This window comes from Oncorhynchus masou, chromosome 30 (genome assembly GCF_036934945.1).
Source record: "Oncorhynchus masou masou isolate Uvic2021 chromosome 30, UVic_Omas_1.1, whole genome shotgun sequence".
Taxonomy (NCBI): domain Eukaryota; kingdom Metazoa; phylum Chordata; class Actinopteri; order Salmoniformes; family Salmonidae; genus Oncorhynchus; species Oncorhynchus masou.
The window spans coordinates 1,591,683-1,720,094 of NC_088241.1; the positions used below are offsets into that span (position 1 = coordinate 1,591,683).

The 128,412-nt window shown below is 46.1% G+C and overlaps 7 protein-coding genes and 1 pseudogene across 10 annotated transcripts; 3 read left to right on the top strand and 5 right to left on the bottom strand.

Annotated features, from left to right (window-relative positions):
• Window positions 1-2,440: 2,440 nt before the first annotated feature.
• Window positions 2,441-21,374, bottom strand: LOC135521768 (cingulin-like). Of its 3 annotated transcripts, none has more exons than XM_064947485.1 (20): window positions 21,353-21,374; window positions 12,907-13,876; window positions 12,705-12,793; window positions 12,538-12,607; window positions 10,164-10,259; window positions 9,453-9,574; window positions 9,096-9,207; window positions 8,783-8,995; window positions 7,972-8,120; window positions 6,936-7,056; window positions 6,632-6,844; window positions 6,295-6,516; window positions 5,958-6,206; window positions 5,626-5,796; window positions 5,013-5,264; window positions 4,727-4,810; window positions 4,528-4,646; window positions 4,146-4,254; window positions 3,871-4,034; window positions 2,441-2,584 (listed from the first exon to the last, which is right to left on the bottom strand). In XM_064947485.1, exons 2-20 carry the CDS (start codon window positions 13,873-13,875, stop codon window positions 2,446-2,448), a joined length of 3,663 nt encoding a protein of 1,220 aa, XP_064803557.1. In that variant the 5' UTR covers window position 13,876; window positions 21,353-21,374; the 3' UTR covers window positions 2,441-2,445. The 3 variants fall into 3 exon arrangements, with proteins under 3 accessions (XP_064803557.1, XP_064803558.1, XP_064803556.1); XM_064947486.1 differs by having other exon boundaries at window positions 12,705-12,769; window positions 21,174-21,369; XM_064947484.1 differs by having other exon boundaries at window positions 21,174-21,369.
• An 840-nt stretch (window positions 21,375-22,214) lies between these two features.
• Window positions 22,215-31,701, top strand: LOC135521769 (SH2 domain-containing adapter protein E-like). Its single transcript, XM_064947487.1, has 6 exons — window positions 22,215-23,327; window positions 26,215-26,341; window positions 27,344-27,592; window positions 28,321-28,645; window positions 30,242-30,361; window positions 30,610-31,701. Exons 1-6 carry the CDS (start codon window positions 22,854-22,856, stop codon window positions 30,800-30,802), a joined length of 1,488 nt encoding a protein of 495 aa, XP_064803559.1. The 5' UTR covers window positions 22,215-22,853; the 3' UTR covers window positions 30,803-31,701.
• Window positions 31,702-49,541: 17,840 nt separating this feature from the next.
• Window positions 49,542-81,718, top strand: LOC135521770 (neuronal acetylcholine receptor subunit beta-2-like). The gene is made up of 6 exons (XM_064947489.1): window positions 49,542-49,781; window positions 65,355-65,500; window positions 65,622-65,666; window positions 69,819-69,928; window positions 71,750-72,857; window positions 80,941-81,718. Exons 1-6 carry the CDS (start codon window positions 49,736-49,738, stop codon window positions 81,091-81,093), a joined length of 1,608 nt encoding a protein of 535 aa, XP_064803561.1. The 5' UTR covers window positions 49,542-49,735; the 3' UTR covers window positions 81,094-81,718.
• Window positions 81,719-83,399: 1,681 nt separating this feature from the next.
• LOC135522993 (basic proline-rich protein-like) lies at window positions 83,400-87,824 on the top strand. Its single transcript, XM_064949729.1, has 3 exons — window positions 83,400-83,451; window positions 85,678-86,806; window positions 87,110-87,824. Exons 1-3 carry the CDS (start codon window positions 83,400-83,402, stop codon window positions 87,822-87,824), a joined length of 1,896 nt encoding a protein of 631 aa, XP_064805801.1.
• Window positions 87,825-90,179: 2,355 nt separating this feature from the next.
• Window positions 90,180-93,710, bottom strand: LOC135521771 (protein S100-A1-like). Its single transcript, XM_064947490.1, has 3 exons — window positions 93,639-93,710; window positions 90,859-91,024; window positions 90,180-90,783 (listed from the first exon to the last, which is right to left on the bottom strand). Exons 2-3 carry the CDS (start codon window positions 91,021-91,023, stop codon window positions 90,622-90,624), a joined length of 327 nt encoding a protein of 108 aa, XP_064803562.1. The 5' UTR covers window position 91,024; window positions 93,639-93,710; the 3' UTR covers window positions 90,180-90,621.
• A 6,031-nt stretch (window positions 93,711-99,741) lies between these two features.
• LOC135521772 (protein S100-A16-like) lies at window positions 99,742-107,787 on the bottom strand. 2 transcript variants are annotated; one of them, XM_064947492.1, is made up of 3 exons: window positions 107,592-107,787; window positions 101,622-101,746; window positions 99,742-100,403 (listed from the first exon to the last, which is right to left on the bottom strand). In XM_064947492.1, the coding sequence occupies exons 2-3, from the start codon at window positions 101,739-101,741 to the stop codon at window positions 100,245-100,247; spliced, it is 279 nt and encodes a 92-aa protein (XP_064803564.1). In that variant the 5' UTR covers window positions 101,742-101,746; window positions 107,592-107,787; the 3' UTR covers window positions 99,742-100,244. The 2 variants fall into 2 exon arrangements, with proteins under 2 accessions (XP_064803564.1, XP_064803563.1); XM_064947491.1 differs by having other exon boundaries at window positions 101,622-101,743; window positions 107,592-107,785.
• A 4,590-nt stretch (window positions 107,788-112,377) lies between these two features.
• On the bottom strand, window positions 112,378-113,174 carry LOC135523040 (protein S100-A11-like). The gene is made up of 2 exons (XM_064949765.1): window positions 113,046-113,174; window positions 112,378-112,512 (listed from the first exon to the last, which is right to left on the bottom strand). The coding sequence occupies exons 1-2, from the start codon at window positions 113,172-113,174 to the stop codon at window positions 112,378-112,380; spliced, it is 264 nt and encodes an 87-aa protein (XP_064805837.1).
• A 1,313-nt stretch (window positions 113,175-114,487) lies between these two features.
• On the bottom strand, window positions 114,488-126,675 carry LOC135522994 (toll-like receptor 11; annotated as a pseudogene).
• Window positions 126,676-128,412: the final 1,737 nt, after the last annotated feature.

Below are 128,412 nucleotides of genomic sequence, written 5' to 3' on the forward strand. Positions count from 1 at the left end.
ACAGTATGGTAGTCTAGTGCTTCATATATACTAAACAGTAAGTACTGTATGTGTAGGGTATAAGAAACACTAGAGCACCATATTCTATACAAACTATTTAAAGCCAACTGAACAGTTGGAAGACATATGAACATTGCAGCAATTTCACTTACGGTGGTAACTACTGTATCACTGAATGAAAATACAAGCTCTCAGATCTCCCCCAAAACCAATTAAATAGAAACAAATCAATTAGAAAAATCTATCCAGAGTACACTTTTAAGGCATAGTGATTAAGATGTTCACAAGCTTCTCTGAGTATTAATTGTAAGGACTGCATAGAAGTTGTGCACAGATGCTACAAATACAATGTGTAAAGTGTGTGTGTGTGAAGAAATGGCGAGAGAGGATTGGTATCAGAGCAAACTCCATACATGCATCTGTAGTGGCAGGCAGTCAAGTAGTAGAACATACAGCAGAATAGGAATCAAACTGTCAGATATGGTTTCTAAAACAATGATATCACATTCAGCAGAATATTGTTGATTTCATGAATTAGAAAAACTATCTACATTTGTTCATCATTCTCATATCTGGCAGCATTTGGTCCAACCGTGTTTTAAAAAGTACACTTGCATATCAGATCTCCATTAAGGACTGGATGGAATAGTGTTTGCTGTGCATCAGGTCCGTGTGACAAGGGCACCAGTAGGATCAGATGAAACAGTGTTCACCCTGTGAAAGCAGACATTAACCAGCTACAGTGTTAAATAGTCACAGTACATGTTGGTGTGGTTGCTCCTATCACTATTCAGTCAGTGTAATCATGTGACCACACTCATTTTCACTAAGAGTAATAGAGTATTGAAAAGAACCATAATAAGGGCCGTATTAAACAGTACCACAGAGTACTGAAGAGTATCACAGCGAAATGATGTGTATTAAAGAGCACCATACTAATTACAGTATCATATCATAGAGTACCACAGAGTAATGATGAAATTGAAGAGTGCAACAGTGTATTGCCGTTTAGTCCTGTAAGTCAGTCCGTCCTGTAAGTGATTGTAAGTGCTTTAGACAGTGAGTCATCCTGCCTGTTCTTCTCAGAATGTGTTAGTGTTCTGTTACTGTATTCATGTTTATTGTCTTATATTCCTCCTAGAATCCTCCTCTTCAGTACCACTAGGAGTCTACTGTCCAGCGTAGTGAGTCATCCTCTTCATCCTCTCCTTCTCCCTGAACCCGTGATCCCTCTCTCTCTCCCTGAACATGTGATCCCTCTCTACCTCCTTTATACAGTGTTTTTATAGCAGGTCTATAGACCTGTCCCAGTGTACTGTACCTGTGTGTACAGTAGATGTCTATCTGTAGTGCTTAGAATAATTCTCTCCCTCTACTACCCTCCCTCCAACCCTGTAGTTCTTAAAATACTCCCTTAAATCTACCTCCCTCCTTCCCTCCTCCTTTTCTCTATAGTGCTCAGAATAGCCCTTGCTCTCCACCTCTTCCTACCACTACACCACCCCTCCCTCTAGCAGGAGCTGGTGTGAAGGTTGCCACTACCCCCCCCCCCCCTTCCTCTAGCAGGAGCTGGTGTGAAGGTTGCCACTACCCCCCCCTTCCTCTAGCAGGAGCTGGTGTGAAGGTTGCCACTACCCCCCCCTTCCTCTAGCAGGAGCTGGTGTGAAGGTTGCCACCCCCCCCCCCCTTCCTCTAGCAGGAGCTGGTGTGAAGGTTGCCACCCCCCCCCCCACTCCCTTCCTCTAGCAGGAGCTGGTGTGAAGGTTGCCACTACCCCCCTTCCTCTAGCAGGAGCTGGTGTGAAGGTTGCCACTACCCCCCCCCCCCCTTCCTCTAGCAGGAGCTGGTGTGAAGGTTGCCACTACCCCCCTTCCTCTAGCAGGAGCTGGTGTGAAGGTTGCCACTACCCCCCCCCCCACTCCCTTCCTCTAGCAGGAGCTGGTGTGAAGGTTGCCACTACCCCCCCTTCCTCTAGCAGGAGCTGGTGTGAAGGTTGCCACTACCCCCCCTTCCTCTAGCAGGAGCTGGTGTGAAGGTTGCCACTCCCCCCCCCCACTCCCTTCCTCTAGCAGGAGCTGGTGTGAAGGTTGCCACTACCCCCCCTTCCTCTAGCAGGAGCTGGTGTGAAGGTTGCCACTACCCCCCCACTCCCTTCCTCTAGCAGGAGCTGGTGTGAAGGTTGCCACTACCCCTCCCTCCCTCTAGCCGGAGCTGGTGTGAAGGTTGCCACTACCCCCCTCCCTTCCTCTAGCAGGAGCTGGTGTGAAGGTTGCCACTACCCCCCCCCCCCTCCCTTCCTCTAGCAGGAGCTGGTGTGAAGGTTGCCACTACCCCACCCTCTAGCAGGAGCTGGTGTGAAGGTTGCCACTACCCCTCCCCCTCCCTCCCTCTAGCAGGAGCTGGTGTGAAGGTTGCCATTACCCCTCCCCCCCTCCCTCCCTCCCTCTAGCAGGAGCTGGTGTGAAGGTTGCTCCCAGTGAGGATGGACGTGATGCTGGAGGGGTTGTACAGGCCTTCATCATCTTCGTCAGAGCTCAGAGCTGACGAGTCCAGGGCCTGACGCTGCGCCTGCTGCACCTTCCTCCTGAAACACACCACCATCAGCTTCAGAAATGTTATCTTCATCATCTATTGTTCACTATAACAGAGGCCGTAGGTGGGTCTCAGCAAACGTGTGGGAGTAGACAGTTGACTTCTACAGTAGACAGTGTAGTTCCCTGTAGTATCTGTCAGGGAGAGAGCCCTCTGCTGGTCAGATATGGGAACTGACTGGTGTGACATACAATACATACAGGGATGACTGCTCTGTCTGCTAGATCTGTCTCTGCCTCCCCCTTCACAGCTGACCTGCACATACGTACGTACGTGTGTGTGTGTTCCCACAGCACTGTTGAGTGGGGTTTAATGAGACACCTTTACACAGCTGGGTGAGTGTGACTGTTGAAGAAGTGTGTGTGTGTGTGTGTGTGTTTGAATCCGACTGCTTTATTCTGTAATGACGTGTGTCTAATAGCAGCATCTCTGTTGAGAGATCAGAGAGGAGCTCAGTGATCCATAGAATGATACACAACACACACACACACACCGCACGCTAGTTTGGCTGTGAACAGGCTGCCAGTAAATGTCAGCTCACTGAACTCATTACCAATGACAAGAGGAACAGAAAGAGGAGTGGAGGAGAACAGAGGAACAGAAAGAGGTCTGGAGGTCGTGGAGGAGAACAGAAAGAGGTCGTGGAGGGAGTAGAGGAGAACAGAGGAACAGAAAGAGGTCTGGAGGGAGTGGAAGAGAACAGAAAGAGGTCGTGGAGGGAGTAGAGGAGAACAGAGGAACAGAAAGAGGTCTGGAGGGAGTGGAAGAGAACAGAAAGAGGTCGTGGAGGGAGTAGAGGAGAACAGAAAGAGGTCGTGGAGGGAGTAGAGGAGAACAGAAAGAGGTCGTGGAGGGAGTAGAGGAGAACAGAGGAACAGAAAGAGGTCTGGAGGGAGTGGAAGAGAACAGAAAGAGGTCGTGGAGGGAGTAGAGGAGAACAGAGGAACAGAAAGAGGTCTGGAGGGAGTGGAAGAGAACAGAAAGAGGTCGTGGAGGGAGTAGAGGAGAACAGAAAGAGGTCGTGGAGGGAGTAGAGGAGAACAGAGGAACAGAAAGAGGTCTGGAGGGAGTGGAAGAGAACAGAGGAACAGAAAGAGGTCTGGAGGGAGTGGAAGAGAACAGAGGAACAGAAAGAGGTCTGGAGGGAGTGGAAGAGAACAGAGAGAATTGGGCTGGTTGAGAAGAAGAGCCACATCTAGGAGAAAGGAGATACTTAGTAATCTAACATGTCAAACAGGTAGAGTGTCAGACTTGGAAACACAACACACATAGACTTACTTAAGCTCAGTCTCCAGCGCGGTGACTCTGCCCTGTAAGGCCTCCTTTAGTTCCATCTGTTCCTCCATCTCTCTCTGGGCCTTCCTCCTCAATCCCTCCATCCTCTCTACCTCGGTCTCCCCCTCATCCACCTGTCTCTTCAGAGCCTTCACACGCAGAGACAGCTACAACACAGAGGAATCAGTCAGGGTGAGAAAGTGTGTGTGTGTGTGTGTGTGTGTGTGTGTGTGTGTGTGTGTGTGTGTGTGTGTGTGTGTGTGCGCGCACGTGTGTACCTGGTCTCTCTGTTCTGTGTGTTGGTGTCTCTCTTCCTCCAGGGTAAAGTTGAGCTCCTTCAGTTTCTTCTCCAGGCGACGCTGAGACGACAACATGGAGTTCTTCTCCCTAAGACACACACACAAATGTTTAGCACAAACATGAACAAGGTGATTCTGGATACAGATGTGTGACCAGTTCATAATATCATAAGCTTTACTTGTCATCAATAATGTGAATGTCAATTTAAAGGTACACTTCTCTAACTAACAGTGAACTACCATACCAACCACAAAAATCAGCTTTGGTTACAAAATATCATATTCTAGACTATGTGGTACATTGTGGCATCTGTAGTTCCTGGGGTGTGGTGCATTGTGGGACGTATAGTGTGCGGTGTACCTATCCTCGCTGTGGAGGCGTTCCTCCAACTCGTGAACTTTACTCTCCAGCTGAGCCACTCCTACAGAGGAGCGAGACTGACCCTCCATATCAGATACTCTGGTCTTCAACTCCTTCAACTGGAGAGAGAGAGATTTAAGCATAATCAATCATCACTCAGACCTTAAGATATTTCAGTGGAGACACAGACTTAACGTACATGTCTTTCTAGGGCATTCTTGTCCAGCTCCAGGTCCTGTCTGGAGGATCTCTCCTGCATCAGCTCTGAACGCAGCTGCTCCATCTGCACACAGACAGAGAGACAGAAGAGCGCCAGACAGGAGCGCCAGACAGAGGAGCGCCAGACAGGGTGAGAGGAGAAAGAGGGTGAGGTGAGAGTTAATAAATACATTATTTTCCTAGCTTGGTCCTGGTTCTTTCAACTCTTAACCAACAGACTGGTGAAAGCTGCTAGACACACATTTATAGTGTGTGTGTGTGTGTACCTGGTCTCTGGTCCTGGTGACTCTGTCAGTGAGTAGCTCCACAGATCCCTTCTCCTCCTCCAGCTCCAGCTCCAACCGTTTAATCTTGTCCTCAGTGCTGCGGAGCTCCCTGCTCTTGTCTGTGAGGCTGCTCCTGCTGTTCTCCAGTTCAGCCTCTAGGTGGTGCAGGCGGTTGGTGAGCAGCTCCTTGTCCAGCTGGATATTGTCTCGCTCCTCAACCACAGAGAGCAGCTCCTTCTTCTGACGGGACACCTGGCGCACGACACACACACATTCTGGATCAGCGTTAAAGACAAAACACCTTCACCCCTCAAACTCATCTCTGGACCTCAAAGCCAGTTCCACTGTGTTTTGTCATTGTTCCCCTCTAATGAGGGACTGATTTAGACCTCGGACACCAGGTGGGTACAATTCATTAGCAGGTAGAAGAGAAAAGCAGCAGGCTCCGGAAGGGTGAGAGTTGACTCCCCCTGACCAATACAATCACCTCTTGAAGACCCTTTCCTCCTCTGTCTCCTCCCTCTTTCCCTCCTCCTCTCTCACCCAGTCCTTTCCTCCCTCCATCCATCTCTCTCTCTCACCTCCTGAAGACCCTTTCCTCCTCCTCTCTCACCTCCTCCTCCAGCATCTTGTGGGAAGTCTGGCTCCTCTCCAGTTCTACCAGTGTGTCATTGCCCTGCCTCTGGGCCTCCTGTGTCTCCCTGCGAGATCTCTCTCTCTGTTCCTCCAGCTGGGCCCTGAGAACCTGCACCTCCTCACCAGACGACTGGGACAGAGACTCAAACTACATGGACAGAGAAAGAGGCAGAGTGAGAGTAGGGAGATCGCGAGGAGTAAGAGGACAGAGAGAGAGAGATTTTTATTTGCAGTGTACATTTGTAAATACAGCACTTCAATGCTGTACACAGAGCATCAGAAAAGCCCATGTAGACACAAACTCCTCACCTCCTTATTGAGTTTGTCTAGGGACCGCTCCTGCTGTCTCCTCTGTTCCTCCAGCTGTGTGTTGGTATGTGTGAGCTGGTCCCTCTCCTTCTCCATGTCCTCCAGACGCAGGCTGAGCTGCCGGTGGTCCTGGCCCAGCCGAGAGGCTTCTCTCCTGGCCTCGTCAAGATCCTGCCTCAGCCCCCTCAACTCCGCCTGGAGGGACAGCTCTGCCTCCGAACTCTCTGATGCACTGGAAGCCAGCTGAGACTGGGGACACACACACAAATACATACTGTGAAACAACACACCCACTAACAAAGAGCTGTGAGAAAGAGGTAGTGTGTGTATGTCTCACCTCCAGGCGTGAGAGTTTCTCTCGGAGGCGTGTGTTAGCTGCCTCCTGCTCCTGCTGTGAGTCTCTGAGAGCGTTTAGTTCTGTCTGGGTTCTGGCCAGCCGCTCTGTGTTTGACTGCAGCTCCTGCTCAGTGCTGGAGAGTTTCTCTCCCAGTCGGTCTCTCTCCCCACGAGCATCAGTCAACTCTGACTGCAGGCCAGACACGACCGACGGGTCAGGGAGCTATGGAGAGAAACAAAAGAGGTGAGTGGTTGAGAGAAGGATGGAGATTATGAATATAAGGGAGGAAAAGTGGCCATCTTTCCCAGTCACATAGCTGGTACTACACAACACACACCTGTTTGGTTCTCTCCTGGGCCTTGGCCAGATCCTCTTTGGCTCGATTTGATTGGCCCCTCAGCCTGTCCATCTCATACTTGAGCTCCGCCTCCTGCTCCTGGTTGGCCTTCTTCAGGGAGATTACCTCCATAACCTTTTTATCGAGCTCAGCCCTTTTCTTCTCTGCCTCTGATTGGGCCTGCTGCAGATCGGCACGCAAACTCTGCAGCTCCTGAAATGACAGTGGAGAACAGTGTCAGTGTGTACCTTGTTGAGAGTGTGTGTTTGTCAGAATCAGTGTGTGTGTGTGTGTGTGTGTGTACCTGATTGAGTGTTTGTGTATGACTGGGGTCTGGTATCTGCTGTTTCATGGTGTTGACCCTCTCCTGTACTTCATTCAGTTCTTCCTCAAGCTCCTCTTTCTCCAGACGAGCCTGCAGCATCCTGCAACACAAACACACACCATTTTAACCAATACAAGATCCATTTCAAAATCTAGAAATCAAGTCACAGATGAGCACTGATCCGACATCATTTAGTTTGATCACAGAAGCTACAGTTCAATCTCCAATGCTGATATCAGTCCCTCAAAGTTGATCAAACGTTTTGTTGTTAAAATGAAAAAAATAAAATTCTATGGTAACACAATTTCTTCAGTCAGTCAATCCGTCAAATAGAGAAACACAGAAGCTGGTTTAACTGGAATGTCAGCTACACGGCCATAAATCCCGGCTATTAACCGCAGCTGTTAAAACCCTCTAGAGTCTAAGCCGGGGGATTCTAAAATATGGAATTGTTTTAAGATGGTAATACCACAGCTACTAACATGCATGCAGCCCATGCAAAAAAAAACATCTCTAGCTTAAACCGAGACATTTTGATGGGATTTTTTAATATGTTAATTACATTTCCACAGGGGCGCGGAAATTGGGTTAGCAACGGCTACTAGCAACAGCTACTAGCAACGGCTATAACCTATATACAGCATAGACAGCACATATATAGGCTCCCTCACAGTGGCTCAGGGGTGATGGATGGGTCTCTAGCCAATAAGACACAATGAGGAGGAGACATTAACGGTACAGAATGAGAGAACTGAGAGAACAGAGGATAGAAATGGGACATGTGGATGGTTACATAGATCTATACATGGATGGTTGAAAAACAGGAAGAGATGTGCAAGACTTTGTAAGTGAAGTGTGTGTGTACGTGTACCAGTCAAACTTCCTTTGTTATTGTTATTTATTACTTATCTATTTTACTTAACTCCTATTTTTCTCAAAACTGCATTGTTGGTTAAGGGCTTGTAAGTAAGCATTTCACAGTAAGGTTGAATTCTCTGTAGGTGTGTGTACTCACTCCTGTTTGGTGGTCCGTAGTTCATCTCTAGTATTGTGGAACTGCGTCATCCAGTGGCCACTCTCGTCCCTGCAGTCTTCCAGCTGCTGCTGTAGAGTACGTACCGACGCATTCACACGCAACCGCTCTGACTCGATACCCGCCTGAGACTGGGGAGAGAGAAGGAGGGGGAGAGAGAGGGAGGGTGGATGAGAGAGAGAAGAGAGTGGATATGAGAGAGAAGAGAAAGGGGGAGAGAAAGGGAGGGTGGATATGAGAGTGTGGAGAGAGAGAGAGGTAGGGGGGAGAGAAGAGAGGGAGGGTGGATATGAGAGTGTGGAGAGAGAGAGAGGTAGGGGGGAGAGAAGAGAGGGAGGGTGGATATGAGAGTGTGGAGAGAGAGAGAGGTAGGGGGGAGAGAAGAGAGGGAGGGTGGATATGAGAGTGTGGGGAGAGAGAGAGGTAGGGGGAGAGAAGAGAGGGAGGGTGGATATGAGAGTGTGGGGAGAGGGGTAGGGGGAGAGAAGAGAGGGAGGGTGGATATGAGAGAGAGAGAGGGAGTAAGACGTGTCATTAAGAATGTGAGATCAGCTGATGTACTGCTTGTGGCTTTGTCTGTGCAGTCAAACGTAACGGTGTAATCACTTGTTGTTCCTGCTATAATGCACCGGTGTGAAGCAAGTCCAGTGGGTCTCAATCACTTCACGCTCTGCTGCTCCCTCAGTGCCCGCGTGTGGGTGGGAAAGAGCTCTCAAGTAAGAATTTGACTACCGTTTTCCACCGGTTGTATCCTCTGGCCGTGGTGAATAAAAGTTGAAACGTGGGTGTGTACCTGTGAGACCTGCTCCACGGTACTCCTCAGTCTCTCCATGTCAGTGCTGTACTGTTCTCGAAGTGTCTCCATGTCTTTGTCGTGCGTGGCCACCTCGTCCTTCAGAGCTCCCTTCAGGGCCGTCAGCTCCCTCTCTCTCTGTCTCAGAGAATCCTCCAACTTCTGCTTCAACATGGACACCTCCAACAGAGACGCTTGACACGTCACCAGGTCCTGTAGACACACAATACACACATAACACATTCTACAGGACAGTTACAAAGAGTGCACAACAAAGATCTTGTGTCTCAAGACCACCCAAATGTTGTGTTACCGTCTTGTTGCCATTCTCTGTCCTCAGCTCCTCCTGTAGCTCGCCCAGTCGGTCCTCCATCTCTCTGACTCTGGACTCAGCACTCTCTCTCTCCATACGCAACTGACTCAGCCTGACAGAGACCGTGATTTATTCATTTAACCTTTATTTCTACAGGTCATTCTCATTGAGATTATTTTTAAATCTATTTTACAAGAGAGATCTGATGCTCTTTATCTCAACACTAACAAAGAACCTTTCAATAAGCCATCATTATAACCAGTTCTGATCCAGCAGCCTGGAGTCACTTTCAACCTGCCTGGTTCCTCTCAAGGTTTCCCTCTACCCAGGTCATTTGTCCTGCTCACTGTTACTCACTCAGAGTGTGTCTGGTGTAGTTCAGTCTTCTTCCTGTCCACAGTCTCCTGGAGCTGCATGTTCTCATCCAGACATGAATCCAGCTCTGCCTTTAACACAGGGTCAGAGCTGCCCACAGAGCCCTATGCACACACACAGTCCTGTACTGTAGGCTAGATGACCACCACAACATCAGACAACGACAGACAGTGGGGAGGTGACAGAGTGGTAGTATTTAATTACACCATTAGAAATATTTTGGAGAACAGGCATGATTCTCTATTTAAACATGCTGTGCTTTTATGTCTGTGTGTTCTTCAAAATAGTGTCAGACAGCCTTGCGTGTTTCCTCAGTAGAATTCACATACATGATTAAGTGATTATAGGGTGTTAGAGTTAAATACTAGTCCAACTCCCTTAAGCCAACACATAATGACTCATTATCAGATAGAATACTGTGTGTGTCCACCTATAACCCAACAGGTTTAAACTGGTTTAAAATCATCTGTGGTCCATTTACAGGGCTTTTAGGGCATTCAGATTAGACTGCCACTAAAAACATCAGCTCCTCTCAGAAAACGCACACACGGTGGGCTCAGCTGGTGTGTGTACTGTTGAAACAGCTCACCGTGAGCGTCTCCTAGGTGCCAAACAAACACCATCGCTCTACTCTTTCCATCACGTCCCAAATGATCACTCCTTTCTCTTTTTCTCCTACTCTCCTCCACTCACCCTCCTCTCCTCCTGTAGAGAGGTCTGTAGCTCCAACATCTTCCTCTCCAGATCCCTCTTTTCTCTCCTCCACTCCTCACCAGAACTCTCACTGGGCTGAGAGGGGGAGAGTGACTTTAGTGGATACCCCATAGAACGACAGCTAGCACGACCAATGACAAACTGATATAGCGACGTATATTAGAGTGCTGCAGCGACGTATATTAGAGTGCTGCAGAGATGTTTATTCTGACATGAATTAAATTGTTGTTGTCCATCAATCTACACACAATACCCCATAATGACAAAGCAAAAACAGGTTTAGACATTTTTGCAAATGTATTAAAAATAAAAACTGAAATATCACGTTGACATAAGTATTCAGACCCTCTACGCAGTACTTTGTTGAAGCACCTTTGGCAGCGATTACAGCCTCTTCTTCTTGGGTATGTCCCCGAAAGAGGCTTTGTGCCTTTTGGTTGCCTGTCATGGTAATCTGTTCTTAACTGACTTGCCTAGTTAAATAAAAGTTTAAATAACTAATAAAATAAAAGCTTGGCACACCTGTATTTGGAGTTTCTCACATTCTTCTCAGTTAAGAACTCATTCTTATTTTCAATGACGGCCTAGGAACGGTGGGGTGGATTAACTGCCTCGTTCAGGGGCAGAACAGATTTTCACCTAGTCAGCTCAGGGGTCCCAATCTTGCAACCTTACAGTTAACTAGTCCAACGCAATAACGACCTGCCTCTCTCTCGTTGCACTCCAACAAGGAGACTGCCTGTTACACGAATGCAGTAGAAGCCAAGGTAAGTCGCTAGCTAGCATTAAACTTATCTTATAAAAAACAATAAATCATAATCACTAGTTAACTACACATGGTTGATGATATTACTAGATATTATCTAGCGTGTCCTGCGTTGCATATAATCTGACTGAGCATACAAGCATACAAGTATCTGACTGAGCGGTGGTAGGCAGAAGCAGGCGCGTAAACATTCATTCAAACAGCACTTTCGTGCGTTTTGCCAGCAGCTCTTCGTTGTGCGTCAAGCATTGCGCTGTTTATGACTTCAAGCCTATCCACTCCCGAGATGAGGCTGGTGTAACCGAAGTGAAATGGCTAGCTAGTTAGCGCGCTAATAGCGTTTCAAACATCACTCGCTCTGAGACTTGCAGTAGTTGTGTCCTTGCTCTGCATGGGTAACGCTGCTTCGAGGGTGGCTGTTGTCGTTGTGTTCCTGGTTCGAGCCCAGGGAGGAGCGAGGAGAGGGACGGAAGCTATACTGTTACACTGGCAATACTAAAGTGCCTATAAGAACATCCAATAGTCAAAGGTTAATGAAATGCAAATGGTATAGAGGGTAATAGTCCTATAATTCCTATAATAACTACAACCTAAAACTTCTTACCTGGGAATATTGAAGACTCATGTTAAAAGGAACCACCAGCTTTCATATGTTATCATGTTCTGAGTAAGGAACTTAAAGGTTAGCTTTCTTACATAGCACATATTGCACTTTTACTTTCTTCTCCAACACTGTTTTTGCATTATTTAAACCAAATTGAACATGTTTCATTTCTTACTTGAGGCTAAATTGATTTTATTGATGTATTATATTAAGTTAAAATAAGTGTTCATTTAGTATTTTTGTAATTGTCAAATGTTTGGTCCACCAATAATCAGTATAGGCGTTGAAAAATCATAATCGGTCTACCTCTAGTCTGAGGTCATGAGCACGTTTTCATCAAATATCTCTCTACTTTGCTCCGTTCATCTTTCCCTCAATCTGGACTAGTCTCCCAGTCACTGCCGCTGAAAAACATCCCCACAGAATGATGCTGCCACCACCACGCTTCACCGTAGGGATGGTGCCAGGTTTCCTCAAGACGTGAAGCTTGGCATTCAAGCCAAACGGGTTAATCTTGCTTTCATCAGACCAGAGAATCTTGTTTCTCATGTTCTAAGAGTCTTTAGGTGCCTTTTGGCAAACTCCAAGCAGGCCGTCGAGGAGTAGCTTCCGTCTGGCCACTCGACGCGATCCTGTCTTGGAGCTCTACGAACAATTCCTTTGACCTAACAGCTTGGTTTTTGCTCTGACATGCACTGTCAGCTGTGGGACCTTATATAGACAGGTGTGTGCCTTTCCAAATCATGTCCAATCAATTGAATTTACCACAGGTGGCCTCCAATCAAAGGGAAAGGATCTGTATACTTACGTAAAAACAAAAATTTGAACAACCTGTTTTTCTTTGTAATTATGGGGTATTGTGTGTAGATTGCTGAGGAAAATGTTTTATATAATCCATTTTAGAATAAGGCTGTAACATAACAAAAACGTGGAAAAAGTCAAGGGGTCTGAATACTTTCCGAAGGCACTGTATATTAAAGTACCTTGAGTCCCTGGATCTTCTGGAAGATCACCCTGACTTTGTGTCTGATGACTGAGTCCCTCTCACTGGTCCTGAAGGGTGAACAACAGGTCAAACACACATGGTCAGAAAGATGTTGATAACTGGCCTGAATTAATGTTGAATGACACCGTAAGATAAATGCTGTACCCTTCTCTGAGGATGCTGTAGATGGTCTGCATGACCTGCTCCTCCTCACTGGTGACCTCTGAACCCTGAAGCAGAAGGTCAGGGGTCACCTTTAGACAGAGCTCAGTGTTAGTATGTTTTTAAACTTTACTGGAGGTATTGATAATGTACTAGCTAAGTATACTAGTTAGTAACCGCTCTCCTCTCCCGTCCAGTCTCTTACCAGCGGGTCTGTCCGATTGGCTGACGGCGTCTCCACAGCGACAAACCTCCCCGGCGGAGCCCGCTGATTGACTGGGTGGTGCGTTGCCTTGCTAACGGAGCCTTGGCCCCGCCCCAGGCTGCTGTGAGTGGAGGAGGGAGGGGAGGAGTAGGGGTTGGGGGTGAGAGATGGTGAAGAAGAGGAGTAGGGGTTGGGGGCGAGGGAAGAGGAAATGGTGTCTCTAGGGTCCTCTGCTACAGGAGAGCGCCCCCTCTGTTGTTCTCTGGTACTGCTGCTGCCGTCAAACCTGCTGATCAGTCTGTTGACGGGGGTCTGGGGGTGGGGCTGTGCTGGGTAAGGAAGGCTCTGGGGGTGGGGGTGTGCCATGGTCAGGGGGGGCTGATCTGTTTGGGAAGGATGGAGGTCAGGGGCATACGGACTCCCTCCTCCCCTCCCCAGTGACCCATTGAGCCCGGACTGATACGACCCACACATTATATTCCTCCCCATACCCCCCTCCCTCACCCCTCCTCTATACGTTCTCTCTTCCGTGACCCCAATCCCTCCATCCAGGTTCCCATAGCTACCAGACCTCCCATCCCCTGGTGGTCTCCCAAATCCTTCTCCCCCCTCACTCTCCAGTAATGAACCATGTGACTGTGCCCTGCGTAACTCCCCTCCCTGCCCTCCTCCCCCCTCTCCCTCTCCCCCTCCCTCCTCTCTGTCTCTCCTGCGGGGCAGACTGCCGTAACCTGGGGGGTAGTGGGTACGGAGCTGCACCCCATACGAATCTCCCTTTGGGCCCCCATCCTTCATAACCACATAGGGTTGTCCAGCGATGCCCTGGACCCTGACAGCCACCCCGTACTTAGAGGTGGAGGGGGGCTTGGATCTCAGCTGGGTCGAGGGGAGCCCCCCTCCTGAGTCGTTGATGAAGCGGATCTGAACCCCGTAGTCCACGGGGCTCTTCCGACCTGACGGAGTACTCATACTGGGGAGGGAGAGAGCGAGAGGGGACGGGGCGGAGGAGGAGACACAGGGAAAGGGGAGAGAAAGTGGAGAGGGGGAAAGACAATAATAATACAGCTATTTTTAATACAGTTTATTGTTTACTCCATGTGTGACTGTGTTGTTGTCTGTTCACACTGCTATGCTTTATCTTGGCCAGGTCGCAGTTGTAAATGAGAACTTGTTCTCAACTAGCCTACCTGGTTAAATAAAGGTTAAATGAATAAATAAAATTCCAAGTGTTATACTTTAAAAGAAGTGAATGTGACAGCAGTAATTTATTGTTTTCTCTCCGGAAAGTACAACTGAATATCTGACTGGTATGAATGTCATGCAGACACAGAAAGAGGGTGGACTGTGTGTGTTTCTATTGGGTTTGCAAGTTAAAGGTGTGTGAGAGAATGAGTCTCAGTGGAGTTGCTTTAGAATGGACTTTGTTCATAGTGACCTTCATTATTCATTAACCTGGAAACACACACACACCCTACCTCCCACTCTCTGGCTCCCCTTACGTGTACTCTCTTGCTCTCTCTCTTGACTTCCAGTTGGTTTAGTTTTTCCTCTTCTTTAGAAATCCCTGCCTAGGCAGGCCAGCCCTGCCCAGCCAGCACAGCAAAGGTGAGACTCCTTCCTCAATCTAGGATCTTTATTAGATCAATCAACTGTAATCACACATGATCCATAGCCAGCCCTTGTGAAGGATCCTCCCTCTGTTTCCCTCAGTAAGTCAACTCAGTCTCCCTCCCTCTACATGTCCCTTTGTCACCCGTCTTCATCTGATGTTTTTAACTGTGGACGTCTGACTGTATCATGTCCATGTGTTGAAATGTCTCAGGAGTTCCCGCCTCCCTCTCTATGGTGACCTGTGCCACGTCAGCTCTCATCATTAGGTCATTACACTGCATGCCTCATTAACATGGTCAGCTCTCATCACTAGGTCATTACACTGCATGCCTCATTAACATGGTCAGCTCTCATCACTAGGTCATTACACTGCATGCCTCATTAACATGGTCAGCTCTCATCACTAGGTCATTACACTGCATGCCTCATTAACATGGTCAGCTCTCATCACTAGGTCATTACACTGCATGCCTCATTAACATGGTCAGCTCTCATCACTAGGTCATTACACCGCATGTCTCATTAGCATGCCTCATTAACATGGTCAGCTGTCATGACTAGGTCATTACACCACATGTTTCATTAGCATGCCTCATTAACATGGTCAGCTGTCATCACTAGGTCATTACACCGCATGCCTCATTAGCATGGTCAGCTGTCATCACTAGGTCATTACACCGCATGCCTCATTAGCATGGTCAGCTGTCATCACTAGGTCATTACACCGCATGTCTCATTAGCATGTCTCCTTTGCACTTATAACCAACCAACTACAACACCAGGCACTAACCCAGTTACCACCCTTCTCTCATTCACACACAGACAAACGTTCATTCTCCAGCTGCCTTCCTCACTGACACACAAAAACAGAGAGTACAGAGTTTTTCCTCTCTTATCAGTGTGTGCCATGGTGGTGATAACATCAATGTCAAGCTCTTGTTCCTGTGGATAGGAAGCCCTGCCCCCACACATGCCTGCACTCCTCATACACACTCTGGAATGAACTGTGTACAAGCAGGCCCACACACTCACAGGTGATCAGTGGTGTTGTAAAGAGCGTCAGTGAAGACCTTTGTGCAGTTTATAGATGGTGTCCAGTATAAATCAAAGCCCTGGCTATCAGGATGAGAGAGGAGACACACACACCCATCCCCTAGTCAGATTGACAGATTAACCTCAACCTCTTAGTAATTTTGTCATACTCATATAACATCTGTCTGTACTGTAATGATGATATGAGCATCCCCACCCCCAAACTATTTCCTATGGCTATGCTCATATCATTACAGTACAGACAGATACATGAGTATGACAAAATGACTAAGAGGTTGAGGTTAATATGTCAATCTGACTAGGGGATGGGTGTGTGTTAGGCTTGGCAGAATTATCGTATACTGTTGTAACTGACAATTGAAGGACAATCTTGAACTAAAATAATTGCTATAATAAATACAATTTTAGTAGAAAGGGGATTCAACTTTATATTCAAGAAGATAGAAAAACTTATATTGCGTGAACTATTTTTAAATGTAGTGGGAAAGATTCTAATTATTTTACAAACAGAAAGGCACAGTCAGAAGGAGCAGGCTAATTTGTCTCATTCATTTTGGAGACAGGGGTGTCACCAAGCTGTGTGGTATTCATTAAGTATGTCCTAACTAGAGGGGTTCCAATTAATCGGAATGGCCAATTAATTAGGGCCGATTTCAAGTTTTCATAACAATTGGTAATCAGCATTTTTGTACACCGATCGTGGCTGATTACATTGCACTCCACGAGGAGACTGGGTGGCAGGCTGACTACCTGCTATGCGAGTGCAGCAAGGAGCCAAGGTAAGGTGCGAGCTAGTAAGGTGCGAGCTAGCATTAAACCTATCTTAATCACTAGTTAACTACACATGGTTGATGATATTACTAGTTTATCTAGCTTGTCCTGCATTGCATATAATCGATGCGGTGCCTGTTAATTTATCATCGAATCACAGCCTACTTCGCCAAACGGGTGATTTAACAAGCGCATTCGCGAAAAAAGCACTGTCGTTGCACCAATGTGTACCTAACCATAAACAGCAAAGCTTTTCTAAAATCAATACACAAGTCTATATTTTTTAAACCTGCATATTTAGTTAATATTGCCTGATAACATAAAAAAATTTAACTAGAGAAATTGTGTCACTTCTCTTGCGTTCTGTGCAATGGAGTCAGTGTATATGCAGCAGTTTGGGCCGCCTGGCTCGTTGCAAACTGTAAAGACTATTTCTTCCTAACAAAGAAGTCCCAACTCATTTTTACAGATGCATTATAAGCTCAAAACATTTTGCAACAAAAATTACAATAACCGTGTCCATTTGCATGACAATTAATCATAACCCAAAATGCCTTTGTCATTACAACTCCAGTGTGTGTACAGTTCAGCTCGTCACTTAGCACATCCCTCGCCCTAAGACAGACATCCAAAGCATGCCATTGAAAAAGCCCCCCCCCCCCCCCCCGTCACTGTACATTAGTGCAGACGACCGTAACACGCGCACAGTCACACACACACACACACCTCCTAATGGCCAAGTAGTGGTGAAGAGGTCCCAAAGCCAGCTACAAGTCAGGTCTTTCAGACAGAGAACAACAGAAAGCCTAGGATATTTATTTCAGATATACAGTGGGGCAAAAAAAGTATTTAGTCAGCCACCAATTACAGGTCTGTGAGAGGCAGAAATCTTGCTTGTTTGTAGGTGACCAAATACTTATTTTCCACCATAATTTGCAAATAAATTCATTAAAAATCCTACAATGTGATTTTCTGGATTTTCTTTCTCTCATTTTGTCTGTCATAGTTAAAGTGTACCTATGATGAAAATTACAGGCCTCTCATCTTTTTAAGTGGGAGAACTTGCACAATTGGTGGCTGACTAAATACTTTTTTTACCCCACTGTTGGTCAACAGATACAAAGGATCTTCAACATGAACCCTTCTTTCTGCATGCAGAGGCTAATCATCCATAATCAGTTGTAGAAGGCTGAGTTTAAAGCAGTGTTTCTCAATCCCTGGTCCCTGGGAGTATGTTGCTGACCTCCTGACATTGATTTATTCCATTCTACAGTTTAATCTAGGCACTTGGCTATTCTAAGGAGGGAGGAGCATTGCTTGCCTGTCCCTGGTACTGAAACATATTGGGAAACACTGCTAGCTTGTGCGTGTGTGAAACAGGCTCAGTCTCAGCAGGGAGAACTGCCAGTGAATAGGGCCAAACATAATAGGAACACAGGAGTGGACCCCAGTAATTTCCCTCTCCACCTCCCTTTCTCTCTCCCCATCTTTCTGTGTCAGTGTGTCAAGCCACTTCCAACAGGCCAGTTCAGCTGCTAAGCAGTGAAAGGGGACCGTGGAGAGAAGATGGTAAGGGGAGACAGTCAGGGGACAGAGGGTGAGCCCATCCTATTGTCTAAACGATGTGGAGCAGAAAATGAGGGCAGAAACGCTGGGAACGCAACACTCTTCTCCCCCTGGCCCTCTCCAGCTCTCCTTCAGTCTGTCTGCCTGCATCACTTATATCACTGTTCTGCACCTGACCCTCCATCTCTTTAACTTGTCTATCGCTCTAACCTGTCTCTAACCTCCCTTCTTCCCTCCCATCCTAACCTCTCTCTATCCTTCAATCTATCTTCCTAACCTCTATCCCTCTAACCTCCCTTCTAACCTCCCTTCTTCCCTCCCTCCCTCCCCCTAACCTCCATCCCTCTCTCCCATCCTAACTTCTATCCTTCAATCCATCTTCCCAACCTCTATCCCTCCCTCCCTCACCTCTATCCCTCACCTCTATCCATCTTCCTAACCTCTATCTCTCCAGACTTCCCTCCATCCCACTAACCTCTCTCTATCCCACCATCTCTCTCTCTCTAACCCTCCCCTGGGTTCTAAATCTCTGTCTCTCTCTCTGGAGAGAAGCACATGAGGTAGCTGACCGGACCTACAACAGAGATCGACTGTGGATACTTGTCTGAGGTTAAGACCAACAGGCTTCTGTTTAGCCAGTGCTTCACACTATGTACTTTAGAGAGAATAGGTAAAGGACGGTGCCCTGCAGCCTAACAGACTAACTACAGTGTGACCAGGTGAAGGTGTCCTCACTCAGACTCTAGAGTCCTCAGATTACGGACTCCCTTACGGCGTCAGCATGCTTCAGTTCAGCTGGCGCCTAGCTGAGACCTTTGCTTGAAAAACAAGGGGGGTAAAAAAACAGTAATAGTACTGTTTGTCCATTTTGAGATGTCGTAGCCAGTATACACTTCTTCAAAATAGTCTGAATGAATAACTCAAGTAATGTCATTAATTTTGACGTAATTTTGCAGAGGAGATCTTAGAGGAAATAAAAATAAAATCTACATCTATAAGATGTTTGGTGCAGTTGTCATTCATCTCTCGTTGAATGACAACAAAAACTGTTGAAGAATCCCTACTGTTGACCAATCCCCGACGAAGGGGCGTAGACTTCGGCTAGCCTCAAGAGAAAATGTGTGCCCGAATAGCTAAAATGAACAAAAGTTTTTTTTAAATAAAGTCAAAATGCTGTCGTAATATACGCATAAACTCTTCCAAACCGTTTCAGCTAGGATGCATGCAGGCGCCTTTAGTGTCTCCTAACCCACCGGCTCTGCTCTCAAATTTAAATTATCCCGCACTGAATTGAATTAAGGCCACCTCCTTCTCTGGGGAGGGATGGGAGAATTAGGAGAGAGAGAGTGGGGAAAGAGACCACTGCAGTATGGAGTCATGGCTGTGGCTGTCTTTGATTCATTAAATAGTGAGAATAGAGAGCATAAAGTCAGTATGCTATAAATCTTTGTTCCTACTTAGTCTCCTCTAAGCTTCATCATGATACTGGACTGTATTCTACAACCAAGGCCTTGTCCCTGCATATAGGGCAGTGCTTCAGTGAAAGCACCTGAAAGAGGATGGCCTTACATGTGTGTGACTGTCTCCTTCTGTGGTGACACAAATATATTACATATCATGACTGTTGTTGGGCCCTATAAAATCTGGTTTATTTTTTGCCTGATTTCTCCATTTTGTTTTTCTAGGTTTCCATTTTTTCAAAGTTTATTCAGGTTCACTCAAAATCACACTTTAATAGAAAAACAAAAAACATTGTTCAAATATTGTTGAATTCCATTTTAGTGTCTAGATTCTGTGTTCCATCCGCAACACAGAATTTATAGTGCCCTACTGATGACTGTCAGTCTTTTTTTTTTTACCTTTATTTAACTAGGCAAGTCAGTTAAGAACAAATTCTTATTTTCAATGACGGCCGAGGAACAGTGGTCAGGGGCAGAACGACAGATTTGTACCTTGTCAGCTCGGGGATTTGAACTTGCAACCTTTTGGTTACTAGTCCAACTCTCTAACCACTAGGCTACCCTCATGAGTGGCTGAAGGCTGAAATACCAAAGACTTTCCACATTAATGCTGCTGTCATTAGAAAATGTAAACAACACACCAACTTGGGTCCAAGACAGTCCTTCAGTTAAGACCGTTTCCTTGGTGATTGGCAATTCATCCCATTCTTGACTTAAACCAGACCCTTTTCCACTCCTCTCACTCAAACAACCAGCCATTTCTTCCTCTCTGAGTCTAATGGCACTCATTGGCATAACAAAGAAGACTTCAGTGTTGCCAAATAGAACACAAACACCAAATAGAAGCACCTAATACACCCCTCCAGTCACTGATATTCCACACTGATGCTCAGTAAACATCCCCCTTAAACACACCTACCTGCACACTTCAGGGTCTCGCTCTAAGAGCATTCAATCTGTAAACAGTCTTATCACGCTCTGTCACTCTCCCTGTCAGTCTCTCTCTCACTCTGTGCCTGTGGCAACAGTAAAACATGTCCCTCAGGCTGAGCTTTCTCCCATTGGTCATCAATACACTGCTGTGTTAAATTCTATGTTAAATTCTACATACTAACAGCCAAAAGAATGCATAGACATCTTGCATCAGATATGAGACAACACCCTGGCCACTTGGTACTTTATGTAGGCCACATGTCCATGAGTAATCACTGAATGTTGGCCAATAAAATGACAGAGAATGGTAAATCGCTTAGATAACTTAAGTTGGGTCTCTTTTGAACAGAGTTCACTGGCTACATTGAATTCCTCAGTGTATGCGTCATAGTATCATCTAGCGTTAGCGAAACTTGGGAGAAGAGAGGCAGTGAGCAAAGTTGTTGAAGATGAGCTCCGAGAAAGCGTCAAATAACTGACATGTAAAAAGAGAATGTGTGACATTGACAGATGGGTACATTGACTGTACACATGGTTTAAAATGAGAATACCACTACGGGAGAGATCTAGACGAGGCAATGCAAAGATACACCTGCTCCTTGGCCTTCGAAATCTGAGTGACGTTACCCAGCACCGTTTCGCCATCATTAAAAGTAAACTTAGGGTAAGACACCAACAAGAGAGCAAGTTACCAAAGACAGAGCGGACAAATGTATTAGTTAGCTATGTGTCTGTATTGCGCAAGCCAACCAGCTAGAGCTAGCAAGCTAACCCCAAGCTACAGTCATAAATAGCTAGTTAATTTAGCTGTCTGGGTTAGTTCGCTAGCTAGCTCGCTAACTAGAGCGAACGAAACAACATCCAGAAACATACCTGCTATTTGGTCAAAGTAGTACAATTTATTTTCGACTTTCGAGTCCTCTTCTGTTGTTTTACTTGGTGTTAATACAGATAATGTTTAAATCTGACAGAAAATACTTCTGAAAGAGCAGAGCATATCCATAATTCGAGACAGACAGATAAATTCGTTAAATGCAGCTCCAACCTGTTACCTTTGTGACCGAAGCCAGACGAGCCGCCTAGACCCGCTAGAGGGAATACAGGTATTGGTTGAGCACATAGCAGTAGGCGGTGCTCTAGACAGCGCCCGCTTCGAATATTGGTGAGTCTGTCTGTCAATCTGTGATAAATTGATTCAGGGGAGAGGTCTTTCAGTGGTCTACATAAATAGAAATAAAAAACTTTGTGAATGAAAATGCCTAGTGCTGTGTTTGTTATAATAAAATGTTTTAACTGCTAAGAAAGAGGTACGCTATTGCAGAAACAAACGAAACGCATCACAACTTGTGGCATTAATCCGTTTGCGCACCTCAAATTCCAACAGTCCCATACCAAACCGAACAGTGTCTCGGCAGGGGAATGGGTAACCGTTCCACTTGATCTACCAGATCCCCTGCAGAGGGCGCCCTTAGCACACATTATTACAGATTATTGGCAATTAGGACAAAGGCCTAGGGGACAGTTTATTCTACTAATTTGAATCAACCACTGAAATAGCCATTCGACTCTTTTCCCTATAGAAAATTCTCAACACAAATGACATATTTTCTTATTTTGAAAACATATTTGTTCTCACTCATTGTGGTGCCAAAACCTGTGAATTCAAGCAGTGTTCATATTTTTGGATGACATTTTTAATTGCAGCCTATTGTGTTGCACACACCAATTTCAAACAATGTAGGTTAATATTGACTATGTTGACTAATAAATATTGACTATGTTGTAATACGGCTGTGATGACAACTTTTTTTAATCATCAATTGAGAAATGCGTTGCCAAAGCTGCCCTGTCTCCTCCCTGTTAGTGAATAATAGCCTACTATAGGCGTTCTTTGACCATTCTGTTGTAGGCTAGTCCACCACCACACCCATTTCCCAACTCCACCAAACTCTTTCTCTCACACACGCACTTCTCTCTCCAGCACTCAGCTTTGACAGCCCGCTCCATACACCAGTAGCTCCGGGAATGGGATCATCATTAGTGAGTGCGAAGAAAAACTTCCAGTTCTTCCGATTCTACGCTCTCCAAAGACTACTCTTCAAACTGCGGGGATAGCTTCGAGATAAAGCGCTAGCGACGGTCAGAAATAGATATTACAGGCGTTACAAGTTGATGAAAGGAGAGGTAACTTTACGCACTGTGGAACGACAAAGCGAAGTGGGTCAAGCGACAAATGGGGTGAAGTTTGGACTTTAAATTATATGAGAACATTTACTACTGAATTTATGGGGTAGAAATCATTTGTAATCATTTTTTGAAATACATTAACATCACAAAGGGGGTAATTCAGATAAGATATCAGGCGCGCGGCGCGTAAACGTAGGCCTATGTGTTTGTGGATGAATGTGCTTGGAAAGTTTTATGTAGGCTAACCAACTATTCTCTGTGACTCGATTGCGGATGATTAATAAACATTAAGACTAAGTAGGCCTAAGTGAGTGTGTTTTGAGCCAAAGCTAGAAACCAAAAAACTGCCACTGATCGTAACCAGCAATGGCAAAATGGTTTAGTTCCGCCATCAATCTGAAGAACGGGACCGAACGGGTCCGCTCTGCCTCGGAGTCCGGCACTCAACCCCGAACCAGACACGGGTTAACACCGGGGACCAGTCTGAAGGGGAACCGGGTCAAGGAAAGTGCTGGAGGGATGGGCTCTATACTGACCGGAAGAAACCGGAAAAACTCGGCCATCGAACTGGGTCGGAACGGCTCGGGTACTGCCGGGAACTCGTTTAAGGACGGTAAGATCTGGGACAGTCTCATCCCTGGGAAGAGTAGGAAGAATTCCAAGCTCGAGGTGGGGGCATCTGAGGAGCATCGTCCCACCAGGACATCCAGTTTGGCGCATGCGTGCATCAGCAGGATGATCAAAGTGGACAAACAGGACAAGGGTCCCAAACATAGCGGTACAGGTGAACAGGTGGGATCCGAAAACGAGAGGGGGAAGTTGGACATCAAAACAACGATGGTGAGTGGCGCAGATTTGGTACTGACATCTTTGTCAACAGTCTTAGATTGAACAAACAAAAATGAAAAAGGCATTTAGTAGTAACAATATATGCTATAATGCTATAATTAGCTCTACAGTGTTATTAGACTTACTGTAATTTACATTTGATCTTGTTGTTTATTGTCATATGTGTATGGAAGCATATGGAAGCTCGTTCCCGCCACCGAAGTTATGAGATAGTAAGTCATAATTACGTAATAGCATGTGGTGTATGGCCAATATACCATGGTGAACTGTAGTATGGTCTGATATACTACGGTTTTCAGCCAATCAGCATTCGGGACTCGAACCAACAGGTTTATAAAAGGAAATAATGCACGCCCTAGAATGCCCTTCAAGCCAATCAGAAACATGTATTCGACAAAGCCATGGTATAACTCATGTTGACGATGTTTGAGCTGCTTCTGAAAGCAAAAGTCGAATTGAAAACATTATTGGCATTGTTGATTTACATTTTCATAATGGCTATGATGGGAATGGTATCAATTGAACACATTTCTAGCAGTAAATGTATTAAATTATAGCCATGGTATGAAAGGGATAATCAACTCGGGGCTCTATACGTTCTCTGGAAAATAATGTAACTCCGTTGTGGAACGCAAGTGCGTCGTGGAACACACTTGCCACGTTGTTCATTATTTTCCATACAACGCATAGCCCCACGTCGATTATCCCTTACATACGTAACATAAGTCATAATTATGAGATAGTAAATCCGAATAATGAGATACTACGTCATAATTATGAGGTAGTCATTCATTATTATGAGATATGTACGTTCTAATTATGAGATAATAAGTCTGGATCATGGACATTGAATAGTCCTGCAGGTCACGACCCCTTTTAAAAGGGAAATCTGTGATTCAAACAATAACAAAACCGCTCCCCCGCCACTTAATTGGTAAACAGCTGAGGAATGGGGCAGGAGAAATGTAACCACTCTTAAATACATAGATGCAAGGACTCTCACAAACAGATGTAGGATCTTCATTTGATCCTGTATGCTACAGCAGGAATAGAATCCTGCAGCAACAGGAAATGTGAATTATTATGTGGATTATAATTCATGGCCATTTTTTGTAGGGGTTGATACATTTTTCATTATGGCAAATCAAGTCTGATATTTTAAAGCGGAAATTACAAACTTTAGAAGCCTTTTTAATCCTCAAATAGACTACAAGTTTGCCATTCCTGCTGTGCAGGAAAATTCAAAGCAACAAAATTGACCAAATTAAGATCCTACATCTGTATGGATGCAAGAACTGACCATCTGTGTTGTGAACCTGTACAGTGTTTGTTTACAATTACATTGTTTACAAACAATGGAGTAACACAAGTTTATATTTTTGGTTCTAATGGGGTTGCTCAGGAGGAATTTCTAAGTTACATTCTTCAAGAATCAATGGCTATATATTAGTAATTCATTAATTGAATTAAACAGGCACCAACTCACAAAAACAAAACTCTTCAGTCCATTAATTTGGAACAATATCACCACAAACTCACTCTCTCTCTCTCTCTCTCTCTCTCCCTCTCTCTCTCCCCCTCTCTCTCTCTCTCTCTCTCTCTCTCTCTCTCTCTCTCTCACACACACACACAGACACACACACACACAAAATCTGTGATTCATGTAATACAGATCACCTAAACGTATCTCCTAATAATGACTTACTATCTCAGAATTCTGACTTAGTATCTCTTAATAATGACTTACTATCTCAGAATTCTGACTTAGTATCTCCTAATAATGACTTACTATCTCAGAATTCTGACTTAGTATCTCCTAATAATGACTTACTATCTCAGAATTCTGACTTAGTATCTCCTAATAATGACTTACTATCTCAGAATTCTGACTTAGTATCTCCTAATAATGACTTACTATCTCAAAATTCTGACTTAGTATCGCAATATTATTACTTACTATCTCATGATTATGACATACTGTCTCATAATAACGACTTACTATCTCATAATTATGACTTAGTATCACATTCTAATGACTTACTAACTCATAGTCAGATTTTTTTTTTTATTGGGTGGCGGGAATGAGCTTCCATACATATATGTGTGCACTGATATAAAGAAAGAACTGTAGCTCAGAGAGTTGTGATCAGTCTCTCTCTCCCACCTCAGCCTTTGTCTCTACCTCTCCCTCCCCCTCCTGTCTCTCTTTCCTCACCACACAATGCACTGTGCTTTTATAACCCGCTGCATTCATGCCACAGCGCTCGGGACCAGCCGTACAAAAAACACACAATGAGACCGAACCTCTTTCCCCAGTCTGTCTTCCTGTGTCCCTTCCCCTCCTGTTCCCTAACTGCTGTCACCCTCACACACAGACACACACACACACACACACACACACACACACACACACACACACACACACACACACACACACACACACACACACACACACACACACACACACACACACACACACACACACACACACACACACACACACGATACCTCTTTCTCCTCCTATATTTCTTCCTCTAGTGAAGGCTATGTTTGAGGCATCACCTAACACTGTGGTGACTGTAGCTCTCCCACAAGCAGCTCAGATCACTGTGGCGCCTCTTTGATGAAGATCATACAGGCAGTCAGACAGACACGTAAACACTCAACACACAGAGCCATGGGAAGGAAGACACACAGAGCACAGAGCAGGGGAGATTCCCCAAGAAACATTCCCAGTTCGTCAAGGGGACGTCTCCATACCAACTAGACTGTTACAGGTTAATTTCATAGGTTATTGCAGTTACTCTGGCAGAAGACCTACAGTATAGTACTGTGAAGGTTAGGTAGAGCATTTAACAACTTCTCTCCCGCTGTGTAGCTGATTATTCTGGAGGACTATGCTGACCCGTTTGATGCAGAGAAGACGAGGGAGCAGAGGGAGGCGGAGAGGGAGGGAGAGAACGATGGATACATGGAGCCCTATGACGCCCAGGTTATCATCACAGGTCAGTAAGGTCAGGGGTCAGATCTTGTCCTGGAGAGCTACAGGGAGTCCAAGCTTTTGTTCCACACTGATACACACTGGCTTAGTTAATCAACGAATCAGGGCTGGAGTTAGTGCTGGGCTGGAACAAAAGCCTGCACTCCCTGCAGCTCTCCAGAATCAAGGTTGTAGACTGCTGCTGATAAAAGGTTTTTAAAGGATCGGACTAGAACGAGACCCTCCGCTCTCTCTCCCCTGACTTCCTCCCTACTGGCGGTTGCTATGGGAATGGTGTTGTGCTGCGACAGTGGGTGCAGCTTCCTCTTGGATTTCCTGTCTCCTGCCTCTGTTTCCTTTACCCCATTCTCTGGAAAGGAAGTTACCTCCAGTTTCTTCCCCCCCACCCCTTCCATTTTACTTTACTTTTGTGTGAAAAGAACCAAAAGACCCCCACCTCCCATCCCCCTCCTCCTGGTCTCACCCAATCACTTCCCAGAATTCAGGAAGAGGTCCGTTCTGTCAACCATTCAGGCTCTGTGTTGACCTTTCTTCACGTAGCTCCATTGTTTAGTCACACAATAGCCCAGACACACAGACTACCTGACGGCCTCCACAGACATGTCTGACCACATCACAAGCTACTAAGCTATGTGTTATACTCTTAGAAATAGGGGTTCCAAAAGGTGTCTTCTGCTGTCCCCATAGGCTGTCCCCATTGGTTCCAGGTAGAACACTTCTTGATCCAGGCAGTACTATTTTGGGTTCCATGTAGAACCCTCTGTGTAAAATGTTCTACCTGGAACCAAAAAGGGTTCTTCTAAAGGTTTTCATATGGGGACACCCGAATAACCCTTTTAGGTTCTAGATGGCATAGGTTTTTCTAACAGTCTACAACTGAACAATGGATCACAATCATGTCACTTTAGCAGTAATGTTGGAATGGCAGAGTTGAGGGTTTGATATCCACATGGGTCAAACAGGCCTACCAAATAATGACCATGTTATTGTTCTAATGACTTTGTAGGTATTCGTAGGCGGGGCTCCAAGGACCTGCTGAAGGTGTGTGTGCTGCTTCCCAAGGGAGATGGAGAAGGGGGTAAGCCCGCACCCCCCCACATCTACGACACTCCCTACGAGGGGCTGCTGGAGACAGATGGGGAGGCAGGAGGGGTGTGGATCCCTGTGACACGGCCGGAGTCAGACCCTCGCCCCCCTGGAGAGTATGAACTACCCTGGGAGTGGAGGAAGGAGGACATCGTCAGAGCACTGACAGGTAGATATATGTTTTCCAGAGGGAGGGAGGTAAAGGGAGGGAAGGAGGGAGGTAAAGGGAGGGAAGGAGGGAGGTAGAGGGACGGAAGGAGGGCGGTAAAGGGAGGGAAGGAGGGAGGTAAAGGGAGGGAAGGAGGGAGGTAAAGGGAGGGAAGGAGGGAGGTAAAGGGAGGGAAGGAGGGAGGTAAAGGGTGGGAAGGAGGGAGGTAAAGGGTGGGAAGGAGGGAGGTAAAGGGAGGGAAGGAGGGAGGTAAAGGGAGGGAAGGAGGGAGGTAAAGGGTGGGAAGGAGGGAGGTAAAGGGAGGGAAGGAGGGAGATAAAGGGTGGGAAGTAGGGAGGTAAAGGGTGGGAAGTAGGGAGGTAGAGGGTGGGAAGTAGGGAGGTAGAGGGTGGGAAGGAAGGAGGTCAAGGTTGGGAAGTAGGGAGGTAGAGGGTGGGAAGTAGGGAGGTAAAGGGTGGGAAGGAGGGAGGTAAAAGGAGGGAAGGAGGGAGGTAAAGGCAGGGAAGGATGGAGATAGAGGGAGGGAAGGAGGGAGGGAGGTAAAGGGAGGGAAGGAGGGAGGTAAAGGCGGGGAAGGAGGGAGATAGAGGGAGGGAAGGAGAGGGAACATTGGATACAACAACTATACACAAACATACACAGTTCTCTCTCTCTCTCTGTCTCTCTTTCTCTCTCTCTCTCTCTCTCTCTCTCTCTCTCTCTCTCTCTCTCTCTCTCTCTCTCTCCAGCCCAGTTTAAGAAGGGAATGAGCAGTTTGCCTCCTAAAGAGGAACCTCCTCCACCCATCAGACAGCAGACTCTCAGTCATCAGCAGACCCTCAGACAGAAGACCTGGAACAAGAAAGTCCTCGTCCCCTCTCCCTCCTCCCCTACTCCCCCCATTCTCAATCTCTCTCCTCCCTCACCTCACTCTCATTCCTCTCCCCCCTCTCCCACCTCTCACTCTTTTCCCACTCCCAAACTTTCCCCATCCTCTTCTCCTCCCTCCACCACCTCCACACCCAACGCAGAGACAGCCAAAGTGGACCCCACCCTGCCCCTGGAGAAACAGAGGTACGGGAAGAGGAGAGGGATAAGGGAGAGGCTGGATGGGGGGGGATTGAGATACACTATATATACAGCAGTATGTGGACACCCATTTAAATTAGTGGATTCGGCTATTTCAGCCACACCTGTTGCTGTCAGCTGTATACATTTGAGCACAAAGCCATGCAATCTCCATATAGACAAACACTGGCAGTAGAATGGCTGACTCAGTTACTTTCAATGTGGCATTGTCATCAAATCAAATGCTATTGGTCACATACACATATTTAGCAGATGTTATTGCAGGTGTAGTGAAATGCTTGTGTTCCTAGCTCCAGTAGTGCAGTAGTATCTAACAATTCACAACAATACACACAAATCTAAAAGTAAAGAATGGAATTAATAAATATATAAATATTAGGACGAGCAATGTCAGAGTGGCATTGACTAAAATACAATAGAATACAGTATATACATATGTGATGAGTAAAGCAGTATGTCAACATTATTAAAGTGACCAGTGATTCCATGTCTACAGTATGTACATAGGGCAGCAGCCTCTAAGGTGCAGGGTTGAGTAACCAGGTGGTAACCGGCTAGTCATAGGATGCCACCTTTCCAACAAGTCAGTTCGTCAATTTTCTACCCTGCTACAGCTGCCCCGGTCAACTGTAAGTGCTGTTATTATGAAGTGGAACCGTCTAGGAGCAAAAACGGCTCAGCCGTGAAGTGGTAGTCCATACAAGCTGAAGTGATGTAGTGCGTAACGCCTAAAAATCGCCTGTCCTCGGTTGCAACACTCACTACTGAGTTCCAAACTGCCTGTGGAAGCAACATCAGCACAAGAACAGTTTGTGGACTCTGGAGCAGTGGAAACGTGTTCTCTGTAGTAATGAATCACGCTTCACCATCTGTCAGTCCAACGGACAAATCTTGGTTTGGCGGATGCCAGGAGAACGCTACCTGCCCAAATGCATAGTGCCAACTATAAGGTTTGGTGTTGGAGGAATAATGTTCTGGGACTGTTTTTCATGGTTCCGGCTAGGCCCCTTTAGTTCCAGTGAAGGGAAATCTTAACACTACAGTATACAATGACATTCTAGGCGATTCTGTGCTTCCAACTTTGTGGCAACAGTTTGGGGAAGGCCCTTTCCTGTTTCAGCATGACAATGCCCCTGTGCACAATGCGAAGTCCATGCAGAAATGGTTTGTCGAGATCCGTGTGGAAGAACTTGACTGGCCTGCACAGAGCCCTGAATCCAACCCCCTGTAACACCTTTGGGATGAATTAGAACAGCAACTGCAAGCCAGGCCTAATTGCCCAACATCAGTGCCCGACCTCACTAATGGCCTTGTGTCTGAATGGAAGCAAGTCCTCACAGCAATGTCCCAACATCTAGTGGGAAGCTTCCCAGAAGAGTAGAGGCTGTTAAAGCAGCAAAGGGGGGACCAACTCCATATTAATGCCCATGATTTTGGAATGAGATGTTTGATGAGCAGGTTTACAATATGACATTCATCCCCATCCATTCTACTGCTCTGAAGCTCTAAACATTGTATGTATGTTTGTTTCTCCCTCTCTTTCACCTCATCCCTCTCTTCTCCCCTCTCCCCCTCCTCTAGCTGGTACCATGGCAGTGTGAGTCGCCAGCAGGCAGAGGCTCAGCTCCAGCGCTGCAGGGATGCCAGCTTCCTGGTTAGAGACAGCGAATCAGGGACCAGCAAATACTCTATCGCGCTCAAGTTAGTGTGTTTCTGTGTGTTACACTTCTCACTCTTCAGTGAGCACTCATGATTAACCACTTTACACACCACAGACAAGGAGGGTGAGCAGCATGTGTTGGAATAACTAAGCCCCTAACCCTTTGCTACAGTACAAACATCCAGACTGTATCCTCTAGTTATGTAGCTATAGCTCCGCATCTTCCCCTGTTACTGAAGTAATATGGTCTCTCTCTCTCTCTCTCTCTCTCTCTCTCTCTCTCTCTCAGGACCAGTCAGTGTTGTGTCCATATCATCGTGGCCCAGACTAAGGGCAGTAAGGGTCTGGGTTATACTCTGGACCAGAGTAGCTGTGTGTTCAACAGTATACCAGAGGTGGTGCATCACTACTGTACACACAGACTGCCCTTCACTGGAGCTGAACACATGACCCTGCAACACCCTGTCCCCAGGCCACACTGAACACACACTGAACACACACTGAACACACACACACACCACTGCAAAGGAGTAGCAGGTCTCACCCAAACAGCCTGAGAGGTACAGTATCATCTTGAGTTTCTCCAATGCACAGCCTAGTGGTCAAACCCTCACACTGCGTTGCACAGAGAATGTTTCAGGAGGGAATACTGTTCTGTACTATGTATTATGTCATGTTTCATATGGGCCCCAGAAAGAGTGGCTGATGCTTTTGCAGCGGCTAATGGGGAGCCTGATCAATACCAAATGCCAAATGTTCAGCTAGTTAGCCTAAGTACCTGTATGTGTTGTGTGCTCTGGGTAATATTAGGCCTCATTGATTTGATAGCTGTCTGTATTATCATCAGACACATACAGTATGGTGCCTATTAGACAGCAGTATGATCTGTTTTTGATGTGAATGTATTTGCACATGTGATGGTTTCTGCAATGACCCAGCCTTGTTACTGTAATAGCCCAGGCTTGTTACTGTAATATCCAAGGCTTGTTACTGTAATAGCCCAGGCTTGTTACTGTAATATCCAAGGCTTGTTACTGTAATAGCCCAGGCTTGTTACTGTAATATCCCAGGCGTGTTACTGAAATAACCCAGGCTTGTTACTGTAATAGCCATGGAGCCAAAGCTTGGAATTGTAATATCCCAGGCTTGTTAATGTAATAACCCAGTCTTGTTACTGTAATAACCAGGGCATGTTACTGTAATAACCCAGTCTTGTTACTGTAATAACCCAGGCTTGTTACTGTAATAACCCAGGATCTTTACTGCAATAACCCAGTCTTGTTACTGTAATAACCAAGGGTGTTACTGTAATAACCCAGACTTGTTGTACAATTCATGAAATACTGTAATGTTGCCTGGAATAAAGTGAATGTGCATTTAGTTTCTTCTGTTTTTTAGATAATTTAATAATTATGACCCAGACACACAAACTTGAAAATAAAAGAGAGCCACACACTCTAGGAGCTCAGATGCAAACAGACACACACACAAACACACACATGCACACACACACGCACACACACACACAAACACACACACACACATGTACACACACACACGAGCACACAGACGTGCGCGCACACACAGATCAGAACAGAAACACATATGACTTGGGTGATGATTGCCCCGTGATGAGAGTGAGAAGCTAACTACAGGATGTGTGAGCTGCGCTCCTCTTTAACCGCAGAGCCATTGACCTGGGTAGTAAATAAATTAGAGTTAGACACTACACAGGAACATACACAGAGAGAGAGGGAGAGGAACACACACTTACAAATGTACAGGCACACCTCACATTTACACCATGCACACATAAGTTGAGTACACACAAAACCACTCTCATTCACATGGTAGGCTTTTTAAAAAGCCACAAACAACAATCTTTTTTTGAAAATAATGTTTCATCACACGTGTGGCCACCAGACGAGCTAAAGGACTTCTATTGTGCTTCGAGGCAAGCAACACTGAAGCATGCATGAGAGCACCAGCTGTTCCGTACAACAGTGTGATCATGATCTCCTTAGCCGATGTGAGTAAGACCTTTAACAGGTCCACATTCGCAGGGCCAGATGGATTACCAGGATGTGCTCACAGCTCAGAGTTCAACACCATAGTGCCCTCAAAGCTCATCACTAAGCTAAGGACCCTGGGACTCAACACCTCCCTCTGCAACTGGATCCTGGACTTCCTGACGGGCTGCTCCCAGGTGGTAAGGGTAGGCAACAACACATCTGCCACGCTGATCCTCAACACAGGGGCCTCTCAGGGGTGCGTGCTTAGTGCCCTCCTGGACTACTATTGTTTTCACTATATATAATACCTCTTGGTGATGTCATTCGGTAACATAATGTTAACTTTCACTGCTATGCAGGCGATACACAGCAGTACATTTTGATGAAACATGGTGAAGCCCCAAAATTGCCCCCCAAGGAAGCCTGTGTTGCAGACATAAGGAACTGAGACAAAACAGAGATGCTAATTTTAGGTCTCAAGAAACAAAGAGATCTTCTGTTGGATCTGACAATTAATCTTGATGGTTGTATAGTCGTCTCAAATAAAACTGTGTGTCACACACTGATCAGTTTCATCTGTCCTTATTATTCCCTCCAACCCCTCCAGGTGTCACTTGGTACAGTATCCCTGGTGTATTTATCCCTGTGTTTCCTGTCTCTCTGTCCCAGTTTGTCTTGTATGTTCCAAGTCAACCAGAGAGTTTTTACTGTGCTCCTGCCTTTTCTATTCTCTTTTACTAGTCCTCCCGGTTTTGACCCTTGCCTGTTTTCTGGACTCTGTACCCGTCTGCCTGACCATTCTGCCTGCTCTGACCTTGAGTCTGTCAGCCACACTGTACCTCCTGGACTCGACGTCACGACCAAGGGTTCAAGGCTATCATGGAGTGAATCAGTGAGTTAGGTCATAGGCAGCCTGCCACCTCCAAGACCACCCAACCATCCAGTAATCTGTCTACTATCAGTGATGGGTTTGTACAGCCTACCGCGGCTCCTCCGGAGCTATATCCTGGGGATCCTGGAACCTGCCAGGGTTTCTTAATGCTCCCTTCATTTTGAGCTGCAGCCATCTTCGTTCTCTTCGGACCGGTCAAAGATAGTGTATATTATTACGCTAATGTCAGGAAGGGCGCTCTCCTGGGCTACGGCAGTTCGGGAGCAACAAACCACCATTTGTTGTCATCTGGAGGATTTCATGGCAGAGGTGAGGAAGGTATTCGATTCTCCGGTATCCGGGAGAGAGGCGGCCAGTAAACTTCTTGAATTACTCAAAACTCCCGTAGTGTGGCAGACTACAAGGTTGATTTTTGCACATTGGCTGCCGAGAGTGCCTGGAATCTGGAGTCTCTTTTCGATACCGTTCTTCACGGATTATCTGAGGTGGTAAAAGATGAGCTAGCTGCTCGGGAACTACCGGTGGACCTCAACGCCCTCATCGCCCTCACCATTAGAATTGATGGACGCCTAAGGGAAAGCAGGAGTGAGAGGAGGTCTGGTCTCGGGCACACTCGTTCATCCGCTATGGCTCGCTCACCTTTGAAAATCATCAACGATCATCAACGATCAATTCACCTTCGTGAATCATCAACGACGGGTGAATTGGATACTCCTGAGCCTATGCAATTGGGACGAGCTAGGTTATCGGTTGGGGAACGCTCACATAGGCTGAGTTCAAACGGTTGTCTGTACTGTGGAGGGGCAGGACATTATATAGCTACCTGCCCTGTTAGGAAACCCTTGTCTTTGGTGGGTACTGTCACGTTCTGACCATCGTCCGTGTGTGTTTTGCTTGTTTTAGTGTTGGTCAGGACGTGAGCTGGGTGGGCATTCTAAATTGTGTGTCTGCTTTGTCTATTTCTATGTTTGGCCTGATATGGTTCTCAATCAGAGGCAGGTGTTAGTCATTGTCTCTGATTGGGAACCATATTTAGGTAGCCTGTTTTGTGTTGGGTTTTATGGGTGATTGTTCCTGTCTCTGTGTTTGTTGCACCAGATAGGGCTGTTTCAGTTTTTTCACATTTCTTGTTTTGTAGATTGTTCATTGTTCATCTTTATTAAAGATGTTTACAAGTAACCACGCTGCGTTTTGGTCAGCCTTTCTTTCCCCAGAAGAAAACCGTTACAGGTACAAGTACTCTGGTGAGCCAGACTGGGAGTTCACTAATTCCCATTACCCCCACACCTATTTTTGTGCTTTGATGGGGAGTCCCATCTAAGTCTGAGTGCTCATTGACTCTGGGGCTGATGAAAGTTTTATGGATGCTACTAATGTTTCTGAGCTTGGTATTCCCATTCAACCTCTCTCGGTTCCCATGGATGCTAGGGCACTTCAATAGGTAGAGTCACCCATAGTACTGTGCCCGTTCATATACAGGTTTGAGGTAACCACAGTGAGACCATACAGTTCCTCCTCATTGCATCTCCATGTTCCAGGTGTCTTGGGATTTTCATGTATCCAAAAACACAACCCTTTTATTGACTGGACCTGTCTTCACTGTCTTCAAGCTGCACAGCCTTCCCCGAGACGTCTTCCTCAGGACGTTAGCAAGGCTTTGGATGTTTCTGCCATTCCCACTGAATAACATGACCTCCTTGAAGTTTTCAAGAAGGCACGTGCTACTTCCCTTCCCCCGCACCGTCCTTATGATTGTGCCATTGATCTTCTCCCAGGCACCACACCACCTCGGGGTCAGCTATATTCTCTATCTGGGCCGGAGACCAAGTCTCTGGCTACTGGGGCCGTCCGTCCTTCTGCATCTCCTGCCGTTTCAGTGTTTTTCTTTGTGGAGAAGAAGGTCCATGCATTGACTACCGGGGACTTAATGACATTACGGTTAAAAATCAGGGATTAAGCCCGTGTCTCACTGTCCTTTGTCTTCTGTTCCCAGGCCCCCCACCCCTCCCCCGTGACATTGATGGCCATCCGGCATACACGGTGAGACGTCTCCTGAGTGTTTGACCAAGGGGCAGGGTTTTCCAGTACCTGGTTGACTGGGAGGATTACGGCCCGGAGGAGAGGTGCTGGGTTTCCACTAGAGACATCCTGGATCCAGACATCCTGGATCCACCGACTTATACCGCCAACACCCAGGTTAACCAGGTATGCGCCCTAGAGAGGGGGGTGGGGGTACTGTCACACCCTGATCAGTTTCACTTGTCCTTGTTATTGTCTCCACGCCCGCCAGGTGTCTGTAACGATCTTTGTCTTCATCGGATGAGGAGTAGGAAGGATCGGACCAAAACGCAGCGTGGTAAGTGTCCATGATATTTATTATCACAGAACACGAAAATACAAAATAACAAAGTGAATACAAGAAATGAAAATCAAAACAGTCCTGAAAGGTGAAAACACAAAACAGGAAACAACAACCCACAAACACCAGGTGGGAAAAACCTACCAAAGTAGGGTTCTCAATCAGAGACAACGATAGACAGCTGCCTCTGATTGGGAACCATACCAGGCCAAACACATAGAAAAGAAAACATAGAAAAAAAACAGAATGCCCACCCCAACTCACGCCCCGACCAAACCAAAATAGAGATAAAAAAGGAACTAAGGTCTGTAGAATTTCTAAGCGAACAGCTGGAGGCAAGACTTTCTCCTACAGAGCTCAATTTTTATGGAATGGTCTGCCTACCCATGTGAGAGACACAGACTCGGTCTCGACCTTTAAGTCTTTATTGAAGACTCATCTCTTCAGTAGGTCCTATGATTGAGTGTAGTCTAGCCCAGGGGTGTGAAGGTGAACGGAAATGCACTGGAGCAACAAACCGCCCTTGCTGTCTCTGCCTGGCCGGTTCCACTCTTTCCATGGGGATTCTCTGCCTCTAACCCTATTACAGGGACTGAGTCACTGGCTTACTGGTGCTCTTCCATGCCGTCCCTAGGAGGGTTGCGTCGACTCACTGACGTGATCTTCCTGTCCGGGTTGGCGCCCCCCTTGGGTTCGTGCCGTGGGGAGATCTTCGTGGGCCTTGTCTCAGGGTAGTAAGTTGGTGTTTTGAAGATATCCCTCTAGTGGTGTGGGGACTGTGCTTTTGCAAAGTGGGTGGGGTTATATCCTGCCTGGTTGGCCCTGTCTGGGGGTATTGTCGGACGGGGCCACAGTGTCTCCTACCCCTCCTGTCCCAGCCTCCAGTATTTATGCTGCAATAGTTTGTGTCGGGGGGCTAGGGTCAGTCTGTTAAATCTGGAGTGTTTCTCCTGTCTTATTCTGTGTCTTGTGTGAATTTAAGTATGCTCTCTCTAATTTCTCTCTATCCCGCCCTGGGACCATGCCTCAGGACTACCTGGCCTGATGACTCCTTTCTGTCCCCAGTCCACCTGTTTGTGCTGCTGCTCCAGTTTCAACTGTTCTGCCTGCAGCTATGGAACCCTGACATGTTCACCGGACCTGTTCATTTACTCCTGAGGTGCTGACCTGTTGCACCCTCTACAACCACTGTGATTATTATTTGACCCTGCTGGTCATCTATGAACGTTTGACCATCTTGGCCATGTACTGTTATAATCTCCACCCGGCACAGCCAGAAGAGGACTGGCCACTCCTCAGAGCCTGGTTCCTCTCTAGGTTTATTCCTAGGTTCCTGCCTTTCTAGGGAGTTTTTCCTAGCCACTGTGCTTCTACATCTGCATAGTTTGCTGTTTTGGGGTTTTAGGCTGGGATCCTGGATAGCACTTTGTGACATCGGCTGATGTAAAAAGGGCTTTATAAATACATTTGAGTGATTGTTCACCCACGACTGTGTGGCCAAGCATGACTCCAATACCATCATTATGTTTGCCGACAACACAATGGTAGATCTGATTAATGACAATGAAGAGACCTGGCACTGTGGTGCCAGGACAACAACCTCTCCCTCAACGTGATCAAGACAAAGGAGCTGATCGTGGACTACAGGCAAAGGAGGGCCGAGCACACCCCCATTCGCACCCCCATTCACGTCGAGAGCTTCAAGTTTCTTGGTGTCCACATCAACAACAAACTATCATGGTCCAAACACACCAAGCCAGTAGTGAAGAGAGCACAACAAAGTCTATTCCCCCTCAGGAGACTGAAAACATTTGGCATGGGTCCTCAGCCTCGTTATTGTTATTTATTGTTACGCATTTATTTTTTTACTTTAGTTTATTTAGTAAATATTTTCTTAACTCTTATTTTTCTTAAAACTGCCTTTATTGGTTAAGGGCTTGTAAGTAAGCATTTCACAAATACCTTTTGTATTCGGGGCATGTGGCAAATAACATTTGATTAGATTTTATGTTAATATGATTATTGTGTGTGTTCTGTATGTGCATGGGAGGATATGGCTGGCTTCCTCACTTCAGTGTGTGACACTGCGTATGTGATTGTGTGTCATTGTGTGTGTATATATCACTGAGTGTGTCAGAATTCTGCTATATAAGGGATTACCAGGATGCCATGGTGATTAGTGAGTGAGATAAGGCAATCTCTATTGGGAGGAGAAAGAAGAGGGGGAGAGAGGGAAGGAAGAGAGATGGAGACAGGGAGGGAAGAGAGACAGAGAGGGAGAGACAGAGGCAGAGTGAGGGAGGGAAGAGAGACAGAGAGAGATAGTGAGGAAGGGAGGGAGTGGAGGGAGAGAGAGAGACTGCAACATAAAAGAGCTATGAATAACGGTGAATAAGCATGGCCGCACGCATAGCTCCCTGTTTGTGAATGAAGAGCAGTGAGATGGAAGTCAGAGGAGAAACAGAAATAAAGTCATTTACTGAACCTCTGATCCTCCTGCCATAACTACACTCCCCAAAACACTTCCTGTGACAGATCCGTGCTAAACAACCAACACCGTCCAGCCATCTATCTCTTTTCTTCCCTCCCTTTCTCCCTCTCCCTCCATCTGTCTCCCTCCTTTGTTCCTCAATGGTCTCTCATTTGGAGAGCTATATATAGGTCACAGTGAGCTAGAGGCAGAGGAGATGGACGTACAATCGCCGCTGGGTCTGTCTATCAGTCCATTGGTCAGTCTGTCGTACACTCACCCACACATCCATCCACCCTTCCATAACTCAATCCATCCGTCCATCTTTCGCACTGAGTCCATTGGCTTGTCTAGAGTTTGCTGGCTGTGTGAACACATCCACATGTTCTATACATCCAGCACTGCATACATTAACCCTAGCGCAGTCAGTCAGTCCCTACACCGCCACAATATCTGAACCTGTTGAGTTGATAGGGCAGCAGTCAGATCTGAATATGTGACAGTCAAGCAGTGTCACTCACACAACAGAATGCAGCAGGCAATGTCTGCAGTCGAAGGAGAGAGGATGACAGAGAGGGAGGGAGGGACTAAGGGACAGAGACAAGGAGGGAGCGTAAGGGAGTGTGAGGGGAAGACAAGTACTCATGGGGGTCCCAGCTTCTAAATAATTCAGAGAGAGACTAAGCACTCAGTACAGAGGAGGAGTACTGTCTGTCAGGTCAGCTCATTCAGAGCAGAGAGAGAGAGAGCGAGAGAGGAGGGGGGAGAGAGACAGGTGGGGGAGAGAGAGAGAGGGACGAGAGAGAGAGAGAGAGAGAGAGAGAGAGAGAGGAGGGGGAGAGAGACAGGTGGGGGAGAGAGGGAGAGGGGAGAGAGAGGGGGATGAGGGTGAGAAAGAGATGGAGGAGAGGGTGGAGGGGGGAGAGAGATTGGGGAGAGATGAGAGGGGGAGAAGTCGGGAGAGAGTGGGAGTGGGGAGAGAGAGGTGGGGAAGAGATGAGAGGGGGAGAGGTGGGGGAAAGAGAGAAGCGGTAGAGAGGAGAGAAAGAGTGGGGGGAGAGGAAGAGAGAGATAGACAGGTGCAAGAGAGAGCACAGAGGGAGTACATAGCGAGTACAGAGAGAGTACAGAGAGAGTACAGAGAGAGAATACAGAGTACAGAAAATACAGAGAGAGTACAGAGAGAATACATAGAGAGTACATAGAGAGTACATAGAGAATACATAGAGAGTACATAGAGAGTACATAGAGAGTACAGAGAGAATACAGAGAGAGTACATGGAGAGTACTGAGAGAGAATACAGAGTACAGAGAGAGTACATAGAGAGCACAGAGAGAATACAGAGAGAGTACAGAGAGAGAGTACAGAGTACAGAGAGAGTACAGAGAGAATACATAGAGAGCACAGAGAGAATACAGAGAGAGTACATAGAGAGTACAGAAAGAATACAGAGAGAGTACATAGAGAGTACAGAGAGAAATCAATTTGTAAGTCGCTCTGGATAAGAGCGTCTGCTAAATGACTTAAATGTAAATGTAAATGTAATACAGAGAGAGTACATAGAGAGTACAGAGAGAGTACAGAGAGAGTACATAGAGAGTACAGAGAGAGTACAGAGAGAGTCCATAGAGAGTACAGAGAGAATACAGAGAGAGTACAGAGAGAGTACAGAGAGAATACAGAGAGAGTACCGAGTACATAGAGAATTGTTGTGGAAATTTCCTGTATTACCAAATCATGAGAGAGCAAACCACACACAAGCCAGAGTTATCATAAAGTTCATCTTTAATTATGAGCTTCACCATAGCCCTGTGACTCTCAGATCAATTCAGTGTCCATAAATGAATTCTCTGAGAGTGTCAACACTGAGATCCTTTATAGCAAAGATCCACCCCCTGGTCGACATGACAAACCACAGGTCTTTAGGAACATTACACAAAGAAAGACTTTACTCCAGAGAGGAGTATCCCATCGTCAGACAGCATTGGCTATAAATTATCGTTCAGTTTGGTCTCCTAAACGAAGCTCCTATCTCATTCTTGGTACCACTTAGGAGCCAGACATTACCTCATCCAATGGTATATATCAACTGTCAATTTCTAGATACTCCCATACAAAATACAACCCCTCCTGGACAAGCTTACAGAGAGGAGTGACTGGCACACAGACATTGTGGAGCCAACCTAACTGGTTCCCCATTAATCACACCATCCCTTCACATGGTTTAGGAATAGTTACAGACACATTCACAGATAAGACTAACCCGACCTCTCCCCTCTCTGGGCCCAGGTAACATTTCCCATTAATAAAACATCTTATTTATAAATGTTACCTAAAGGATTCTGATTCTGCCACGACAGAATACAGAGATAGTACAGAGAGAATACAGAGAGAGTACAGAGTACAGAGAGAATACAGAGAGTACATAGAGAGAGTACAGAGAGAGAGCGAGTACAGAGAGAGAGAGAGAGTACAGAAAGAGAGAATACAGAGAGTACATAGAGAGAGGACAGAGAGAGTACATAGAGAGTACAGAGAGAGAGTACAGAGAGAGAGAGAGAGTACAGAGAGAGAGTACAGAGAGAGTACAGAGAGAGAGAATACAGAGAGTACATAGAGAGAGTACAGAGAGAGTATATAGAGAGTACATAGAGAGAGTACAGAGAGAGTAGAGAGAGTACAGAGAGAGTACATAGAGAGAGAGAGTACATAGAGAGAGAGTACAGAGAGAGTACATAGAGAGAGAGTACAGAGAGAGTACATAGAGAGAGAATACAGAGAGTACATAGAGAGAGTACAGAGAGAGTAGATAGAGAGTACATAGAGAGAGTACAGAGAGAGAGAGTACAGAGAGAGAGAGAGTACAGAGAGAGAGAGTACAGAGAGAGTACAGAGAGAGTACAGAGAGAGAATACAGAGAGAGTACATAGAGAGAGAGTACAGAGAGAGAGTGTACAGAGAGAGAGTACAGAGAGAGTACAGAGAGAGTACAGAGAGAGAGAATACAGAGAGTACATAGAGAGAGTACAGAGAGAGTATATAGAGAGTACATAGAGAGAGTACAGAGAGAGTAGAGAGAGTACAGAGAGAGTACATAGAGAGAGTACAGAGAGAGAGTACAGAGAGAGTACATAGAGAGAGAGTACAGAGAGAGTACATAGAGAGAGAATACAGAGAGTACATAGAGAGAGTACAGAGAGAGTAGATAGAGAGTACATAGAGAGAGTACAGAGAGAGAGAGTACAGAGAGAGAGAGTACAGAGAGAGTACAGAGAGAGTACAGAGAGAGAATACAGAGAGAGTACATAGAGAGAGAGAGAGTACAGAGAGAGAGTACAGAGAGAGAGTACAGAGAAAGAGAATACAGAGAGTACATAGAGAGAGTACAGAGAGAGTACATAGAGAGTACAGAGAGAGTACATAGAGAGTACAGAGAGAGTACAGAGAGAGTACAGAGAGAGTACAGAGAGAGAATACAGAGAGAGTACATAGAGAGAGAGTACAGAGAGAGAGTACAGAGAGAGTACAGAGAAAGAGAATACAGAGAGTACAGAGAAAGAGAATACAGAGAGTACATAGAGAGTACATAGAGAGTACAGAGAGAGAGAGTACAGAGAGAGAGAGTACAGAGAGAGTACAGAGAGAGAGAATACAGAGAGTACATAGAGAGAGTACAGAGAGAGTACATAGAGACTACAGAGATAGTACAGAGAGAGAGTACAGAGAGAATACAGCGAGAGTACAGGAGAGAGTACAGTGAGAGTATAGAGAGAGAGAATACAGAGAGAGTACAGAGAGAGTACAGAGAGAGACAATACAGAGAGAGTACAGAGAGAGAGTGGAAGGAAAAGGATCTCACTGTGAAAGTGATTGTGTGTGAATGTGTTTTGTGTGTTTTTGTTTGTGTGTGTGTGTTAGAGATGAAAATAGAAGTAGAATGAAAGAGAAACATGTTGTTTTCCTCTCCTCCCTCGCTGTTCTCTTTTTGTCACCACGGCGACCGTCTCCTCCTTCCATCCTGCACTAATGTTGAACTTGTTTACGCTTTCCTCCCTCCTACGCTCCTCTGTTTTTCTCCTCCTCTCCTCTCCTCTCCTCTGTTTGTATCCTATTCCTCCCTCCTTTACCACAGTACTTCCTTCCTTCATCACTTGAACACCAGTGAGCTTCTCCTCGTTTCATCTCAGGAACTAAATCTTCCTCCCTATTTCTCCCTAAGACACAGGCGTTCCTCTCTCATATCAGCAGTCTAAATGAGAACAATCACTAGATGATAAGAACTTCATGCAGTTACAATAACCCACCATGTTTTACACTTATTTTTCCTTTCCTCCACCTTTCTCCCTCCTCCTCCCTTCCTCTTCCACATCCTCAGTCCCTCCTCCACCTTTCTCCCTCCTCCTCCCTTCTTCTTCCACATCCTCAGTCCCTCCTCCACCTTTCTCCCTCCTTCTCCCTTCTTCTTCCACATCCTCAGTCCCTCCTCCACCTTTCTCCCTCCTCCTCCCTTCTTCTTCCACATCCTCAGTCCCTCCTCCACCTTTCCTACCCATTTCCTCCATCTTTCTCCTTCCCCCTCCCTCCTTCTTCCACAGCCTCAACCACTCCTCCACCTTTCTCCCTCCTCATCCCTTCTTCTTCCACATCCTCAGTCCCTCCTCCACCTTTCTCCCTCCTCCTCCCTTCTTCTTCCACATCCTCAGTCCCTCCTCCACCTTTCCTACCCATTTCCTCCATCTTTCTCCTTCCCCTCCCTCCTTCTTCCACAGCCTCAACCACTCCTCCACCTTTCTCCCTCCTCATCCCTTCTTCTTCCACATCCTCAGTCCCTCCTCCATCTTTCTCCCTCCCCCTCACTCCTTCTTCCACAGCCTCAACCCCTCCTCCATCTTTCTCCCTCCTCCTCCCTTCTTCTTCCACATCCTCAGTCCCTCCACCTTTCTCCCTCCTCCCTTCTTCTTCCACATCCTCAGTCCCTCCACCTTTCTCCCTCCTCCCTTCTTCTTCCACATCCTCAGTCCCTCCTCCACCTTTCCTACCCATTTCCTCCATCTTTCTCCTTCCCCCTCCCACCTTCTTACACAGCCTCAACCCCTCCTCCACCTTTCTCCCTCCTCATCCCTTCTTCTTCCACATCCTCAGTCCCTCCTCCATCTTTCTCCCTCCCCTTCACTCCTTCTTCCACAGCCCCAAACCCCTCCTCCACCTTTCTCCCTCCTCCCTTCTTCTTCCACATCCCCAGTCCCTCCTCCACCTTTCTCCCTCCTCCTCCCTTCTTCTTCCACATCCTCAGTCCCTCCTCCACCTTTCTCCCTCCTCCCTTCTTCTTCCACATCCTCAGTCCCTCCTCCACCTTTCTCAATCCTCCTCCCTTATTCTTCCACATCCTCAGTCCCTCCACCTTTCTCCCTCCCCCCTTCTTCTTCCACATCCTCAGTCCCTCCTCCACCTTTCCTACCCATTTCCTCCATCTTTCTCCTTCCCCCTCCCTCCTTCTTACACAGCCTCAGTCCCTCCTCCATCTTTCTCCCTCCCCTTCACTCCTTCTTCCACAGCCCCAACGCCTCCTCCACCTTTCTCCCTCCTCCTCCCTTCTTCTTCCACATCCTCAGTCCCTCCTACACCTTTCTCCCTCCTCCTCCCTTCTTCTTCCACATCCTCAGTCCCTCCTCCACCTTTCTCCCTCCTCCCTTCTTCTTCTACATCCTCAGTCCCTCCTCCACCTTTCTCCCTCCCCTCCCTTCTTCTTCCACATCCTTAGTCTCTCCTCCATTTCCCCCCCTCCTTCTTCCACATCCTCAACCCCTCCTCCACCTTTCTCCCTCCTCCTCCCTTCTTCTTCCACATCCCCAGTCCTTCCTCCACCTTTCTCCCTCCTCCTCCCTTCTGCTTCCACATCCCCAGTCCTTCCTCCACCTTTCTCCCTCCTCCTCCCTCTGCTTCCACATCCCCAGTCCTTCCTCCACCCTTCCTTCACCTTTCTCCCTCCTCCTCACCTCTCTTCCCCTGCAGCACATTCAGCACCCCTAGTTCCCGTGGCTATGATCACCCCCTTTCCTACTCCACCACTGGTTGTCATTGGGAAGGTGGAGTGGAGGTCACTTCTATCAGGGAACCCTGAGGGGGAGAGGACCAAAATGGGCTTTGACCCTCAGAGAGGAGAATGGACTGACATAAAGGAGGAGAAGAGAGAAGAGGAGGAGGAGGAGGAGGAGGGAGAGAAGAAATGAAACGAGAGGGAAGAAAGTAGAGGAGAGGAGAGGACAGGAGAGGGGAAAGGAGAGGAGAGGAGAGGAGAGGAGAGGAGAGGAGAGGAGAGGGGAAAGGGGAAAGGGGAGAGGGGAGAGGAGGAGAAAAAGGAATGACAGAGGGATGAAAGGAGGAGAGGACCCTCATAGCTTTCCTGTGGCTATAATTATTCATGACCTAATGACTACACAACTTGTGACTCTCAACTCTAGAAAAACACTGGTTGAAGGATGGAGAGAACAGAGTGAGGGAGCCAGGGGGAGAATAGGAGAGAGGGAGAGAGTACAGATATATAAAGAGTAGTGGGAGAGAGAGAGAGGGGGGGAGAGGGAAAGAGAGAGAGAGCGAGAGAGAAAAAGAGAGAGATAGAGACAGAGAGGGGGGGGTGGAGGGAGAGAGAGAGAGCGAGAGAGAGGGAAAAAGAGATAGAGAGAGAGAGAGAGGGAAAAAGAGAGAGAGAGAGAGAGAGAAGGGAGAGAGAGAGAGAGAGAGAGAAGGGAGAGAGAGAGAGAGAGAGGGAAAAGAGAGAGAAACAGCAGGAGAGAAGCAGCAGGAGAGAAGCAGCAGGAGAGAAGTGAACAAACAGAGAGGGAGGGAGTGTGGAGAAGAGAGGACATAACAGTGAAAGTGTTTGTGCATGTGTGACTGTGTGTGTGACTGTGTGTGTGTGTGTGTGTGTGTGTGTGTGTGTGTGTGTGTGTGTGTGTGTGTGTGTGTGTGTGTGTGTGTGTGTGTGTGTGTGTGTGTGTGTGTGTGTGTGTGTGTGTGTGTGTGTGTGTGTGTGTGTGTGTGTGACTGTCTTAAATAGATTTATTGAGGTATCCTAGCCAGTGCATACAGTACGTGTTGAGATGTGAATGTTAAGTCGCTGTCAGCTCTGTCACAGTCAGACTCATCCTCATCCTCACACACACACACACACACACACACACACACACACACACACACACACACACACACACACACACACACACACACACACACACACACACACACACACACACACACACACACACACACACACACACACACACACACACACGTCACAGACACAGCCATATGCACGCACACACACAGCCATACACATGCACATGTACACACACACCTCTCTGCGACCCCGTACTATCAGTGAATGACATGCTTTTCCATCACTAAGTCACATGCCAGGCAGAGAGCAGGAGAAAGCATGCAGGTAGACTACTGGTCACACACAGACTGCTGGACCACAGACTCCTGGAGCACAGAGAGACTACTAGTCCACAGACTACTGTACCACAGACAGACTACTGGACAACAGTCAGACTACTGTCCCACAGACAGACTACTGGACCACAGACTCCTGGAGCACAGACAGACTACTGGACAACAGTCAGACTACTGTCCCACAGACAGACAACTGGACCACAGACTCCTGGAGCACAGAGAGACTACTGTACCACAGACGGACTACTAGTCCACAGACTACTTCACCACAGACAGACTACTGGACCACAGAGAGACTACTAGTCCACAGACAGACTACTGGACCACAAACAGACTACTTCACCACAGACAGACTACTGGACCACAGAGAGACTACTAGTCCACAGACAGACTACTGGACCACAAACATACTACTAGTCCACAGACAGACTACTGGACCACAGAGATTACTGGACCACAGACTCCTGGTGCACAGAGAGACTACTAGTCCACAGACAGACTACTGTACCACAGCCAGACTACTGGACCACAGCCAGACTACTGGACCACAGACAGACTACTGGACCACAGACAGACTATGGGACAACAGACTCCTGGAGCACAGAGAGACTACTAGTCCACAGACAGACTACTGTACCACAGCCAGACTACTGGACCACCGACAGACTACTGGACCACAGACAGACTACTAGTCCACAGACTACTTCACCACAGACAGACTACTGGACCACAGAGAGACTACTAGTCCACAGACAGACTACTGGACCACAAACAGACTACTTCACCACAGACAGACTACTGGACCACAGAGAGACTACTAGTCCACAGACAGACTACTGGACCACAAACATACTACTAGTCCACAGACAGACTACTGGACCACAGAGATTACTGGACCACAGACTCCTGGTGCACAGAGAGACTACTAGTCCACAGACAGACTACTGTACCACAGCCAGACTACTGGACCACAGCCAGACTACTGGACCACAGACAGACTACTGGACCACAGACAGACTATGGGACAACAGACTCCGGGAGCACAGAGAGACTACTAGTCCACAGACAGACTACTGTACCACAGCCAGACTACTGGACCACAGACAGACTACTGGACCACAGACAGACTATGGGACAACAGACTCCTGGAGCACAGAGAGACTGCTAGTCCACAGACAGACTACTGGACCACAGACAGACTACTGGACCACCGACAGACTACTGGACCACAGACAGACTACTGGACCACAGACTCCTGGAGCACAGAGAGACTACTAGTCCACAGACAGACTACCAGACCACAGACAGACTACTGGACCACCGACAGACTACTGGACCACGTATGGACTACTGGACCACAGACAGACTACTAGACCACAGGCAGACTACTGGACCACAAACAGACTACTGGACCAGACATACTACTGGACAAGACAGACTACTGGACTACAAACAGACTCAGTCAAAACGTCAGTTGGTCATGTTGAGTGGATGGAAATATGACCCTTTTACTGAGGCCTGATTTTCAAAAGGTTTGATAAATCCTGCTATTCAAACCTGGTGGCTTTGTCCCGATGCCTATTTGCTAAATGTAGGGAGACATAGGCAGAGTCAGGCACATGGCCTAATTGTTGGCATCATAGTTGATTCATTTAGACATGTTTTGCTATATTAGATCAACAGACATTTTAATTTCCCCCTTAATATCAACTGAGGATATTGTGATAAATGAAATCACAGCACATGCTGCCAAGTGATGGGAAACTGCTCTACCCCACATCCTCCTCAACTCCCCTCCCTTTATTTTCTAGCTCATCCATTGCTCAGCACCAACCTGGACTCAGGGGTAGACGTAACATATTACATGTAATCCAAAAGACTTACTGGTATGATATGCTACGTTTCATATGGTACAGTGGCTTGTGAAAGTATTCAGCCCCCTTGGCATTTTTCCCATTTTGTTGCCTTACAACCTGGAATTAAAATGTATTTTTGGGGGGGGGTTGTATCATTTGATGTACACAACATGCCTACCACTCTGAAGATGCAAAATATTTTTTATTGTAAAATAAACAAGAAGTACGACAAAAAAACAGAAAACTCGAGCATACATAACTATTCACCCCCAAGGTCAATACTTTGTAGAGCCACCTTCTGCAGCAATTACAGATGCAAGTCTCTTGGGGTATGTCTCTATAAGCTTGTCACATCGAGCCACTGGGATTTTTGCCCATTCTTCAAGGCAGTACTGCTCCAGCTCCTTCAAGTTGGGTGGGTTCTGCTGGTGTACAGCAGTCTTTAAGTCATACCACAGATTCTCATTTGGATTGAGGTCTGGGCTTTGACTCGGGCACTCCAAGACATTTAAATGTTTCCCCTTAAACCAGTCGAATGTTGCTTTAGCAGTATGCTTAGGGTTATTGTCCTGCTGGAAGGTGAACATCCGTCCCAGTCTCAAATCTCTGGAAGACTGAAACAGGTTTCCCTCAGAAATGTCCCTGTATTTGGCGCCATCCGTCATTCCTTAAATTCTGACCAGTTTCCCAGTCCCTGCCGATGAAAAACATCCCCACAGCTTTATGCTGCCACCACCATGCTTCACTGTGGAGATAGTGTTCTCTGGGTGATGAGAGGTGTTGGGTTTGTGTCAGACATAGTGTGTTCCTTGATGGCCAAAAAACCCCCAAAATTCTGGCCACTCTTCCTTAATGCCCAGCTCTGTGGAGAGTACGGCTTAAAGTGGACATATGGACACGTACTCCCATCTCCGCTGTGGAGCTTTGCAGCTCCTTCAGGGTTATCTTTGGTCTCTTTGTGGCCTCTCTGATTAATGCCCACCTTGCCTGGTCCGTGAGTTTTGGTGGACGGCCCTCTCTTGGCAGTTTTGTTGTGGTGCCATATTCTTTCCTTTTTTAATAATGGATTTAATGGTGCTCTGTGGGATGTTTAAAGTTTCAGATGTTTTTTTAGAACCCAAACCTGGTCTGTACTTCTCCACAACTTTGTCCCTGAACGGTTTGGAGAGCTCCTTGATCTTCATGGTGCCACTTGCTTGGTGGTGCCCCTTGCTTAGTGATGTTGCAGAATCAGGGGCCTTTCAGAACAGGTGTATATATACTGAAATCATGTGACAGATCATGTGACACATAGAATGCACACAGGTGGACTTTATTTATATAATTATGTGACTGAAGGTAATTGATTGCACCAGATCTTATTTAGGGGCTTCATAGCAAAGGGGGTGAAAACATATGCACTCACCACTTTTCCATTTTTTTAAATGTTTTAAATTTTTTTAAACAAGTTATTTTTTACATTTCACTTCACCAATTTGGACTATTTTGTGTATGTCCATTACATGAAATCCAAATAAAAATCCATTTAAATTACAGGTTGTAATGCAACAAAATAGGAAAAAACGCCAAGGGGGATGAATACTTTTGCAAGGCTCTGTATGTAATTAATTAGTGGATGTCCATCATCATATGATATCTTACAAATTGCAATTTGTACAACATGTTATTATTGCAATTCGTACAATATTTTACAAAATTGCAAACCTATCATATGTTACAAATTCCCAATTTGTTTTCACTAACATTAGTTAGGTGGCTAACAGTAACATTACCTAGGCTACGGTTTAGGGTTAAGGTTAGGAGTTAGATTAAGGGTTAAGGTTAGGGTCAAGGAAAGGGTTAGCTGACATGCTAAATAGTTGCAAAATAGATCAAAAGTCATAAGAAGTTGCAAAATTGGTAATTCGTTAAAATGCTAAAGTTGTCAGTGATGAGATTCGAAATGCAATTTTTGGGTTGCTATACTTTTGCGTTCTATTTCCACCCATCAACCTTCACATTAAACATCCACCCATCCACCCGGACCAACCACCCTACTTTAGTTTTTGCCTTAAGTAACCTTCTGTCTTATGTAACCACACCAAACATAACATGACTAATTTGAGTATCCCGGATTTACATTTACTATGATACGTCTAGTCTATGAGTCCAGGTTGTTAGCACAACACGGACAGCCAATCCCGCTCGGCTCGACTCGTAAGTATACCTGGAGATTTTAGACCTGAAGACCTGACGGAACCATGACAGGTACCGAGTGAAGAATTAATAACGGAATATCAAGAAGAGTACACTGCGTCTGTTCCGGAGGCGTTCGAGGTTCGAGTGAGCACCTTTTGGTTCGGAGCGCACACATACGCACGCATCTGAGCAGCGATGGGCGCTTGGACGCTGCTGCTGTGCCTACTCGCCATTGTGAGAGGTGAGTAAGTTGTCTGTCGAGGCTTTGTTAATGGCTCGCCGGAGCCGGGAATGATGCGCTTTTGTGTGGCTCTTCTCGGTACGACCACGAGGTGCTGAAAGCACCATACATTAATCTTCTATAGATTTAATGGAAGGATGCTTTGAGGGATGGGTAGTTGGATGAAGGGAGAGGAGAAGACAAGATAGAGATAATGACTGTTTCATTGCTGTGTCACCGTCGTTCTCCTAACGTCTGTGTGTGAGTACGTACTAGGCTACAACGGAATGATGATGTTAGGAGAAATTATACATCATAACTGCATTACGTTATGCGCTCAACTGGGGTGATCTTTTATGACAACATTACTGAAGTCAACCAGGAAGACAACATTTCTCTTTATGCTACGCGTTCATATATTGTAGAATGCAATACAATGGAGAAGGTGAGTTCCCCTCCTACAATAAAAGACGCGTTGAATCCTATACCCAAGCAATCCCTGATTATTGAGTCCCCATTACTGTGTGGATATGTCTTCCTTTCTATTGAGACAATGTTTTTCCCATCGACAGAGCCTTTTAGTCTATATTTCTTATCCATTATAATGACGTTACATGACTGATAATGGAAGAGTATGTGTCACTGTATAGCTGGCCTTGCTTATAGTACACAGATCAAGTAACATTATCACCCTAGTGTGGGATCCAAGGTTAGATGTATGATTTACACACACACGCACGCACGCACGCACGCACACACACACACACACACACACACACACACACACACACACACACACACACACACACACACACACACACACACACACACACACACTACATGCACACGTGGCAGCAGGTAGCCTAGCGGTTAGAGCGTTGGGCCAGTAACTGAAAGGTTGCTAGTTAGAACTGAACCGACAAGGTAAAAAAATCTGTTGATGTGCCCTTGAGCAAGGCACTTAACCCTAATTGCACCAGGGACACCGTTGGTAATGGCAGACCCTGGCCGTGACTCCACTCTCCGAGGGTGTCTCAATATGGATGTGTACTTGTGTGAAATAGGACAAATATAAGCACTCACATGGCCCACACATACACACAAACACACATACACCCATACACACAAACACACATACACCCATACACACAAACACACATACACCCATACACACAAACACACATACACCCATACACACAAACACACATACACCCTCACTTCCTACACAATTGAGCCCCACAGTGGACGCATTATAAAACCTAGCAGTCAAACATGGAAATGGTTCGCTCTCGTGTAAATCTCTCTCAGACAAGGAGGCTTTTATCTATAAATTCAACTCTTTTTACTCTCAGATTCCAAAATGCTAATTAGCATCAAGTAGACATCATGACTACAAATCCCTGCAAGCTCTTGCACGTAGACTACAAATCCCTGAAAGCTCTTGCACTTCATCTCGAGCTGACACGTTTGCTGTCAGCCAGCTATATGAATAAGTTGGCATGGTATTAGAATGCACTGCTGTATTAAAGCAATTGAGAACTAACTTGTTGACATGTTCTGTTGCAGCTTGAAAGCCAGATGAACTCATTGCAGAATGTATCCATAATCATGAATGAATAAGCATATTGTTTTTACCAGAATGCAACAGTCGCCCATCAATCACTTCAAACACCTGTGAGAGTGGAATTACAAGATGATGTTATAATACTGTTATTGCATCAAATGGTTGTTTTGTGGAATATAATAGGGGTCTTAAAACACTGTCATCTGGGCATGATAATGATGAGAGTAACCTTGTTTTTGGGGGCCAGACCCTGGTTTCCGCACAATGAGAACAGTCTTTACAGCAGATACTGTTTGCTGTGAATTGTCAATTTATTTTATGCAAATCATTATGACCCATTCCACACATCTGTTGTTTGTCATGTAGACTAAGGGGGTGTATCTTTGCTATAAAAGATCTTTGTTTCTTTTGTGTCGGGGCTCTCAACAAATTATATAAGGGTGGTTCTTTGACCAGCCATTACTATTGCAGGGTACTCACATCATTAACTTGTGTGTGGTGTGACCTGCTTTCCTTATTAATAAGTGAATTAAGATTAGTTTATGTATAAATCTGACTTGTGTGATGAGTTTGTCTCTCCTCATTTGATAATAAAGAAATAACCACCACACACCTTAACTCCAACAATTAAATTGTTTTAATGAAATCAATAGTAAACAATGCATGCATGTGCCTTTTATACCATAACATATAAACATCTGAATGTAAGTAAAGATTAAATGATTTCTTCATCAATTGCAAACAAACCAGGGACATCGAAGATCACCATATGAACTATTACAAAGATTCTTCTGATTTTCCATTTTAGGAATTAGACCAGCACAAATAACACCATGTAAAACAGCATATTGTAATTTTTGGTTGGTGAGTTACAAATGTAGAAACAACTGAAGGTGAAAGGTAGCTTTTATAGAAAATACTAGGTAAACTCCAGCAGAATGAGAAACACACCTAACAGACTCAAAACAACGAAGCCATGCCTAAACACAGCTATATCAACACCCTTCTAGTGTAACAGGTCCATGTAGCTATGCCTAAACACAGCTATATCAACACCCTTCTAGTGTAACAGGTCCATGTAGCCATGCCTAAACACAGCTATATCAACACCCTTCGAGTGTAACAGGTCCATGTAGCTATGCCTAAACACAGCTATATCAACACCCTTCTAGTGTAACAGGTCCATGTAGCCATGCCTAAACACAGCTATATCAACACCCTTCTGGTCAATGTAACAGGTCCATGTAGCCATGCCTAAACACAGCTATATCAACACCCTTCTAGTGTAACAGGTCCATGTAGCCATGCCTAAACACAGCTATATCAACACCCTTCTGGTCAATGTAACAGGTCCATGTAGCCATGTCTAAACACAGCTATATCAACACCCTTCTAGTGTAACAGGTCCATGTAGCCATGCCTAAACACAGCTATATCAACACCCTTCTGGTCAATGTAACAGGTCCATGTAGCCATGCCTAAACACAGCTATATCAACACCCTTCTAGTGTAACAGGTCCATGTAGCCATGCCTAAACACAGCTATATCAACACCCTTCTGGTCAATGTAACAGGTCCATGTAGCCATGCCTAAACACAGCTATATCAACACCCTTCTAGTGTAACAGGTCCATGTAGCCATGCCTAAACACAGCTATATCAACACCCTTCTGGTCAATGTAACAGGTCCATGTAGCCATGCCTAAACACAGCTATATCAACACCCTTCTAGTGTAACAGGTCCATGTAGCCATGCCTAAACACAGCTATATCAACACCCTTCTGGTCAATGTAACAGGTCCATGTAGCAATGCCTAAACACAGCTATATCAACACCCTTCTAGTGTAACAGGTCCATGTAGCCATGCCTAAACACAGCTATATCAACACCCTTCTAGTGTAACAGGTCCATGTAGCCATGCCTAAACACAGCTATATCAACACCCTTCTAGTGTAACAGGTCCATGTAGCCATGCCTAAACACAGCTATATCAACACCCTTCTGGTCAATGTAACAGGTCCATGTAGCCATGCCTAAACACAGCTATATCAACACCCTTCTGGTCAATGTAACAGGTCCATGTAGCCATGCCTAAACACAGGTTTTACAGCGATAAGGTGGAGAGTTAAAAGGGTCTGAAGTTGAGGGACCATGGGGCATGAAAGGCATAGTGTGGAATAAGAGGTAGCTTGAGGGATGGTTGGCCATAGAATAAACATAAAATGTGGTGCTGGTGTGCTTCAACACCCCTTTAGATTGTTGTTACCCCATGTCCAGTCATACTCGGGGCCTCAGAGTGTGTCCCTCGACGTCCTTCCGTCTTAGTTGCAGCATTCAAATCGAAAGTCCATTTGAGTGTGTGTGGCCACTTAGGCCTGCACATCAACCAGTACTGGGTCCATTTGAGACTTGTAATGCTTCCAATGTGCTGCTTAAATTTCTTCAGGTCTGCATATATACTGTACAAAAGTATAAACACAACATGTAAAAGTGTTGGTCCCATGTTTCATGAGCTGAAATAAAATATCCCATAAATGTTCCATACTCATTAAAAGCGTATTTCTCTAAAAAGTTTGTTTACATCCCTGTTAGTGAGAATTTATCCTTTGCCAAGACAATCCAGTCACCTGACAGGTGTGGCATATCAAGAAGCTGATCAAACAGCATGATCATTACACAGGCGCGTCTTGTGCTGGGGACGACAAAAGGCCACTCTAAAATGTACAGTTTTGTCACACAAGACAATGCCACAGATGTCAGAAGTTTTGAGGGAGTATGCAAATCAAATCAAACTTCATTTGCAACATGCGCCGAATACAACAAGTGTAGACTTTACCGTGAAATGCTTACAAGCCCTTAACCAACAGTGCAGTTCAAGAAGAAGAAATTATTTACCAAGTAGGATAAAATAAAAAGTAAAGATACAAAGTAACACAAGAAGAATAACAATAAAGGGGGCACCGGTACCGAGTCAGAGTGCAGGGGTACCGGTACCAAGTCAGAGTGCAGGGGCACCGGTACCGAGTCAGAGTGCAGGGGCACCGGTACCGAGTCAGAGTGCAGGGGTACCGGTACCGAGTCAGAGTGCAGGGGTACCGGTACCGAGTCAGGGTGCAGGGGCACCGGTACCGAGTCAGGGTGCAGGGGAACCGGTACCGAGTCAGGGTGCAGGGGTACCGGTACCGAGTCAGAGTGCAGGGGTACCGGTACCGAGTCAGAGTGCAGGGGTACCGGTACCGTGTCAGAGTGCAGGGTACCGGTGCCCCTGCACTCTGACTCGGTACCGGTACTGCACCCTGCAGGGGTACCGGTACCGAGTCAGAGTGCAGGGGCACCGGTACCGAGTCAGAGTGCAGGGGCACCGGTACCGAATCAGAGTGCAAGGGCACCGGTACCGAGTCAGAGTGCAGGGGCACCGGTACCGAATCAGGGTGCAGGGGCACCGGTACCGAGTCAGAGTGCAGGGGCACCGGTACCGAGTCAGAGTGCAGGGGTACCGGTACCGAGTCAGAGTGCAGGGGCACCGGTACCGAGTCAGAGTGCAGGGCACCGGTACCGAGTCAGAGTGCAGGGGCACCGGTACCGACTCAGAGTGCAGGGCACCGGTACCGAGTCAGAGTGCAGGGGTACCGGTACCGAGTCAGAGTGCAGGGGTACCGGTACCGAGTCAGAGTGCAGGGGCACCATCTAGTTGAGGTACATGTAGGTGTACATGCTGGTGGGGGCGAAGTGACTATGCATAGGTAACAAACAGCAAGTAGCAGCAGTGTACAAGGGGGGGTTCAATGTAAATTGTCCGGTGGCTATTTTTATGAGATGTTCAGCAGTCTAATGGCTTGGGGGTAGAAGCTGTTGAGGAGCCTTTTGGCCCTAGACTTGGCGCTCCGGTACCGCTTGCCGTGCGGTAGCAGAGGAAACTATGACTTGGGTGACTGGAGTCTCTGACGATTTTATGGGCCATCCTCTGACACCGCCTATTATATATGTCACGTTCGTCATAATGATTGGTCCAAGGCACAGCGTGTGTAGAATTCCACATGTTTAATAAATAATAAACTCAACAAACAAAACAGAAGAAAAACTAAGCGTGAAGCTACCGGGCTGTGGAGACGCGGTGCGTATAGCCGGCATCAATGGTACCGGAACTTTTAAAAATGTTTTTATTTTTATTTTACCTTTATTTTACTAGGCAAGTCAGTTAAGAACAAATTCTTATTTTCAATGACGGCCTAGGAACAGTGGGTTAACTGCCTGTTCAGGGGCAGAATGACAGATTTGTACCTTGTCAGCTCAGGGATTTGAACTTGCAACCATTTTGGTTACTAATCCAATGCTCTAACCACTAGGCTACCCTGCCGCCCTGTTTACCACACTTCACACGGCAAGTGCGAGGAGCTGGCACAGGACGTACTGGGCTGTGAAGGTGCACTGGAGACCTGGTGCGTATAGCCGGCATCAATTGTTCCGGAACTTTAACACAATTCTCATGACGAGTACGGGGAGCTGACTCAGGTGGCACCAAACGTTCCTTTATTCCAAATCCGTGCATCCTCCACCAACTCAACAACTCTCCCATTTCTCTCTCCTCCAAATTCTCATTTTTCTCCCAGACTGGCTCTGGTTCACTCCTCGGCTCTGCCAACTGCTCCAATCTTCACGATTGTCTTGGTATGTTTGGACCATGATACTTCGTTGGCGATGTGGACACCAAGGAACTTGAAACTCTCGACCCGATTGGCATGCTGACTGCAGGAATGACCACCAGAGCTGTTGCCAGATAATTAAATGTTAATTTCTCTACCATAAGCCGCCTCCAAAGTCGTTTTAGAGAATTTAGCAGTACATCCAACCCTCCTCAAATCTCATGTGACCACGCAAGCCCAGGACCTCCACATCCAGCTTCTTCCCCTGCGGAATCAGGAGATTCTTACCTTTGCCTCAATCTTCAGTCTCGTCGAAGTCATTATGGCCCTGGTGACATGGAGCTTGAGACAGGCATTTGTAGTTCTGTATGATAACCACATTAGCAGCTAATTTACAGAAATGCGTTCACATTGCTGAGCAATCTGTCTGAGACTAAGGAAAGTGGTTGCTGTTGGCTGGTGTTTTGTGTTGATTCGGCTCATTAACCTCTCTGTAATTTAGTGTTGATGTCTGCTCAACATGGATTGGCCCAGAGAAGAGCAATAAACACATCACTGATTGGCTGAGTTACAGCAGCCTTTAGATTTCCAACCAATCAATAGAGAGTGACAGGACATGGGGACTCCCCCTCAGCCCTGGGTTAACTAACCATCTATCATCATCAGTACAACAACGAGACACACACCCACACACATTAACTGTATACAAACAGGGTAGTTAACGCATTGATTGTATAAATGAGTAGTTAACACACAGTGGAGGGGGTGTTTTATGCACACATTTGGAAGGCCAAAAAGATCATCAAGGACAAGAACCACCTGAGCCACTGCCTGTTCACCCCGCTACCATCCAGAAGGCGAGGTCAGTACAGGTGCATCAAAGCTGGGACCTAGAGACTGAAAAACAGCTTCTATCTCAATGCCATCAGACTGTTAAATGCTGTTAAATAGCCATCATTTGGGGCTGCTGCCCTTTATACATAGACTTGGAATCATTGGTTACTTTAATAATGGAACACTAGTCACTTTAATAATGTTTACATATTTTGCATTACTCATCTTATATGTATATACTGTATTCTACTGCATCTTAGTCTATGCTGTTCTGACATTGCTCGCCCAAATATTTATATATTCTTAATTCCATTCCTTTTCTTTAGATTTGTGTGTATTGTTGTGAAATTGTTGAATATTACTCTTAGATATTACTGCACTTTTAGAGCTAGAAATACAAGCATTTCGCTACACCCACAATAACATCTGCTAAACACGTGTATGTGACAAATAAAATGTGATTTGATTTTTGATTTGACGCACATGTGTACAGACAACACCCCCTCCACCCTACACACACCACATCTGTTACCCCTCATGTAAACTGGCACTACCTGCTGTGGTGATACAGTATATTCAGCGTATATAACATCCAGCAGGTGATGGCAGACACTTAATCCTTTGCACCCCTGTATCTCTACTTGCACACTCATCTTCTGCACATCTATCACTCCAGTGTTTAATTGCTATATTGTAATTATTTCACCACTATAGCCTATTTAATGCCTTACCTCCCTTATCCTACCTCATTTGCACACACTGTATATAGACTTTTTCTATTGTATTATTGACTGTATGTTAGTTTATTCCATGTGTAACTCTGTGTTGTTGTCTGTTCACACTGCTTTGCTTTATCTTGGCCAGGTCGCAGTTGTAAATGAGAACTTGTTCTCAACTGGCCTACCTGGTTAAATAAAGGTGAAAAAATGAAAACACCTAAATGACTGTACGTATTCTTCGCTCTGTTGTTTCATGTGACTTGGGACTGTCTGTCTATTACAAAGCAGTCTGGCAGACTGGGACGAAGGTGCACCTTCCAACAGGACAACAACGTTAAGCACACAGCCAAGACAACGCAGGTGTGGCTTCAGGACAAGTCTCTGAATGTCCTTGAGTGGCCCAGCCAGAGCCCGGACTTGATCGAACATCTCTGGAGAGACCTGAAAATAACTGTGCAGCGAGGCTCCCCATCCAACCTGAGAGCGCTTGAGAGGATCTTCAGAGAAGAATGGTGTGTCGCGTCATACCCAGGAAGACTCAAGTTACATTTTTTAAATGTAACCTTTAACTGGTGAAGTAAGTTAAGAACTGCATTGTTCAGGGGTAGAACGACAGATTTTTACCTTGAAGTTGGAAGTTTACATAGACTTAAGTTGTAGAAATTGAAACTTGTTTTTCAACCACTCCACAAATTTTGTCAGCTGGGGGATTCGATCCAGCAACCTTTCAGTTACTGGTCCAATGCTGGAACCACTAGGTTCAACCACCCCCAGTTATATACAGACTGAATCCAGTTGTATGAATCCCCCAGTTATATACAGTTGAAGTCGGATGTTTACATACACTTAGGTTGGAGTCATCAAAACTCTCCTTTCAACCACTCCACAAATCCCTCGTTAACAAACTATAGTTTTGGTAAGTCATCCGGGATGCTGGCCTTCTAGGCAGAATTCCTCTGTCCAATGTCTGTGTTCTTTTGCCCATCTTAATCTTTTATTTTTATTAGCCAGTCTGAGATATGGCTTTTTCTTTGCAACTCTGCATAGAAGGCCAGCATCCTAGAGTCTCCTCTTTACTGTTGATGTTGAGACTGGTGTTCTGCGTGTACTATTTAACGAAGCTGTCGGTTGAGGACTTGTGAGGCGTCTTTCTCAAACTAGACACTCTAATGTACTTGCCCTCTTGCTCAGTTGTGCACCGGGGCCTCCCACTCCTCTTTCTATTCTGGTTAGAGCCAGTTTACGCTGTTCTGTAAAGAGTACAGAGCGTTGCACGAGATCTTTCATGGCAATTTCTCGCATGGAATTGCCTACATTTCTCAGAACAAGAATAGACTGAGGAGTTTCAGAAGAAAGTACTTTGTTTCTGGCCATTTTGAGCCTGTAATCGATCCCACAAATGCTGATGCTCCAGATACTCAACGAGTCTAAAGAAGGCCTATTTTATTGCTTCTTTAAATTAGCACAACCATTATCAGCTGTGCTAACATAATTGCAAAAGGGTTTTCTAATGATCAATTAGCCTTATAAAATTATAAACTTTAATTAGCTAACACAACGTGCCATTGGAACACATGGTTGCTGATAATGGGCCTCTGTACGTAGATATTCCACTAAAAATCCGCCGTTACCAGCTACAATAGTCATTTACAACCTTAACAATGTCTACACTGTATTTCTGATCAATTTGATGTCACGGTTTTCTATAGGTGAAGGAGAGTCAGACCAAAATGCAGCGTGGCTATTGCGATCCATTTTAATGAAACTGAAGAAAACACGAATCAATACAAAAAACAGCCGAATACTGGTGCAAACTAACACACACCAGCCATAAGGACAGGAAAAGGAACAATCACCCACAACCCCCAACACCAAACAGGCTACCTAAATATGGTTCCCAATCAGATACAATGACTAACACCTGCCACTGATTGAGAACCATATCAGGCCAAACACAGAAACAGACAAACTAGACACACAACATAGAATGCCCACTCAGATCACACCCTGACCAAACAAAACATATAGACATACAAAGCAAACTATGGTCAGGGTGTGACATTTGATGTTATTTTAATGAACAAAAATGTATACTTCTTTCAAAAACAAGGACATTTCTAAGTGACCCAAAACTTTTTAACGGTAGTGTATATATACCCAAAACTGGCTTAAATCATATAACAAATGTATACTGAACAAAAATATAAAGGCAACCTGCAACAATTTCAATGATTTTACAGAGCTGCAGTTCATAGAAGGAAATCAATCAATTTAAATAAATTTGTTAGGCCCTAAGCCATGGATTTCATATGACTGGGCAGGGGCTCAGCCATGGGTGGGCCTGGGAGGGCATAGGAATCTGAATATTTTTTCCCCCTCCTGGGCAGGTGGGATTACACATAGTCAGCATTTTTGAGGCTGGTTGCATGTACTGCCAAATTCTCTAAAACGGCGTTGAGAAATTAACATTCAATTCTCTGGCAACAGCTCTGCAGTCAACATGCCAATTGCACGCTCTGTCAAAACTTGAGATATCTGTGGCATTGTATTGTGTTACAGAACTGCACATTTTGGAGTGGCCTTTTATTGTCCCCAGCAATAGGTGCACCGGTGTAATGACCATGCTGTTTAATCAGCTTCTTGATATGCCACACCTTTCAGGTGGATGAATCATCTTGGCAAAGGAGAAATACTCACTAACAGGGATGTACACAAATTTGTGCACAAAATGTAAGATAAATCATTTTTTGGTGCGTATGGAAGAAGAGATGAGATTTCCATTAACATTCAAACTAAATGCCCTATAAGTGCCAAAGCTACTATCACAACGCCAGTCAACTGGCAGTAATTCTGTGACAAACTATCATTTATCGCTCAATTCAAAGAAAGCCTGGTCTGAGTCATATCACAGCTCCTGATTATACGCCAGTAATGTTCCAATAAGTCTTAAATCATCCTGTAGTGACATTGGCCAAAGCAAATGATGTTAGTTACAGTGAGATACGGACTATTACTGATTAGCAGGCCATATCTCTTCCTCAGTCTAAATGATCTGTGTCTGAGAGGGTGTAGTGGAGTATAGGGCCTGGCAGTGTGTGCCTGTCGGACTCTTAGAGTTTTGGGCTAATGTCTCTATCTCTGTTATCTGATACAGAATGACGATATGACCTGATATGATTTCATTTGATATGATGTTTGTGAAATGTTGAGATACAGTTAGATATTATGTGACTTGATATGACGTGATGTGATATGTGATATGTTATTCTCAGACCCAGAGGAGCAGAAGGATTGTGCCTCTTGGCTAGTTGCTCTGCCTTAATAAAAGCAATCATCTCAATCAACTGAATATCCAAAAACACAGAGAAAGAAGATGAGAGTGATGGTTTTCCAAAGGCTTTATGACTAACAAAAATGCTGTCACCATATTTTCTCCATTTAATATTTTTTGTTTTCCTATAAGACCAGTAGCTGTTTCTGGTGTGAGTTCCAGAGAGTTCTGGAATGCAGAAACCCAGTAGCTCATTTTGTCCACTCTGCTGTTAGTTTTAGGGTCAGTGTTATGGCCTTAGTTATGACGACTGCTATGGTCTTCTGAGAACCAGCATGCTGGAGCCTAGCAGTCCTGCAGCCAGTCTGGCCTGGCCTGTCCTGTCTCCTGGTGTCTCCACAGCCAGCCTGGCCTGCCCCCTGGTGTCTCCACATCCAACCTGGCCTGTCCTGTCTCCTGGTGTCTCCACATCCAGCCTGACCTGCCCCCTGGTGTCTCCACAGCCAGCCTGGCCTGTCCTGTCTCCTGGTGTCTCCACATCCAGCCTGGCCTGTCCTGTCTCCTAGTGTCTCCACAGCCAGCCTGGCCTGTCCTGTCTCCTGGTGTCTCCACAGCCAGCCTGGCCTGTCCTGTCTCCTGGTGTCTCCACATCCAGCCTGCCCTGTCCTGTCTCCTAGTGTCTCCACAGCCAGCCTGGCCTGTCCTGTCTCCTAGTGTCTCCACAGCCAGCCTGCCCTGTCCTGTCTCCTGGTGTCTCCACATCCAGCCTGCCCTGTCCTGTCTCCTAGTGTCTCCACAGCCAGCCTGGCCTGTCCTGTCTCCTGGTGTCTCCACATCCAGCCTGCCCTGTCCTGTCTCCTGGTGTCTCCACAGCCAGCCTGGCCTGGCCTGCCCCCTGGTGTCTCCACATCCAGCCTGGCCTGTCCTGTCTCCTGGTGTCTCCACAGCCAGCCTGCTGGGCTGGGGCCTGGGTCTGGTTGTGGAGATACTAGGAGACAGGAGACAGGGGATAGGAGACAGGAGACAGGAGACAGGAGATAGGAGATAGGAGACAGGAGATCCTTTTCCAGTCTCATCTCATCCTTATCTAGTCTCATCTAGTATCATCCTCATCTAGTCTCATTTCGTCTCATTCTTATCTAGTCTCATCCTTATCTAGTCTCATCCTTATCTAATATCATCCTTATCTAGTAACATCCTTATCTAGTCTCATTTAGTCTCATCTAGTCTCATCCTTATCTAGTCTCATGCTTATCTAATATCATCCTTATCTAGTCTCATCCTTATCTAATATCATCCTTATCTCGTCTCATCCTTATCTAGTCTCATCCAGTATCATCCTCATCTAGTCTCATCTAGTCTCATTCTTATCTCGTCTCATCCTGATTTAGTCTCGTCTAGTCTCATCTAGTATCATCCTTATCTAGTATCATCCTTATCTATTATCATCCTTATCTAGTCTCATCTAGTATCATCCTCATCTAGTCTCATCTAGTCTCATCCTGATTTAGTCTCATCTAGTTTCACCCTTATCTAGTCTCATCCTTATCTCATCTCATCCTTATCTTGTCTCATCCTGATGTAGTCTCATCTAGTCTCATCCTTATCTAGGATCATCCTTATCTATTATCATCCTTATCTAGTCTCATCCTTATCTAGTCTCATCCTTAAATAATATCATCCTTATCTAGTCTCATCCTTATCTAGACCCATCCTTATCTAGTCTCATCCTTATCTAGTCTTATCCTAATCGAGTTTCATCCTTATCTAGTCTTATCTAGTCTCATCCTTTTCTAGTCTCATCACATCCTTATCTAGTCTCATCGTTATCTAGTCTCATCCTCATCTAGTCTCATCCGTATCTAATATCATCCTTATCTAGTCTCATCCTTTTCTAGTCTTATCCTTATCTAGTCTCATCCTCATCTAGTCTCATCCTTATCTAATATCGTCCTTATCTTGTCTCATCCTTATCTAGTCTCATCCTTTTCTAGTCTTATCCTAGTTTTGTCCTTATCTAGTCTCATCCTTATCTAGTCTCATCCTTATCTGGTGTCATCCTCATCTAGTCTCTTCCTTATCTAGTCTCATCTTTATCTAGTCTCATCTAGTCTCATCCTTATCTAGTTTCACCCGTATCTAGTCTCCTCTTTATCTCATCTAGTCTCATCCTTATCTAGTTTCACCCGTATCTAGTCTCATCTTTATCTCATCTAGTCTCATCTTGTCTCACCCTTATCTAGTCTCATCTTTATCTAGTCTCATCTTTATCTAGTCTCATCTTTATCTAGTCTCATCTTTATCTAGTCTCATCTAGTCTCATCTAGTCTCATCCTTATCTAGTCTCACTCTTATCTAGTCTCACCCTTATCTAGTCTCATCTTTATCTAGTCTCATCTAGTCTCATCCTGATTTAGTCTCAGGGTAAGGTCATCATTTCGTACCTCTACCTCCCTTCCCGTCTTACCGAGGTCTAATGTGGGAGTCAGTCTGAAATATTCATGGTGTCACATTAACTTTGCAATATTTGCAATGGAAAACAGGCTGGATACAACCTGAACTACCAGCAACATTACAACTATTCTGCCTTGGCCTGACTATGACACAGTGGCCGGGGGAGATGGAGGGAGGGAGGGAAAGGAAAGGAAAGGTGAAGAGAGAGAAGGAGAGGGAGAAAGAGGGAGAGAGAGAAGGAGAAAGACAGAGATAATGGTGGTCATTTATTCAGATGCTCACTGTGAATATATAGTGAGGGATGTCATTAAAGCCTAGCAGCAGGTGCTGACAGGGAGTATTCAACTGTAGTGTACTATGTGTATGTGTGCTTTTATCCTAGGTGTGTGTGTGCATAGTGACGAGTGTAGTCAAGGGCATTCAAGGAGTGTGTGTGTCTGTAGTGCATGTCTGAGATCAAGAGCTGAGCCCACAGTGCTTTGTTCAGTAGCAATGTGTATTATTCATGTGGCACACACACGCACGAACGCACGCACACACACACGCACACACACACACACACACACACACACACACACACACACACACACACACACACACACACACACACACACACACACACACACACACACACAATCCTCAGCCTCAAGCTCTACCCCATCACCCCTAAAAAACAAATCACAAATCACAAAATAAACACATACACACAAGCACGTCTTTACCCCCCTTTCACACACTCACATCCACACACAACAACAAACAGACAAATATCTACACACAGGCTGACAGCATTTGCATTGATGACAGTGATGGGAACGAAGGAAGAGACAATATCAGGCTGTCAGAGAGAAAAAGCGATGTAGATAAAAACGGAGAGAGGGATGGGGGAGTTTACAGCTTATGATTACAGTCTTCATTGATCCAACCACTGAGGCCGTCATTCATGTTCACTGAACACAGAAAGCCACAGAGAGCAGGGGGAAGAGGGGGAGAGAGAGAACATGGGGAGATGGAGCAGGGGAAAGAGGGGGAGAGAGAGAAAGTTGGGGAAAGAGGGGGAGAGAGAAAGTAGAGGAAAGAGGGGGAGAAAGAGAACATGGGGAGATGGAGCAGGGGAAAGAGGGGGAGAGAGAGAACATGGGGAGATGGAGCAGGGGAAAGAGGTGGAGAGGGAGAGAAAGTAGGGGAAAGAGGGGGAAAGAGAGAAAGTAGGGGAGAGAGGGGAGAGGGAGAGAACGTAGGGGAAAGAGGGGGAGGGAGAGAAAGTAGGGGAGAGAGAGAAAGTAGGGGAAAGAGGGGGAGAGAGAGAAAGTAGGGGAGAGGGGGGGGAGAAAGTAGGGGAAAGAGGGGGAGAGAGAGAAAGTAGGGGAAAAAGGGGGGAGAAAGTAGGGGAAAGAGGGGGGGGAGAAAGAGAGAGGGGAAGGGGAGAGAGACAGGAAGGGGGGTGAGAGGGAGAAAGAAAGAGGGGAAGGGGAGAAAGAGGGAGAAAGCGAGACGGGAAGGGAATAGAGAGGGAGAGAGAGAGAGGGTAAGGGGAGCGAGAGGGACGGAGAGAGAAAGAGATCAAGGGAAGGGGAGAGAGAGAGTTGTTGTGGTGTGTCTCCTGCAGCAGTATTTATCCTCCACTTTGTGTGGTATTGTGACAGCTCTGCCAAAACCAAGTCACTCCAGTGATATGACAACAACCTGAGAGGGTGTGGGAGTGGGGTGATGACGGGGGAAGAGAAAGAGTCGGAGGAAAAGTGACATGGAGGAGGAGAGAAATAGACAGTAGAGGAGAGAATTATAGAGGGATAGAGGGAGAGAGGGAGAGAGGGAGAGAGGGAGAGACAGTAAGACTGCTTGACTCATTGATATGATGTCAGCTCCTGAGCCAGGGAGAGACTAGAGCTGTGCTGACATGTTCCAGCAGGCAGAGAGGAATACCGTCATGCCTCATAGACTCCCAGCTTTATACTGAACACAATGTTATCGAGCAGACTAACATACAGCTTCATCACAAGGCCTCCCCATTAAACAGTTTCAGCTATATCCTTTGTTCTTGTTGTTATTACCATAGAAAGCGTTTGATGGACATGTCTGTGAACCAATTATTTATTTCTTTACAGGCAGCCTGGGGGCGGATACTGAAGAGCGGCTGGTGGAGCACCTGCTAAACCCGGCCCACTATAACAAACTGATCCGCCCAGCGACCAATGGTTCTGAGCTGGTGACAGTTCAGCTGATGGTGTCACTGGCCCAGCTCATCAGTGTGGTGAGTATGTGTCTGTGTGTGTGGGGTGGCCCATGCTCTGTCTCTAACCCACCCACCTCAGAACATAATAATGTCTCTAACCCACCCCAATAATGTTACTGTGTTCCTCTTTCTATTGCAGCACGAGAGAGAGCAGGTTATGACCACCAACGTATGGCTCACACAGGTCAGTTACACTCTGTCTTCACCTTTCTCTCCTTATCTCTCTGTCTTCACCTCTCTCTCCTTATCTCTCTGTCTTCACCTCTCTCTCCTTATCTCTCTGTCTTCACCTCTCTCTCCTTATCCCTCTGTCTTCACCTCTCTCTCCGTACCCCTCTGTCTTCACCTCCTCTCTCCTTATCTCTCTGTCTTTACCTCTCTCCCTTATCCCTCTGTCTTCACCTCTCTCTCCTTATCCCTCTGTCTTCACCTCCTCTCTCCGTATTCCTCTGTCTTCACCTTTCTCTCCTTATCTGTCTGTCTTTACCTCTCTCCCTTATCCCTCTGTCTTCACCTCTCTCTCCTTATCCCTCTGTCTTCACCTCCTCTCTCCGTATTCCTCTGTCTTCACCTTTCTCTCCTTATCTGTCTGTCTTCACCTTTCTCCCCTTATCCCTCTGTCTTCACCTTTCTCTCCGAATTCATCTGTCTTCGCCTCTCTCTCCTTATCCCTCTGTCTTCACCTTCACCTCCTCTCTCCGAATCCATCTGTCTTCACCTCTGTCTCCTTATCGCTCTGTCTTCACCTCTATCTCCTTATCCCTCTGTCTTCACCTTCAAACTTTATTTAACTAGGTAAGTTAGTTAAGAACAAATTGTTATTTACAATGACAGCCTAACCCGACCAAACCCGAACCCGGACGACGCTGGGCCAGTTGTGCCCAGCACTGTCCCTATGGGACTCTCAATCACGGCCGGTTGTGATACAGCCTGGAAACAAACCACGGTCTGTAGTGACGCCGCTAGCACTGAGATGCATTGCCGTAGACCACTGCGCCACTCGGGAGCATCACATTGCAGTATGCGGCAGAGAGAGACACAGTTCTGTATTGTTGTTGTGAGAGACTAATCCTGGCATGCTCCTGAGTTCTGACCCTGTTCTACACAGCTGGTGTGTCTGCAGCTGGGGCCTGCAACGAAACACACTGCCCAGTGGACAGGTTCACACACACATGCACACGCACAGCTGTAAATGCACTAATGTGTATAAATCAGTTATGAACAGTTATGGAAACCTGTTTGTGTGTGTCTGTGTGTGTGTACACATGTGCATGTGTGAAGGTGATTGATGGTCTCTAATTGAATAGAGAATGAGCATACGTGTTTTATGAGGCCCTTGGTCGTAGCCAAGAGGAGATGCCAAGGACACCAGTCCTGTAACGGTTTTCTTCCGTTGAAGGAGAGGACCAAAGCGCATCGTGGTTAGTGTTAAACATCTTTGATATAGATGATAACCGAGAACACTACAAAAATACAAAACAACAAATGTGAAAACCGAAACAGTCCTGTGTGGTGAAACAAACACAGACATGGAAACAATCACCCACAAAACATCAGTGAAACCCAGGCTACCTAAGTATGATTCTCAATCAGAGACAACTAACGACACCTGCCTCTAATTGAGAACCATACTCGGCCGAACACGGAAAAACAACCTAGACAAACAAAACATAGAATGCCCACCCAACTCACGTCCTGACCAACTAAAACAAACAATTAACACAATAAATGGGGTCAGACTGTGACAAGTCCTGAGCCACGAGAGCCACTGCTATCACTTTCGTCCACCATTCTGGCTCTGATAATACCACAACACATCACTGTTTCACAGAGCCACCATTTTCAAGTCATATAGCATCTGGCATCATGGCTACTATGGCTCTACATGGCATACAGTGGGGCAAAAAAGTATTTAGTCAGCCACCAATTGTACAAGTTCTCCCACTTAAAAAGATGAGAGAGGCCTGTAATTTTCATCATAGGTACACTTCTGCTATGACAGACAAAATGAGAAAACAAATCCAGAAAATCACATTGTAGGATTTTTAATGAATTTATTTGCAAATTATGGTGGAAAATAAGTATTTGGTATAACAATACTTTGTTATATACCCTTTGTTGGCAATGACAGAGGTCAAACGTTTTCTGTAAGTCTTCACAAGGTTTTCACACACTGTTGCTGGTATTTTGGCCTATTCCTCCATGCAGATCTCCTCCAGAGCAGTGATGTTTTGGGGCTGTTGCTGGGCAACACGGACTTTCAACTCCCTCCAAACATTTTCTATGGGGTTGAGATCTGGAGACTGGCTAGGCCATTCCAGGACCTTGAAATGCTTCTTACGAAGCCACTCATTCGTTGCCCGGGCTGTGTGTTTGGGATCATTGTCATGCTGAAAGACCCAGCCACATTTCATCTTCAATGCCCTTGCTGATGGAATGAGGTTTTCACTCAAAATCTCACGATACATGGCCCCATTCATTCTTTCCTTTACACGGATCAGTCGCCCTGGTCCCTTTGCAGAAAAACAGCCCCAAAGCATGATGTTTCCACCCCCATGCTTCACAGTAGGTATGGTGTTCTTTGGATGCAACTCAGCATTCTTTGTCCTCCAAACACGACGAGTTGAGTTTTTACCAAAAAGTTATATTTTGGTTTCATCTGACCATATGACATTCTCCCAATCTTCTTCTGGATCAACCAAATGCTCTCTAGCAAACTTCAGACGGGCCTGGACATGTACTGGCTTAAGAAGGGGGAAACATCTGGCACTGCAGGATTTGAGTCCCTGGCGGCGTAGTGTGTTACTGATGGTAGGCTTTGTTACTTTGGTCCCAGCACTCTGGGAGATCTTGCGTGGAGCCCCAGATCGAGGGAGATTATCAGTGGTCTTGTATGTCTTCCATTTCCTAATAATTGCTCCCACAGTTGATTTCTTCAAACCAAGCTGCTTACCTATTGCAGATTCAGTCTTCCCAGCCTGGTGCAGGTCTACAATTTTGTTTCTGGTGTCCTTTGACAGCTCTTTGGTCTTGGCCATAGTGGAGTTTGGAGTGTGACTGTTTGAGGTTGTGGACAGGTGTCTTTTATACTTATAACAAGTTCAAACAGGTGCCATTAATACAGGTAACGAGTGGAGGACAGAGGAGCCTCTTAAAGAAGAAGTTACAGGTCTGTGAGAGCCAGAAATCTTGCTTGTTTGTATGTGACCAAATACTTATTTTCCACCATAATCTGCAAATAAATTCATTAAAAATCCTACAATGTGATTTTCTGGATTTTTTTTCTCATTTTGTCTGTCATAGTTGAAGTGTACCTATGATGAAAATTACAAGCCTCTCTCATCTTTTTAAGTGGGAGAACTTGCACAATTGGTGGCTGACTAAATACTTTTTTGCCCCACTGTATGCTGTAGCAATAACAGTTACAGAGCCCCTATTGTAAATGGTTATTAAGGTTCTACTACAGCCCTAACAGCCATAGAGCCACTGCTATCTGGACCATTATGGCTCATAATACATCACAGTTACAGGGCTACCACCATCAAGGTCACTAAGAGCATGAGCATGTCACTAAGAGCACGTCAGTGACTGACCCACACACCTTCAATTATGTGTGTCTGGGAGGCAAACTCGCACACACAAATGCACAGACATACACACACACACACACACATACATACATACATACATACATACATACATACATACATACATACATACATACATACGCACACGCACACTGTCACACACGCGATCCGGATACCTCCTTGGCAGGCGGCCATTTCAGTCAGGATGATTAGATTTGTGGTTGAGTGAGTGTTTTTAACTGACTTACTATAGGGTCATGGTAGACATTAGTCCTTCTGTCTTACATCTCTAATTAATGGAGCTGAGTTATCACACTGTTCCTGGACAGGACAGTAAAGGTCTCTATAGGAACATATTTACATGAAGATCATTATGGAAAGTAAAGATGCTTTTCGCTGAATGTTATTTCAAAGGTGAAGCTCATAGCAGCTGTTTGTGGGTCTCACACTCTTCTATGACTTTTGATTGGTCACTAATTCTCATCTGTGATTGGTTACTAACAATCTTCTCAGCTATGTGATTGGTCACTGACTCTCCTCTCTACTTTATGATTGGTTACTAACAATCTTCTCAGCTGAGTGATTGGCCACTAACTCTCCTCTCTGCTCTGTGATTGGTTACTAACAATCTTCTCAGATGTGTGATTGGTCACTAACTCTCCTCTCTGCTGTATGATTGGTTAGTAACAATCTTCTCAGCTGAGTGATTGGTCATTAACTCTGTTCTCTGGTCTGTGATTGGTGTCCAGGAATGGCAGGACTACCGTCTGACTTGGGTCCCTGAGGAGTTTGATGGCATGGAGAAGGTCAGACTGCCTTCCAAACACATCTGGCTGCCCGACGTTGTGCTGTATAACAAGTGAGTTACACACACACACACACACACACACACACACACACACACACACACACACACACACACACACACACACACACACACACACACACACACACACACACACACACACACACACACAGTACAGCATTGTTTCTCAACTCCAGTCTTCTAGTCCCTATCTTATCGTAGTCTTTTAGACCAGTGTAAGTTATCTTATCGGAGTGTCTTAACCCTGTGTAAGCTATCTTATCAGTGAAAGTGAACTGTCTGGCCTCAATCTCCTCTTTCTCTAATGCCGTCTGACACTGATTAACCAACCGGCGGGGGCTAAACGGATCAATATCTTGATCTTCTTCCATTGCTCTCCTTCTTTGTTCCCTACCTGAGGCATTTGACCCCTACCTGAGGCATTTGACCTGTTTTCTACCTGAGGCATTTGACCCGTTCTCTACCCGAGGGATTTGACCTGTTCTCTACCTGAGTGATTTGACCTGTTCTCTACCCGATGGATTTGACCTGTTCCCTACCTGAGGGATTTGACCTGTTCTCTACCCGATGGATTTGACCTGTTCTCTACCTGAGGGATTTGACCCGTTCTCTACCCGAGGGATTTGACCTGTTCTCTACCTGAGTGATTTGACCTGTTCTCTACCCGAGGGATTTGACCTGTTCCCTACCTGAGGGATTTGACCTGTTCCCTACCCGAAGGATTTGACCTGTTCCCTACCCGAGGGATTTGACCTGTTCCCTACCCGAGGAATTTGACCTGTTCTCTACCCGAGGGATTTGACCTGTTCCCTACCTGAGTTCTCTTGAGTTGTCCTAGCTGTGTCCAGGTTAAGGAAGGATGATCTTCACCTGAGCAGTGACCAGCATGTTTATATAAGGAGTCGTGTGTTACTTTGCAGTCCTGATACGCATCACACCCTCATCTGTCTGACCTTCTCCATCTTTCTGGAGTCAGAATGTGTGTGTGTAACGGGTTTCTTCCATCTCCTCCTGTGACGAAGAGATGGAATAAGGATCGGACCAAAATGCAGCGTGGTTCGTTAGATACATCTTTAATGATGAAGAACACGAACAATACAAAACAACAAACGTCGAAAACTGAAACAGCCCTGACTGGTGCAACAAACACAGAGACAGGAACAATCACCCAGAAACACACAGTGAAACCCAGGCTACCTAAATATGGTTCCCAATCAGAGACAAGGATAATCACCTGACTCTGATTGAGAACCGCCTCAGGCAGCCATAGACTAATCTATACACCCCACACAACCCCAAGACGAAACACACTACAAACAAACCCATGTCACACCCTGGCCTGACCCAATAAATGAAGATAACATAATAAATATAGACCAGGGCGTGACAGTGTGTGTGTGTGTGTGTGTGTGTGTGTGTGTGTGTGTGTGTGTGTGTGTGTGTGTGTGTGTGTGTGTGTGTGTGTGTGTGTGTGTGTGTGTGTGTGTGTGTGTGTGTGTGTGTGAGAGAGATATCTTCTGTGGTCATCTTACCTGGCTGTCTGTAACAGTAGAGTCTTACCTGTCCTGCCCCTGTCACCCAGTCCTGTCTGTGTGAGATGTGGCTGAGGCTGTGTGATAAAGGATCTGTAGTGAGACTGGAGGAAATCTAATGAGACACACAGAGAGCTGAAGTTACATTTACACCCATTTATAGGAGAAACCATCTCGCTCTTTTCTGCTCATTTTAATCTGTATGTATTACTAATTTGTTTTTAAAGATGTGATCGATTTAAAAGGCATGCATTTTATATACTGTATTTTAATATCTAAAATCCTTCCAACGTTCTCTCTCTTTCCACCCCTCCTTCCTTAGTGCTGACGGAATGTACGAGGTCTCCTTCTACTCCAACGCAGTGGTCTCCCATGACGGCAGTATCTTCTGGCTGCCTCCAGCCATCTACAAGTCAGCCTGTAAGATCGAGGTCAAACACTTCCCCTTCGACCAGCAGAACTGCACCATGAGGTTCCGCTCCTGGACCTACGACCGCACAGAGATCGACCTGATCCTGAGGTCCGACGTGGCCAGCATGGACGACTTCACACCCAGCGGAGAGTGGGACATCATCGCCCTGCCGGGGCGCCGCAACGAGAACCCTGCCGACCCCACCTACGTAGACATCACTTATGACTTCATCATCCGCAGGAAACCTCTGTTCTACACCATCAACCTCATCATCCCCTGTGTCCTCATCACCTCTCTGGCTATCTTAGTGTTCTATCTGCCCTCTGACTGTGGAGAGAAGATGACCCTGTGTATCTCTGTCCTGCTGGCCCTCACTGTGTTCCTCCTGCTGATCTCTAAGATCGTCCCCCCCACCTCCCTGGACGTTCCTCTGGTCGGGAAGTACCTGATGTTCACCATGGTCCTGGTGACCTTCTCTATTGTCACCAGTGTGTGTGTTCTCAACGTGCACCACCGCTCACCCACCACACACACCATGCCCCCCTGGGTCAAGCTGGTGTTCCTCAACAAATTGCCTGCGCTGCTCTTCATGCGCCAGCCCCAGAACAGCTGCGAGCGTCAGAAGCTGCGCCAGCGACGGAGGGGCCAGGAGTACAGGGAGGGGGGCAGGGATGGGGGCTCCGCTGGGGGGCTGATGGTGGGCCTGGGGCTGGGGGGCGGAGGGGGTGGCACGGATAACAACGACCCCTGTACGTGTTACGTGAACCGAGCGTCGGTGAAACAGTTTGTAGGAGAGCTGGGGGGGGGGACGGGGGGAGGGGGGTCGATGGAGGGGCTGAACGGGCTGAGGGAAGACAGGGAGGGGGGGCAGGGGAACCGGCCCAGGGGGAAACAGGTAGGAGGGGGCCCAGCCCTGACCCAGGCCGTGCTAGGACAAGCCTGCCCTGGGTTGGAGGAGGCTGTCGACGGGGTCCGCTTCATCGCCAACCACATGAAGACTGAAGACGATGACCAGAGTGTGAGTAACGTAGAAATACATCATTTATTCACCATTCACTACAACTATATATCACATTATATATTTGACCCTGTCTTGACCCTGTTCTGCCATACACATCATAGAATGTTACTTACACTCGGTCTAGAAGGCCATATATCTACACTTATTCACAGCAGATAGGCCTGTTTCGAGACGGTATTGTTTTGAACATTCGTTTTAGGACTGATGCCGAGCACTCTACTCAATGCATTGTCAATAAGCGCTGATGAAGATTTCATGCAAAGTGCATTATAGTGGCTTGGAAATACAATGACATTCAAAAGGAGGCAAATAATTATTAGGAAAACCTTTCGTCATCATTTTGATGTTGCCAGGTTGACTTTAAATGCAGTATAATGTTAGCTAGCTAGCTAAGATTGAGGGGAGGCCACCGGATTTTACCTAGCTTATGTTAGCATTGCTAGCTAATGACTTTGCTAGCTAATGACTTTGCTAGCTAATGACTTCGCTAGCTCATGACTTTGCTAACTAATGACTTTGCTAGCTCATGACTTTGCTAGCTCATGGCTTTGCTAGCTAATGACTTTGCTAGCTCATGACTTGGCTAGCTCATGACTTTGCTAGCTCATAACTTTGCTAGCTAATGACTTCATTGCCGTCTGTTTGAAGTACATTTGATGACATGATAATGATGTCAAAGTTGTTTCCTACTAAATATTTGCCCACTTTAGCGATATAATCATATTTCTAGTCCACTATAGTGTAATTTAGACTAAACAGTCAATTGCCTCTGTTCAGAATGACTGGTCTTATCACGACTTTTGGGCACCACTATGGTGGAGGGCGGCTTGAGAACGTTCATAACAATGGCATGATGCGACCGAGTGACGGGGGTGCAACCTATGAATAGCTACCACCTACTGCTACATTCTAGGGAGAATAACTATGGGTGAATGGTTATGAATTCATGGGCTACACTTGTTCTGCTCTGAATATTTAACACAGTTTTAATCTTAGCTACTGTATGATATCAGCATTGTGAGTGAATAAAACAGGGCTCTCCCAACGTAGGAGTAGAGGAGTAGAAAGAGAGGAGGATGAACGACAGGGGGAAGGATTTTTCCTTCAATGGGCAGGGATGCTTAAAGACATGGAAAGGGAGGAAAGAACATTCTCCTGGAATGAGAGACCCTGACATAGTGAATTAACAGTCCTTGTAATTCTGTCCATCAGCGCGACTCATCATCTCCATGGTTACCGTCCGTCTCCATGGTGACCACTTTTAAGACCCACCTGATCCTTCTTTCACTTCAGGTCCTCCCTCCTGTCCTCTTCAAGTCATCATCACCCCTCCCCCCTCTCTCCTTCTCTATCCCCGTCCCTGCAGTACTCATCCATCCCTTATTCCCCTACACCCGGTCTCTCTTTTTCTCTCCCCTCTCCTCTCTTCTCCTCCTCCCTCTCCTTCCCTGCAGTACTCATCCATCCCTTATTCCCCTACACCCGGTCTCTCTTTTTCTCTCCCCTCTCCTCTCCTTTCTTCTCCTCCTCCCTCTCCTTCCCTGCAGTACTCATCCATCCCTTATTCCCCTACACCCGGTCTCTTTCTCTCCCCTCTCCTCTCTTCTCCTCCTCCCTCTCCTTCCCTGCAGTACTCATCCATCCCTTATTCCCCTACACCCGGTCTCCTTTTCTCTCCCCTCTCCTCTCTTCTCCTCCTCCCTCTCCTTCCCTGCAGTACTCATCCATCCCTTATTCCCCTACACCCGGTCTCTTTTTCTCTCCCCTCTCCTCTCCTTTCTTCTCCTCCTCCCTCTCCTTCCCTGCAGTACTCATCCATCCCTTATTCCCCTACACCCGGTCTCTTTCTCTCCCCTCTCCTCTCTTCTCCTCCTCCCTCTCCTTCCCTGCAGTACTCATCCATCCCTTATTCCCCTACACCCGGTCTCCTTTTCTCTCCCCTCTCCTCTCTTCTCCTCCTCCCTCTCCTTCCCTGCAGTACTCATCCATCCCTTATTCCCCTACACCCGGTCTCCTTTTCTCTCCCCTCTCCTCTCTTCTCCTCCTCCCTCTCCTTCCCTGCAGTACTCATCCATCCCTTATTCCCCTACACCCGGTCTCTCTTTTTCTCTCCCCTCTCCTCTCCTTTCTTCTCCTCCTCCCTCTCCTTCCCTGCAGTACTCATCCATCCCTTATTCCCCTACACCCGGTCTCTTTCTCTCCCCTCTCCTCTCTTCTCCTCCTCCCTCTCTTTCCCTGCAGTACTCATCCATCCCTTATTCCCCTACACCCGGTCTCCTTTTCTCTCCCCTCTCCTCTCTTCTCCTCCTCCCTCTCCTTCCCTGCAGTACTCATCCATCCCTTATTCCCCTACACCCGGTCTCTTTTTCTCTCCCCTCACCTCTCTTCTCCTCCTCACCCTCTTTCAGTGTCAAACCTCATCAGAGCTCTGTGGTGGAATCCAGTCTCCACTCACATGAACCTTTCAACCCCGCCTCTCACCCCCCTTTAATAGGTGAGGGGAGGGAAGGAGCGAGAAAGTGAGAGAGACAAGTGACAGAGGAAGAGGAGAAAAGAGAGCTGTGTTTTCCTTCATCGTCTACAGGGCCTTCAGAAAGTATTCACGCCTTGACTTCTTCCACATGTTGTTGTGTTGCAGCCTACATTTCAAATGGATTGAATTGAGATGTTGTGTTGTCACTGGCTTACACACAATACCCCATAATGTCAAAGTGGAATTATGTTTGACTAATTCATTAAAAATGAAAAGCTGAAATGTCTTGAGTCAATAAGTATTCAACATCTTTGTTATGGCAAGCCTAAACAAGTTCAGGAGTTAACATTTGCTTAACAAGTCACATAATAAGTTGCATGGACTCACTCTGTGTGCAATAATAGTTATTTTTGAATGACTACCTCATCTCTGTACCCCACACATACAATCATCTGTAAATTCCGTCAGTCGAGTAGTGAATTTAAAACAGATTCAAACACAAACACCAGGGAGATTTCCAAATACATCACAAAGAAGGGTAGATGGGTAAAAATAATTTCCCTTTGAACATGGTAAAGTTATTGTAACGGCGTTCTTCGTTTGTCGAAAGAGTGTCGGACCGAAATGCAACGTGGTGGTTACTCATGTCTTTAATGAAAGAAATGACGATACATGAAATAACTTATAAATACAAAAAAAAAAAAACGGAACGTGAAAAAACCTATACAGCCTGTCTGGTGAACACTAACACAGAGACAGGAACAGTCACCCATGAAATACACAGTGAAACCCAGGCTACCTAAATACGGTTCCCCATCAGAGACAACAAGAATCACCTGACTCTGATTGAGAACCGCCTCAGGCAGCCAAGCCTAAACTAGACACACCCCTAATCATCCACAATCCCAATGCCTACAAAAACCCCAATACGACAACACAATAAACCCATGTCACACCCTGGCCTGAACAAATAAATAACGAAAACACAAAATACAATGACCAAGGCATGACAGAACCCCCTCCCCCTAAGGTGCGGACTCCCGGACGCACCTCAAAACCATAGGGAGGGTGCGGGTGGGTGTCTGTCCATTGTGGCGGTTCCGGCTCGGGACGTGGACCCCACTCCATTAATGTCATAGTTCCTCCCCTACGCGTCCAGGGATAATCCACCCTCGCCGCTGACCATGGCCTAGTAGTCCTCACCCAGAACCCCACTGGACTGAGGGGCAGCTCGGGACAGAGGGGCAGCTCGGGACAGAAGGGCAGCTTGGGACAGAGGGGCAGCTCGGGACAGAAGGGCAGCTCGGGACAGAGGGGCAGCTCGGGACAGAGGGGCAGCTTGGGACAGAGGGGCAGCTTGGGACAGAGGAAGCCCAGCACTGAGAGGAAGCCCAGCACTGAGAGGAAGCCCAGCACTGAGAGGAAGCCCAGCACTGAGAGGAAGCCCAGCCAGGCAGTTGAATCCGGCAGATCCTGGCTGGCTGGCAGTTCTGGCAGATCCTGGCTGACTGGCGGATCTGGAAGAGTCTGGTTGACTAGCGGATCTGGAAGAGTCTGGTTGACTAGCAGATCTGGAAGAGTCTGGTTGACTAGCAGATCTGGAAGAGTCTAGTTGACTAGCAGATCTGGAAGAGTCTGGTTGACTAGCAGATCTGGAATAGTCTGGTTGACTAGCAGATCTGGAAGAGTCTGGCTGACTGGCAGATCTGGAAGAGTCTGGCTGACTGGCAGATCTGGAAGAGTCTGGTTGACTAGCAGATCTGGAAGAGTCTGGTTGACTGGCAGATCTGGAAGAGTTTGGTTGACTGGCAGATCTGGAAGAGTCTGGCTGACTGGCAGATCTGGAAGAGTCTGGCTGACTGGCAGATCTGGAAGAGTCTGGTTGACTGGCAGATCTGGAAGAGTCTGGTTGACTGGCAGATCTGGAAGAGTCTGGCTGACTGGCAGATCTGGAAGAGTCTGGTTGACTGGCAGATCTGGAAGAGTCTGGTTGACTGGCAGATCTGGAAGAGTCTGGTTGACTGGCAGATCTGGACGAGTCTGGCTGACTGGCAGATCTGGAAGAATCTGGCTGACTGGCAGATCTGGAAGAGTCTGGCTGACTGGTAGATCTGGAAGAGTCTGGCTGACTGGCGGATCCTGGCAGACTGACGGCTCTGGCTGCTTCATGCTGACTGATGGCTCTGGCTGCTCCATGCAGATTGACAGCTCTGGCGGCTTCTTGCAGACTAACAGCTCTGGCAGCTCCTTGCAGACTGGCAGCTCCTTGCAGACTGGCAGCTCCTTGCAGACTGGCAGCTCCATGCAGACTGGCAAGTCCATGCAGACTGGCAGCTCCATGCAGACTGGCAGCTCCATGCAGACTGGCAGCTCTGGCTGCTCCAAGCAGACTGACAGCTCTGGCTGCTCCATGCAGACTGGCAGCTCTGGCTGCTCCATGCAGACTGACAGCTCTGGCTGCTCCATGCAGACTGACAGCTCTGGCTGCTCCATGCAGACTGACAGCTCTGGCTTCTCCATGCAGACTGACAGCTCTGGCTGCTCCATGCAGACTCGCAGCTCTGGCTGCTCCATGCAGACTGACAGCTCTGGCTGCTCCATGCAGACTGGCAGCTCTGGCTGCTCCATGCAGACTGGCAGCTCTGGCTGCGCTAAACGGGCAGGAGACTCCGGCAACGCTGTCAAGGCGGAAGGCTCTGGCAGCGCTAAACAGGCGGGAGACTCCGGTAGCGCAGGAGAGGAGGAAGGCTCCAACAGCGCTGAACAGGCGGGAGGCTCCGGCAGCGCAGGAGAGGCGAGGCGCACTGTAGGCCTGATGCGTGGTGCTGGCACTGATGGTACTGGGCCGAGGACACGCACAGGAAGCCTGGTGCGGGGAGCTGCCACCGGAGGGCTGGTGTGTGGAGGTGGCACAGGATGGGCTAGACCGTGAAGGCGTACTGGAGATGAGAGCAGTGTTGGCACAGGACGTGTAAGGCTAGAGATGTGCACAGGAGGCCTGATGCGTGAGGCTGGCACCAACTTCACCAGCCGACTAACACGCACCTCAGGACGAGTATGGAGCGCTGACCCAGGTGCCATCAAATCCCTGATACGTTCCGTGGGGCGAATTCCATGCAAAAAGCACCAACACAGCAACTCCCTCATTTCTCTCTCCTCCAATTTCCCCATTAACTCCTTCACAGTCTCTGCTTCGCTCACCTCCAACACCGGTTCTGGTCTCCTCCTTGGCTCCTCACGATAAACAGGGAGAGTTGGCTCAGGTCTGTCTCCTGACTCAGCCACTCTCCCTCTGAGCCCCCCCCCCAATAATTTTTGGGGCTGACTCACGGGCTTTCCTCTGCGCCGTCGTGATTGCCTCTCCAACTCCATTCTCCTATAGCCCTCTTCGCACTGCTCCAGCGAATCCCAGGCGGGCTCCGGCACTCTCTCTGGGTCGACCGCCCACCTGTCTATTTCCTCCCACGTCTTATACTCCATGCTTCTGCTGTCCATAACGACCTCCCTTCGCTGCTCCTGCTGTCGCTGCCTGTAACCACGCCACTCGGTCCGTGTGTGGTGGGTGATTCTGTAACGGCGTTCTTCGTTTGTCGAAAGAGAGTCGGACCGAAATGCAGCGTGGTGGTTACTCATGTCTTTAATGAAAGAAATGACGATACATGAAATAACTTATAAATACAAAAAACAACAAACGGAACGTGAAAAAACCTATACAGCCTGTCTGGTGAACACTAACACAGAGACAGGAACAATCACCCACGAAATACACAGTGAAACCCAGGCTACCTAAATACGGTTCCCAATCAGAGACAACAAGAATCACCTGACTCTGATTGAGAACCGCCTCAGGCAGCCAAGCATAAACTAGACACACCCCTAATCAACCATGGCGGCAGGGTAGCCTAGTGGTTAGAGCGTTGGACTAGTAACCGGAAGGTTGCAAGTTCAAACCCCCGAGCTGACAAGGTAAAAATCTGTCGTTCTGCCCCTGAACAGGCAGTTAACCCACTCTTCCTAGGCCGTCATTGAAAATAAGAATTTGTTCTTAACTGACTTGCTGGTTAAATAAAGATAAAATAAAACAATCCCAATGCCTACAAAAACCCCAATACGACAACACAATAAACCCATGTCACACCCTGGCCTGAACAAATAAATAACCAAAATACAATGACCAAGGCGTGACAGTTATTAATTACACTTTGGATGGTGTATCAATACACCCAGTCACTACAAAGATACAAGTGTCCTTCCTAACTCTGGTTGCCGGAGAGGAAGGAAACCTCTCAGGGATTTTACCATAAAGCCAATGGTGACTTTAAAACAGTTATAGAGTTTAATGGCTGTGATAGGAGAAAACTGAGGATGGATCAACAACATTTTAGTTTCTCCACAATACTAACCTAGATAACAGTGAAAAGAAGGAAGCCTGTACAGAATACACATATTCCAAAACATGCATCCTTTTTGCAAAAGGCACTAAAGTAACACTTTTTTTGTCCTGAATACAAAGCGTTGTGTTTGGGGCTAATCCGACATAACACATCAATGAGTACCACTCTTCATATTTTCAAGCATGGTGGTGGCTGCATCATGTTATGGGTATGCTTGTCATCGGCAAGGACTAGGGAGTTTTTTAGGATAAAAATAAATGGAATAGAGCTAAGCACAGGCAAAATCCTAGAGGTAAACCTGGTTCAGTCTGCTTTCCAACAGACACTGGGAGACAAATTCACCTTTCAGCAGGACAATAACCTAAAACCCAAGGTCAAAAATTCTATGGCAAGACTTGAAAATGACCAACAACCAACTTGACAGAGCTTGAATATTTTTTTAAAGAATAATAGGCATATGTTGTACAATCCAAGTGTGCAAAGCTCTTAGAGACTTATACAGAAAGACTCACAGCTGTAATCGCTGCCAAAGGTGATTCTAACATGTACTGTATTGAGTCAGGGGGATGAATACTGTAATGAAACAGCAGGGGGCAGGTCTCGAACCCTCGACCTTCTAGCCCGAAGTCCAGCGCGCTGTCGACTGTGCCCCAAAAGCATGCTCAAGCAGCAGAGTCGATATCCGTGCTTATAAACCCAGGGTCGTTACACTACTCCCTCCTTTCAAAGAGCACATCCTCGCGCTAGCTTGTGACTCTACATCTTATAGGAATTTGCTCACTGGTCAAGCACACGCACTGTCTTGGATGCAAGGTCTGATCACTTCTGACACCAATGTAATGAAACACAGCAGAGGGCAGGCCTCGAACCCTCGACCTTCTAGCCCGAAGTCCAGCGCGCTGTTGACTGTGCCCCAAAAGCATGCTCACGCAGCAGAGTAGATATCCGCGCTCATAAACCCAGGGTCATTACACTACTTTTGTAAACAAGATACTGTATATTAGTGTTTTCATTTTCATAGATTTTTTACAAATGTTAGAATTGTTCTTCCACTTTGACATTAGAGTATTTTCTGTAGATCGTTCACAAAAAATGACAATTAAATCCATTTGAATCCTATCTTGTAACACAACAATAAGTGGAAAAAGTCAAAGGTGTGAATACTTTTAGTAAGACCTGTACTTATGTAAACCTCTGCCTACACCCTCTTCAGGTGAGCGAGGACTGGAAGTATGTTGCCATGGTGATCGACCGTCTCTTCCTGTGGATCTTTATAATTGTGTGTGTGTCCGGAACGGTCGGGATGTTCCTCCAGCCACTGTTCCAGAACTACACTGCCAAGACTATCACCAACACCAATGGCTGACCAACCAGGTGCCCAGCAGCATCGATGGACACCGCCCCGACCCAATCAGCACAGCAGGGCAGGGGCAGGAGGGAGGGACCTGCCCAGCAGGGGAAGTGGGTTTTATTAAGTCTGTGGAACTAAATTGGACAGGAGCCACACCTGTTAACCTTTATAGCCTTTCTACTGAACTGTTCTGAACTGAAGAACTAAACTTAACACCAACATCATATTAAAGATCTTTTTTTCCCAGAGGAGGGATAAATGGATAGACAAATCTTCCCTTTTTCCCAGAGGAAGGTGGAGTTATACCTCTCCTCTCTCCCTCTGAGTGACAAGCGGCAGAAGCCAATCAGGGAGAGAGGACAATCTCTACATTTTTTGACATCCTGTAGAACGCTACGCCAGCCAATCAATGCTGTTCATTCCAAGCTGACTGTGCAAGCTTACTGAGAGTATATTGTCGCACCTTAACTGGTACAGAACTTAATGCTTCAGTAACAGAACCTCGATTGGAAACTGTCAGAAAAATGTAAAGGCAATTGTTTTTCCAAGCCACTTCTGTTAAGCCAACTGATAGTACAGTACAGTATATTTTACCATAGCAGTGTACCACAGTATAGCTTTGAATATAATGTTATTGCGATTTCTCTGTGTCTGTTTCTGAGAGAAAGGTAGGGTGGTTTGTTGTATGATTCTCTACGCTTTTAAACAAGAATGTGATATTACCTGTACTACACAGCCTGTGACGTGCACACTAACACTATATGAGTAGAAGAGACAGATCGTGAAGGAGAGAGATGAAAGAGAGAGAGGGATATTGACAGAGAGTTAGATGGAATGAGATGAAGTAGTTATAGTGAATCCCAAACCGCCCCCTCGCCAATACCAACTCCCTCCGTTGTCACGTGTTGCTGACGAAGCTCCGAGGGTGACTTCCAGAGAGTGGCGATGGGATCAATAAACCCACTGGGACCAGTCTCTGAATCAGACATAAACACATGATGTGGTATATAATTAGACACGCCTCTCCAGTCTCTGAATCAGACATAAACACATGACGTGGTATATAATTAGACACGCCTCTCCAGTCTCTGAATCAGACATAAACACATGACGTGGTATATAATTAGACACGCCTCTCCAGTCTCTGAATCAGACATAAACACATGACGTGGTATATAATTAGACACGCCTCTCCAGTCTCTGAATCAGACATAAACACATGACGTGGTATATAATTAGACACGCCTCTCCAGTCTCTGAATCAGACATAAACACATGACGTGGTATATAATTAGACACGCCTCTCCAGTCTCTGAATCAGACATAAACACATGACGTGGTATATAATTAGACACGCCTCTCCAGTCTCTGAATCAGACATAAACACATGACGTGGTATATAATTAGACACGCCTCTCCAGTCTCTGAATCAGACATAAACACATGACGTGGTATATAATTAGACACGCCTCTCCAGTCTCTGAATCAGACATAAACACATGACGTGGTATATAATTAGACACGCCTCTCCAGTCTCTGAATCAGACATAAACACATGACGTGGTATATAATTAGACACGCCTCTCCAGTCTCTGAATCAGACATAAACACATGACGTAGTATATAATCTGACACGCCTCTCCAGTCTCTGAATCAGACATAAACACATGACGTGGTATATAATTAGACACGCCTCTCCAGTCTCTGAATCAGACATAAACACATGACGTGGTATATAATTAGACACGCCTCTCCAGTCTCTGAATCAGACATAAACACATGACGTGGTATATAATTAGACACGCCTCTCCAGTCTCTGAATCAGACATAAACACATGACGTGGTATATAATTAGACACGCCTCTCCAGTCTCTGAATCAGACATAAACACATGACGTGGTATATAATTAGACACGCCTCTCCAGTCTCTGAATCAGACATAAACACATGACGTGGTATATAATTAGACACGCCTCTCCAGTCTCTGAATCAGACATAAACACATGACGTGGTATATAATTAGACACGCCTCTCCAGTCTCTGAATCAGACATAAACACATGACGTGGTATATAATTAGACACGCCTCTCCAGTCTCTGAATCAGACATAAACACATGACGTGGTATATAATTAGACACGCCTCTCCATTTTTTACAATTCAATTGTGCTTAACTTCAGACATATAGCAGTGAGTGTCAGGATAGTACTGCGCTCTGAAGCCTGCATCCGTGCTGGCTAGGTCGAAGTGGCTCTAGGAGGATCTAATTAGCCCCTACACCCCCATAATTTTCACTCCCTCAGCTTTAGTACACTTGTGCAAATGGCCGAGGCTCGTGTGAACGCGCAAGTGGAGTGCCGAGAGGACAGGCGAAGTGGGTGATTTGGGATTCAACCCTAGAGGAAGATAAAGGTGTAGGATGTCTGCATATACAGCTCTATTTATATAATAGCAGCTTGTGCCATCGGGTACAGTTGCAAGGGGATGAGTCTAGATTCAGTAAATATCTGGGAAACTGAGATTGGTTTGAGCCAAGATGAAGTAAATTCCCTCCTTTTACAGTTGAGCCATGATTGCACAAAATTGGGTGGTCGAATATTGAACTGACAGATGATATGTATTGTTGGAATAAGGATGTTTTCTCATGAAACATAAGCTATTGTGTGTTATGAATGTTTGCACAAATGTTAATTTCTGTCATCACTGTGATTCTCATTATCAGAGTAAGACAGTGTCTCACTCTGTCCTCTCTTCCTTTCCTCCCTCTCTCCTCCCCCCTTCCCCCTTCTGTCCTCCCCTCCTTCTCTCTCTCTCTTCTCCTCCTTCCTCCTCATGTCCTCCCCTCCTTCCCCCTCGTGCCCTCTTACTCCTTCCCCCTCTCTCCTCTCCTCCTTCCTCCTCCTGTCCTCTCCTCCTTCCGCCTCCTGCCCTCTCCTCCTTCCCCCTCTCTTCTCTCCTCATTCCCCCTCCTGTCCTCTACTCCTTCCCCCTCTCTCCTCTCCTCCTTCCTCCTCATGTCCTCCCCTCCTTCCCCCTCCTGCCCTCTCGTCCTTCCCCCTCTCTCCTGTCCTCCTTCCTCCTCCTGTCCTCTCCTTCTTCCCCCTCTCTCCTCTCCTCCTTCCCCCTCCTGTCCTCTCCGCCTGTCCTTCTCTCCTTCCCCTTCACTCCTCTCCTCCTTCTCCTTCTCTCCTCTCTTCCTTCCCCCACCTGTCCTCCCTCATTCCCCCTCTCTCCTATCCTCCTTCCCCCTCTTGTCCTTCCCTCCTTCCCCCTCTCTCCTCTCCTCCTTCCTCCTCATGTCCTCCCCTCCTTCCCCCTCCTGCCCTCTCCTCCTTCCCCCTCTCTCCTCTCCTCCTTCCCCTACCTGTCCTCCCTCCTTCTCCCTCCTGTCCTCCCTCTCTCAGATTGTGTTGGGCTCTGTAGCTGACTCTCTCCTCTCCTCCTTCCGCCTCCTGTCCTCCCTCTCTCAAATTGTGTTGTGCTCTGTAGCTGACTCTCTCCTCTCCTCCTTCCGCCTCCTGTCCTCCCTCTCTCAGATTGTGTTGTGCTCTGTAGCTGACTCTCTCATCTCCTCCTTCCGCCTCCTGTCCTCCCTCTCTCAGATTGTGTTGTGCTCTGTAGCTGACTCTCTCCTCTCCTCCTTCCGCCTCCTGTCCTCCCTCTCTCAGATTGTGTTGTGCTCTGTAGCTGACTCTCTCCTCTCCTCCTTTCGCCTCCTGTCCTCCCTCTCAGATTGTGTTATGCTCTGTAGCTGACTTTCTCCTCTCCTCCTTCCGCCTCCTGTCCTCCCTCTCTCAGATTGTGTTGTGCTCTGTAGCTGACTCTCTCCTCTCCTCCTTCCCCCTCTCTCCTCTCCTCATTCCACCTCCTGTCCTCCCTCTCTCAGATTGTGTTGTGCTCTGTAGCTGACTCTCTCCCCTCCTCCTTCCCCCTCCTGTCCTCCCTCTCTCAGATTGTGTTGTGATCTGTAGCTGACTCTCCCCAGTGTGTAACGGTGTGTAATGCTGTATTATTATTATTGTCAGAACACACGCCACCTATAGTTATTACAGTAATGGGCCAGGTTCAATTACTTAATTTTCGATGTGTGTGTACTCATTTCCCACTGCATTATCATAACTGTCCAACGCAATGTGCCAGCGAGTTACTTCCCTTGCTGTCTCACCTCTTCCCTCATTCTCACTCTCCCTGGACATCTGTAGTATAGACATTGATTGAAATTAGGGTAATAACCAGCCCACCTACACACTGAAGCACCACCTTCCTTCCCTCACTCCTGCTCTCTCAGCCCCCTCCTTTCTTTCTACACTTTTTCTATCTCCTCCCCTCTTCTCTGTCCATCTCTGAACGACAGATTCCTCATGTTATGTTCACTCTGTCAATCTCTCTCCATCCCCCTGTTCCTCCTCCCTCTGAATCTGGCTATAACATGTCCTGGTGGGGTGGGATTTGGACACGCACCACACACACGCACGCACACACACACGCACACACGCACACGCGCACACCAGCCAGCCAGCAAAATATACCTCCAGCTGAGTGTTAACTGCCATCATGAGTGATCCCCTTCCATGACCTTGCGTCACTCTGTGGGACACAGGCTTTTCACAGTGGGGTAGTCCAGGGTATTCCCAGGTGAACCCTAGGACATCCCCAGGAGAGGCCCAGGACATCCCCAGGAGAACCCCAGGACATCCCCAGGCAAGGCCCAGGACATCACCAGGAGAGGCCCAGGACATCCCCAGGCAAGGCCCAGGACATCCCCAGGCAAGGCCCAGGACATCACCAGGAGAGGCCCAGGACATCCCCAGGCAAGGCCCAGGACATCACCAGGAGAGGCCCAGGACATCCCCAGGAGAACCCCAGGACATCCCCAGGAGAACCCCAGGACATCCCCAGGCAAGGCCCAGGAGAACCCCAGGAGAGGCCCAGGATAACCCCAGGACATCCACAGGAGAGGCCCAGGAGAGGCCCAGGACATCCCCAGGAGAGGCCCAGGACATCCCCAGGAGAGGCCCAGGACATCCCCAGGAGAGGCCCAGGACATCCCCAGGAGAGGCCCAGGACATCCCCAGGAGAGGCCCAGGACATCCCCAGGAGAGGCCCAGGACATCCCCAGGAGAGGCCCAGGATATCCCCAGGAGAGGCCCAGGACATCCCCAGGAGAGGCCCATGACATCCCCAGGACATCCCCAGGAGAGGCCCATGACATCCCCAGGAGAGGCCCAGGATAACCCCAGGACATCCACAGGAGAGGCCCAGGAGAACCCCAGAACAACACCAGGACATCCCCAGGAGAACCCTAGGACATCCCCAGGAGAGGGCCAGGATAACCCCAGAACAACACCAGGACATCCACAGGAGAGGCCCAGGAGAACCCCAGAACAACACCAGGACATCCCCAGGAGAGGCCCAGGACATCCCCAGGAGAGGCCCAGGACATCCCCAGGAGAGGCCCAGGACATCCCCAGGAGAGGCCCAGGACATCCCCAGGAGAGGCCCAGGATATCCCCAGGAGAGGCCCAGGACATCCCCAGGAGAGGCCCAGGACATCCCCAGGAGAGGCCCAGGACATCCCCAGGAGAGGCCCAGGATATCCCCAGGAGAGGCCCAGGACATCCCCAGGAGAGGCCCATGACATCCCCAGGACATCCCCAGGAGAGGCCCATGACATCCCCACGAGAGGGCCTGGATATCCCCAGGAGAGGCCCAGGATATCCCCAGGAGAGGCCCAGGACATCCCCAGGAGAGGCCCAGGACATCCCCAGGAGAGGCCCATGACATCCCCAGGACATCCCCAGGAGAGGCCCATGACATCCCCACGAGAGGGCCAGGATAACCCCAGGACATCCCCAGAAGAACCCTAGGACATCCCCAGGCAAGACCCAGGACATCCCCACGAGAGGCCCAGGAGAGGCCCATGACATCCCCACGAGAGGGCCAGGATAACCCCAGAACAACACCAGGACATCCCCAGGAGAGGCCCAGGAGAACCCCAGAACAACACCAGAATAACCCCAGGACATCCCCAGGAGAGGCCCAGGACATCCCCAGGAGAGGGCCAGGATAACCCCAGAACAACACCAGGACATCCCCAGGAGAGGCCCAGGAGAACCCCAGAACAACACCAGGACATCCCCAGGAGAGGCCCAGGACATCCCCAGGAGAGGCCCAGGACATCCCCAGGAGAGGCCCAGGACATCCCCAGGAGAGGCCCATGACATCCCCAGGACATCCCCAGGAGAGGCCCATGACATCCCCAGGAGAGGCCCAGGATATCCCCAGGAGAGGCCCAGGACATCCCCAGGAGAGGCCCATGACATCCCCAGGACATCCCCAGGAGAGGCCCATGACATCCCCAGGAGAGGCCCAGGATATCCCCAGGAGAGGCCCAGGACATCCCCAGGAGAGGCCCATGACATCCCCAGGACATCCCCAGGAGAGGCCCATGACATCCCCAGGAGAGGCCCAGGACATCCCCAGGAGAGGCCCAGGACATCCCCAGGAGAGGCCCATGACATCCCCAGGACATCCCCAGGAGAGGCCCATGACATCCCCACGAGAGGGCCAGGACAACCCCAGGAGAGGCCCAGGATATCCCCAGGAGAGGCCCAGGACATCCCCAGGAGAGGCCCAGGACATCCCCAGGAGAGGCCCATGACATCCCCAGGACATCCCCAGGAGAGGCCCATGACATCCCCACGAGAGGGCCAGGATAACCCCAGGACATCCCCAGAAGAACCCTAGGACATCCCCACGAGAGGCCCAGGAGAGGCCCATGACATCCCCACGAGAGGGCCAGGAGAACCCCAGAACAACACCAGAATAACCCCAGGACATCCCCAGGAGAGGCCCAGGACATCCCCAGGAAAGGACCAGGAGTGTGTAAAGCCTATCAGAGAGCTGTGAAATCCTGTGGAGTGGAGTGGAGTCCTCTCTTTCCCTTCAGGACCTGGCTGTAGAGGTGTGACGCAAACAGAGTGCTGTCCATCCCCTCCCTCCTCCCCCCTCTCTTTTCTTCCTTCTCTCCCCTTCATTCCCTTGTTCTCTCTCTCCTCTGTCCTTTCTTGTTGTCTCTCCCTCCTCTGTCCTTTCTTCTTGTCTCTCTCTCCTCTGTCCTTTCTTGTTGTCTCTCCCTCCTCTGTCCTTTCTTGTTGTCTCTCCCTCCTCTGTCCTTTGTTCTTGTCTCTCTCTCCTCTGTCCCTCTCTCTTTGTCTCTGTGTGTTTCTCCATTCCCCACCTAGAGGAGAGCGTTGTCCTCCAATAACCGCTCACAGCTTTGCTCCTGTGCAATAAAGGTTGTAGGTTCAGTTCAAAATTCAGTTTCTGTTGTATGTAAAACACACAAAATAAAATATAATTTCCTGTCTTTCTAAGATTAATGCTGCTGATGGCCAGTAACCTGATTCAAAGAGCCGTAGCTTTACAGTAAAACAAACATTATGGCCAGTAACCTGCTTCAAAGAGCCGTAGCTTTACAGTAAAATAAACATTATGGCCAGTAACCTGATTCAAAGAGCCGTAGCTTTACAGTAAAACAAACATTATGGCCAGTAACCTGATTCAAAGTGCTGTAGCTTTACAGTAAAATAAACATTATGGCCAGTAACCTGATTCAAAGACCCGTAGCTTTACAGTAAAACAAACAATATGGCCATTAACCTGATTCAAAGTGCTGTAGCTTTACAGTAAAATAAACATTATGGCCAGTAACCTGATTCAAAGACCCATAGCTTTACAGTAAAACAAACAATATGGCCAGCAACCACATTACAATTCTGTACCACATCAGTGTTCATCGACAATGGAAATATTTCATATTTGGTATAGACTAACAACATCCTGAATATCTGTTTCTTCAGGGATTCTGTCTGTTCTGCTAATTCTAAAGGTTTAATATTCAGTAATGTTGGCTTTGGATTCAACTTTAGGAAGAGCATCTTAAAAATGAGAGGACAGTCTAAGATGGGTCAGCGTGGAACACAGTTCTGAGATCTGTTGTCGGACAGATTATAGAGCTTATTGTAGAGCTCCCATATCTTCATACGGTATGGATGAAACTGATCTGTCACTGTCAGGCCATCCAGGTACTATTGGTATCAGTGGTAATGTAAAATATCAGGCTATTCAGGTAATATCCTTCAGAATGACCTCGACGGGACCGCAGTGGAGAAGGTGGAAAGCTTCAAGTTCCTTGGCATACACATCACTGACAAACTGAAATGGTCCACCCACACAGACAGTGGTGTGAAGAAGGCGCAACAGCCCCTCTTCAACCTCATGAGGCTGAAGAAATTTGGCTTGGCACCAAAAACCCTCACAAACTTTTACAGATGCACAATTGAGAGCATCCTGTCAGCTGTATCACTGCCTGGTACAACAACTGCACCGCCGGTGACCGCAGGGCTCTCCAGAGGGTGGTGCGGTCTGCCCGATGCAAACTATCTGCCCTCCAAGACACCTAGAGCACCCAATGTCACAGGAAGGCCAAAAAGGTCATCAAGGCTGGAACCGAGAGACTGAAAAACAGCTTCTGTCTCAAGGCCATCAGATTGTTAAATAGCCATCACTAACACATTAGAGGCTGCTAACAATATACATAGACTTGGAATCACTGGCCACTTTAATAAATGGAACACTATTCACTTTAATAATTTTTACACATTTTTCATTACTCATCTCGTATGTATATACTGTATTCTACTGTATCTTAGTCTATGCCGCTCTGACATTGCTCATCATATATTTATATATTCTTAATTCCATTCCTTTACTTAGATGTGTGTGTATATGTTGTGAAATACTTGCTAGATATTACTGAACTGTTAGAGATACAAACACAAGCATTTCGCAGCACCCGCAATAACATCTGCTAAACACTGTATGTGACCAATAAAATTGGATTTGATTAAGTTCATGGAAGTGTAGCACAGACACAAAAGTCCATCCCTGGAGAGTCTCTCACTCTGCTCCCATCTGGTGGCCAGACTGTGTTACTACTCCTCTCCATCAGAGAGACTGGGTGAAATGAGGAATATCCCAAACATACACACAAAGTATCCAGAAACCACAACAATACTCCACAACAAGCTTTGGTCAAATGTCATGTTTATTCTATCGAGGAGGAACAGTTTAACAATGAACGAGAAATGAACAGGGGGTTTACAAAACAAATGAAAAGATAGAGAAATTATATTCACATATTCAACAATGACCGTTATTAATGATGATTTAAACTCCACATTTTCACTCTGGAATAAACGTCTGTGTGTTGGGTTTGGTTTGGATCGGCACACACACTAAACACAGAAACACACTGCCCAGTGTGCCACGATGCATCTATGAACATCTCTTAGTGTGTGAGTGCATGTGTGTGGTATGTATGGTGTGTGTAGGTCTCTGTTATTAAACAGTAGACATTAAGCCTAGCCAAGATTTGAGTGGAGATGTCTCATAAATCGTCCTCCTTTCCTCAGTGAGTGAGTGAGTGTGTGAGAGAGAGAGAGAGCATAGATATGTGTGAGTGTACGAGTGTGTGTTGTGTTCACTTCTTCTCCCCCTTGTCGTTGTACTCCAGGAAGAAGTCGTTGCAGGCGACAGTGAGCGCCCCCACCAGGATAACAAACTCAGTGAAGTCCACCTCTCCATCATTGTTGGCATCCAGGTCCCCCATCACCTTGTCCACTGCTTCCTTGTCCTGGGCATTCTGGGTAAGGGAGAGAGGAAGACTTTACGCTGTGTGTCTGTGCGTGTGTGTCTGTGCGTGTGTGAATCTCCTTACCCCCAGGTAGTTGCCCAGCTCTGCAGAGAGCATCACTTTGAGCTCTGCTCTGCTCAGGGTGTATTTGTCGCCCTCGTCTCCAGAATACTTATGGAAGGTCTGGATCATCAGCTGCATGGCAGTCTCCAAGGTGGACACATTCTCTGTTTTGGTAGGGTTAGACATACTACAGAGGTAGAAAGACAACATGGTTAGGATAATGAGTAGGTGCTTCACATTGTAGTAGGACATCAAGTGATGTAGCCTGTGCAGAGTGTTTGTATTTTCTCATGGAAGCTGAGCCAGGATCAGATGGATCAGTCAAACACACTGTAGAGAGCAGTGGAGGCTGGTGAGAGGAGGACATCTGACAATAATGGCTGGAATGGAGTGATATCAAACACATGAAACACCCCAAAAAAAAAAATGTGTTTGATATCATTCCATTCCGGACATTATTATGATCCATCCTCCCCTCAGCAGCCTCCACTGGTACAGTATCAACTGAGTTAGCACCATGTCTGCTGAGCACGGCAGGACAGATAGGACGAGAGAGAGAGGGATGGATGAATAGACAGAGAGAGCTGCTTGTTCCTCAACCCTGTCCAGTTCCTGAATTAGTCACAAGTTTAATGTCATCCTACCCAACATCTGAAGAACTACAAACCCCAAGAGCCCTACTACATTACAAAAGCCCCAGACAGTTAGCCATGGAGTATGATGATGATTGATGATTAGTTTCCCCACTTAAGGATAAGTTGATCCTGAATCTGTGGGGAGCCACATTGAGACACTGTAATGGAAAGGAGATAGGTAATAGTGAGCAGGATATGTGAACCCCAGCCTTCTGATAAGAGTGAAACTCACACCAGGTAGAAACACATCTCGCTCTAACTTTAACCCTGTCTCTAACCCTATAGCCCTGTCCTGTCCAAACCAGTACAGGAGGAACTGGGACCATAGGAACCTGAGCTGCTCTCTACCTGAGCTGGACTGGATGGTTGGTAACAAAGGAGATAGGTGTATGTATCCCACCACCCTGCCTCCATCTCTTTATCCCACCCCTCCATCTCTTTATCCCACCCCTCCATCTCTTTATCCCACCCTGCCTCCATCTCTTTATCCCACCCTGCCTCCATCTCTTTATCCCACCCTGCCTCCATCTCTTTATCCCACCCTGCCTCCATCTCTTTATCCCACCCCTCAGCTCTCCATCTCTTTATCCCACCCCTCCATCTCTTTATCCCACCCCTCAGCTCTCCATCTCTTTATCCCACCCTGCCTCCATCTCTTTATCCCACCCTGCCTCCATCTCTTTATCCCACCCCTCAGCTCTCCATCTCTTTATCCCACCCCTCAGCTCTCCATCTCTTTATCCCACCCCTCCATCTCTTTATCCCACCCCTCCATCTCTTTATCCCACCCCTCAGCTCTCCATCTCTTTATCCCACCCCTCAGCTCTCCATCTCTTTATCCCACCCCTCCATCTCTTTATCCCACCCCTCCATCTCTTTATCCCACCCTGCCTCCATCTCTTTATCCCACCCTGCCTCCATCTCTTTATCCCACCCTGCCTCCATCTCTTTATCCCACCCTGCCTCCATCTCTTTATCCCACCCCTCAGCTCTCCATCTCTTTATCCCACCCCTCAGCTCTCCATCTCTTTATCCCACCCCTCCATCTCTTTATCCCACCCCTCAGCTCTCCATCTCTTTATCCCACCCCTCAGCTCTCCATCTCTTTATCCCACCCCTCCATCTCTTTATCCCACCCCTCCATCTCTTTATCCCACCCCTCAGCTCTCCATCTCTTTATCCCACCCCTCCATCTCTTTATCCCACCCCTCCATCTCTTTATCCCACCCCTCAGCTCTCCATCTCTTTATCCCACCCCTCCATCTCTTTATCCCACCCCTCCATCTCTTTATCTCACCCCTCAGCTCTCCATCTCTTTATCCCACCCCTCCATCTCTTTATCCCACCCCTCCATCTCTTTATCCCACCCCTCAGCTCTCCATCTCTTTATCCCACCCCTCCATCTCTTTATCCCACCCCTCCATCTCTTTATCCCACCCCTCAGCTCTCCATCTCTTTATCCCACCCCTCCATCTCTTTATCCCACCCCTCCCTCTCTTTATCCCACCCCTCAGCTCTCCATCTCTTTATCCCACCCCTCCATCTCTTTATTCCACCTCTCTACCTCTCCATTCCACCCCTCCACCATTCCTTCGCACCCCATCCCTTCCCCACCTCTCCATCTTAGCTCCACCTCTCCCACCCCTCTTCCCTGACCACTCTACTTATTTCCCTACAATTACATTTACACTGTATCAAATTCACTTTATCCCAACAGAAATCTGAGGTCATTCTTGTTCAGGAAAAATCTAGATTTGCCTCCTTTGAGCAAGATATTTACATAAACAGAAAATAAAGAAGAAAAAGAAGAGAGAGGTCAGTCAGGACAGAGGAAACACAACAGGTCAGAAACTCTATAGAGGCTAACATCACACCGGAATAGACCAGGGAATAGACATGAAATCACCAAACACACAGAGTAGTGAAGTCTGCAGTACAGGCTGTGTGCTTTCCCCTCTCTGTAAAAGTTATATTGACGTTGTTTAGGGTTACAGCAACGCAAACTTTGTATCATTGTTGCTAGATCACAAACAGCTGAAATATATTTCATCTGCTACACATTTTACTGTGCTAGACAGAACTACCTCCTGAAGAGCAGAAGGGCTGAATTGTTTTGCCTGTTGCTGAAAAACTGCATTCATTCCTGAGTCAACCTTTCTTCCTTACCTGAGCAAAGGAGGAGTGCTGGCCTGCTGTTGGACACGTAGAGGGAGAGTAATGAAGAACGGTGAGGAGAGGGAGAGGGACAGCCTCTTAAATACTTCTCTCCCTCCTCCCACTCCACCTCTCTCCCTCCTCCCACTCCGCTTCTCTCCCTCCTCCCACTCCGCCACTCTCCCTCCTCCCACTCCGCCTCTCTCCCTCTTCCCACTCCGCCTCTCTCCCTCCTCCCACTCCGCCTCTCTCCCTCCTCCTCTCTCCCTCCTCCCACTCCGCCTCTCTCCCTCCTCCCACTCCGCCTCTCTCCCTCCTCCCACTCCGCTTCTCTCCCTCCTCCCACTCCGTCTCTCTCCCACCTCCCACTCCACCTCTCTCCCTCCTCCACCTCTCTACCTCCTCCCACTCCGCCTCTCTCCCTCCTCCCACTCTTTCTCTCTTCCTCCTCCCACTCCACCTCTCTCCCTCCTCCCACTCCGCCTCTCTCCCTCCTCCCACTCCGCCTCTCTTCCTCCTCCTCTCTCCCTCCTCCCACTCCGCCTCTCCCCCCTCCTCCACCCCTCTCTTCTTCCACCTGTTGCTCCTCTTCTCTGTCCCATCCCCCCCCCCCCGTCTCCTCTCCTCCTTCTCTGTTTACACGACAGACACCTGCCTTCCTGTGATGGACAGATAAGATCCATCCTTCATAAAAGCTGTCAGACATGACACCACATCACTACCTCAGGATGATCACATTTACATTATTAGTATCAAATATTACCTTCAAGACATTTTTGAGAAAGCCAGGGAGATGAGAGGGAAAGCAGGAGAGGAGCAGAGGGAAAGCAGAAGAGGAAAAGAGGAGGAGAGGGGAGCGACGTGGTGTAGCCTATTTGTCCACTTTGGCCACAATGGAGCCAAGGTGCAGAGAGCCACAATGGAGCCAAGGTGCAGAGAGAGCCACAATGGAGCCAAGGTGCAGAGAGAGCCACAATGAAGCCAAGGTACAGAGAGAGCCACAATGGGGTATCACTTACTGTCTCAGTCAGTGTGCTATTGTAGCAGTGGATTACCATGGCCCGGGCCTGTAGCCATATTGTACTGCGTGTGAAAACATAGGCCAGGAGAAGCAGTGAAAGTGTGTTTAGATAAACAGGAGAAGCCTTGGAGGAAGGTGAGAGGTCCTGCTATGGCGCCGACAATATTCTTTCAAAGATGCATGCCATCCACAAGATTAAAATACAGACCATCTCAATACTTATACTCTGAAATAGAAAATATTTCATTTACAGTTTTTCACAATTGTTTACACATTTGCTGAATCATTGGGCCATTTTCCCAAAACACTAAACACAAAACTCTACAAATCTGTAGCAATAGCAAACACTGCATTCAAAACTGTTATTGCGTTCCATGTTTTGTTTTTTTTTTGCATCAAAATGACGCGTCATATGAATAGATCTGTCTACCAACCAACAACACACTGATGTGCTCAACACAAAACACTGAATATCCCACCACTAGGTTTATGATGTGCTCAACACAAAACACTGAATATCCCAGCATTAGGTTTATGATGTGCTCAACACAAAACACTGAATATCCCAGCAGTAGGTTTATGATGTGCTCAACACAAAACACTGAATATCCCAGCAGTAGGTTTATGATGTGCTCAACACAAAACACTGAATATCCCAGCAGTAGGTTTATGATGTGCTCAACACAAAACACTGAATATCCCAGCAGTAGGTTTATGATGTGCTCAACACAAAACACTGAATATCCCAGCAGTAGGTTTATGATGTGCTCAACACAAAACACTGAATATCCCAGCAGTAGGTTTATGATGTGCTCAACACAAAACACTGAATATCCCAGCAGTAGGTTTATGATGTGCTCAACACAAAACACTGAATATCCCAGCAGTAGGTTTATGATGTGCTCAACACAAAACACTGAATATCCCAGCAGTAGGTTTATGATGTGCTCAACACAAAACACTACTATGAATATCCCAGCAGTAGGTTTATGATGTGCTCAACACAAAACACTACTGTGAATATCCCAGCAGTAGGTTTATGATGTGCTCAACACAAAACACTACTATGAATATCCCAGCAGTAGGTTTATGATGTGCTCAACACAAAACACTACTATGAATATCCCAGCAGTAGGTTTATGATGTGCTCAACACAAAACACTACTGTGAATATCCCAGCAGTAGGTTTATGATGTGCTCAACACAAAACACTACTGTGAATATCCCAGCAGTAGGTTTATGATGTGCTCAACACAAAACACTGAATATCCCAGCAGTAGGTTTATGATGTGCTCAACACAAAACACTACTATGAATATCCCAGCAGTAGGTTTATGATGTGCTCAACACAAAACACTACTGTGAATATCCCAGCAGTAGGTTTATGATGTGCTCAACACAAAACACTACTATGAATATCCCAGCAGTAGGTTTATGATGTGCTCAACACAAAACACTACTATGAATATCCCAGCAGTAGGTTTATGATGTGCTCAACACAAAACACTACTGTGAATATCCCAGCAGTAGGTTTATGATGTGCTCAACACAAAACACTACTGTGAATATCCCAGCAGTAGGTTTATGATGTGCTCAACACAAAACACTCAATATCCCAGCAGTAGGTTTATGATGTGCTCAACACAAAACACTCAATATCCCAGCAGTAGGTTTATGCCTTTTGCATTGTCAGTGTTACATTGTAGCCGGTTGTAAAAGATTGTTACAGTAATGTATACCTACTCAAATATACATAAATAAACACATACAAATGCAATACAGTAACAAAAACATTGTCATTTATTTCCAAATTGCAGTATTTTGAACACTTGTGTTTTGTATGTAACACTTTCTGTACCCAACAGGAGTAAAACAGGAAAAACATTCAGTAAGATAAAGGGTTTTCTGTACAAAAATGAAGTTGCTTATTCCTTCAAAACTCTAAAGACAAAAACACATGCAAAATGTAAGAAAGAAAAACATTAGGCTACATCCTGCTGTAATGTCTGCTTCAAACTCACATCCTCAAACACGTAGATCCCCTGAACGCAGCTCACTCTCCAGATCCCAATCACCTGAATTCTAGTCACCTGTATGTCATTATCACACACTATTTAGTTCAGTTCTTTGCACCCCATCACTGTGAGGTATTGTTTGTTTTGTGACACACGGCTTGCAGAGCGCTGTGGTGCCCATGATCAGCTTCTCCTGTGTATGATAGTTTTTTTCTGCCTCACTAACCACGACTTTTGCCTATTCCCTGCCTATCGGATTTCCTGTTCTCTACCTATTGCCTGATCTCCCGGACTACGTCATTAGCCTTCTCCATGCCTGTACTGTTGCCCTTTTGGACCCCATGTGTATGACCTTCTGCCTGCCCCTGGACCCAGCTACCTGACTCCTCCTGTGTATGACCTTCTTCCTGCCCCTGGACCCAGCTACCTGACTCCTCCTGTGTATGACCTTCTGCCTGCCCCTGGACCCAGCTACCTGACTCCTCCTGTGTATGACCTTCTGCCTGCCCCTGGACCCAGCTACCTGCCTCCTCCTGTGTATGACCTTCTGCCTGCCCCTGGACCCAGCTACCTGCCTCCTCCTGTGTATGACCTTCTGCCTGCCCCTGGACCCAGCTACCTGACGCCTCCTGTGTATGACCTTCTGCCTGCCTCTGGACCCAGCTACCTGACTCCTCCTGTGTATGACCTTCTGCCTGCCCCTGGACCCAGCTACCTGACTCCTCCTGTGTATGACCTTCTGCCTGCCCCTGGACCCAGCTACCTGACTCCTCCTGTGTATGACCTTCTGCCTGCCCCTGGACCCAGCTACCTGACTCCTCCTGTGTATGACCTTCTGCCTGCCCCTGGACCCAGCTACGTGCCTCCTCCTGTGTATGACCTTCTGCCTGCCCCTGGACCCAGTTACCTGCCTCCTCCTGTGTATGACCTTCTGCCTGCCCCTGGACCCAGCTACCTGCCTCCTCCTGTGTATGACCTTCTGCCTGCCCCTGGACCCAGCTACCTGCCTCCTCCTGTGTATGACCTTCTGCCTGCCCCTGGACCCAGCTACCTACCTCCTCCTGTGTATGACCTTCTGCCTGACCCTGGACCCAGCTACCTGCCTCCTCCTGTGGTCCTATGCAATAAACAACGCTTGAAACAGCGCTGTCTCCCCTCGTGTTCATTACACCTGCCTCATATTTTGGTCTGGCCACAGCACCTAATCTACATCACAAGCCATGTTCTCCCTGGCTAAACAGCACCTCATCCACATCACAAGCCATGTTCTCCCTGGCTAAACAGCACCTCATCCACATCACAAGCCATGTTCTCCCTGGCTAAACAGCACCTCATCCACATCACAAGCCATGTTCTCCCTGGCTAAACAGCACCTCATCCACATCACAAGCCATGTTCTCCCTGGCTAAACAGCACCTCATCCACATCACAAGCCATGTTCTCCCTGGCTAAACAGCATCTTCTGGGGTGACGGATCCAGCCGCCAAAAGCCCCCACATCAACTTCACCACATGCATCCTCCATTGCCTGGAGAAGAGGCGTGTGAGGGGATGGAGGTCATACACCTTCCATCACCATGCCGGAAAAAACTATTGTGTTTAGGAATGGAGAATATGGTGGGAGGTATAGAACCGGCAGGTCGATGGACCAGAGCAGCCCGGTGGAAACTCACGTTGTCCCAGATGACAACATACCTGGGCTGCTCTGGTCCACCCCTCTGCTCAGCTGGAATGAGGATGCCGTGTAGTGTGTCCAGGAATGTGATGAGAAGGGCGGTGTTGTAGGGACTAAGGTTGGCATGGTGATGGCTGGTGCCTTGCTGGCTAACGGCTGCACACATGGTGATATTCCCTCCACGCTGTCCAGGGACATTCACAATGGCCAATAATGTTCCGTCCCCTTCTTTTGGCTAGCATCCAGACTTGGTTTAAGGATTTGGTACATTAGTTTCAAGTTCCAATTTTAGCGTGTAAACAATTGGGGGAAAGTAATCTGTCATTCTCAAGCATCTGCTCAGTGAACTGTGCCTGCTCCCCTCAGGGTGTGTGGTGTGATGACCTTGTTGGCTGGGCCTGGTCCAACAGCTGCCCTGCTTGGCCTGGTAGTGTTTCCAAATGCTGTGTTGGACCCACTGATTGGTAGCAGCCAATTTCAGCTGGTGATTAGGTTAAGGCCTGAAACAATGGTTCTGCCTCCCAGTAGGTTAGATGGTAGTGGTTATTGAAATGAAGTGCAGAACATGTTGGAATGGCATTAGGGTAATATAGGAGCTCCAGAGGGGGTTTCTAATGTAAACAGCTCAGCAGACCGGAGGCTGTGGTTAGCCTAGTGGGTGTGTGTCTGGCCTGAGGCTGTTTGAAAGGGAAGCTGGTACCTGATACAGGATCAGAGGGTACTAGCTGAAAGGAGACAACACCCTTGACAGGCAGCCATGCATAGTTATCACTTCTGTAACACACACGCATATACACGCAAACAAAATTACACACAAATCCTACACTCATACAAATGCACAGCTATTGTAATAATGTATATTTTAACGACAACTGCACTCCACAAACCAAAACAGCAAAGTAATATGTCTCCTTGTTTGTCTGTGCTGTTTCTTTGACCACGCCTCAGGCTTATACAACCACTGAATTGTATAGTGTCTGGGCACGTCATGTTTGTTAAGTCTGAATGTTAATGTAACATACAGTACTTACATCCACTACAGCTCTGAGGCTGCTAGACCCGGGGGAGTGGAGAGTAGGATTGTAGTGTATAGATCTGCCTGTATTACAGTATAGACTTGTTATCTCTGGTGCAATGCAGCATTGTATTCTGTTGGCAGAACATGTGTGTGTATCCTCGCTGTGCACAATAGGTGGTGTTGTATATTGGTGTCTAATTTCAATATTCTGGTGCATCTTGGGCCACGGAGTGTGACACGACTAAATTTAGAAGGGGCCGCTGGTGGCCATGGAAGCAGGAATCAGCATATTGGTTCTATAAGGTGTGTGTGTGTCTTCATCATGACACAGGGCAACCTAGAGGATTCATTTAGAGATAATGTTAGAGTAGTGAAAGAAGACACGACTTTAAAACATTGCCATGGCATTTATTTCAACATGATAACAAACCATTTACTGTAGAAGTGTTGATTTAGAGTAGTTATACTAAAACATGTGAACTGTTAAACTTAATGTAAAAAAATGTCTTCATAAAGTATTTATAAAACCAGTAACATTGTTATAACTGAGATGAAGATTGGTAGTGTAAGCATATAAAATATGTTGAGATGAAGTTAAGTCTGATTATGTAGTGATTATGTAGTGATATACAGCCAAGGGAGATTGACAGGTCTATGAGCCTCTATAGGTACATGGGGCCTTATGGCAGTGTTCTTCAATTCTGGCCCTGTGGTCACACACACTGTAATCAATCCCATCAAAGCCTTCACGAGTTTCCTCTGGTGTGTCAGTGCTGGAATGGAACTAAAGCCTGCACACCCTGAGGGTCACTAGGACCAGGATTGAAGAACCCTGCCTTATAGACTGCATAAGACATCTTATAGAGTGTCTATGAAACCATATGCAGTTCCTATGAGGCAGGTGTGTTGTTGGCTGCAGTCCTCTGCTCGCTGAGGGTGTTTGCCACGTAGCCAATCAGAGTCATGTATTCCTGGAAGCTGACCTTCCCATCTTTGTTCTCGTCCAATCCCTTACGCATCTCCTTCACTGCAGAGGAACTCTCTGTTCCCTATGAGGTGAGAGGGGGAGAGAGGAAGAGAGTGGGGATACAGAGAGAAAGAGTCTATCATTAAAGATTGCTTCCCCAATAACACCTGGTGCCGATTTGCATTATGACTAGGATTAAGGCTTGGGTTTAACCTGGAGGCGGACTCGAACCTAGGGTCATGGTTGAGGCTCGGGTTTAACCTGGACGCGGACTCGAACCTAGGGTCATGGTTGAGGCTCGGGTTTAACCTGGACGCGGACTCGAACCTAGGGTTATGGTTGTGGCTCGGGTTTAACCGGGACGCGGACCTAGGGTCGTAGTTGAGGCTCGAGTTTAACCGGGACGCGGACACGAACCTAGGGTTGTGGCTCAGGTTTAACCGGGACGCGGACACGAATCTAGGGTCAGGGTTGAGGCTCGGGTTTAACCGGGACACGGACACGAATCTAGGGTTGTGGCTCAGGTTTAACCGGGACGCGGACACGAATCTAGGGTCAGGGTTGAGGCTCGGGTTTAACCGGGACACGGACACGAATCTAGGGTCATGGTTGAGGCTCGGGTTTAACCGGGATGCGGACACGAACCTAGGGTCATGGTTGAGGCTCGGGTTTAACCGGGATGCGGACACGAACCTAGGGTCATGGTTGAGGCTCGGGTTTAACCGGGATGCGGACACGAACCTAGGGTCATGGTTGAGGCTCGGGTTTAACCGGGATGCCGGACACGAACCTAGGGTCATGGTTGAGGCTCGAGTTTATCTGGGATGCGGACACGAACCTAGGGTCATGGTTGAGGCTCGGGTTTAACCGGGACGCGGACCTAGGGTCGTAGTTGAGGCACGAGTTTCACCGGGACGCGGACACGGACCTAGGGTCATGGTTGAGGCTCGGGTTTAACCGGGACGCGGACACTCGCCTAGGGTCATGGTTGAGGCTCGGGTTTAACCGGGACGCGGACCTAGGGTCGTAGTTTTGGCTCGAGTTTAACCGGGACGCGGACACGAACCTAGGGTCAGAGTTGAGGCTCGGGTTTAACCGGGACACGGACACAAATCTAGGGTCAGAGTTGAGGCTCCGGTTTAACCCGGACACGAATCTAGGGTCAGAGTTGAGGCTCGGGTTTAACCAGGATGTGGACACGAATCTAGGGTCAGAGTTGAGGCTCGGGTTTAACCAGAACGTGGACACAAATCTAGGGTCAGAGTTGAGGAGTAGTGATACAAGGACAGGTGGAACTTACAGTCATGATGTTGCCGAGCTGTTTATTGACGAGGCCCTGGAAGTCCTTATCTCCGAGACTGCCCTTCCCTTTGGCAGACTTCAGATACACTTCTACCACTGTCTGGATGGCCGACTCCATAGCTACTGGGAGAGAGGAGAGGATGCAGAAAACTCAAAAGTTTAGACAATTGAATGCAGCAACTGTTTCACTGGAACTAGCTGGAACAGTTAAGACAAGGTACACTCTTAGAAAGAAAGGGTTCCTAAAGAGTTCTTCAGCTGTCCCCATAGGAAAATCATTTTTGATTCCACATAGAAAACTCTGTGGAAGGGGTCCTGCATGGAACGCAAAAGGGTTCTACCTGGAACCAAATGGTTTCGAACTGGAACAAAAAAGGGTTATTCAATGGGGAATGCTGAAGAACCCTTTTACTCTAAGAGTGTAGAAAGAGGACATCAGAATAGAGGAAAGAATGAATGGGTGGGAGATAAGGAGAGCCCGGCGAGGTAAACGAACGAACGAGAGAGAGACAGAGAGAGAGACAGAGAGAGCTGCGATGTCTGATGGAGAGAGGGATACCTGATCACCATAAGCCAACAGAAGGCTATGGGTTCACATTACTACAGCTAAGACCTGTCTGTTACACTCTCATATATATATACTGTAGAGGGGGTAGTATGTATATATATCAGTATCTCAAACCCCTTCTCTTTTAACATTAGGGTGATGTCCTGAGGGTAGGTCGGGTGATGTCCTGACGAGGGTAATGATGATGGGTGATGTACTGATGAGGGTAACCCTAGAGACTCAACCCACAGGTAAATCTCCAATCTGACACTGTCACACCTGAATGCACACACACCAAAATGTATGCACATTCCCACAAACACACACACACCTGTCCCCTAGGCCTAGGCCAATTAGGACTGATCTTGCATTAGCCTAATTAGTATGTGAGTGAGAGCAGAACACACCCATGGTCTGATGCCAGCTGTAGGATTCTGTTTCATATCCCACCTTGATGCCACACATACACACACTATCCTGTTTGAGTTCCGCTGTAACTAACACATTAGCCAACCACAGACCCACACCGCTGGACATCTGTCATCATCTTCATCCCTCATCACTATTTCACCAGCCTGCGGGTGTCCCGAGCCAGACATCTTCTCCGCACATCGCCCATAATTAGGAGACGCTGTGTGCGGTCCTCTGTAGCTCAGTTGGTAGAGCATGGTGCCAGTAACGCCAGGGTAGTGGGTTTGTATGCACGCATGACTAAGTCGCTTTGGATAAAACAGTGCTAAATGGTATATATAATTATAATCAGGGATGGGCACCAGAACCCTTTTGTAGGCCCCCGGATCAATCTCCACACATTTTTCAGGAACTCAGTCAGGGTCTCAACTTACTGTTGAGAGTTACAATAGTAGAATAGACCAGGTGACATTTCTAAATGTGGTTGTGCTTCTCTTATGTCAGTCACATCATTAGCCATGTCAGCTAAACATGTTATATTGGTAAATGAGTCTAGCGGCCAGCTATCTAAACGTGTAGTAATCATGGTCAAATGACTGACCGGGACCCCCATGTATAATCAGATGAAATTAATATGAAAAACAGAAAACATTGGTCTCATGGCAAGTGTAGAATCGCAGGAAATTCACTCAAATAATTTTGTTTAGGGCCCCCAAAAGGCTGGCTCTGACTGCATGTGTGGGTATGGTTGTGGGAGACCCGCAAGCTACTGTGGCCCTCATGATTTCTGGTGGCCCCCACCCCCATCAATTGCCCATCCTTGCTATATAGTGTGTGTGTGTGTGTGTGTGTGTGTGTGTGTGTGTGTGTGTGTGTGTGTGTGTGTGTGTGAGCCCTAGATCAGAGTGATTGATGAGCATATCGATCCAGGAGTATATTTTTAGACCCAAACAGAGGATGTAATGAGACTAACCGGTGTGAAACCAAGCTGCTGTACAGAATACAGAAACCAAGCTGCACCAGAATACAGAACAGAACCCTGGACAGGACTCGGTCAGCGGGAGGGAGGAGATGAGAAGTTAAGAGAAGAGACAACAGAGTTCAATAAGGTGACACTAGTTTGGTGTTTTATGTTTGAAGCAATGACTTGGGAAAACCAGGTCAGCTCAGGCTGCAACAATACTTTAAATATATTTTTTCAAACCTTTATTTAACTAGGCAAGTCAGTTAAGAACAAATCCTTATTTACAATGACGGTCTACACCGGCCAAACCCGGGCGATGCTGGGCCAGTTGTGCACCGCCCTACGGGACTCCCAATCACGGACGGTTGTGATACGGCCTGGAGTCAAACCAGGGTGTCTGCAGTGACACCTCAAGCACTGAGACGCAGGGCCTTAGACCGCCGTGCCACTCGGGAGACAGACATGTTTAATTGATGTTTAATAAACCTCACTACGAATTTACTTTCACATCCAACTTGTAAGAAAAATTAGGAGTTACTTTTAACTATTCAATGTTATCTAGGTAGTCTGGAAGTATGGAAGCTGAATAATGTCTGTGTGTTGACATCTCAGTTGAATCTAACAGCTTGTTTCCATAGTTAAGCAGGGTACAATAGAGGTATGCATCTGGATTAGTGGTCGACCGATTCATCTGGTATTTTTTTTGACCTTGACAGCTCCGGGATTCAATCTTGCAACCTTACAGTTAACTAGTCCAATGCTCTAACCACCTGCCTCTCCTTGCACTCCACGAGGAGCCTGCCTGTTACGCGAATGCAGTAAGAAGACAAGGTAAGTTGCCAGCTAGCATTAAACTTATCTTATAAAAAACAATCAATCAATCATAATCACTAGTTAAACTAGTAATATGATCAGCCATGTGTAGTTATCTAGCGTGTCCTGCGTTGCATATAATCCATGCAATGCTGGGGGATGATTTAACAAAAGCGCATTTGCGAAAAAAGCACAATCGTTGCACGACTGTACCTAACCATAAACACCAATGCCTTTCTTAAAATCAATACACAGAAGTATAAATGTTTAAACCTGCATATTTAGCTAAAAGAAATCCAGGTTAGCAGGCAATATTAACCAGGTGAAATTGTGTCACTTCTCTTGCGTTCATTACATGCAGAGTCAGTGTATATGCAACAGTTTGGGCCGCCTGGCTCGTTGCAAACTAATCTGCCAGAATTTTACGTAATTATGACATAACATTGAAGGTTGTACACTGTAACAGGAATATTTAGACTTAGGGATGCCACCCGTTAGATAAAATACCGAACGGTTCTGCATTTCACTGAAATAATAAATGTTTTGTTTTCGAAATGATAGTTTCCGGATTCAACCATATTAATGACCAAAGGCTCATATTTCTGTGTGTTATTATGTTATAATTAAGTCTGTGATTTGATATTTGATAGAGCAGTCTGATTGAGCGGTGGTAGGCAGAAGCAGGCACGTAAACATTAATTCAAACAGCACTTTTGTGCGTTTTGCCAGCAGCTCGTCACTGTGCTTCAAGCATTGCGCTGTTTATGACTTCAACCCCCGAGATTAGGCTGGTGTAACCAATGTGAAATGGCTAGCTAGTTAGAGGGGTACGCGCTAATAGCGTTTCAATCAACACTCAATCTGAGACTTGGAGTAGTTGTTCCCCTTGCTCTGCAAGGGCCACGGCTTTTGTGGAGCGATGGGTAACGATGCTTCGAGGGTGGCTGTTGTCTATGTGTTCCTTGTTCAAGCCCAGGTAGGGGCGAGGAGAGGGACGGAAGCTATACTGTCACACTGGCAATACTAAAGTGCCTATAAGAACATCCAATAGTCAAAAGTATATGAAATACAAATGGTAGAGAGAGAAATAGTCCTATAAATCCTATATTAACTACAACCTAAAACCTCTTACCTGGGAATATTGAAGTCTCATGTTAAAAGGAACCACCAGCTTTCATATGTTCTCATGTTCTAAGCAAGGAACTTAAACTTTAGCTTTTTCACATTGCACTTTTACTTCTCCAACACTTTGTTTTTGCCTTATTTAAACCAAATTGAACAGGTTTCATTATTTATTTGAGGCTAAATTGATTTTTATTGATATATTATATTAAGTAAAAATAAGTTAATTCAGTATTGTTGTAATTGTCATTATTACAAATAAATAAATAATAACATTTTAAAAATTGGCTGATTAATCAGTATTGGCTTTTTTGGGTCCTCCAATAATCGGTATTGGCATTTAAAAATCATAATCGGTCGACCTCTAATCTGGGTGGTAGACTTGATCTGACTGAAGTGAACTTCCTCCTGTATTCCACTAGGAGACAATGTTCAGGCAGGAAGTGTAGGACTGTGGCTTCACTTTTTATTTCAATACCCCCTCTATGTTTAGGTTAATGGCATGACGCTGAAACTGACGGTGTAAAATATGTCGAATCAAATATGAAACTCAACATAACTTCATCCATATTGAATATGATGAAAACGATTCTTTATGTTTTTAAGTGGAATTTAACAGGATTTCAACTTATACATAGTTCTGATTATGTTGAAACTAGATTGATGTACTGTAACAATCTTTGTCAGGTTAAGTTTGTCAGGTTAAATGTATTTAGGTTGAAGTTTTACCCACATGTCAATGTTTCCAATGCTGGTTGACTTTTTTCAAAATGTTCCATGTTGATTCACGTCACAATATGTTGGCAAATAATGTTGAAACAATGTTAATTCAACTAGTGTGTGCCAAGTGGGTAGTGTGTTCTATAAAGCTTTGTGGGTTATACCTGGCTTGACCTGGGATGTCAGGGCTTGCAGGTGATCATCAATCTGAAAATGTACATATTTTTCTCCTTTCCAAACACATTTATCGGGGCAGCAGGGTAGCCTAGTGGTTAGAGCGTTGGGCTAGTAACCAAAAGTTTGAATCCCCGAGCTGACAAGGTACAAATCTGTTGTTCTGCCCCTGAACAGGCAGTTAACCCACTGTTCCTAGGCCATCATTGAAAATAAGAATTTGTTCTTAACTGACTTGCCTAGTAAAATAAAAAAAAATGTTTTTTAGGGGATAGATACAATCATGTGGCAGCCTGAATATGAAGAAGATAGCTTGCTTCAGTCTAATTGGGGCGTTGGGTGGGTCACAGCAAAGTTTGAGAACCACTGCTACAGGCCTAACTACATAAATGGACACAATAGCTTATTTAGTGCCAAGTCTACTCACTCTCTCCATGCCTATGAACTGTGTGAAGCTCGGTTCAGTGGACTCGTTTCACCTGCATGAGCTTTGATTATTTCGATGGCCAACCAGAATCAATCAGCGGGGTTGTGATGTGGTCAATAACTTACCAGGTGTGACTGGTTCACTTCCGCAACTATACCTGCATGGTGCTGTCAACGCCGTTTGCCACAAGCCGTTTCTCCCCGCGCTATTAAATACACCTTGGGTTGTCATTCGACTCTACCAACGTCTTACCGTTCGTTAATAATTCAGGGTGAAAAGACTAGAGAGCGAGCTGTCCTAGCTGCTGTTACTACACAGGGCCACGGTCGGTGTTGAGGTTGTAGACAGACTCGAACGAATGTCATTGTCCACAAGCTTGTAACTACAACTACCGAACCGTTCACTCTTCGGCTCGTGCATAATTTGAGACGATTGTGGGTAGCCTACCCACCGTGGTTTTGAGCCCCCCCCCTTTAGCCGAACTAATACGGTCGATTTGTAGTGGTCCCGAGGTAAGACTGACAGGGAAAATAAAGACGCGCCTTCTGGTTTGTCCTGAATTGTAAAGGGGTTGAGGATTGGGTTACCGATAAGGAGAAGCCGATCCCTGTGCTATCATGCTAGGTGGGTTTCGGACAATAGATCCGCTCGCAAACTACATTATTAATGTTCGAACGGAGGAACATTTTCTGAGGCCCATTTGGATCCATCAACGCAATGGCCTGTTTGAGTCAACGGAACTTTAGACAAACAGGCTAGGCTACATACTTCAGTTAATTTATCTACTCACCGTTAGATTGTGAATGAGAAAATCACAAATGTGCTCGATGTCAATTATCTTGTCCAGGCTCTCTGTGTCTCTCTGGCACTCTTCTCAAGGCTCAAACTTGATCAACTAGTTGCACTGAAAATAATCTCTTCCGTGATAGAATTTTTCTTCACCAAACTTTTTTGTATTGTGTCACAGAAGGGCGTGTGCCTGGGAAAGGGGGCCGTGTGCCTGGGAAAGAGCAAGGGAGATAGAAGGGGGAAGGGCTGCCAACAGATTCATTTTATTGTGTTAATAACTACTCTTTACGATATGAAACGTTGATTTGAACCTTCTGATCAACTAGTGGGTCAGGCGGCGCCCAACTGTCTGATTCATATCGCGTGATTTCTGGGGATTTTCTCGATTATATCGACTGATTGGTCCTGAATGGGGTTAATAACTACTCTATAGTTTGCTAGTTATTTTATGTTCATATTTACAATAGATGGTTTATTGTAGACTATAGCCTATAGTTTGATTCTAAAAACATAATAAAATGTATTTAGAAAAAATGTAACTATTTGTAGCCTTAATATGATAAACTTAGGTATGCTATTATGAACCCTCCACAAAACGTTAAGTTACTTAAAAATGACTTTCCACGGATCAATGTTAGGGATGGCTCAAATATTTTAGCCACCACATTGCATCAGCACCTTGAGTGAGCAAGTGTGAACAGGCAATAAGGTGTGTGTGTGTCTGTGCATGGTAGTAGACCGAGTCATATTTCCACCACACCCTTAAAGTCAACATCAGTTCGAGTTTATTCAACCACATTTCTCAGAGACACAAACCATAATGTATAATTATTCACAAAGCAAGGAGAAACTTAGTCATGTAGAACTCACAGCCAGATTCATTAAGAACATATTCACAGCCATGTTTTTAGTCAGTTTATTTACACGTAGGCTACATTCTCCCGTGGCATGTATTCATGGATGCCAAGGGAAGCCAGGCTTCCCCAAGAAATGGACAAAAAAACAAAAAACAGATACATTACTCTATCTTTTGTCTCTCTGTGTTTCATACGTTTTTTTCCTTCCATTCACAAGAGGTTGAATGGATCTCACCGGAGAAAGCAACCAAGCGAGCGAAACAGTGCCCCTCTGTCTCTGTATGTGTAGCCCATATATCTGATGCTGTCTCGTCAAAAAGTGAATATTGTTGCCGCCTGTAGCATTGAATGCAAGGGAAGCCAGTGAGCATTTGGCCTCCCTTGATAAAATTATACTCTGATTGGCTAAGTAAACTCAGCCGTGAATGGTCCTGGTCCATCCTAAAAAAGTGTCAAGGGAAGCCAGTTTGGATTTGGCTTCACACCAATAACATCACATCAAAAGCCAAACGTCATTGACAGAAAAAACTTGAATTGTTGCATCTCGTTGTGTTGTTGTCCTCTGGTGGCTAGCTAGCCAGCTAGCTAAAATGGTCACTTTCCTAAAATAGCCATGGATGGAGAGGGATTTGGACTTGTGGTTTTGCTTACAGTGCATTTGGAAAGTATTCAGAACCCTTGACCTTTTGCACATTTTGTTACATTACAGCCTTATTCTACACACAGTACTTCATAATGACAAAGCAAAAATAATTTTTAAAAATGTTTGCAAAAAAAAGATAAAACTGAAATATCACATTTACATAAGTATTCAGACCCTTTACTCAGTACTTCGTTGAAGCATCTTTGGCAGCGATTATAGCCTTGGGTCTTCTTGGGTATGATGGTACAAGCTTGACACACTGGTATTTGGGGAGTTTCTCCCATTTTTCTCTGCAGATCCTCTCAAGCTCTGTCAGATTGAATGGGGAGTGTCGCTGCACAACTATTTTCCGTCTAGAGATGTTAGATCTTGTTCAAGTCCGGTCTCTGGGTGGGCCACTCAAGGACATTCAGAGACTTGTCCTGAAGCCACTCCTGCGTTGTCTTGGCTGTGTGCTTAGGGTTGTTATGCTGTTGGAAGGTGAACCTTTGCCTCAGTCTGAGGTCCTGAGTGCTCTGGAGCAGGTTTTCATCAAGTATCTCTCTGTATTTTGCTCTGTAAATCATTCCCTCGATCCTGACTAATCTCCCAGTCCCTGCCGCTGAAAAACATCCCCACAGCAAGATGCTGCCAGCAACATGCTTCACCGTAGGGATGGTGCTAGGTTTCCTCCAGACGTGACGCTTGGAATTCAGGTCAAACGGTTCAACCTTGGTTTCATCAGACCAGAGCATCTTGTTTCTCATGGTCTGAGAGTCCTTTAGGTGCCTTTTGGCAAACTCCAAGCGGGCCGTCATGTGCCTTTTACTGAGGAGTGGCTTCCGTCTGGCCACTCTACAAAAAAGTCCTGATTGGTGGAGTGCTGTAGAGATGGTTGTTCTTCTGGAAGGTTCTACCATCTCCATAGAGGAACTCTGGAGCTCTGTCAGAGTGACCATTGAGTTCTTGGTCACCTCTCTGACAAAGGCCCTTCTCCCCTGATTGCTCAGTTTGGCCAGGCAGCCAGTTCTAGGAATAGTCTTGGTGTTTCCAAATCTTATTTAACCTCTATTTAACTAAGCAAGTCAGTTAAGAACATTCTTGTTTACAATGACGGCCTACCCCGGCCAAACCCGGATGACTTGAACCAGGGACTGTAGAGACGCCTCTCGCACTGAGATGCAGTGCCTTAGTCCGCTGCGCCGCTCGGGAGAACCATTTAAGAATGATGGAGGCCACTGTGTTCTTGTGGGCCTTCAATGCTGCAGAAATGTTTTGGTACCCTTCCCCAGATCTGTGCCTCAACACAATTCTGTCTTGGAGCTCTACGGGCAATTCCTATACGACCTCATGGCTTGGTTTTTGCTCTGACATGCACTGTCAACTGTGGGACCACATATAGACAGGTGTGTGCCTTTCCAAATCATGTCCAATCAATTGAATTTACCACACGTGGACTCCAATCAAGTTGTAGGAACATCCCAAAAATGATCAATGGAAACAGGATGCACCTGAACTCAATTTCGAGTCTCATAGCAAAGGGTCTGAATACTTACATAAATAAGGTATGTCTGTTTTTGTATTTGTAATACATTTGCAAAAATGTCTAAACCTGTTTTTGCTTTGTCATTACGCGGTATTGTGCGGAATAAGGCTGTAACGTAACTCTGAATACTTTCAGAATCCACTGTGATTCTGTGTTCTGGACAATGATTATAATGGCCATTCTGATCCAACCATAAAGTCATACATTGTGCCTCTGGCCTGAGAGGATGGAAGTTGTAGCTAGATGTAGTAGGCTAAAACAAGCTGACTAATCTTTGCCCATGAAGGGAAGTAAGGCTAGCAAGCAAGCATTTTAGCCAGCCTACAGGACAACAACAACTAAAAGCGTATACTGTAAGACAAAGTCAGACAGTTTCAGCAACATGAAAGAGAGGAAGATAGCATTGGTGTGTCTACAAGTAGGGTGAGTCAACATGTTTTTTTCTCCTTACGCACATACACACAGATTAAGTTGATTAGACTAAATTGTTTTTGGAATATTTTAGTTGTCACTGTATTAGACTAAGCATAGGTGAGTTGATGATGTTGAAATGGTGCTGGAATAGTGGAGGCTCCTGTTTTCTTTGTGATTTGCAGTAACTCTCCGGTGTTCTAAATCAATAGTTGTTTAGTAGTCCAAAAATGTCTAAAACATTAACTTGCTTTACCTTTAGCTGTAGGTGATGTTGCTGTACATGCAATGTGCTTTGTGGACTTCACTGGACAGAGGTCGCTATCCGAAAAGAAAAACAAACCACAGGGTAGCCTAGTGGTTAGAGTGTTGGACTAGGAACCGGAAGGTTGCAAGTTCAAATCCCCGAGCTGATAAGGTACTAATCTGTCGTTCTGCCCTGACCAGGCAGTTAACCCACTGTTCCCAGGCTGTCATTGAAAATAAGAATTTGTTCTTAACTGACTTGCCTGGTTAAATAAAGGTAAAATAAAAAAATTCTGCACTGTGTCTTCTCATTGTCTCGGCCTTAGGCCAACATATCACTGTGTCAAGGCATATGAACTAACAGGTTACAGAGCAAACAATGCAATTATCACAACACATAGGTTGTAATATGGCTTTTATTTTTCTGTCTCGGCTTCCCCATTGATGTTACCCACTCACTGCTACTGATTCCCCCTATAGCCTGGGAGCCAGATATTCTGCTGCTTTAGCCAATTCCTTCCCTGCTGCCATAGCAATCATCATTGGCTGAAGCAGTAAAACTCTAGGCTATGTCCACAATTCTTTACTCCTGCCTAGTGCCTATACGCTTAACAATGGTGTTTTTCTCTTTCTGTCCTACAGCCTTCTGTTCATTTGGCAAGAGGTACAACCTCCTGGAAAACACTAGCAGTCTCATTCACAACAGGGCCAGAATAAATTCTGCTTACACACCAAGTTCTACATTTACACAGACACAGTCCGATGACATCACTGCTCTGTGTGTGTGTATGCAGTATTAGTTTTAGTTTGGCGAGATAGAATTATACTTTCAAAACAAGGAGGGAATTCTGGCAGCGACAAAGGGAGAGAGAGAGAGAGAGAGAGAGAGAAAGAAAGAAAGAAAGAGGGAGGGAAGGAGGGGAGGTCAGGTAGACATAGATACTATAGTTTTATGATTCATCCATGTTTTATTTTGCTGGACCAATCCTCCATAGCTTTAGCAAACACTTGACAATTTAGAAACACAACATGGGGATAACCATACCACTAGAATAACTTATCATTGTAATCATATGGTAGTAACAGAACAAGACATGGAGACATCCTATTGGATAAAGCCGCCGTGTTGATTTGCTAGTTTCCCAATCAGCTGCCAGAACTCCAGGAAGGTGAGCTCTCCGTCGTTGTTCTCGTCAATTGAGTCCATGAGTCGGTCGATGACAGCTGGGTCATCAGCGTTCTACAGGGGGGCAATAAGGGCCGTCAGAATCACTAGTTAAGAGGCTTCCTTTCCTCTTCTCAGATTCAGAACCACACTGACTGATCTGATTATGATTGTCAGAAAAGCCATGTGACGAGAAGAAACCTTTCTACCATCTGTGGTCATGAGAAGGGAACAAGGAAATTAAGCTATTTGATGGGTGTCACTATTTGGCCATTCTAGAAAGGATGGCGGTACAGCACTTTACAAGCACAAATGTCTATTTTAGCCTGGCCATACTGATACACCACAGGAGGCAGAGGGTGGAAGGACGAGAGGCATCTCTGCAGTCTATGTCCCCATCTAGAGGAAATTAAGTGGACCACAAACTGATGTTGTGGCTCACCAACCCTGCTCCTAGAGAGCTAAAGGGGGGACGCTTTTGTTACAGCCCAGCACTAATCATCAAGCTGAATCAGTTGTATTATAGCTGGACTGAAATAAAAGCCTGTGATCACTGGTTATTATAGTATTACTCAAACGTTACCACAGTATAATTAACATGTAATTACCTTAACGAAGTTGGGGAGTTGTGTTTTGACCAGGCTCCGGAACTCATCTCTGCTCAGTGTGTCTGAGGATCCATCACTTCCAGCAAACGCCTTGAACTGGGACACGAGTACACCAATGGCTGACTCCATCACTGACAGAGAGAGAGAGGAAGAATGGAGAAGAGGTAGTGTTCTAATGGGACTAAACAGAATACAATACAGACACAGAGGAGAGGTTATTGAACTGAAAAATCATAAATACGTAGATAAAATACTACAGACCAAGTCAGGTCAACGACGGCATTGAGAAAAAACAGCAAGTGTTACAGAGGAGAGAGAAAGAGACGGGAGGACAGGAGACATTAAACAGAGAGGGAGATAAAAGATGTATATTCAACTTAGAGAAATATAGAGGTAGATGAGAATGATTAACTCACCTGGACACTGCTGCCGGTAGCTGAGGTGGTGAGTGTGTTGAGGTGGTACGTGTGCTGAGGTGGTGAGTGTGCTGAGGTGGTACGTGTGAAGGTAAGTTTCGCTCTCTTTCCCGCTCTTATACTCACCTCCTCTTCCTAAAATCAAGCCCCCCCCCATCTCTTGTAAATGTTTCTCATGTCATGGCGTCCATTCTGTCCACTTCAAGGTTAAGGTGTCTGTAATAGTGTAAGCTAAATTACCCCACACTGACCACTGGTTTCTTTCCATGACGTGATTATAGGATTTATACAACACTGAAAAGCCCTCACCTTCAGACAGGAAACCACACGTGTTCATTTAACCATTTATTATTAAAGATTACAATAAGTTAGTCTAGGCGTTAGGCTCTGCTCCTTCATGGTAGCTCACTGCTAGAGCATGCATAATGTTAAGCTAGTAATAATTACAGGCAGAGGGCAAGGTGTGCTATACCAATCACCCTGCAGGAAGGGAACACAGAACCTAACAGGTGGAGGCTGTGGTGGCTGGTGGGTAAGCAGAAAACAGACGTTACAGCAAGAACACCAGCACATAGCTTGTCTGTGGCAGCTATCATGGAAGTGTGTGCAGAACCTGGTGGACTAAATAGACCACCATATTAACGTAGAGTGATGATCTCATTGATGCAATATCAGCTGATGCAACACTCAGGTTTCCTGTCTGGCTGCCAAATGAATGTTAAGTCACTATGCTTATACTAAAACCTCTCAGGGCAGCTCTTCTGGTTTACTTGGCTTTGATCAGGACAAATCAACTTCATCAGCAGCAGAAATGAGGGATTGTGTATTGCATGTTTCACCCTTTGGCTTGCATTTAGAATATTCTATTGATTTGAGCCTGTCTTGATTCAAATCTAACATCAGTGTTATAAAGTCAGTTTTATTGTGAGTGTAGTTACGTGAGTCTCTCATTCTGACCAGAGTCAAAGGGTAGCAGATTATTCCCACCCTCTGGCATGAATGACATCTCCTCTCCTAGTCCAGCTATATCTGACATTAACCTCACAACTAATGAGACAGAGGAGTCTGAATCCAACTCCACTGAGTGAGGGGTTTGATGTGACATCATGCACGTATACATTCATGCTCACACACTCACAGGAAATGCACAGTTTCATTCCATTGCAGTTGAATGTCCGTTTAATAATTGAGCAAACACAGCGATGAGGATATAACTACAAAAACATATGTCCAACACGACTCTATTATCTTTAGATTTGACAATGACACACACACACACACACACACACACACACACACACACACACACACACACACACACACACACAGGGCTTTGTCTGAAGGTTTAGACTATTCCAAATCTTAAAAAGACACGTCCCCATTTATTCACGCAACACTGTAGAAATGCATCATCAGCATGATTAGTCAGCAGCTCTCACACAGACCAGGATGTCTTATTAACCCTCATCTCTCAGCCTGTAGCAATGGATCTCTAGTGATGACAAGACACTGTCCTTCTGCTGCAGAGGGTTAGAACCAACAGGCCCTGGGACTTAATGAGGAGAGGGCAGGGAGACAGCATACCACTTTCAAACACACACACAGACAAGGACTCTTGTAAGCATGCACACACATTTTCATCAGTATAGCTGAGACAGCAACTATACTATGTGGGTCTCTGCTTTAGATGGGAGGAGTGTTGCACTATAAAGCTACTGTAAAATCACATTGCATCAATGAAATACAGAGTACAACTGTCACGTTCGTTGTGAGGAGACCAAGGCGCAGCGTGGTAAGTGTACATTCTTAATTTATTAAAGAAATGCAACACTGAACAAACTAACAAAACGTGAAGCTAATACAAATAGTGCAGACAGGCAACTAAACATAGAATAAGAACCCACAAATACCCAAGGAAACATGGCTACCTAAATATGGTCCCCAATTAGAGACAATGATAAACAGCTGCCTCTGATTGGGAACAAATTCAGGCCACCATAAACCTACATATGCCTAGACTTACAAACACCCCATAACATACAAAAACCCTAGACAACACAAAACCTAAATAATAAAGAAAACGTAGATAACTAAGGTCAGGGCGTGACAGCAACATGTATTAAAACAAATGGTCATATACAGGAAACAATATCTAACCAATTGAAATGTGTTGTTTCCATGGGAGAATGTTTAGCATATTAATGTTGTCTTTGATGCTAAAATACACACAGCACAGATCCAAGAACAGTTAATTGAACAATCAGTGAATGAAAGAAAGAAAGGAAATGAAGGAAAGGTAGCCTAGCGTTTAAGAGCATTGGGCCAGTAACTGGTTAGAATCCCAGATCCGACTAAGTGAAACATATGCCGACGTGCCCTTGAGCAAGGCACTGAACCCAGTAAGTCGCTCTTAATGAGAGCGTCTGATAAGTGGAAGGCAAAGAAATCAATGTCAAAATATTATGCAAAAACAAAGCCCAGAAAGGAGTCCCTTGACGTCACCCTTATCTGAGATCAGTAGCGAACACTCTCTCTCTCTAAACATAGATCATCACGTGGAACATGCAGATGACTTCAGGATGCTTCCGGAGGATCATGCTGCAAAATGAACGTAGAATGAAAGGACATTTGAAAACACATACAGTATGTTATATACTGTAACAGTGCTAGGGTCAGGTTGACCTTCTGTGTAACTGAGTTACAAAGTTACTCATTACAGTGGAGTAGTTACACTTCAGGTAGATGACTTTCATGAGAACAGCAGGACAAATGGTGCAATGTCTGATCTGACCCCTTCTCTCACCAGTTCGTCTGTGTCGCTCTCTGCGATGTTTCGTCGTAAACGCTCCCAGAACGTTACCCTCTCGTCCTCATCCTGGGGCAAGTCCAGGTAGGTCCGGGTTCTGGCCAGCTTAGCCAGTCTGCAACACAAACACCCAGTACATCATATCACTACTGTTCATATCACTACTGTTCATATCATTTGAGGGAGGGAGAGAAAGACAGAGGGAGATACAGTAATGACATTGTGAGGGAGGGAGAGACAGACAGAGGGAGATACAGTAATGACATTGTGAGGGAGGGAGAGAAAGACAGAGGGAGATACAGTAATGACATTGTGAGGGAGGGAGATAAAGACAGAGGGAGATGGAGATACAGTAATGAGAAACAGACAGAGAGATCTTAACTCAAATGTTTACTGTTACTATACCTACCTCGGCCTAAACATCAGCACCACATGTAACTTCCACAAAGCTCTGAACGATCTGTGAGACAAGGCAAGAAGCGCTTTCTACGCCATCAAAAGGAATATCAAATTTGACATCCAAATTATGAACTGGCTTTAAAATACTTGAATCAGTTATAGAACCCATTGCCCTTTATGGTTGTGAAGTCTGGGGTCCGCTCACCAACCAAGAATTCACAAAATGGGACAAACACCAAATTGAGACTCTGCATGCAGAATTCTGCAAAAACATCCTCTGTGTACAACGTAAAACATCAGATAATGCATGCAGAGCAGAATTAGGCTGATACCCGCTAATGGTTAAAATCCAGAAAAGAGAAATTCTACAACCACCTAAAAGCAAGTGATTCCCAAACCTTCCATAACAAAGCCATCACCTGCACAGAAATGAACCCAGAGAAGAGTCCCCTAAGCTGGTCCTGGGGTTCTGTTCACAAACACACCCCACAGAGCCCCAGGACAGCAACACAAGTATACCCAACCAAATCATCAGAAAACAAAAAGATAATTACTTGATACTTTGGAAAGAATTGACCCAAAAACTAGAATGCTATTTGGCCCTAAACAGACTGTACACAGTGGCAGAATACCTGACCACTGTGACTGAACCAAACTTAAGGAAAGCTTTGACTATGTACAGACTCAGTGAGCATAGCCTTGCTATTGAGACGTCGCCATAGGCAGACCTGGTTCTCAAGAGGAGACACTGCCCACAGTGTGCCATCACAGCAGCAACATTTGTGAACTGTTTCCACAAGAAAAGGGGTTGTACAACCCATATTTATGTTTATTTAATTCCCCTTTCGTTCTTTAACTATTTGCACATCGTTATATCACTGTATATAGCCATTAAATGACATTCGGAATGTCTCTATTTTAAAAAAACTTTTATGAGTAATGTTTACTGTTCATTTTTTATTGTTTATTATGTATTTCACTTGCTTTGGCAATGTAAACATATGTTCCCCATGCCAAAAAAAGCCCTTTTAATTGAATTGAATTGAGAGCGAGAGCTACAGTAATGTGGAAAACAGCATTGGCAGTAACACGTGATGCCATCACTAGAAGGATCTCTAAATGTGAAGGTAGAGACACCAGGGTCATTATCAGTAGGCATGAAACTAAAAGCGGTTGGAAAAACGATCAATCAATGAATGATTCGATTGATGGACCAGTAGCTAGTTGGTACCCTGGTGAGGAAGTTGAGTCGACAGTTGATCAGCACTAGGCTCCTGAGCTCCGTCAGGTTCCTGAAGGTAACACTGGGGTCTGTGCGGGTGGAGAAGTTGAGGTTGGTCAGTTTGAGCCTCTTCAGCTTTCGTAGCTGGTTGATGGTGGTGTAGGGGGTGGCAAACTTCTCAGGGTTGGCTGAGAACTCAAACGATTCCAGGGGGAGGAAGTAGGGGGCCAGGAAAAGGTTGCTGCAGTCAAATGTTGTCCCCTCGCCCACCTATTTTCAGAATATGTGTATTACTAAGATTACAGGACAGTTACTGGTAGCTAGCCAGATCAGTGTCTGCTGCAGCCAAGTCCTTCAGCACAACGTTGTTGAGGCATGACAATAACATGAATTGGCGGTAGCAAAAACTTATCTGGCTTGCTACCAGTATGATACATTTTCCTGTACAAGATCTGCTGCTTAGCTATAAAGCAGTGTTCTTCAATCCTGGTCCTGTGGAACCACAGCTTCACATAAGTTGATCAGGTGAACCAACCCACTGGGCACAGACATCATTTGGTTGTCAACTAATGTGAATTGAACATGAAATCAACAACGAATGTCACCATGTCATTAGATTTAGGTTAAAGGTTTGGTGAAGAAAATACTAAATGTTCTTAGGTTGATGACTTTTTGCAAATCCAATCAGTTTTCCACTTTATTTCATCGTCATTACAGATATATTGTTGTTGCTTGAAATGATGTGGAAAGAACATTGATTCAATTAGTTTTTGCCCAGTGGGAAGCGTGTTAGTACTGGAGGAAGGAGCAATAGCCTGCACACCTTTACTTTCGCCAGGACCATGGTTGAAGATTACTGCTAGACATCACATTGAGATACAACACAGTAACTCCTCATCCTGGCCCACCTTCAGCTCTCGGACCATGGGGAACATGTTGTTTTCACAGTCAGAGGACTGGATCATCTTCCCTCTGAGTTCCAGGACCATGGGGAACTCAGGAGCGGGAACATAGGTAGGTTCCGGGGCCTGTGTTGATGAGGAGGTGCTGGAGCTTGGTGGGAAAGCCCAGGAACAGCATGTTGAGGTAGAGCTGGTAGATAATGTCTATCTCTCCCAGGCTGAGGTCTTGTAGTCGATGCTGTCTACGGAACACCCCATGTTCCCTGCCAGGAGGAGAACCTACAGTCACATCATCAATAATTGATTACCAAAATCTGTTTCCCCTCCAAACATATAGCAGTTAGTACATCAACACAAATATCCTGATCTGACCTCTAGAGCAGGCAGACCCTCAAAGTCGTCTTCTCCCAGCAGGGAGGTTTTGTTGTGGGTGAGGTCGAGGACAAGGAGGAGCGGCATCCCCTGGAGAGCCCGGTGGGCCAGGGAGGAGATATGGTTCCCACTCAGATCCAAATGCTCCAGCAGGAGCATACAGGAGAACTGAGAATGAGTATGATGTTTGTCATGATCATCGCCATACTGATTTCATATAGCATCACACAAATATCTCAAGTCAAATACATTTGTATCTCAGTTAGTTGATGTAAAGACATTAAACAGAAGTGACACAGACTGCCCTGATCAGTGGTGATCTCAGTGGAGGTGGTTGTCATGGAGAATGAGAGAGGAGAGCTGAGGTTCCTCCCCTTCCCCATTAGACCGGTACCAGTCCAGAACCCCAGGTCCATACCAGACAGATCCTCAGAAGTCACAGACAGCTGCCTCAGACCAGGACCACACCTACAGAGTCAGGGTTAGCATATTACAACATTAGCCTGTTTGACAGATCTGTTCCTGTGCTCATTTGTTGTTCATAGTCATGGCAATTAATTTTCACATTCAAAAGATCAATTGGATTGCTGTAGCTCAGTAGGTAGAGCATGGCACTAGTAATGGCAGGATAGTGGATTCCATTCCTGGGACCACCCATACGTAAAATGTATGAACGCATGACTGTAAGTCGCTTTCAAATCAAATTGTATCAGTCAAATGCGGTCAAATTTAACAGTGGAATGTTTACACACGAGCCCCTAACCAACAATACAGCTTAAAGAAAAATATATGAATAAGAAATTAAAGTAAGAAGTAATTAAAGACTGCAGTAAAACGTCTGGGTAGCAATTTGATTAGATGCTCAGGAGTCTTATGGCTTGGGAGAAGAAGCTGTTTAGAAGCCTCTTTGACCTAGACTTGGCACTCCGGTACCGCTTGCCGTGTGGTAGCAGAGAGAACAGTCTATGACTAGGGTGGATGGAGTCTTTCAATGTTTAGGGCATTCCTATGGTATAGAGTTCGTGGATGGCAGGAAGCTTAGCCCCAGTGAGGTACTGGGCCGTACGCACTACCCTCTGTAATGCCTTGCGGTTGGAGGCCATGCAGTTGCCATACCAGGCAGTGATGCAACAAGGCAGGATTTTGTCGATGGTGCAGCTGTAGAACCTTTTGAGGATCTGAGGACCCATGCCAAATCTTTTCAGTCTCCTGAGGGGGAATAGGTTTTGTCGTGCCCTCTTCACAGCTGTCTTGGTGTGCTTGGACCATATTAGTTTGTTGGTGATGTGGACAAAATTGTCTGCTAAATGGCATATATTATTGTATATTACAACTGCTTGGTTACCAGCCTGTTTATGCTTTATCCAACTCCTTTGAGTCTGATCAGAAACCAGGCCCCCAGAAAACCATAGACTAGACCCGGGGTACCCAACTCCAACCCCACGAGGTCCGGAGTCTGCTGCCTTCTGTTCTACCCGATCATTAATTACACACACCTGATGTCACAGTTCTAAATCAGTCCCTGATTAGAGGGGAACAATGAATCAAATGCAGTGGTACTGGCTTTGAGGTCCAGAGTTGAGTTTGAGGGAACTAGACCATTCTAAAGCGACTCACCTCTTCATGACCTCTGCAGTGAAGGCTGTGATCAGGGCCAGGCGCAGATCCAAGGACTCCACTCCATGTTTTACTACCAGAGTACACAGGTCAGACAGGCTGGGGGTGAACTGTCTCAAGGTGTAACTGGACAGGTAGAGCTTGTTAACCCTCCCCATGCCAGACCCCCACAGCTGGCCCACCCAGACATCCACCATAGACAGGGACAGTCTGGACAGGTTCTGGAACACAGACAGAGACTTCGGCTCTACCCTCCGCACCGGGTTTCCACTCAGATCCAGGATCCTGGACAGGAGCACCGTGGGCCACGGATTGGATGGATGGAGCTGACCATGCTGCCGGGCAGCTCCAGGGTGTCTAGTTTCTCCATCCCAGGGGAGAGGAGACAGAACATTTCCCCCAGGTCTCTCACTCCAGCCCGGTCCACCCTCAGGCTCCTCACCCGTACCAGGAGATCCAGCAGAGTAGGGGGGGCTAGGGCCAGACTTATCCCTGCCAGGGTGAGCTCCTCCAGGCTAGAAAGGCCCGGGAACACCCCTGGCTCCAGAGTGACGTTCACTCCCCCCCAGGAGGAGGAGACGAGGATGTGGAGGAACCTTAGTTTGGGCAGACCAGCGAAGGCCCCTGAGGTCACCTGTGAAAAAAGGGGATACACACATCTAGGATTAAAAATATGGGCTGAATCAATACATAACAGCTATACATATGCGCACACACACACACACACCTTTGCCAGGTGTGAGCCATCCAAATAGAGGTGCTCCAGGAGGGGAATGTGAGAGAAGGACTGCAGGCAGGGAGGAGGAGGAGTGAAGGATACAAAGAGAACGCACATCAGGAAACACCTCCTCCAGCCCAGACCTGAGATAAAGAAAGATAAGTGATATATATATATATATGTATATATATATATATATATAACCAGTCTAAAGTTTGAACACACCTACTCATTCAAGGGTTTTTCTTTATTTTTACTATTTTCTTCATTGTTGTAATGAATACGATGGGAGACAGAGAGCTGGTTTCAAGCGCAAGGCGCAGCAGGTGTTCATTTGTAAAGGACCACAGGAGGAGGCAGGTAGCTTGTTCCAGGGGCAGGCAGAAGGTCATACACAGGGGGTCCAAAAAGGCAACAGTACAGGCATGGAGAAGGCTAATGACGTAGTGCAGGAGATCAGGCGTACAGTACAAGCAGGGAATAGGCGTTGTTAGTGAGGATGGCCAAAACTATGGTACACGGGAGGACTAATACGGAAAACACCAGAGCTCCGAATAGAAAAGTGTATCAAAACAAACAATACCTCACAGTGATGGGGTGCAAAGAACTGAACTAAATAGTGTGTGTAAATGACATACAGGTCTGTGAACAGGTGATCAGAGTTCAGGTGATTGGGATCTGGAGAATGAGCTGCGTTCAGGGGATCTGTGTGTTTGAGAGTGTGAGTTGGAAACAGACGTTACAATTGTAGAATAATAGTGAAGACATCAAAACTATGAAATAACACATATGGAATCATGTCGTAACCAAAAAAAGTGTTATGTGAACACTTGTTGGCTGCTTTTTCTTCACTCTGCGGTCCAACTCATCCCAAACAATCTCAATTTTGGTTGAGGTCAGGTGATTGTGGAGGCCAGGTCATCTAAGTCAGCACTCTCCTTCTTGGTCAAATAGCCCTTACACACCCTGGAGGTGTGTTGGGTCATTGTCCTGTTGAAAAACAAATGATAGTACCACTAAGCACAAACCAGATGGGATGGTGTATTGCTGCAGAATGCTGTGGTAACCATGCTGGTTAAGTGTGCCTTGAATTCTAAATAAATCACTGACAGTGTCACCATAAAAGCACCCCCACACCATCACACCTCCTCCATGCTTCACGGTGAGAACCACACGTGGAGATGATCCGTTCACCTACTCTGCATCTCACAAAGACACTGCGGTTGGAACCAAAAATCTCAAATTTGACTTATCAGACCAAAGGACAGATTTCCACCGGACGAATGTCCAATGCTCATGTTTCTAGGCCCAAGCAAATCGCTTCTTATCATTGGTGTCCTTCGGTAATGGTTTCTTTGCAGCAAGCCTGATTCACACAGTCCTCTGAACAGTTGATGTTGAGATGAGTCTGCTACTTGAACTCTGTGAAGCATTTATTTGGGCTTTCATTTCTGAGGCTGGTAACTCTAATGAACTTGTCCTCCGCAGCAGAGGTAACTCTGAGTCTTCCTTACCTGTGGCGGTCCTCATGAGAGTCAGTTTCCGCATAGCGCTTGATGGTTTTTGCGACTGCACTTGAAGAAACATTCAAAACTCTTGACATTTTCTGGATTGACTGACCATCTCTTAAAGTAATGGACTGTCATTTCTCTTTGCTTATTTGAGCTGTTAATAATATGGGCTATCTTCTGTATACCATCCCTACCTTGTCACAACACAATTGATAGGCTCAAACGCATTAAGGAAAGAAATTCCGCAAATGAACTTTTAACAAGGCACACCTGTTAATTGAAATGCATTCCAGGCGACTATGAAGCTGGTTGAGAGAATGCAAAGAGTGTGCAAAGCTGTCATCAAGTCAAACGGTGGCAACTTTGAAGAATCTTAAATATATTTGGATTTGTTTAACACTTTTTTGGTTACTGCATGATTCCATATGTGTTATTTCATAGTTTGGATATCTTCACTATAAATCCACAATGTAGAACATTTTAAAAACAAGAAAGAAAACCACTTGAATGAGGTGTGTCAAAACTTTGACTTATATATATATATATATATATACAGTGCCTTCAAACATAAAGATATAAAACTGTATTTTTTTGTGAAGAATCAACAACAAGTGGGACACAATCATGAAGTGGAACGACATTTATTGGATATTTCAAACTTTTTTAACAAATCAAAAACTGAAATATTGGGCGTGCAAAATTATTCAGCCCCTTTACTTTCAGTGCAGCAAACTCTCTCCAGAAGTTCAGTGAGGATCTCTGAATGATCCAATGTTGACCTAAATGACTAATGATGATAAATACAATCCACTTGTGTGTAATCAAGTCTCCGTATAAATGCACCTGCACTGTGATAGTCTCAGAGGTCCGTTAAAAGCGCAGAGAGCATCATGAAGAACAAGGAACACACCAGGCAGGTCCAAGATACTGTTGTGAAGAAGTTTAAAGCCGGATTTGGATACAAAAAGATTTCCCAAGCTTTAAACATCCCAAGGAGCACTGTGCAAGTGATAATATTGAAATGGAAGGAGTATCAGACCACTGCAAATCTACCAACACCTGGCCTTCCCTCTAAACTTTCAGCTCATACAAGGAGAAGACTGATCAGAGATGCAGCCAAGAGGCCCATGATCACTCTGGATGAACTGCAGAGATCTACAGCTAAGGTGGGAGACTCTGTCCATAGGACAACAATCAGTTGTATATTGCACAAATCTGGCCTTTATGGAAGAGTGGCAAGAAGAAAGCCATTTCTTAAAGATATCCATAAAAAGTGTTGTTTAAAGTTTGCCACAAGCCACCTGGGAGACACACCAAACATGTGGAAGAAGGTGCTCTGGTCAGATGAAACCAAAATTGAACTTTTTGGCAACAATGCAAAACGTTATGTTTGGCGTAAAAGCAACACAGCTCATCACCCTGAACACACCATACCCACTGTCAAACATGGTGGTGGCAGCATCATGGTTTGGGCCTGCTTTTCTTCAGCAGGGACAGGGAAGATGGTTAAAATTGATGGGAAGATGGATGGAGCCAAATACAGGACCATTCTGGAAGAAAACCTGATGGAGTCTGCAAAAGACCTGAGACTGGGACGGAGATTTGTCTTCCAACAAGACAATGATCCAAAACATAAAGCAAAATCTACAATGGAATGGTTCAAAAATAAACATATCCAGGTGTTAGAATGGCCAAGTCAAAGTCCAGACCTGAATCCAATCAAGAATCTGTGGAAAGAACTGAAAACTGCTTTTCACAAATGCTCTCCATCCACCCTCACTGAGCTCGAGCTGTGTTGCAAGGAGGAATGGGAAAAAATGTCAGTCTCTCGATGTGCAAAACTGATAGACATACCCCAAGCGACTTACAGCTGTAATCGCAGCAAAAGGTGGCGCTACAAAGTATTAACTTAAGGGGGCTGAATAATTTTGCACGCCCAATTTTTCAGTTTTTGATTTGTTAAAAAAGTTTGAAATACCCAATAAATGTCGTTCCACTTCATGATTGTGTCCCACTTGTTGTTGATTCTTCACAAAAAAATACAGTTTTATATCTTTATGTTTGAAGCCTGAAATGTGGCAAAAGGTTGCAAAGTTCAAGGGGGCCGAATACTTTCGCAAGGCACTGTATACACACACACACACACACATACATACATGGGCTTTTTTAAAACAGGTCTCCCCCTGTCTGTTTGCCCACAGAGCATATCTGACTACAAACTACTTTGAAACTACAAAAAATATTTTGTATGAGGATGTAATATTGTATAGTGCTGGTCTGTTCTATTGTCCTGGTTGTATTGTAACCTACCTGAGGTCAGTGATCTCTGTTCTATTGTCCTGGTTGTATGTAACCTACCTGAGGTCAGTGATCTGTTCTATTGTCCTGGTTGTATGTAACCTACCTGAGGTCAGTGATCTGTCTATTGTCCTGGTTGTATTGTAACCTACCTGAGGTCAGTGATCTGTTCTATTGTCCTGGTTGTATTGTAACCTACCTGAGGTCAGTGATCTGTTCTATTGTCCTGGTTGTATGTAACCTACCTGAGGTTAGTGATCTCTGTTCTATTGTCCTGGTTGTATGTAACCTACCTGAGGTCAGTGATCTGTTCTATTGTCCTGGTTGTATGTAACCTACCTGAGGTCAGTGATCTGTTCTATTGTCCTGGTTGTATGTAACCTACCTGAGGTCAGTGATCTGTCTATTGTCCTGGTTGTATTGTAACCTACCTGAGGTCAGTGATCTGTCTATTGTCCTGGTTGTATGTAACCTACCTGAGGTCAGTGATCTGTTCTATTGTCCTGGTTGTATTGTAACCTACCTGAGGTCAGTGATCTGTTCTATTGTCCTGGTTGTATGTAACCTACCTGAGGTTAGTGATCTCTGTTCTATTGTCCTGGTTGTATGTAACCTACCTGAGGTCAGTGATCTGTTCTATTGTCCTGGTTGTATGTAACCTACCTGAGGTCAGTGATCTGTTCTATTGTCCTGGTTGTATGTAACCTACCTGAGGTCAGTGATCTGTTCTATTGTCCTGGTTGTATTGTAACCTACCTGAGGTCAGTGATCTGTTCTATTGTCCTGGTTGTATGTAACCTACCTGAGGTTAGTGATCTCTGTTCTATTGTCCTGGTTGTATGTAACCTACCTGAGGTCAGTGATCTGTTCTATTGTCCTGGTTGTATGTAACCTACCTGAGGTCAGTGATCTGTTCTATTGTCCTGGTTGTATGTAACCTACCTGAGGTCAGTGATCTGTTCTATTGTCCTGGTTGTATGTAACCTACCTGAGGTTAGTGATCTCTGTTCTATTGTCCTGGTTGTATGTAACCTACCTGAGGTTAGTGATCTCTGTTCTATTGTCCTGGTTGTCTGTAACCTACCTGAGGTTAGTGATCTCTGTTCTATTGTCCTGGTTGTCTGTAACCTACCTGAGGTTAGTGATCTGTTCTATTGTCCTGGTTGTATGTAACCTACCTGAGGTCAGTGATCTCTGTGCACTCAGCATAGGGTCCCAGGCCAGGCTTTAGGGAACACTGTATGAACCCTCCGATGTCTTTCTGTACATACATATCCTCCTCATAGCAGTCACAGTGACGCCTGATCACCCCTTCTGCTCCGTCACACACACTCACACCGGGCCTCCGCACCCAAAACACAAACGTCATTCTTGGTGTTAGACCTAAATGAAACACAGAACATTTATGTTACAGCACACTTTTTATTAGAACTACATGGCATACAGTACTTACATAATCCTCATAACAATCACCTAATTAACAATCCTTAAATTCCAAGTACATACCAGCTGATAGGAAACCGAAATGGACTATACAAGTGAAGAACAGGACAGTCAGAGTGAAGTAGGACAGCTCACCTCAGTGTTCAGTGTTTAAAAACTGTCTTCCTTTGCCAGACCTCTGTGCCTCTCTGGACGGAGAAGTCTGTACTTCTGTCGACACCTAGACAGCTACAGTCTCGTGCAGAATACTAGAGAACAACCTTTAAATATGTCTTGAGAAAAGGGAAGTGAAAACAATGTCTTTACTGCAAAAGTTGTTGTGTAGGTTTAAAATAGTCAGAGGTTCTCTGTGGCTGTGAAGTGCTGAAGGTTAATTACCAGACCTGTAACGGACAGAACAGCAATACTTTTCATTCTCACCACTTATCAGTTGTCATAAAGCTGACATTTTGGACACAACAACATGACAACTGTTCTTCAGAAGGTCAACGCTTCATTTATTAGGTTGCTTTTATCACAATCTGTTACATTTGCACATTTAAATCACACAAAGCGGAGTTTTCAACGATGCTGCTGTAAAACCCACGTGGTTCAACTTGAATGTCCGTTCAATCAATGTTTTAATGAGTGGATATGGGGCTTGTCAATCATCAGACTTACACAGTTACCATCATGTAAACATCAGACTTTATTTTACAGCCCTGCTTCATCTGGTATCTACCTGGTATTTACTATGAAACTATGGTAACAGTCATACCCTTTGGTACTTATCTCAAAGAATTCAATAGAATTAGAAACTATTACAATGAATATTTAAAAAATTATAATACAAAAGTTATTAGGTGGTTATTGTGATGTAATGCTCATTCTACTATTGAAGTAAATACCTGGTAAATACAGGATTGCAAAGTAAAGTTGAACCACAACATCCAACTGTTTTCTTTCCTGAAGACAATCCTTATCTTAAGTGCCATGAGCATTTTGCTTCATAAGAACTGTTGCAACATAACCAAAAGTAGAGACGTTTTAGTGTTTTCAATACATTCCCTCTTTATCCAAATGGATGGATGCATGGTCATCATATTACATGGTCTCCAAAGCAAGTTAATGTGCCTTCTGACATTTATAAAATCCTCTATTTCATTTTAAATATAATATATCATTCAAATAGTTTGTAAATGTGTGGTGTTTTAGTGCACTATTTACAACCTGTTGAACATTGACATGAAAATAAAGACCTGCATCACCATCACATTATATTCACTCCTCCTCAGTACTTCAGTCACTTTGTAAATCTATCCTTTAATGACTTGACCACGTCTCACAAACATAAATAAAGTTATTAATAAATAAGTTAACAGAAATGATTGACATGAATGAAAGCTCCAATGCTACATGCTGCCAGTGAAAGGGTTAACTTGGCAGAGTACAATGCATAGTGTAATCTACAGCGGAAACACACTCCTCTTTATGAAACAGGGTTACACCACTGTTCTAGGCTAGCGATCCTGGGTGGTTTGGTTTCCTATGGGGACAGTAAGAGGTGAGGCGAGGGGTTGATTTGGGATCGGACATTGAGAGACAAGTTCTAGTCCCCTCCGACTAGCTATGTTAAGACTGCTGGATGGACCTCTGTTTCCTCAGTGCCACTGGCCTGCTAGTC

Excerpts from the sequence above, each read along its gene's own strand:
- LOC135521772 (XM_064947492.1), bottom strand. The coding sequence starts at position 101,741 with ATGGAGTCGGCCATCCAGACAGTGGTAGAAGTGTATCTGAAGTCTGCC. Across the intron at positions 100,404-101,621 it reads AGCTCGGCAACATCATGACT|GGAACAGAGAGTTCCTCTGC; the intron begins GTAAGTTCCACC and ends CTCACCTCATAG.
- LOC135523040 (XM_064949765.1), bottom strand. The coding sequence starts at position 113,174 with ATGGAGTCAGCCATTGGTGTACTCGTGTCCCAGTTCAAGGCGTTTGCT. Across the intron at positions 112,513-113,045 it reads AACTCCCCAACTTCGTTAAG|AACGCTGATGACCCAGCTGT; the intron begins GTAATTACATGT and ends GCCCCCCTGTAG.
- LOC135521771 (XM_064947490.1), bottom strand. The coding sequence starts at position 91,023 with ATGTCTAACCCTACCAAAACAGAGAATGTGTCCACCTTGGAGACTGCC. Across the intron at positions 90,784-90,858 it reads AGCTGGGCAACTACCTGGGG|AATGCCCAGGACAAGGAAGC; the intron begins GTAAGGAGATTC and ends TCCCTTACCCAG.
- LOC135522993 (XM_064949729.1), top strand. The coding sequence starts at position 83,400 with ATGGCCGAGGCTCGTGTGAACGCGCAAGTGGAGTGCCGAGAGGACAGG. Across the intron at positions 83,452-85,677 it reads GTGCCGAGAGGACAGGCGAA|GCTTTTCACAGTGGGGTAGT; the intron begins GTGGGTGATTTG and ends TGTGGGACACAG. Across the intron at positions 86,807-87,109 it reads CCAGGATATCCCCAGGAGAG|GAGAGGCCCAGGACATCCCC; the intron begins GCCCAGGACATC and ends GGACATCCCCAG.
- LOC135521770 (XM_064947489.1), top strand. The coding sequence starts at position 49,736 with ATGGGCGCTTGGACGCTGCTGCTGTGCCTACTCGCCATTGTGAGAG. Across the intron at positions 65,667-69,818 it reads CCAACGTATGGCTCACACAG|GAATGGCAGGACTACCGTCT; the intron begins GTCAGTTACACT and ends ATTGGTGTCCAG. Across the intron at positions 72,858-80,940 it reads CTGAAGACGATGACCAGAGT|GTGAGCGAGGACTGGAAGTA; the intron begins GTGAGTAACGTA and ends CACCCTCTTCAG.
- LOC135521769 (XM_064947487.1), top strand. The coding sequence starts at position 22,854 with ATGGCAAAATGGTTTAGTTCCGCCATCAATCTGAAGAACGGGACCGAA. Across the intron at positions 23,328-26,214 it reads TGGACATCAAAACAACGATG|CTGATTATTCTGGAGGACTA; the intron begins GTGAGTGGCGCA and ends CCCGCTGTGTAG. Across the intron at positions 26,342-27,343 it reads CGCCCAGGTTATCATCACAG|GTATTCGTAGGCGGGGCTCC; the intron begins GTCAGTAAGGTC and ends ATGACTTTGTAG.
- LOC135521768 (XM_064947485.1), bottom strand. The coding sequence starts at position 13,875 with ATGAGTACTCCGTCAGGTCGGAAGAGCCCCGTGGACTACGGGGTTCAG. Across the intron at positions 8,996-9,095 it reads CAGAGAATGGCAACAAGACG|GACCTGGTGACGTGTCAAGC; the intron begins GTAACACAACAT and ends GTGTGTCTACAG. Across the intron at positions 6,207-6,294 it reads AGAAACTCTCACGCCTGGAG|TCTCAGCTGGCTTCCAGTGC; the intron begins GTGAGACATACA and ends GTGTGTCCCCAG.